The sequence below is a fragment of the Melozone crissalis genome, unplaced genomic scaffold, assembly GCF_028551555.1.
Source record: "Melozone crissalis strain CALT ecotype California unplaced genomic scaffold, PUWL_Pcris_2 ptg000033l_1, whole genome shotgun sequence".
In the NCBI taxonomy this organism is placed as follows: domain Eukaryota; kingdom Metazoa; phylum Chordata; class Aves; order Passeriformes; family Passerellidae; genus Melozone; species Melozone crissalis.
In genome coordinates, this window is record NW_026535811.1 from 8,556,574 (window position 1) to 8,679,785 (window position 123,212).

The following is a 123,212-nucleotide window of genomic DNA, read 5'->3' on the forward strand; positions in this document are numbered from 1 at the left end:
ACTGGCTGGGAAGGAAGCAACAGAGAACAATGAAACCCCAAAGGCGCCTCTGGAAAGCTGCTATCCCCATTCCATAGCCAAAGGTGAGGAGGCAGGAGCTGCCAGGACCTTTGTTTTGAGAGAGAAGACTCAGAGGGCCAGTCTGTGAAGGCACTGAGCACCCTCATTCTGTGGATGTGATGTCAGAAGAAGGTGCAAATGCACAATGCCATCTAAGACCAGGTATACTGTGTGCTCTGCTGCAACAAAACAAATTCAAAGCACTGCACTGGAGTCCAAGAGGAGTTAACAATATCCTAGGCTGCCCCTTAAACCACACAAATAATGTTTTCACTTGATTAATAATCTCCCTGTCAAAACCACCATGGTGAGGCTGATGGGAGAAGGGGCTAAATATGACAATATACAAAAATAGAGATGTGAATATAAAATGGTTTGGTTAAGAATATCTTAAAATTTGACATTCACAGCGGTTAATACTTAAGTATTAAACTCACACCACGCAAAAGAGGAGGTATGTCAAAATCATACTGAGAAAAACTGGCTTTACCTAACACAAAGAAAACATGAGCAGTTAATACAGCAGGGGAACCCCCTCCAATGATCAAAACATCTATTTTTCTTATGGACAGTTGTTCCACTGAAAGTTAAATGCTTCCTTACTAGGAAAAAATAATATATATATATTTATATATATGATTTGTATACTGTGATATCAATATACACTGAAAGTACTGCAAGGATATATTATTCATTTACAGTAAAACTAACAATCCATGGTTAAATTTATAGATTATAAATATGCTGTCTATATTATATGTGGTATAAAAATATTTGACATTTTGTGGGCACTAGGTCAAAATAAGATTTTCTTTTTTAAGGGACTAAAAATCATTCAGGTATATGCATATTACCCTTGTCAATGATGTGAGAATTGTACTGACCTGGTACAAAACAGAGTCCTACCATGCTGGCAAAATGAGGAGGGTAATGTATAGCATGATTAGCGTGATAATCACTGCATGACAAGGCTAATTAGGAGAAAACCCGGCATTTACAGCAGCCCAGTTCTAGCAGTACTTTAAATAGAAATATCATGAATTTAAGTGACACGGGCAGGAAGAAAGGATGAAGAAAAGACAAGGAAACCTAACTGGGATTAAAAACCAAATTTTAAGATACAGCCAACAAAAATAACTGAAATTCCAGAAGAGGGGAGAAAGCTTTAAACGCTCTCATTTGTTAAACGCATTAAGGAAAAACAGAGGTGCATTGATTTAAAAAAGTGTGCAATTGATTTTCTGGATTCACTGCTACGACTGCTGTATTCCTGTAGAAAACAAAGCCCTTTGTGTAAGGTTAATATCTGTCCTGACTGCATTTTCAAGTTTAACTTTAGTTGCTGGCCCTCTGCAGTTAACATAGAGGTTATTTGGCTACTTCCAAGTATCTATGGTATGCTGCTCTGAGACGGACTTCTTTATTATTAATTACTTTAAACATTTTTGGTATTGACAAAACCCACGTATCACCTCACCGGACAAGAAACACATCCCAGTCCTTCCATTTCCTTATGTGCTCAGTCACTTCACTGGATTAAGGCATGATTTTGTGTTCCATTTGCAAAAATAAAAACTTTTTGTACAAACGTCTGGGTTCTTTTTATACAAAAATTTCATTTCTTCTTATGGCACAAGCAGCAGCTGCTGTTTAAGAAAATATATAAATATCCTTTTTTTTTTCTTTTTTGTTTGTTTTTTTTTTTTTTTTTAAATTCTTCTGTACAAATATCTTCAGTGCTCCTCCTCCTCCCCGCATTACCTGTACACGCTCGGCTCCCTCCCCCCGTCCCCGGCGGAACCTTTCGTATTTACAGCGCGGCGGGCTCGGGGCGGGGGGGCCGCGCCTCAGGACGAGTCGGTGCACGGCGACGGCGGCGGCGGGTACAGGTGGTGCGAGTAGCTGCGCTCCGTGTACGGCGACGGCGGGCAGCTCTCGCAGTTCTCCTCGGCGGACAGGTACTGGCTGCGGGGCGTGGGCGGCGGCGGCACCGGCTCCGAGTCGTAGTTGAGGTCGCTGGTGTAGCCCTTGGCGGCGGCTGAGGCGGCGCCGGGCGGGCGGCGGCTCGGGCCGTAGTCGCTGTCGCACACGTCCGTGCTGCAGGGCGTGGTGGGCGGCGCGAAGTGCCGGTAGCTGTAGGGCCGGTAGCTGTGAGGGGACACGGAGCGGGGGAAAAAGGTCAATGTCGCTTTCTCAAGGTGGAAACAAAGTGATAAATACAGGGTGACCTCTGCAGTAATGCACGGCATCTCTGTCTAAACTTCCCTGTGTGAAAAATGCATGTATTTTATGATTGGCTTTTCACAAATATTAAAATGAATGTTATATGTGTTGTGTTAGTGTGGAGAGCCATGAAGGTATACAGCTGAGGGAAAAGTAAAAAAGGTAGTTGTAAAGCAATTCCCAGGCTTGATTCTATAAACAATTAGGCTCTCTCAAGCACCACTTTATAAACAATAAGATTCTCGGACAGTCTTCCCATAGCAGGCAAAACACTCTGTCCTTGGGCTCTTTGGGAAAAGATAGCTACTCTGGGAGCAGATGGAGGTTTTGGGAACTTTTCATATCACAGTGAGAACGCTGTCCTGTTTTCAATAAAAAAATCATAGGTATTGTAAAACAAAGGGAGGGGTTAGAGTTTTCTCTGTTAACCTATCGTGAGCTTGGATTTTGCAATATGCATGAAGTTAATTAACACTGTTATATAAAGTGGCTGATTGATCAATAAATCAGAGTTTGATGCATCACCAGGATGGTCGTCTCCCCTTCACTTCAATATGTTAGAAAGTAATGCTGTATTAATTCCCTGAAGTAGTGTGTAAAATCTAATTTTAGGTTAAAAAATGTTAAAATAAAAACTATGTTATGTAGGATATTTTTTATAAAGTAAGGACTCGCAGTGAGATAGCAGCCACAGGACACCTAAATCTTTCAGAGAAAAAGAATTTATTGCTCGATTATCAGAAGAAACGAACTTCTTCCCGCCTCGAAGGCGCTGTTAGGATTCAGAGGAAGAAATTGACGATGACCAGACAGAATCCTGTGTTTGAATGGAATTTATGCATCATGTATGAGGTGTATGAATATGCAACAGGCTATTGTTTTTAAGGGTTAATCCTTTGTTACCGTGTGTCCTTTTTCGGGCTCATGCTGCCCAGAAAAAGGTACCTGGGTGTCCATAACTCTTTGTCTCTATTGTCTCATATTGTCCTAATTCAATTTGTCCAAATTATTATTACTCTAGTTGTATTACTATTTTTATAACCATTTTATTACTATTAAACTTTTAAAATTTTAAAAACAAGTGACTGGTGTTTTTCACACCTGCAGAAGTGCTACAGTGTTGGGCTTTACTGGTAGAAAATGAATTTTGTGCTCCAGACTGCTGGGATTGGACAGTGGGTGTAAGTATTCTGTTATCATGTTTGGGTTCATTTAATCCATAATGCTGTGGGCTTCTCATCCCTGGAGGTGTGCCAGGCCAGCCTGGACAGGACATGGAGTAACCTGGTCTAGTGGAGTAACCCTGTCTAGTGGAAGATGTCCCTGCTCATAGCAGAGGGTGGAACTGGATGGGCTGGTCATTCCCTCCCAGCCACAGCATTCTGTGATGCCAAGATCACTGCAGAGCCCAGGTTTGCTAAGTGCTTCCCAGTCTCCAGCTGTTCCCAGTGACCCTGGCACTGCTCAGAGATGCAAGGAGCAGCACCTGTGAGAGCTTGTGCCTGGGAACAGTCTCTCACACAGCAGGCTCCCTAAGGACTCAGGTAGAAAAATATAATAGCTGTGTTGCAATTATGGAGATAATTCTGTTTCCATTACACAGTTTCTGGATACTAACTTCCAAAGCCAGACAGAAGGACTGAAAATTACCTGGCACATTCATAGCACTCAGGAGAAGCATTCCTTAGAGAAAGAAGTAACTGGGATGAAATTCTCAAAGGCTGCTACCACAAAACATCTTTTAAAATGAGCCCAAGACAGTTTCAAGGAAACAAATTAGAAGGGGAAATGTATGGTAACTACAACTCCCAGCATCACAGTCAGGGGATGCAGCTCCTCTATAGTCAAGTCAGAAAATTAGGAAAGAAGATCAGAAGCAGCAAGAGCAGTGTTTATTTTTGGGTGAGGGAGCATTTGGAAAATATCAAATTCTCTGCTACATCCCTAATATAATTTATAATACTGAAAGTCACATCAGCTAACCAGCAGATGACCCATGCTGGTGCCTGAATTTGGTTTCTTTCATTAGAAAATTACTTGTAATTTTGAAAGATTTTTCATATGGCTGCGAGGGATCATTATAAACATCTGGTCTGACCTTCTGCACAACAGAGGCCACATTTTCTGCTAATGGAGAAGAGATGTCTGCTCAGCCCCAGAGACCTCATTACCCAGAGCCCCCAAAGGCTCTGTGTTAGGGAGGCACATCTTTCAGACAAACACAGCACACTCTTCACACTGACCACATCCACTGATGATTTGGGAGGGAAACCTTTACACCCTTGGGTAGCAGTGGTCTGTTGCTCTATTTTTGGTAACTTGTTATAAAATCATAACTAACTCCAGCATTCTCACAGGGAAAGTAAGAAAAATACATTCAAACAGAGATAAAATGCGTGCTCATAAATAATAGTCAAGAGAAAATAAAGCAAAAGGTCAGCAATCTTTTCCAGATATTAACCCTTCATGTGTCAAACTAGAAATTCTATGCTTTATCTAGACAACAACATTAATGTTACTTATAACTTATTAGCCTTTATATTGCCAACTTTTTCTCAACAGAGTATTTGCTTATAATTTCTGATAATTACATAACAAATTATTTATAGCAGAAGCCTAAAAAAGGCAGAGTTCACTGCAGGGTAAGTTTTTTTGGCTCAAAATACTCATGGCACTGCATTTCTTTTGGCATGTAGCTAGTTTTGTGATGAGGAATTTACCCCAGGGATGTATTACTACCCCCTTAGTGTATGATTTACCTCAAACAGTGCTGCACTTCCACACAGGCAGCAGTGCCATAGTACAATTTAAGCACCAGTTTAGTGCTTGCAGAATTAGGGCCTTTGATTGCAATTCTTACAGAGCAGAGGCTGCCTTTATTCTGCATTTTCTACACTAACTGCTTTGATCCTGACAGAAGCTATTGTAGTAGTAATTACCTGTAGGATCTATGAGTGGATGGGCTGTTTGAAGAATAACCAAATTCCATGGTGTAGTGTGAACGTTCAGTGGCTGGTGATGGTGGTGGGTTCAAAATCTAAGGAGTAAGAAAGGAAAAAAGGCACTTTAAAAAAAGAAAGATACAAAGGGAACTCGAGAAAACACCAGTTTATAGCTTTTAGTACAGTCTAATAGGAACCTTAAGTAAAGAACTGCATATCTAGCACTCCCAGCAAAGAGGATTTTTTCCTGTTTATTCCCCAGCTCTTAAGCAGACCCTGGAAATGCCATTTGTTGCCTTTCCTGTTAGTTACTACTAAGCTCTTCTCAAAAATATTGACTCCTTTGGCCATTTTGACACAGCCAGTGCTGAGAAGTAAAGCTGCAGCAGGCTGTTCATTCTGGATTGTCACTAGGGCCACCACTGCCCCAGGCAGACTGGCAGATCTCTGCCCCTGCCAGCTGCAGTCCCCAAGTATTGCTCTGCTTACAACACTTGCAGAGTGCTGGCCAAGGCAAGCATTCCTCCCCTATGCAGGCATGTTCTTACTCCATGTGTCTGGATTAATTTAAAGCTGATTTAAAGCCTGATCAGTTGATTCTCAGAACTGAAAACCAACAATTGGAGATTCCAGCCTTCACTGACCAAGCATGGGACTCTTTAACACTCAACAGAAGCTTGGTGAGCTCCATAAAAATTCCCAAACCAAGCACCAGAGATGCTAGAAGTGAAGAGACAGGGAGCCCTCTAGGGCTGGCACCAACTGTTATGTGATGGAGGGATGTTACAGAGCTGCAAAACACTTCTTTACTTATTTACCTGTCGCTTGTGAGACACATGACACAAAGCTTCATTTTAATTCCTTGAAAGGTCTATACAGAATCAACCTTAATTTTACCTTCAGAGGAACATGGCAGAGCATAATGAAAGGAGATCTCTCTGCCAGAGCTGCTCAACATCTACAGGGATTTTTTCATCTCTCCTGACATTCAATCTAATATATTTCTTCCTGGCACTGAGCTCTCTCACAATTTTTTTTAATTAAGTGAAAATTTCTAGACCATTTTGGAAAAAAGACAATCCTCTTCCCTTTCAAAGTCACTTACTCCATATCCAAACAAGTTTATTAGACTAGAATTCTAAATCAAAACATGAATCTGTCAATTGATTAACCTTTAGAAAGACAGTGTCACTTCCCTGAAAGTTGTTAAAGGTTTATGAACAACAGAATGACTTACTGGAGGAAAGTAAGTGCCTTTGGTACTTGAGGAACTGCTGGAGGAGGCTCCTGTAACATGGGCCCTGTCATAGGGTGGGCCACTGCTCCCTCCCATGATGCTGAGGGAGCTGATGACAGATTTACCTCGAGACATACCTGAGGAACAGAGATGTATGTCAGTATTCAATTCTCCTCAACTCACAGACAAAAGGAAGCTTAAAAAATAATCTGGAGGACAACAGCAGTATGTTGTCCTTGCAAGCCCAGAATTAATTATCTTGGTATTAAAACCAAGTTATGCTCTGAGAGCAGCCTGCTGGATCTCAAAGCCATAAGTTACAGGACATATTTCATCAATATATGCAGAAGCAATGCATGTAGATGAAGTGAAATGTTGTGGTTAAGTTTTACTTTTTAAACAGCAGTAGCATCATGTGTTTGGACTGGTATTGGAAAATTCATCGTTAAATGAAATAAGCTGAGACCAAAGTTATGGCTGATCATTACAGACTTGGCAAGAAGTCTCACCAGCATACAAACCTAGACTGCAGACCTACCAAGAATGATTACATAATGTTTAAATCCCATGAATATAACTCTGTGTAACTTTACCCTGTACTGTTGTGAATCTTTGCTGGTGCTACAATAGGCCAAAAAGGGCTATTTAGTACAAAAGAAGAAAATGCACAGTGTGTGCATTTATTTAAGCATAGGTTCTGCAAACTACCTAAATGCTTGGGTAAAATAGCAGTTCATTATTGTGAAGAAGGATGGCAACAAGCCTTGGCAGTCCTGGCTTCCCACAGCTTCCAAGAACTGCATCTGGAGCAGACATTTCCTGCACAGAGCATCCTCAAGTACAGCTGTGGGGTGCCAGGGACAAGGATCACCCCTTTACTCACCAGGCAGAGAGCCTGACAGGGAGCTTGGGTGAGGCACGTAGCCCAGAGGCACCGAGGGTGGCCCCTGCACCACGTAGTCGTTGGTCATGGTTTCCCCATCGCCCTTCATGCGTGGGCACAGCACCCTCTGGCAGATGAAGTACATTGCTCCCACCACAAACACTGTAAGGATCACACCAATGATGGAGCCTATGGTGTTGTTGGGCTGTGGGGCAGGTTCCTCCGTTGTGTCTGAAAGGGAAAAGGAAAATCAGACCGTGGTAGTTTAGACCAACATTAGTTTTTCTTGCATCTTTCCACTTTCCTCTTCTGTAGGTAGACAAAAACTTTCAAATTAATATATGGGAGGAACAAACAGGCCCTAGGACAGGTCTGTTCTGAGTGTCTATAAGGGCTACCTGCAGCCTCCAAGATGACCTCCAAACATGCCATGAGGTTTTTTGGATCACAAATGACAGGAAATGAGCAGTAAGCACATGCATGTGCAGGGGGAGTGATGGGTGTACTCTTGCTTCAGGCTGACAGAGCTTTCCTTTGAACTTGATGAACAAGACCTGCAGCCATGTCTCCAGATGACACTGTGCAGGGGACTGCTCTCGTGCTTTTCTTGTCACTGAAGATGGCAACAACTGCTTTTCACGTCACCCTCGGCTATCACAGTAACAGACTGGCACTCCCTTTTCTCAGCAGTGTAACAATCACTCATGGTGCACCACCTTCACTGTTCAGCAGTGATGAATTTGGGCACTGCTGCTGGTTATTAAGCTATCTAAAGTATTCCACATCTCACCCACCCTTCTGGTTACAGATACAGCTGAGCATCAGCCTGAGAAGTGCCACCTTATGAGGAATCTGCACCCAAAACAATTATTCAACAGTCAAAATGAGTGGCTTTCCCTACAAGACCAGTTCTAAGCAATGACAATTCTGGGAGTAACTGACAACCCCCTGCCTGTGCTCATGAATTTGTCAAGAAAGGCAGACTTTAAAGTATTTTCTGTTCTAGTCAGTGTTTTACATCTTAAGCATTACTGAAAGTTTTTTTCTCTACACATTTTCTTCTCCCTGAACACCAAACCCACACTTGAACCAGCTTGTCACAGTCTACAGAGATAAGTAAACAGACTTCTGATCATAGTGAAAGAGGGATGGTGACAACTGCCATCTTATTCTGGGTGGGCCAATTTTCCATCCTCTGTTAAAAAGCTGGAGAACATACAAACTCTAATAAAGGGAAGTAGACAAGCCTGTGATAATGTCACTAGTGACTTGGTAGCATGACAGAACATCTCTTAATACTCCTTCTTAAGATCAAGGGTACAACTCTGGCTTTGCATTTTCAAATTATCTGTGTGCCAGCTGTGATACATGGATCTCTAAAACAAGACAAGATGTCCCTATTTACAATTTCTTTAAAAGCACCAACAGTGAAAGTGAACTTTCGAGTTGGAATTTTAAAGACAGTGGCTTTCTTGTAGAGCCCTGGAGATTTCCAGGTAGGGATATCACATGTTACAAATCAGAAATCAAGCTCAGAATTACATCCTTTCAAGATAAAAAAAAAGAAATTTTAGAAGATTTACTCTATAAACAGAGTGCTCCTCTGATTCTAAAAGCACCTGCTATTAATTCTCAGGATGAGAAAACCATGAAGCAGAGAAGTTATAGATGAATGCCTCATGCCAATAGATATTTTTTAACATTGCATCAACTCAGCATATAAATATTATAGTAAAACAAACCTTTGATTTCTTTTAAAATTTAAAAAATAAGAAGAAAAACGGCAGGCATTCTCTGCCTCAGAAACTACTTGTTCAGAATACTAATTATTTTTGTTATTCCTATTCCACCACATTGTGCATTAATTGCATGACAGCAGTTATGAAGCATTAATTCTGGGAACCACTAATTCAGTCTGCTTGGCAGAATAAAATCAAACTCATAGGAAAGGTGAGAAGCAAATTTTGCATGCTGCAAGCAAGTCTCCAGTCTGAGGCAGTACACTTACAGCATCCTTGCTCATCAGAGCTGTCACTGCAGTCCAGGTTGTGGTCACACTTCTTGCTTTTCCCGATGCACTGCCCACTGGCACAGCGGAACTGATCCGTTAAACACAGCACTGCAAAGAGCCCCACACCAACAGTCAGCACCAGAAACTGCTCTTGAAAATCATTAAGAAATAAAGACACCAAAGCATACAATCAGGAGTATCTTGGGAGAGCTTGGAGTGCTGCAAGCTTCATTTCTGGAAGTGGCCAGTGGCACACAAATCCCTCATGTGAGCCATGCAGAGCAAGTGACTCAGTGTTCTGTTGAGGATGGTGCACACTGGTACCTGGGCTTTACTGCCTGCCCACAGTAAGAGCACTACAAGATAAAGTGACCTCCATCTAAAATCCCTCAGAGGCCATTGAGAAGACAGGCACTTATCTCAGGACATGGTTATTGCAATATTACTATAAGGATCTCCAAATTCAAGCATTTACTGTAATATAAGAGAGAAGAATTAAGTTATGAAAAATAAATCTGCCAAACCATGATAATAAAATTGTTTAAGAAAGATAAATGTCCTTCTTAATGTCCTTGTGCTCTTCCTGTAAACCAGAGAAATCCTCAATCATGAGACAATATATTGACTTGATATTATGTTTTTAAACTGAAATGAAGGTCAAAAAATAAAACCGAAGCTTTGCCAGTACACTGAAAAAATAAAAGGTGCTGCAGGCAAGATGTTGGCTGCTGCTGTTTCCACATATTCCTGCCTCCTGTTTCTCATAAATCCAGAAATCCTTTTTTGTCTTCAGCTGAATTAAGAAGTTAAAGTAAAGGCTTTTCTGATTTGTAATGAACTTGAATACTCTCAGCAAAAGGACCCCTTTGAAGGTGATAAACAGCCCCTAGTCTGCCATCTCCAGTTGCTGAATGACAACTGGAAGTTAACTTGCACAACAGATTTTCAGATGTCAGCATCTCAGCTGGCTAATAATCACCTTTCAGCACACAGGAATTTCAGCTCTATGGTTTTGTTTGAGTTGTAGCACATCTTTTGGAAAGAAATTTAGCCTTGATTTAAAGTCATTTCAACAGTCTCCCCAAAGAAGGAAAATGCACTGAAAGGATATAAAGAAGAAGCATCCTTTCAAGCTTACAAGCTGTCCCTACAACTCTTCACTACATTTGCAATAGGGAAAGGATCAGTTTGCTCAGATTTCATGTTCTGTAGTGGTGGGGCAGTTCAGATTCTCCAGCAAAACCTGTCCTTTCCAAAATGAACTTAATTCTCATTGTGCTGGCAACAGCACTTCCCTCTGTAAAGACAGCTTAAATACTCTCTTTTGCTGTGCTCTACAGGAAGAAGAGGTCTCCAGAAATCTCCTCTGTCTCTCACTCCTGCTTGCTCAGAAAAGCTCATTTTGTTCAGGTATTGTAAAATAAACAACCCCAAAACCTTTACTCGGTACGAGGCACACAAAAAGCTGTGACAAGGATTTACTCCACTTTGTATTTCACTCCCAGATACTAGGTTTTTAGAGCTTGAAATCGTGCCATTTTTGATAGGACTTTTCACAAACAGCATTTAAGCCACTCTGCTGGAGATCACTCTTAATTTCCACTTCACAGGTAGAGAAACAAAAGTATGGAGTTATGAAATAACTTCTATTTAACAGACCAGTTTAAAAACTAGCAGAACTTTGGATCTTTTCAAATCCTACTCAGCAGTAACACTGCTACTCATCCCTGTCCCTGTGACAGGCACATTCCCATCCCACTTGGCAGCACCCCCCGTACCTTCGCAGTTCTTCTCATCTGAGTTGTCCTGGCAATTGGCTTCCCCATTGCAGCGCAGGGCACTGTCTATGCACTGCCCACTCTCACACTGGAACTGGCTCTCAGAGCACACTGGGCAGTTCTTCTCGTCACTGTGGTCCTCACACTCGGTGAAGCCATCGCAGCGCCAGGCCACCGGGATGCAGTCAATCTCACCTGTGAAACAGGTGAACTGCTGAGGGGAGCATGTTGGTGGTTCTTGGGAAATCAAGCAAACAAACAGAAGTTAAGAATCCAGGTGAACAAAGAGAAGGACAGGTAAGGACGAGAGCTCAGCTGCTTTCCTATATCAAAGTCAAGGTCACTTCCACAGCCACTGTGTTCACAGCCACTTTTGCAGACCTCGAGGCCAGTGTGACTGATGCAGGCTCACAGCAGCAGAGGCTTGACAGACGAAGAACAAGAGGAACAGAGAAACATGCACACTCAAAACACAATTCTTCCCTTCCCATTTCAGACTCTCACACCTTTCTCATTGGAAGATTTCATGTCAAAGTCATTGCACTCTTCAACTCCCCCTTTGCTGCAGCACCACTGTGTACACAGCCAATGGCTTACCCTCTTTTTCATGCTTGACAGTCATTGTATAGAAGATGTTAAAAGGATGTAATTTGCTGCAGATGGATGCACTGTGTGACTCAGTGTCTAGTTATGTGCCCTTCACAGCTCTATTCAGTCAAAATTATTTTAAAACAAAAAACTGCTCCATCTAGTCAAGTTCCACTACCTCAACACATCTGTTAGCTGTTATTTAACATTTACTACATTAACTGTTAATCTCAGGCAGTAAGGAAGTGTGGATCTTTTCCCTTTTTTTAATCTCCCTTTCCTCCCACGGCTTTTTGGCCTGGTATTAAACTTGCTCTGAGAAAATATCTGGATTATGTTAGCTCTTGTTCCATTGTGAGACCACACGTCGCCTCGATGGCGAGATGATTGCACAATAACCCCATTCAGCCCAGTGGCACCAAAGTGCCCGTCCTGGCCCCCATTCCAGCCCCACCCCAGAGACACCAGGGCGTGGGCTACAGTGGCCATGGCAGGAGGCAACTCGCCCTTCTGGGGCTGCAGTTCAGAAAGACACGCACAGGGTGAGCTTGGGGAGGACAACAGAGAAGATCAGAACAGCACAGACTGTGCAGTGTGCCAGAATGTGAGAATCCACCACTGCCTGAAAAGGCAGAACATGGGGAGTGACAGCAAAAAGTAATGAAAATCATACAATTAAAGAATCAAGTTGAAATAATTCAACTTAAGTTGAGTCTTAAGTAGAAAGAGTGAACAGAAATCCTTATTCAGCAGTTAGGGATTTTTTCCCTCTTCCTTTGCTTCTTCTCAATACTTGCAAATTTAGCTGGAGGGTGGAGGGAAAGAGGTGAGTCTGTACAGGTGTGTAACAGCACCTGGTGCACTGGAGGGAAAGAGGTGAGTCTGTACAGGTGTGTAACAGCACCTGGTGCACTGTCACATTCCTTGGCTCAGAAGCCATCCCTGAAGATGGAGACACTCCCCAAGGCTGAAGCCAAGAGCTCAGGGACACAGAAGTGGGGAAGGACTCACCTCCACAGGACAGCTCATCCTGCAGCAGCACCAGGTGCACGGGGCAAGAGCAGCGCGTGGAGCCGTCCCCCTTCACAATGCAAATGTGGGAGCAGCCACCATTGTCCTGAGAGCACGGATGCTGTCCTAGGATTTTAAAAATGAGACAGGGACTGATAAGAAATCCCCAACTATTTTATGACCTTTCAGTCATTTCTTCATTACCCGCTACCCCCTGGGGAGAGGATTAATGAAAAAATCTCTGGTAATGTTGTATTTTGTTGTGTGTATTTCTTTATACACATCTAAAATCATACATGACTAACTCTCCATGATCTGAAACTACTCTAAGAATTTATACTAAAACAGTACTCAAAGCATTTTACTTCTTGTGTGAGGTAGCAGTAGTTCTCTGCAGCAAATGGCACCATTAATAACACAAAAAGATATCTTGGATTCCCTACTTCATTTTCTCTACCAAAGACCATTAAAAAAATAAACTTTTCTAATTTACGAATTCTGAAGCTTCCACACAATCTCTGAAACTCAAATTAACATGCTCTAGATAAATATGTCTCTTCATTTTAATGTTTAATAAGGACAACATACTTCTCTTGGAACTCCTGACAGATTTACTGAGATTAATAGCACACAAAACTAGTAGTAGTCTGCACTGATGTTTTAATTAAACATCCCCAGACATTTTTCTACATATTTCTCCAAGGCATGCACCAGAGCCTACTAACCAGGCCTATTTCCTCCAGGATGACAGCAACTCCACTGCTTTAACCATTCATCTCCCACCACTTCAAGCATGTGTGTGTGGAAAGGTAAGCAGAAACTTTTTATAAGTGCAGCCATGACCAACACAAATTGCTATTTAATACACACTTCCTTTGTGCAATTGCTCCTCTGTCAATTCACTTTCAGTATGAAACACCACCACCAGAAGTTGTTCACTTTGCCTTCAAGGCAGGCAATCCACTGAAACACTGACAGCTGGTGACAGGCCCTGAGAGCTGTGCTTGCCTAAACAGTGAACACCCCATAGCAATGCACTAGCACGATCCAGAGAGCCCTCTGTTAGGGATAACAGGATGTTTCCACTGTGTCTAGAGACACTCAAATGCCAGGTGCCTGCCTGGGACTACCAATCAAGTTGTCATCAGCAACAAAACACGATGTTGGCGTTGTGATAGATCTCCAGTCCGTTGCCAAGTGCCTGAAGGAAACAACCTAACAGCACCGATACCAGCTCCTCACCCCCTCCATCTGCACTGATGTGGATCAGCAACAAGGCACAACAGGCTCGTGTCTCTTGGCTCCAGTCTCACAGGCCCTGCTTGCACCTGCAGGCAGGGATTGCACTCACTGTATTCCTGCAGGTTGAGCTCCTTCACAGCATGGATGTCACTGAGTTGCGCAATGCGAGCCTGGACCTTTGTGCGTCCTTCTCGACCGGTCATATCAATCTTCTCAATCATCTGCTGCTGCCTGTCAATCCAGTAGAGCCAGTTCTCAAAGACAGTCAGGCCCACAGGCTGCAGGATATTGGAGTCTTCCAACACGATCCGGTTAGCACCTGAGAAGGGAGACAGGGCTTGGTTCAGGTAGGCAGAACTATCAGAAACATCTCCTACACCACTCACACCATTATTTTTTCACTACTTTTATGCTACTGGGTAAGCCTACTACAAAACCCCAGGCAGTTCTGGGTCCTCTGATGCAAGACCGATGCATTTTGCAGACAGATGATCAAATATTTTTTTTTCTGCTTTCACCAAGAAGACAGTTTTTGTGCTCAAAAAATATCTAATGTATTTAAGAAGCACCTGGAGTGGAGGGGCTCATCTCTCATGAGCCTTTCCAGTCTCTTATCAATATGATGGAAATCAGGAGCCCTTTTCATTATTCTTCTTTCCCTTTTTGAGAGATTAATTGCTTTGTCTTGCCATACAACAGGGAATAAGAAGATGGATTATTGGCTTCAGCTAACCCATACAAGATAAATTCCAAATGAAAGCAGGGTAATTAGGACTTCTCACATGAATGATGAGATTAACACTTCTGACTTCCTCATGTTCTTTCCTTTCAGCTACATTACCTTCACTGAGCTATTAGTGCTAAATGGGGAATGCTCCTTTCTTTCTAGCAAAGACTTTCCTGAGTTCCTTTAGCAGTCACCAGGAGCAGACAAGAGGCCTTACACCCCTGAAGAGTGGTTGTCGATTTCTGCGCCAGGTTTTCTGGCATTAAATACAGCCAAGAGCAACTGTCACATTTCATGGTTAACTCTCCACATGAATAGAACACAGCCAACAGTTGTTTTAAAGGTATCACTAAAGTCTGTCTGAAGACAGTGAAGACTTTGTAACTCACACAGAAGAAAAATGTTAGTTAAAACCTGAGGGCTCAGGAGGGAGGCTTAATCCATGCTTTCTTTATTTAACAGGATGACGTGGTCATTAACAGTCAAATATTCAGTGAGTTGATCAGATTCGGAGCACAAATTACTTGCAAAGCACATGGAATCTGCTTCAGTTTTGAGAAGCTGAAACAGAATCACACAAGTCAAGCTAAAGCTTGAAAATTTACCTCTAAATCCTGGTATTTCTGATATGTGAGCTCACTGCTGTGCTTTTTTTTCACTTCTACTACAGCAAACAACATCTTTACCTTGTTCATCCATAGAATGATTTACCATAAGTTTTAATATTTTTGTTCTGTACAACTATACTGGAGTAACTGAATACCAGGGGAAGAAAATCTGTATTAGCCACACAATATAACCTTACAGGACAGAAGACAGATGCACTTCATGATTTTATACTTCAAATAAATTCTACCTATCCTTTGTTTAGTAGCACAAAGGGGTTTTTTGCTTGTTGAGAATTTAATCAACATTATGTCAGTGATGATGACTTATAAACAAATTCAGCTCTGAAAAATGTATTTATCACCTTTTCACTAAATGCACAGAGAGCTCAGAAGTTAAGCAATTTTCCAAACATTTACCAAGCATTAAAACCTGAAGGAAAATATGGGAATTCAAATCAGCTAGGCTGAGCTCTCACCACCACTTTGGAGCAACACCAGCAATGATCTGATTAAGAAAAGATGTTGATGAATTCTGAAGGAGGTTATACCCAGACTGATGTAGAAATTAACAGACTGAGTGATGTAAGTCAACCTAAATAACTGCAACCATCTATTATAAACTCCAATAACATGACTAATTCTGTCAGGAAAAGGTAAGAAACAGAAACCTCCATCTTGAGAAATGAAGTTAAGCTGAGAATAGGGCAAAATGCAAGGAAGACAGGAAGGAATACAAAAGGTAAAACCTTGACCTATCCAAATGGAGTCTGTACATGCCCTGCTCTGCCATGCCCACATCAATCAGCATGGCATTTTGCAGTATGTTCCTAAAGCTCTGAAGCTTAATATTTTCATTCCCTTAATGTCTTAATCTTTCTTTTTAATATTTGTGACCAAGTGTAACTGAATATTTCTGACTAAACTGAGACATTAAATCCCTTCTTCCATAAACCAACAATGAAACCCGAAACTGACTCATCAGGGTGCAAGTCTCCTTTATTGGGAATGTCAGATGAAAGGGAGACATGATTAAGAGGAGCTTTGTCTCCTGGCATCACCATCCCCTTTCCAGCAATACCATTTACAAAAAGACTTAAAACCAACCAAATAAATACAGAAAATCAGGACACACCCATAGCTCATTCTGTTTCCAAATAAAAATTACTTAATTCCAGAATCATTAGACATTTCCAAATCACACTAATTATTCTGGAATAGAAGAACTAATTTCCAAATAGTTTCCATGGTAGGGAGCTAATTCCAGTCATCTTTTCATAAACAACCCCTTAATCATGTGAAGAATCTGGTTAACTTCAATAGGATCTCCCATTTGGGCAGAATAACCAAGTCCTAACTGCATGCCTGAAGGACAGGGAGGAAAAGAAGGACTACATCACATAAAAGGCATCCTAGCTGTCCTTGTCTTTATGGGCACTGGAATCTACAGAACTGACAGAGCAAGAGACTGAATGTTTTTAAGAAGTTAACATGCAGAAAAATTACTCTGCTGGTCAAAAGAGCTTATTAATCAGCATTCCTAAGCACAGGAATGCATCTCAGCAGTCAGCAATTTATCCTGGTGATTATAGCAATCTATCTGTGGTGCAAATGCCAAAAAGCAAGGGAGGTTTTGGAATGGTTTTTTCTTCGAAATATGGTTTGTAAAGTAAATCTTTTACTACATAACATTGGTGATCCAACAGCCACATCTTTAAGGAAAAAAAAAAGCAGAATCATTAAACCTAGACTGAATTAGAATTTAGACCCATCTCCTTGTCTGGTGTCCCAATTTCAGGCAGAGAACAGACAAAGACAGAAATAAAGCACATGCAATATTCTCCTGCCTGTTACTCTACTCATGCAAACCCTGGATCTGGGACAGCTTGGAATGTACCAAGCAACACCACAGCACGTTTTTTTTTTTTTTGTTCTTTAATAATTCACTAACTCAGATTGTGTCTTGCATTTTAAAACAGTAAACAATCATGATATCACAGTTCAGTAGTGACCTTGAATCTTCCAGTGACACACCACAGAAAAAAATTACTGTCTTTCTGAGCTTTAATTCCAACCATCTAGGAAAAACAAAATGTTTTCCAAACCAAAAGCTTATTCCAGGAACTTAACAAAAGGCTGAAAATCCAAGTGGTGTCAACAGGGTTACATGCTGCTACTTTGAATGAAGGTACCATGTCATAAGTGGAAGACATTACCACAAACATTATTGCAAGCTGTCATAACTCCTTTTATGTTTTCAACTCTCACTTCCAGCAACAACATCCAGCCCAATCTGTATCACAAATTGGTACTGATGTTACATGAGGCAGCTGAGCTGATCCAGCACTTTGCTGGATTAGGCTGGTAAATGAAAGACATTTGTCTTTCTTACCCAATCTGGACTGTATAATTTTCCCTTCTTCTCTTGCTCCACTTCTGGTTGCTTGCTGGACTCTTTCCTGAACCAATGCAGCTTTCCAAGCCAACAGAACACCATTCTCTGTTTGCCTTTTTCTGTATAATGTTGTTAGGATATTGTTGAATGGGCTGAATGAACTCAACTCATAGAGGAGGTCAGACAAGCAGCATAACCAATCTTGGGGAGCAAGCAAAGAGAATTCCACAGCTGGAAGAGGGAGGTTTTTGTCTTTTGAGGACAGAGAAATGTTACATCTTCTCTATCCTTCTCACATCTTTTCACCCCATATGACAGGTACAAAAGTAACCTGGACACCTGCTGCTTCAACTCTGCAGGACATATTTTTCCACTAACAGGGAACTTTCCTCTGATTGACAGATTATTGCACCAAAAGCAATGCCTTTAAAAACAACTCTTTTTCTTCCCTTTCCAAAACTGCTGCTATTTATTTGTCAGCTGACTTTGGGAAACTACACAAAGGCTTTGCAGTGAGAAACCAAAGTCAATAGCATGTGTAGCAATTAATAATGCAAATCACAGAGTCATGAAACTGTAAAGACACGCTGCATGAATCATGCCCATTCCCTGGCTGGGAATTCAGGGAGCGATTAGAATCATAGTACAGACTGTTTATAGTAGGAAGGAAAAGATGACACCTTTCTCTACATTCCCCCACACCCACACCACACACATGAGTCACTGAATTAAGGTGCTACTCTACCTGAAAGGTCACTGCTTTCAATCCTGCGCAGATCTGAGTCAGCCCAGAACAACTTGCCCAGCTGGCTGTCAACAGCTAAGGCGATGGGCTTGCTCAAACCACTGAAGAAAAGGACTTCTCGCTCAGTTCCATCCAGTGCTGCTCTCTCAATTTTAGGAGATCTCTCCTGGAGGTTGGTGAAATACATGTATCTGGAACAGGAATGATTAGAGGAACAAAAAAGTTAAAAAGTTCATTTGATCTTTCCACATTTTTTTGCTATAAATCCAAGACATCTTAACAAATGTCAAAGTTGTTTTTCATTCTGCCAAACAGAAAGCAAGCTGCAGCAAGAAAACAACTCGATTCTCAAAACCCTGGGCCTGAGTTTTCCTACATACCCTTTCTCTGGATTCACCACAATGGCTCTGGGCCTGTCCTGATCCCCCTTGAGCACCACTCCCATGGGTCTCCCATCCAGGCGAGTGACGTTGATGACGTTGGTGGCCTCGCAGGTCCAGTAGATGTAGCGGCTGTAGATGTCAATGCTCAGGTCATAGGGCTGCATATCCAGGTTCTGATTGGGAACTGGACTTGTCACAACAGTGAGGCTCTGCAAAGGGAAGAGAATCAACACACATCTTAATCTAATATGAATAACTTTATTTGCTATGGATGCACCATTTCTACTGCTCAGAAAAAGGAGTGAGCCAAAATATTAGCATAAAGTAAGGAGAGACCCCGGTTCTGCAAAGTCTTCCAGCTTGTAAGACTTTGCAAGTTTGACCAGTAAGTCCAAATTCAGCTGCTGTATTTCCTCTACTTTTTTGACAACTCAGGAGTTCAGTTTGGATCGACCCAATCCCAGCACATTTAACACTCTACAATAGAAATGTAGCACCACTAATTCACAAAGCTCTATTTGAGCAGAGAAAAACAAAGGCAAAGTGAGGCCAGATAGCACTTGAATGCTGGCCTCATTCTTCTCCACTATTGCTGCCATCTCAGTTGGAGGACATGAGGGTGGTTAATAAATGGAAGGCAGCTCTGCCAAAGATGGAAAGGACATCAGCTAATGTACCCTGACTTCAGAGCATTTCCAGCTAACACCTTACTAGTTCAAGGTCTTGCCTTCTACTGGTCTAGACTTCTGGAGCATGCCTTTTTCTTCTTTTTTAATTATTATACTTTTAGAAAGAACCTCATCGACATATTTCATGGACATTTCTAAAATTCTGAAAAGGATTAATAAATCAGTAAACATGGCCTACATAAACATTTTGGAAGCCATGATTATGAAGCGAGCAGCCTCTACCCTCTCATCCCCAAATTAAACTTCACCAGAAAATTTGCCTAACTTTATTTGGCTTGTCACCTCTATGAAATGGTGTGCCTGCAAGTCTTCATTTGTTTATTCTGCTGAAGCTGGCAAAAACATGGTGGCTTTGACTAGTTTTGGGTATTATTTAGATATTCCAAAATTAAAAGCATTGCTAAATTAAGAGTCAAGGCTGAAGGGCATACAGCAGGATCCCACTACTACCACACCCACCACCAGAAACCACACTCTTAAAATTCAACTGAATGTGGCACCTCGCTTTGTTGTGTTGCTCATCTTAGTCTCTCACTTGCCCCACATTCAAAAAGTCAGGAAGAAAAGATCTATTTTAAAATGCAAAATTGAATAAGCAGTCACTGGTCACAGTTAACCTCACTAAACTTTACCATTCTACCTTTGGTAGCTATATACCTTCCTTTCTCTTCCTCTCTCTTTTTCCCCAATTCCTCCCCAACGCATTTTGCTGTGGTCATTCAGTAAAGGTACATCGGGTCTTGATTAATACTGCGCAAACCACTAGGGTGTTTTTTTGCACTCTGAGATCAATCCATGAAACCCATTGGTAAGGCTGGCTTGTGACAGCAGCCCTGAGGATACCTGGCTGCCATCCTCCTGTGCCTTGCGGATGATGTTCTGCCGCGAGTCGATCCAGTAGAGCTGCTTGTCCAGGGGGTCGTAGTCGATGGCGCGCACGTTGCGCAGGCTGTGGATGGGCAGGATGATGTCCGGGCTCTGCTGCTCGTCTATCACCATGCGGTTGATGGCGTTCTTCTGGCTGAACAACAGGAACGTGGTAGGAGCTGCATGGGTTAAAAAAGAAAAGGGGTTGAAAGGGTTACACGTGGCAATAACACTGGGCAATGACATTTTTATGTCTAAGAATGATAACTACAATCCATAACTAGACATTTATTTCATTCCCCTTTTCCCTCTTCCTTTGCCAAAACCAAACAAAAAAATCAAACATAACAATCCCAATCTCTGATGAGTATGAAAAGCCTTTCAAATTAACTCTTTTTACTGTAAATGTCTGTATGTGAATTTGATAGGCAAAGATCAGATTTTTTAAGCGGAAGGACTAGTGAATGTGAAGACTTCTGTCAAAAGCAGTAACACTGGGCATTTTTATGTTTAAGAATGACAACTACAATCCATAACTAGACATTTTTTCATTCCCCTTTTCCCTCTTCCTTTGCCAAAACCAAACAAAAAAATCAAACATAACAATCCCAATCTCTGATGAGTATGAAAAGCCTTTCAGATTAACTCTTTTTACTGTAAATGTCTGTATGTGAATTTGATAGGCAAAGATCAGATTTTTTAAGTGGAAGGACTAGTGAATGCAAAGATTTCTGTCAAAAGCATCTCAAATAAGAATGGTCAAATATGCCTCTCAAAGAACTGTGCATTTTCTTTCTAAAGGGGTCTCAGGTCAATGCAGCTCCACTATATTGAACTCTTTATTAGGTGCACTCATACTTGCAGAGGAAGGTAAGAAAAATCCAGCACTCATTCCTTATTTAGATGTTTCAGGGGAAAGAGATTGACAGTGGTTCAGTCCTGTCCCTACAAATCCTTTTTCTGCCTGTACTGGAATGAAACAACTAATTCACAGGAAAATTTCTGAACTGTGTGTGAGGCTGTGCTTTTAGAGAAAAATGCATTTGCTCTTCTCAAAGCTATGCATATTTACTATTTCTAGGTGGTTATCTGGGAATGACAGCCTGCAGTGAGAAAAAGAAATCTCATATTCTGCCCTGCAAAAATTTCCTGGACAAATGTTTGTTCTTTGTAATTAGAAATACCATCAAAGAGCAGAAGGTAAGATTTCAACACCCCATACAGCTGTAAATACTTACAGTAAATACACAAAACATTTAATACATCACATCACTGAGAAAAATTATCTGTGTATTACATAGCTGGGTCAGAAATCAGAGAAGGTAGTGAAAGCATTTTCCTTTTTCAGAGGTTTCTTTTCAATAATGCTCTACCTGAAGCCACTGCTGTGCAAGATGGTACAAGAGCAAATTGCCAGAAATGCAGCTTGAAGCCTCCCTGAAGTTTGTACAATCAATTCTCTACAGCCCAAGCCTGTAGAGAGATTAGCAGTGGGACACTGCATTCATTTACCAGCCTGTAAAACAGGTAATGCAGCACCTGGGAAAGGGGAGGAAGCCAAAGTCTCCTAGAGAACATCATCACCTTGCTTTGTTATTTTAGCACAGCTTTGAACAGCTATTCTGACTGCTGGGGAAAAAAAAAAAGCAGGGAGGAGTTTCCTTGGAAACCAACACTCTCTCCTAACATCCTATAACAATCAGGCCTAATTGCAAGGTATTTTTGCTTTCTGGAAAATCTCTATTTTCCCTCCAAACACTTCTCCAATAATTTCAGCTGCCTTCTACTTAACTCTAAACCGTGTAAGAAAGCACAAAAAGAAATAAAGTGAAGATAAGTTTATATGAATGAGTACAGCAGAATAATGGATTCAGAAACATCAGAATTCTTACCAAGAAATTATGATAGAAATGGAAAGGGAAAAAACTTAAGGTAAAACAATGCAGGTAAACATGTAAGCACCTAAAATTATTTCTACTCTTCCCCAAAGATACCCTCTCACTTTCTAAGACTGCCTGGCTTACAACTTTGAATTGATGGCTCATTATAAAAAGCAACAGCAGAATTTCTCCCCTTGAGACTCCACATCTCTGAAACAGTACCAATTTCAGAAATCCCTTTCCAGTTTTCCTCATTCTCCCTCTCAACAGTCACATATTTTAACTGTATTTTTGGCAGCAGGCAAATGGAGTGCATTGAGTATGTCTCCTGTGTAACCCTGCCTTCCAACTTCATGACACGTGGTAGGTCTGAAGAGATCTCACCAGAGTATAATTAAAAGAACTATGCATGCATGAGCAGGGGGTTCTGGAAGGGAGGACCTCCAGACAGGGCCTGGACTAATAATGTTCAGGAGGTACATAAGCAAGTAATACAGGCAAAAGAAAGTTAAAACAATTCATGCTCCAATTACAATGTCCAAAAAAACGAATTAAATTATACACAGAGAGGCACCTAAATCTCCAATTAGCTACAAATGAGAAGCTGGAAATTTCCCAGGTTTGAATATAGCAGAGGAAAACTCCTAATACCACACAAAGAGCCCTGAACTGTACCCTGGGGAAATGGTTCTATTTGCTTACAATGTATTTCCTGTATTTTGCTCCTTGCTCTTTTTTTCAGGAGCATTTTCACAAGAAAAACATGACCTTTGATTATTCTGCTACTTTTTCTCCACTGCAAGTCAAATTCCTCCACCTAGAAGATCACAGTCCCTATCAGAGAGGTGCCTCTAACTTGCACAAACATGTGAAAGTATCAGGGTGCAAGAATCCAGCTGTCATGCAGGGGCCATTGTAATTAAAAAACAAGAGAAGTCCAGAACATATAGGGAGTAGAAAAGCACAGTTTTTGGAAAAGCATGGTTTTCAAAAAATGCCATGAGGTGGCATTTGTGCAACAATCTGCCCAGCTTTTGGCTTTAAGACAACAGTTGGATGTCTCTACTCATGCATAATGTGGATGAGATACAATCTGTCTCTCTGTACTAGGAATCTCTTCACCCACTGACTAATGTGAATGACACCAGTGGAAATCAGCCATCCAGAGTTGTTGCCAAAATTATGAGAGCTTTACTGCAGCCAGTTATTGAGAGATGGATAAATTATTTGGTTAGAAACTAATTACACACAGCCTGAGGGGCCTTGTGGTTTGTATTCTGCACAACAATAAAGAAAAATGGGGCTTGGCTGCACTGAGATCAGGAACCAGACTGCTGGGGATGCCATGGAGCCCAACCCATCCTCACTGAGGAAAAACACTTGTAGAGGTCTGAGAGTGGCCCACCTCAGCATCTCATCAGCCAGCAAACACAGCTACTGCAGAATGAAATCCTGACCTCATAAAAGCTGCACAAAGTCTGGAATCCAGACTAAAGTATCACATATCCTTTATGCCAGGCAAGACTAGTAAGATATAAGTAGATAAATAAACAAGTAAGTAAGCACTTGAAGAGGGTCTGACAGAGACACAGAACCAAAACATTTTTAGCTTTTGTGTTTACACAGATGTGGCCAAGCCACTGGAAAAGTTCACTAACAGCCATTCTTCTTATTTAATTAAGATATTGGTATGTTGCAAGTTTATTTTCTTGGGGTTTTTTTGCTTTCAACATCCTATGTTGTCTTAAAACTCAGTAAGATATTACTAGTGGAAAACTGTAAAACTCTTCTTTCCTCCCAGTACAATGCTGGCATGGGTCACTAAACACATGTGCTCCTGCACTTCCTGTTCATTCCCTATGGCTTTCTGTCAGAACCCAGGAAATTCCTCTGGCTGCCCTGGAGGACTCGAGCCCCTGCCCAGGGGGCTCAGAGACCTTGGCACAGAGCCCAAGACCCCTGTGCCTGTGATTTAGCCCTTGGATAAAACAATTACCAACCTCATGTGAAGAATTACAAGCCATGAAAGTTTAAGTAGAATGACAGTGAGTTTATCATGGGGTGAAAAATAGATTTTTGGGGTTTTTAGAATGGGGGTTCAGGGGGCAGGCAGAGTGCCTCTTGCTGAGCAGAGTTCGGCAGGACAGGAGAAAGAATTTTATAGATAAGATACAATAAACAACCTTGAGAATGAGAAATGAAGAGTTCTGATTGCTTCTTTGACTGCAGGGCTGGGAAAAGAGACTTTCTAACCTGTGACAGTGTTCACAGGGGTTTTCAGATTGGGGAAGAGATGAGGATCTGACTCTGTTTCAGAAGGCTTGATTTATTATTTTATGATATATATTACCTTAAAACTATACTAAAAGAATAGAAGAATAGGTCCTCATCAGAAGGCCAGCTAAGAATAGAATAGAAAAGAATGATAACAAAAACTTCTGTCTCGGACAGAGAGTCCAAGCTAGCTGACTGTGATTGGCCATTAATTAGAAACAACCACATGAGACCAATCACAGATGCACCTGTTGCATTCCACAGCAGCAGATAACCATTGTTTACATTTTGTTCCTCAGGCCTCTCAGCTTCTCAGGAGGAAAAATCCTAAGGAAAGGATTTTCCATAAAAGATGTCTGCGACACTAGCCTATCTCAAGGTCACTGTGAGCAGCCAGAGACCCCTATGGCTTACCACTGCAGGTCCTGTTGTCAGAGTTCAAGGAATAGTGAGCTGGGCAGCCACAGACAAAGCCTCCCACGGGGACAGCCAGGCACAGGTGGGAGCAGTGCCCGTTGCTGGAGGCACACTCGTTCCAGCCCGCCTGCCGGGAGGAGTGGAACACCAGGATGTCCATCACGTAATCCAGGTGGCCCTGGATGATGGTTCGGTTCTGCCCGCTGGTCTTGTTGGCGCGCTCGATGCTGCGGCGGCTCCAGTCTGTCCAGTAAATGTAATCCTGGTACTGGGTCAGGCCAAAGGGGTGAGGCAGATCATCAGCTATGATCTCACGGTCCAGGCCTGTGTAAAAAACAAGGGACAGAAAATGGGGTTACGTGGGCACAAGCAGTGCACTGCTGAACGTGTCCCTGCCCAGAAAGGTTAGCACGCAATTACTTTAAAGAGTAAATGACAAAGTAGTGGACAGCAGTCAAAAGGAATCTCAGCCTATCACAGAAATGTGCTAATCCTGCTTGCCATTCACAGAAAAATGTGCTTTACTGAAGAAAAAATGTCAATGCTGAAAGGTATCAGGGGTCTCAGAAAGATTCTGTCCGTCATGTCATGTCATATGTCATGACGTGATAAACAATCTCCAACCACATTCCAAAGCAGCAAAACACATGAGAAGCAAATGAGATAGTATTGTTTTCTTTTTCTCTAAGGCTTCTCAGCTTCCCAGGAGAAGAATCCTGGGCAAGGGGATTTTTCAAAAAATATAATGGTAACACCCTCCTTCCCAAACTGACAGGATGCCTCTCAATCTAATGCAGGATGCTGACACTGTATTTCCAGTTGAGCATCTCTTGCACCACACTTTCCCCACTGCTTATAAAAAGAAAATTGATATGAACTTAATGAAATACTCCATTGCATTATGAGAAAAATTAAATGTACAAGGCTAAAATAACTTGTCTGTGGAATGTCACAACATTCCAGAGCAGCCAGAAAGTCAGGACAGGGAACAGCTAATTGTGTATACCATGGAAATGTTAAGAGATCTTAAGGAGCAAGAAATGGCAAGGGGAAATTATTTCAACTCTGTTTTATTAGCTACTTCATTACCATAGTACCTCCTGCTGTGTGCTTACACAAAATGAACAGGCGATTATGAAGCACAAAGTCATTCCCTCTTTGCACACAGAAGTCAAGGATGCACAGCCCCACACTCTGCTGTCACCAGCCACAGGCACAGGGAAAAAGAGGCTCTAATACTGTTTCCAATCCCACATTTCAGAGGGAAACATGCAGCAGGCCTCCACAGCACACCAAAATATATGAGAAGCTAAAGAAAAGCTTTTCTATCACACATAATTCCCATATTGCATTTTCCTGTTTTGATCTTTTTCTAGCTTTGTTCCACTACTGCAAGTATACTGTTTAAAGTAGACTAACTCCTTTAGCATTAAATACTGGCTAATTAATAATGCTTAAATATTGGCTATTGTTAATGCTAATCTGAATAATTTAGTATACAACAAGGCAGTTCAGTCCTGTGGGTGCTGAGAAGTTAAAACAAGGTACTGTGCAAATCTGAGAGGGCCTAGGTCCTCCACACAGTACTTTTGAACAGTGAAAGAACAAAATATTCCACCTCCATTTAGCTGCAAAATCATCACAGACTCCAGCACAAGAGAACTCTCCTGCTGATAAGCACTAGCCAGGAAAAGGTCCTCAACATGCAGGATACAGGGGGAGAAAATGCCTGAGGATACTAACAAAGATATAAAACCAAATTGTATTAAATTTCATGTTGAATAAGATGTTGTTGTCCTCTTGTTGTTTCTTTTTACCTTTGTTAAGTATTTTCTAGTGCTCTTGAGAGTAGCAAAACAAGAACCTCCAAAACACTGCAAGATGACATCTTTGTCCTACATATAACTGGAAATACGTACACCTTGTGTAATTTTAACTTTCTGAGCAACCCAATCACAAGAAAATCGAGGCCTTGCTAACCACAGTGTCACATGAACGTGAATTACAGAAGCAAACATTAAAGGCGTGCGAGGTCGGGAAATTTTATTTCTGTCTGATGATGTGTATCTTTGCATTATTTAAGCCACAATTTGCCATGAGGGATCTGCAAAAAGCAGCATGGCCCTGAGGATGCTGCCCATGGCTCTGGGGCTCACCTAACATGTTGGAGGACTCTATGAGGTTGGTGTCCAGGTCGGTCCAGTAGAGGCGCCTCTTGGCGTAGTCGATGGTCAGGCCGTTGGCGCGCCCCACGTTTGGGACCAGCGTGGTTCTCTCACTGCCATCCATGGCAGCCCTGTCAATCTTGGGCTTGCCACCCCACTCAGTCCAGTACATGAACCTGGTGAGGACAAAAGAAAGAAAAGTAATTGCATTCAATCCAAGAGAACTCAAGAGGAAAACCAAAACAAAAATCCTTAGAAAGCATAAGAGAAAAAGAAGAGCTGTAAATTCAAGCATTGTGCTAAATTAGGTTGTTTTTTTTTTTCCAAAGTGTAGTCAAGTTTCCTCAAAATGCTTCTAAGATTATTTTTTCCCACTTGGATCTGGATTTTCACCAGCAAGTTCTGTGTGACAACACTTTGCTAGTAACTAATCTGTGTATGTCATTTAAGAGGCAGAGGCTGGCAGTCAGGCACCTTCATTATACCCGGTTATTTAGCAGGTGTTTTTGCAGAGCACTTATCTTCTGTTTCTAGTCAGTTGTCTCTCAAATGAAGGAACACAAAAAGGTAGATCTGCAGGGTACTTTTGTTAAAAGGTGCCACCACTCATGTCCACACAACTAAGTCATCACATGTACACAAGTGACTTACATCTCAGCCAAGACACACAAATCTGTGTGCAATTTCCACTAGAGCAAAAATACAATTATTACATACTCACATACCAGCTTATGCCTCATCTGGAAGAAGGACAGACTTGCACATGTCTACATTTTCTTTAGGCAATGCACAGTAGAGTAGGATGTATATTTGTGTATTATATACTTGATGGCTAGTTAGTCACTTCTTCCAAAATATGAGGCTGATACCATTCCAAAACAAAAGTGAGAAGCAGCTATCCAATACTTATACCTTTGAGTTTTAATAACTCTAATAACAATGCCCTGTGAAGCCTTTTAGTTCCAACCAACTGCACAATAGGAAAGGTTGCCTCAGACACTGATGATCAATGGGGAGAAGTTCACTGGACACCAGGAATACATGCAAACTTTTCTTAAAATTTTTGCAAGTACTTTGGCTATAAATTTTGCAAGTTGGACACAGCACGAAGCCAAGTTTAGAATTGCCCCCATGGCAGCAATGTCTTGGAAAACTTCCATTTAAAGTACAACTATACTGTATATTTATATAAGTATACATAATATATAAGTATAGATAATCTATAAGTATACAGCTATACTATTGCTGTAAGGAAAAAGGGGCATTTTGACCCAAGTAATTTTTTTTCTAATCTGTGGTGTAGAGACAAAGCATTGAATGATGATAATCCTTGGGAAAAACCTACTTCCAGTATAAAACCAGAATCATCCAGAGCAGCCTTTTGTTACAAATGAGTAACTGGATCTAAGAATCTGATGTGGAATTCTCATCCAGGCAACCCCTGGCACATCAGAGCTGAATCCAATCTAGAATCCCACTGGAGGTGACCATTGTCACCACCTTGTTGAAATAAAGGAGAAAGAATGTGTTTCAAGTTCTCTGTGTTGCTGTAGCTCTCACAGTGTGACTGGGAACTGTGATAATGTCATAACCCTTGTAAATGAAGTTCCTTAATTTGAAAAATAATGCAATATTGGTATAACCTCAAAAAAATTTTGCACTAATTAGTTATTGTCGAGTGAGGATTTCAGGGTAGAAGAACTATTTCAGAAGCTGAACAGTTAGCTTGACTTGCCCCATTCCTTCCTCCCTCTCCCTGTTTATTGCCCTACTTTTGCTATCACACTTCAATCCAACTGAGAAGTTTCTTCTCAGAAAATCTTTCATTTGGAGCATAGGTGAATACAACTGCTTCCATTCCTTCTCTGTCCTTCTTCCTTTGTCTGTACAAACGAAAAGGTTTCCTTATCTGAAGAAATAAATCCCTTCCTTATGCTCAGACTATAAACTTTGCTCTCCCACCCTCAAATTAAATCATTTAATGCCTTCATTGGACCCTAACTTGTGATAAAAAGAATCCTAATTTCTAAAATGATAAATATATTCCTTTCAATGCTATAGTCCTTTTCTGATTAATGAATTCCATAAACCTACAACTACTTTGATTCTGTGGTTAATTAAAAAACTAAATATAAATCCCTTTCTAATGAGCTGCTCTGAATTTTATTTTTATTTTTTTTAGTATTTTTAATGATTATTCAGGACGTTAAGAGTGTATTTCTCTAAATTACCAGGTTGTATTCCCCAGCTCAGTTCTCTCAGGGTTTACAGGCAGCGCTTCACTACCATGCCCTAGAGGAAGCATGGCAATGTTGTTTTTCTCTGTTCACAAACACAGAATTAAACCAGCGAGTTACCCCTCAGCAGGGTCGAGCGCCAGCGCCCGGGGGCTGTCGAGATCCTTCCAGACGAGCACCTGGCGGTGCTGCCCGTCCAGCTTGGACACCTCGATCCTGTTGGTGCCAGTGTCAGCCCAGTACAAGTTCTTCCCCAGCCAGTCCACGGCCATGCCCTCGGGGTAATCCAGGCCAAACTCCACCACGTGCTCCAGCGCGCTGCCATTCATGAACGCTCTGCTGATGGTCTGCGGGGATGCAAAGATACACAGGCAAATCAGAGAACTTACCAGTCTGTCACTGGGCTGCTCGTTTTCTTTGTTGGATTTTAAACACCTTCAGATTTTAGGCATCTCATAGGAAAGAGGATCTTACAATCTGCTACTTATTTGCAAAGCAAACAACGCTGCTATTCAGAAGTAATGATTTACTGCGCTCTGTGAATGTATTCTGTGTCAATTACAATAGCATTTCACTGGGGAAATAAATGGGATAACTAGTCTGCTTGAATTAAGCATCTACATGACAAAGTGACCTTAATAACTCAGTGCCAACTTCGAGGGGGAAATATTTTGGCTCTCCCAGGACTATACAAAAGCATCAATGCTATAGCACGGAACACTATTTAAAGCAGCCTAATGAAACAAAAGTGCAGGACAGAACAGCAAATGGAAGAAAACAACCAAATGACTGATGAGCTCAGTAGCTTCAGTACTGATGGCTAAATTTAATTTCACTAAACACAATCTCTTCCTGGACTTTTATTCAAAAGACTTGTTTAAACTCTGCCATCAGGATCAGCCTGTGATAGCAGATACAGCCAGAATTCCATTTTAATAATATATTAGAGTTTAGGCTATTAGAGTTTAGGCATTCCCTGATAAGCCTGAAAATGTTAGAATAGTACAGAATTCTTTTGGCAAACATGGGTTACCTTTCCCCATACCTTTCAATATTTCTATCTGCACACACTCCTCATACTCACAACCAATCAGAAGTTAACAAATCCCTGATTTTGGTTTATTTCCTAGTTTGAACACAACCTGCTAATTATGCCAGTTTGTGACAGCACTATAAACATAAACAGCATCTATAAACAGAAGGGCAGTTTAGAGATCAGTCTTCACGTGTATCACTTATGCAGCTCAAAAGAATATCATGCTTAGGGAGTTCAGCCAAGTCACCTCTGGCAGACTCATTTAAACTCTGTGTTTTTAACTACTATGATTCTCCAATTGCAAAAGTCCATAAGTTATTGTTGGCACATGTCTCAAGTCAGTTGCAGAAAATGTAATTAAAAACGAAACTCTTTTACATATCCCTTGAATTTTGTAAACCCCATTAATCAACCTACTCTTAAAGACCTCAAGGAGTATAACAGCCAACATGGGCTGAATCTCTACCTTCAGTGAAATGTCTGTCCAGTAAATACGATTGTCTGTCACATCAAAATCCAGAGCAGAAGCCTCCTTGACTCCGGTGAGCGGGATAGCCACGTTGTTATTGTTGGTTTCGAGGGAGATGCGCCTGATGTCTGCCCTCCTGGAGAAGAGCAGGAAAGCTTCTGGCACGATGCAGGTCCTCATGTCACTGATGAGCTCCAGGCCGATGGGGCAGGCGCAGCGGAGCCCTTGGGGTCGGTACAGGCACAGGTGGCTGCAGCCCCCGTTGTCCTCTGCACAGGGGTTGGTACCTAAGCAGGCAGAGAGGAAAAGCAACCATTGCAAACTGCCTGCAGTGAAAGGTGAGCTAGTCCTCACAGGCATCAGCCACACTATGAGTCCTCCAAGCAAACATGCAGTTTTTCTCCTTGTATTCTCTGATCAAATTATTTTTCATTCATTTCCTGTAATTTTTTAGACAGACCTTACTCTCCTTTCCTCACGCCAAGAAGCAAACCCAGCACTAGGGAAAGGGAAAGGGATCTGGGCTTCAGCAGCTACCGATGATCCCAATTCACAGCACAAGCACTGCATGCATGGTAGCTGTATGTTCTGCTGCCTTTTACAGTACACTGGTCCAGCCACATACCCCCTTGCATTCCTGCAGGTAAAAAACTTGCAGAGCTATTTTCACATCCATTCAACAGTCTCTCCAGGATGCAAGTGAAGCAGTTCTTTGCAGTACTCACTTATGTACATGCTGGAAATTGAACTGAGAGAGGCTTGGCACTAAGCAGTTCAATTGGCCAAAGTTGCAAAGAGGGCTGCATTCAAAACAGGGTACCTTGGGGCATCAGTCACACAAAGATACATAGCAACTACATTTTACTCCTTTCCTGCAGTACAATCCAGACACAACAGCAAGAAGCTGCAAGCCTTATCCATATAGCAGGATACTCAGGTACTCTGATGAGTTCTGTGATGCTACAATTATACTGCTACCAGTGCTTGGATAGCCTAGGATAGGCAATTTAAAGCTAGATGCTACTTTTTTACAGCACAAATGCTACAGGACAGGAAGTATTTCTAAATATTTTTAAAGAGAATTTTCTAATATTAACGTAGAAACTATCGAATGGACTAAAACTGACTCATTCGTAGCTTTTGCATACTGGGAGCACATGTTCAGCTTGATATTCTTCCAAGCTACAGAACTGAAGCTCCTCACAGAAGACCCAACCTATTGTATTTGCTGGGAAATGTCCCAACAAAGGCAGGAATGGTGGATCTGACTCCAGGTTCTCAGAAGGCTAATTTATTATTTTATGATACTATATTATATTAAAGAATACTATACTATACTAAAGAATGCAGATACTTATTAAATGCTAAAAAGTTAATAATGAAAACTCCTGACTCTTTCCAGAGTCCTGACACAGCTTGGCCCTGATTGGCCAATGAGTCAAGCAACTCACACCAGAAACCAATGAAACAATCACCTATGTTTTGTGAAACAAACATATTCTAGATGAGCAAAACACAGGAGAAGCAAATGAGATAAAAATTGTTTTCTTTTCCTCTAAGGCTTCTCAGCTGGGCGAAGGGATTTTTTCAGAGAATGTCAATGCTACACTAACCCACCCACCCTATCAAGCTGCAGCCTGCATTGCCACGGGACTGAATTCTGCCCATTTCTAAAACTGCAGTACAGCAGTGCTGACATTTTCCATCCCACTGTCCCTTGGGGGATTAGCAGCCCACTCACCGATGACCTGATGGACGTTGGTGGCTTTCAGGCCCATCAGGTCAGGCAGCTGATCGATGATGATCTCCCTCTCTGCCGTGCACTTGTGCACGCGCTCAATGCTGCGCCTCTGCCAGTCTGTCCAGTAAATGTAGTCTCCCAACAGAGTGAATCCAAAGATATGAGGCAGCTTGTCCTCCACCAGGACTCTCCTGCCAGTTCCATCAGCATTCATGACCTAGGAATATAGACAAACTTTTTAGATATATAGAATAAACCTGCCACTATTTGGAAGATGAACAAACTAGCTGCTTCATGCTCAGACTTCAAATTAAAAAATAATCTCCTATGCATTATAATGTCATCAATGTTACACAGCATCCTAATAAAAAAGAAGAGACTCTTTATTAACAGGTACTTACTCTAAAAGTCTTATTTAGAAGGTTAGTCTTGTAACCAGATCTTAATGTGGAATTATGACACAACACTTGTTACCTTTGCTTTAGGAACTATTATTATGTAATAATAGTTACTCCTGTTATGACTCTCTCATTTCTGACATGAGTTTTGGTTCAGTTTTAAAGAGGAGTCACTGTGTTTTACACAAATGAAGACAAATTTATGGCCAAGGAGTTCTGGCTCAGCACCTTCTAGTCCACAGTCCCTCCCAAGTGAGCTTTGCCCATATTACAGAGAGCATTGAGAGGAGGCCCCACACAATTACTGGGAGGCAGACACTGAAGAAGATCCACAGAGTATATTTATATTCCCCAGTATATTTCTATTCCCCAGTCTGAATAAGGAACCAGTTTTACATTCTTCAAAATTAAGTACAGTAATTTTTTTTTTACTACAAGGAACAGCTGTGGTCTGTAAATAATTGCATGCCTTTGATTGAGACACTTGAATTTACTGTGTCATTTTTCTCTACAGCTAAAAAGGAGTAATACCTAACTTCCTCAGTGAGGCACTGAAACGATTAATTAAACATATGTATGCATGTTCAAGTGATGGAGTGCCTTATGAATGCCAGGTATTATTATAAAATGTACCATACTGACAGGGGCAAAGAGTCCCATGTTTTAAGACAAGCTTAAAAATGGTTCAGTGCTGCAATTTTTCAAAAAAAATCCTTCTGAAATATTTCTACTTGTTTCAAGGCCATAGCTTAAGTTTACAGTATGTATACCACTCTTCCAAAACCAGGAAAAAACCTCCAACCAACCTTACTATAAAAACTTTCAGAAACAATGTGATTTATAAAATCCAAGGTAGCATACTAATCTCTGAAACGTTAAAGCATCCTTCCCACCACCCCAAGCATGTTCTAAGTGAATGACTGGAAAAGGGGTGGTTTATTAAACCAAATCTCTCTCACTTATAACCACATCCAAATCTCTATGGCTTCCCATCCTTCCCATGGCTCAAACCCAAAGATTTATGCAATGACAACCTTCAGGATCAACTGGTTTAGTACCTCAGACTAGACTGATGATAGCTGGTGGCCAGAATATCTTCCCAGATCACAAGAAATGTAAAGGCTAGTTTGGAGCAACTCCTACCCAGACACATATGAGAAGAAAGGAATAGAGCAATGGAACTGAAATACACACCTTTCCAGGACACAGTATAATAAAATATTTATAAATTCTCTTTAAAAAGTGGAAGAAATGCTATAATCTTCACAATAATTCAATTTCTCCTCAAAACTATACCTTGTCAAACTTCCCAACATTTTGGCACTTACTCTCAGTATATTAGAATAGGAACTTAATCTTTATGTGCACATTTCCCTAAAGGAACACTGCATATTTGCTGGATTGTAGGAATAAGCTCCATATTTACTTTTGAAGAAAGGTCATAATTTCTTGAGGGAATTAGCTTACCAAAACCCTTCAGTCCAGCAGAATATACAGCATGCTCCTACAAATGCACTAATATCTCAAAAATAGATTACTTGTCTGTGGTGACTTGTTCCCCCTCCCCCTTAAACTACAGAGATAAGCCATTTGTTTGCAACTAATTAATACATGGCAATTAGCGCTTGCTGAGCAGACCAAGAAGATCCACAGAATGGAAGGATGTTGAAAAGTGAACCAACCAAAACCACACAGTAATAAGCAATAAAACATCACCATCACAAAGTAGCATTTTTTAAAATTACATTTTTTTGCCTTGTATTTATAAAAGAAAGAAAATTCCTTATTTAAGGGAGTGCTTAACTACTGACAAAGAAAATTAAGTTGGAAAGTGTGGGGTGTGAGATGAACTTTCTTTGGCAAACTTGAAGAGTTGTTCAAATAAGCTTCCCCTATACTGAAATGAGTCAGGAAAAGAGAAGGTACTTAAGGATTAAATATCTGCTTTTAATTAATTTTTGGTTTGACACATAAAGGCTATTTTGAAAGACAGCTTTACATCTCCTAGACAAAACAAGCACCTTTCTGTAAAAGTATTTACATATATCTGCCACTCTGCTCCTGCTGCAATTTTACCTGATATACACATATACACACACACACACACACATTTATGGTAGCAGCCATATATATGTGTGTGTATATATATATATAGATATATTAGATATATTTCAAACATATATATATATAATTTTTTTTTCCATGGCACCATGTTGTCTGCACTGACTTTGGCTGCCTGTTAGGTGATTTCAATAGAATTACATCCATTGGCTACAGAATCAAAGAGTCTGGTGTAAGGCAGAAGGGAAGTGGCAAGGGATGTAGGGGTGATATGTACAAGAAGAATAAAGCAAAATGGAACAATCACCTAACAACCAGTTTCAAGAGATTGCAGCATCACCTTTTCACATACTCACACTCAGGCAACAACCAAGTGCCAGGCTATAATCTCTGCTGGATTCTTCCCCCTTCCCCAGCTCCACATGGATGAGGCTCCTCACAGTGAAGCTCCACAGAATGCCCCACACTATAAATCCACCTTCAGCTGCTATGAGGCAGTGTCTCCAGAGGTTTATGCTGCTTTTAACCACAATGTGGTGTGAGTTTCACATTCTGAGGCCATTCTGAATACTGCAAATCACACTGAGAATATAGGCTACAACAGGAAACAGATGTGCTGTAACCACAAACACCACCTTTACTGAAAGAGCGAGTAGTTCCATGAAAAAAAACCCTAAAAGTGCAAAAATTAACTGGCCTCAGACAAAATACCAGATATCCTGCTTGAAGAATAAGGGCTTTGTTTATCCTACAACAATAATGAATGCAAACCTATAGCCTCATGAACACACAGCTTATTCAAAGTAAGTGAATTACTGCTGAGAATGTAGTCACATTTTAAAATGCTGTACTTAGTGATCGGGAGGAACAATAAAATAACAACTTTGAAGCACTACTTCTAATTTAAAGTTACAGTCTGGAATGCACAGTGACATATTCTAAGGGTCTTTCTTGTTAGAAAGATACCTTGCATTCAATTCACTTCTCAGTAGCAGTAATCACTGGGATAAATAGGTTAATGCAGTGAATTTACCTTTCTGATAATCTGGGATTTGAATTTATGGCAGTTTAAACTTGTCACTTGACTGCTTTAGGTCTAGAGTTTCATCATGAAATCTATCTCATTTATGAAAACCGTGTTCAGCTCTGTGTGGAGCTTGTGCTGGGGCCCTGGCAGCACTGCAGACTAGCAGTCCCCTCAGGGGCAGCGCACCAAGGGCAGGAGACACTGAGCAGATGTGACAGGTTTATGTGCACTGCGCTGAGGAGATGCCCACCACAGAAAGGGTCTGTCCCTACCAGGGATGCCGAGCTCAATTCCAAACTAAGAGCTCAGTCCTACAAGGTGTCAAGACTGAGATGAAGGTGACAGAGTGCAGAGTGCATTATCTTTCATCTTAACTCATAAACACAGCTCAACATTCAGCACAGAACTACAGAATCATAGACCAGCCCAGGTTGGAAGAACCCCTGAAAGATCATCGGGTCCATTTTTTTGTGGGAAAGAAGCCTAGATAAGATTATCCAGCATCCTGTCCAGTTACATCTTGAAAACTTCTAGTAAGGGGAGGGACTCCACTACATGCCTCAGTAAAGTATTTCTTTCTTATATTAAAATGACACTACATGCCTCAGTAAAGTATTTCTTTCTTATATTAAAATGAAACCTCCCTCAAGGCACCTTGTACCAGTTGTCCCTGTCCTCTCCAATGTGGCACCATCCATGTACCAGGAGAGCCTCCCTCCTCCTCCCTGAGCACTGGATAAATGTGAGCCTTCTCTTCCCCATGGAGAAAAGACCAAACCTCTTCTGTCTTTCCTCACAGGGTGGGATCTCATCATTCCTCTAGGTGCTCTCCACTCTCCCTGCAGCTCCTCTAATTTCAGATACTTGAACCTAAGCCCTGATTTTTAAAATAATTTTTTTTAATTTGTTTTTGAACAAATGACAGATACCTTAGCCATTATTGATTCCTGAACCTCAGCATCTTTACCAGCACCACCTTACTCATCATCAGAGAGGCCAGAAGACCTCAGTTAATATGCAGGACCTCAATTGCTCTGCTCAAGTATTACTGCCATCACTGCCCCAGCTCTACAACATTTTTATCAAGCATCACAGCTGAAAAGGATCTTCCCCCACTGAGTCACAGGAAGGATGCAATTGTAGCATTCACTTTTCTTCTGGAAAGAAAAGGAATTAGAAAGATTTCTGACCCCATGGCATAACAAACACTACATAAATAAGATTTATTTGGTTAAAGAAATTTGAGCAGCATCTCTCTTAAAAATAACTCTAAAAGATAGCTGGAATGCCTTATAATCATTATATTTGCATTTTTTGGACTGGGTTTAAGAACAATGTATTTTCAACTTCTCTAAGACAGACTGGAATAATTTCACTGTTATGACTGCAGCAATATCATATAATTAACACATTTATTTACTGCAAAACAGCTGCTCTAAGAGAGAAACAAAGAGATATCTTGTCTAAATTTCCAATTTTATTAGTAAAAAAAGTCTTGATCAACTATACTCTCTTTAAGCGAACAACTGAAGCTTTCAACTCAGTTTGAAGAAATCATTCTGTCATTGTCATTTATTTACTATTAACAGTATTTCTCCTCAATTCTAAAACATTAAGGAATGAAATGGGAAGTCCTCTCTTCATTGTGGTGAAATGCTGAGGAATCAGCAGAAGGGATCCCTGGAACCCTTTGGATTTGCTTCAGAAACCAAATGCCTCCAGCCAAGTCCATGATTTCTTACTGTTAATTATTTTATAATAGCCGTTAACAATTCCTAATTTAACAGTTCCTCAGCACCCTCAGTTTCCTTTAGAGCTCCAACAATTTTTCCAAAGAATTCAAAATATATTTTTTCTGACCATGGATAATATCCTAATAGGACTGCCATGAAGATAAATATGTACAAACAGTCCAGAGATAACTTCATAAATACCCTTTCTATCAGGCTACACACACACTGTTAACTTCTTTCACAATAGGACAAATTCCTTAGCACACTGACCAATGCCAACAGCAGAAATATTTTCTCTGTGATGGAATTTAATTTTAGAAACAAGTGGTTCAGTTTTTAATGAAATGGTTAAAGTCAGGTAAAGTTACAAGTAGGCAAGGAAAAGATTTTAGAACCATTGTGACAATCACAGGTGACATCTCCTAGGCAATCACATGCAACACAAAAGAACTCCTGCATTTGTAAAGAACAGGCCAACACAAAAACATGAGCCAAAATGACAAATAAGATGAGAAGAGAGAAGGAGCTCCTCTGAAAAGATTCAGTGGTAAAACAGGTGACTAAAACCACTTTACTACAGATATTAATTTTGGTATGTAATCCATATAGGGTGGAGAGGCAGCAGTCAGGGAGTGTTCTGTTACCTGGCCATAGGCTGTGGGGGCAACAAAGAAAATTAATGACTGCATTTTGCAACTTACTATTTAGCAACTAAGACCTGTGGGCAGCTGCACAAAACACTCTGGAGAATGTAAACCAGACCAGCCAAGCCCAACCTGAAACCTCACAGTGGGTTTGGGGGAACAGTTTTACAATTTCAGCACAGCAACTCCTGATGCTCTTGCATGAGGGCAAAAGCCTCTGTGCTCTTCTTTCCCAAGGTTCTTTCTTTCAATGCCTTGCCCCAGAAACTTATTTTTCATTTGTTCTCTATCTAACCTGATGTTTTCCAGACTCTTTAATAAGTGACTATAATTGTTTTTTCATAGAGGGGAAAAAATGTTGGAAGTTTTCTACTGTTTTACCAAGTCCAAGTTGCTCCGGCAATAGTGCAGTGAGAGACTCAGCCAGTTATGGGACAGTTTTCACCTTTGGTGGCAGTAAACTTTCAAGCTGATTCAGTTGCTCCTATTCCCTAAATCACTTTGATTCCAAGGGTCTTGCATGTCCAAGAGCTTGGTTTTCCACCTTTTTCCACAGGCCCTTTGCCACACTACAAGATGATGCATGGTACCAGAAAAGATGTTCAGGTTAAGACTACAAAATCTCCCAGCAAAGTAAGAAGTCTATGTGAAGAAAGCTAAATCATTATTGAGAATGATTGGAGGTGAATACTTTCAAAGAAGCCCAGGTCCAAGATCAGTACATGGTTTTGTACACAAATGTAACTCAGCTTGTGAAAAGGGGAAAAAAGCAAAGCCAGAATTTCGGAGACTAAGGGATGATAGTGGACAGACAAACAGAACTCAGCTGAATCAGAAACACAGACAATAGCTCAGTATCTCTTCACATTGCTCCCCAGCTTGCCATGAAATATTTGATGTCAGACTCAGCTGAGCTGATGACTCTGGCTGGGTTGGCTTGAGGCATTTCAGTGTTTTGCCTTAGGTAACTGATACTGGCTGCTAGCAGAGGCTTGTTGCTTTCTAGCTGAGACAGCTGGGTAAACCAAAATACAATTTCCTAACTCCAATGTGAAAAATCTGGGAAGCACCCATGACATATGAATGTAGATCCAGCAGTTATACTCCAATCAGCTGCATGCTGGGCCATGGGGACCATGAGGGTTTCAGAGCTATCAGCAGCAAACCAGCACTGCTCATCTTTTAGCAAAGGTTGTGAGAAATGTCTCTCAATTCCCAGTGTGAGCCAGTCAGCACAACTTTCTGCTCAAATGTGTCTCAAGCATGGGTACTTGCCTCTGACATGGTGATTCCAGGCTCTCCTTAGAGGTAACAGGAAAAAACTCAGTGTTTTTAGAGTAGGACTCATCTAATCTATTCTAAACATTTTCAGTGTGGAAGTGCTGATTTCCAACATTTTTATAAAGGCAACACAAGGGAACTTAAATGAGCTGAATGTATCTACATCTCATGAGCTGAAATTACAGATTTCAGGATGAACTACAGATCTGTGACAGAAGAACTATTTGAAAACTGAATGCCAAAATCTTTTCCACATAATTTTTAGGGCAGTAATTTCACTTAGAAAAATACCATGTTTGGTACTCAGATCAGAGGGTCAAGTTACTCTTGGGCAGGAGTTCTGGCTCCATCTCCCCAAAAGCTTCCCTCAGAAGCCCCTTTGGTAGGAACTTCTCCCTGTCCCACAAAGCATGACAGCCTGTGAATAGCAGATTCCCTCAGGACTTCTTGCAGAACTCCTCAGCACAAGTGGCTTGCAATGTAAGGTCTCAATCATCATACTTTCCATATCTAAATTTTGTTCAGGTAATCTCAATTTATCAAAAGTAATAAAAAGTTAATTTTTAATGTTCCAAATTTGAAACTAACGTGGATGTTTTAAATGTTTCTTCTTTTTTTTATTTTTGCATTAGAACACCTGGGGTTGACTAGATCATGTCTAGAGGTCCCTTCCAACCCTCACAACTCTATGATTCTGTGAAAAGGTACATCTCTAAGTGATAATTCTGTAGCCCCATATTCAAAAGTCAAAGCAAAAAAAAAGGATTTTTTAAAAAAATAAATAGTAACAGGCTTACAATGCCAGGAGGTCCTAACTCAGCACTGGAGTCCATGGCAGGGACCATTCAAATCCCTGTATCCAGCTCTGCAACAGCCAGGAGACCTTACTAATATGTTGTCTGTGGCTGTCATTTGTTTGCTTTTTAATTAAGTTTTGTTATCTTGGTCAGCATCACAAAACTTCATTCAGAAGTTCAAAAGAAAACTCTCAAATGAAAATTACACAAAGTATAAACTAATACTGGTTTGGTTGGTTTTTTTTTTTTAATAAATCCTTACTGTACTACTAATTTCAAAAATCTTATTTTTCTTAATACAGGCTTAGCAGGTATTAAGAAATAACTGGAAATATCCCCAAAAAGTAAGCATAAAGTTTCTGAAACTGGGATGGAGTACAGGCATCTGTCCCTACCCTCTACAGTACATACTTGGTTTTTGTTGAATGAAATTCCCAAGTGCCATCACTATCCAAAGCAAAAGTAAACAACAAAGCAACTTCACGTATTTGTTTCAACTACCTTACTTCTCATACCTGCAAAAGTTTAATGCAAGTACACAAAGGCAGCTGTGTTCAAGGGCTAGGAATAGAATGGATTTTGCTTCTCAATTTTCAAACCTGTGCTTCAAGTAGGCTGGATGGGGTAGGATCAGTAACCAGGCTTGCAAGTCATCAGCATTTCACAGCACAAAGACTAATGGTATGAGACAAAAAATTCCCAGTCAGAAAATAATTGGTGTATACTTAGAAAACAAAATTTCCTTATTAGGGTGGCAGTAAAATTGAGGGAGTTGTCATCGGAGGAAAATATAGCCCTGCAATTTCAGGATTAAAATATGAATTGGAGCATTCTCTAGATGCCAGCTCCTAGGTCAAAGACAAAAATGTCCTCTCTGTTCAAGATTTCTGTGCTCTATAAAGTCTTAGCAGCATCTGCTTTTCTGTTGTCCAGCAAGGCTGAGTTCTGAACACTGGTGTGTACTTAGGCTGAAAAACAGCAGGATGTAATACTTTCCACATTAATCATGAGGATTACAGACAGTGATGCCAGGCACAGCTAATAGATCTGGGAATGCACAAACACTCCAAGTTGGAGCTGCACTCAAAAATCATCAGATAAAGGCTGGATCTGAGCAGGAGGGACATCCTTTCTCTACACTCACCACTAGTAGGTGTTAGTGGGTGCCATCTCCGGCTCTGAGAATGGAGAACAGGAGAGGATGAATAAAGAAAAACGAAGCAGAGATTGAAAAACTATGAGAAATCAGCCATATCATCATGACTTCCCCTTAACACACACAGCCACACATGCATGCAGCCATTTCTAATTGCTTTATCAATACCAGCTTTGCTGACCATTTAAAAATCCAACCTATGCCTTAAAACAGGTAGCGTACGTGCCAGGAACACAAATATTCACCAGAGCAGCAAAACACAAGACCAATTCAACAGAGCAGATCATACATTTTTAACCTCATAGCACGGCAGGAAAATGCTTTAAACCTGTAGCAAGTCAATGAGAAATCTTCCCCACTGGTAAGCACAATAGCAGCCATCCATTTCAATAGAAGTTTATCAGCAGTGAAACCTGACCGAGATAAATGACGAAGCTGTTGAGCCACAGCCTGCTTCTGCCTGCTGCAGGCTGCCAGATAAAATGGGAACAAAAGCTCCCTGCTGTACCCCCTACCAGTCTCCATTAACCCCTGCTGATGCTTTATTATCGTCTGGGGGCTCCAGAACAGCATAGCATGAATCAGTGGGTAAAAAATAAATAATAAAAGCTCCTATGTAGCACAAACAAACCAGAAATGTGGCTTGTAAGAACGGTATTCGGTTTGGTACCCCTGCAATTAAATAAGGGTTCTGAGGAATCCCACATGCAAAGGCGAGAAAAATGAGGAAAGCACAAAGTATGTAAAATCATGTATGAAAAAGGCAATAAAGGCAAGTACACAAATGCATTTCTCCTGCTTTTACCCCCCTTTTCAACTATACACAAACACATGAAGCAAAGCAGGGACCGGGGATTTTATTCTGATGCCTTCATGTACAATTTCAAGTTTCATCTTTGGAAACTGTCACAAACACCTTTGTTTGCTGCACCTATGCCAGTGTCCTTTCTTCTAATGTAAGTTTAAAACATTTACTGAAGGCCAAAGCATCTTCTATTACACAGATATTAAAAAATGGATGGTGAGGGCATGGAAAGTGCAGCAAATCTCCTCAAGACTCCTGGTTTCCATTGGAGAGTAGGCAGTGTGAGCAAACTTGAAATGTTAGAATGTTAGTAGTATTTTAGCTATCACAGATTAAGATAGCAATGCACATTTAGCAAAGGCCACCTGGTTAGTTAACACCAGAGGCTCTACCAGTCCAGCTGGCCCTGCCCAATCAAAATCTCCACTGTAGAAGGGGAAAAAGTCCTTGTGGTGCCTATGAGGAATGTGTTAGGGAAGAAAGTTTGGATCAGCTCTGCTTCAAGCAAAGGCAAACCCATCTGTGGGGTTGTTTTTGTTCAAGACTGGGGTGCACTTGGTGAGTGATGGGCACCTCAGGGGGATTTATTTTTTGGGTGAGAACTGTGTGTGATGTTGAGCTGTATAATATTGGTTGCTGAATGACACTGCCACTGCATGCCATAACTCCATGGACAGTGAGGGTGGACTGCTCCAGACACACCAGTCACGAGCTCCTGATGTAATTTGCAACCAGCCAACATCACAGGAGTCCTCTTGTCCTGGAAGACACTTGGGACAGATAGAACCCACAGCCATGGACTTAATTAACTCAACAGACATCTTGGGGGGATGGCCATTGACTACAGAAATGAGAGCTGTACTTTGTGTGTGTATATATACATGTATACATGATGTACATGGTATAAAATAAGGGGTAGGACATGTCCTGCTTCTGGCCAGGACAGGATTAATTTTTGCAGTAGTCAGGAGAGGGCATGGCCAGGACCTGGAGGTTATTCTGTACCCCCTCAACTCATGCTGGGAATGGGGAAAAGGGACTCTCTTTCAGGGAGAAGGGGTTCCTGGAACCAACCTGGAAGAGGAAGCCATCCAGTTTTTTCTATTGTCAGGGATAGTCTGAATGAATCATTTCTTTCTGTCATTACTATTGTGCTGTTACTGTCAGTTGTCTTATCTCCTCGCTGTTTTCAGTAAATTATTCTTATCTCAACCAGTGATCTTTGCTTTTTGTGCCTCCAATTCTCCTCTCCATCCTGTTGGGGGAAGTGAGAGGTGTGTGGTTTGGAGAGTCTCGATGGGAGCACTAAACTGGGGAGCCCCATTCCTTAATCATGACAGGTGTGGATAAAAATAAAATCCTATTTAGACTGTACCATTCTATTGGATGGACACCCCCACTTCATCCTACAGAGCCCTTCCATGCTTTACTCACTGCAGAAGCCACACTGAACATGTGTGCTGATCACCACCAGGGTCACTGATTTTCAGCCCTTTCTGCCCCTCTGAAGGGCAGTTAGCAAGCAGCAACATTGCATCTAAGGAAGAACATGACAGAAGGGCCTCAGCACAGGAGAAGAGAGACTGTATGAGTTCTATCCAAAGGTCCACCCATCCCAGTAGCCTTTCTCAGAGAATAATCAACACTTACAGAACTGCATAACAAAGGAAATGCATACAGAAATTTTTCAAGAAGATTCCTTCCTTCTACAGCAATTTACAGTTCAGTAATTTGTAGTTCAGAGGAAATTTTATTTGCCACTAAATTGCAGTGGAATTCCTTTCCACAAACCTACCCAGTCTTCCTAGTAATGTGTAAGCTTTTAACATCTACAACCATTTCCACAAGTTACAACATCAGCTTTTGTTTGTTCTGCACCCACCACCTAAAATTAGTTACAAGGACCAACATCTTCTGTCAAAAAAAGTGTCTGTGTGGGAAGTGTTGGCCACCTTACGCAAAATTTTATATATCTGTGTCACATATGCCTAAATGAACACCTTCAGGAATCAAAAAATACAAACCCACAACCTCAAACAAAACCAAAATCCAAAAGCACCGAAGAAAAACTGTGGGAGAACTTTTTCTCTGTTGTTTTAAAAGTTTTAGCCCAACTGTTTCAAGATTTACTGCAAGTTGATAAGAGTTAACTTTTTATAAAAAGCAGCAGCAGTAATATAACTAACACTTGGAGACTCATAGGAAAAAAATAACCAGTAATTCTGAAATCTTAGAGTGATAAATCTTTTCTGGTACCCTGCAGAGATGGTACATGACAACCTGGAACAAACTCATTTTGCTGGCTTACACTGATTTAAGAACAATGAAATGGAAATTGTCCCAAAAAACCTTTGTGCCAAATCAGATATCTTCTGTCCTGCCACAGACACTGTAATGTTGATATAAACATTCTATGATGTGTTCTAGCCAGTTTGACAGAATTGCAGCAGTGAGCTCATTCCTGATCTAGATGAAAATTTCTGCCACAAACTGATCCAGCACTGAATAGAATCATTATTAATGAACAAGAAATCTCAGTGTTCTGGCAAACATGAGGGTGAAGAATGCCTAACTTTCCTTTTGCAAAACACAATCAAGGCTGAGACAGTATCAGGGCTGAAGTGCTCAATAAATAAATCTCTACACACCCCTCAGACTATTTTCTCCTCTTTTCTCAGAGCTGGTGTAATATTGGGTGAATTACAGACTATAAATCTTGTTTTCAGGACAAAGAAAACTCTGCTCCCTGAGGCTCTCTCAGGGAGTGCTTCAAAGCAACTCACCTTGCAGGACTGGAGTTACTTTGGCTCTAAAGGAGAACTAACAGTTGTGTGACCTTCCAGCACATGACTGTGACTTCACCTTGACTTATGTGTAGTTATAAATGAGTAAAAACAACTTTGTACGTCTAGAAAAATATATGATTGTGCCAAATATCATAAGTGTTAAAAGTTATTTGCAACAGTTAAGAATCAACAAGGAAAGCCCTAATTCCTCAAAGGAAGGCAAATCTACCAGGATATAGCACAGGCAGACCTGAGCACCAGGTAACAGTCAGGTCTTCCACTTCCAACAAAAGCTTTTGACAGCAAACTGATCAAATACTAAACAATACCATTTTCTCAAAGACTCACAGATAATAAATGCCAAATTTGTTTCATAACTGTTACAAAACAAAAATAAATGCAAGACTTTCAATGTGGGAGAGAAGCAAAAGTGTCCTTTTTTTTAAATTAAAAGTTTCAATTGGACATGTAAGAAAAAAAGGAAACTCTATGCTCTTGCTAAAACTCTAATTAAACAAGGGAGATGTAAAGTATAAAGGATTTCTGGAAGTATAAATAAGTGCATGTGAAAAAAGATTTATCTCTTTAAAATATATTTTACTAGGCTCTAAATTGAGCAGTGCAAAGACTGAAAGATGATTTTTTTAAAACTACATACATTAATCCCAGTAAAAAGCTTTTTCCCCTAATGACCTAAGAATTTACTTATTTAGCAAGTCCTTATCACACATTCTTACAAAGACAGCTCTACTACAGGGATATAATTTCTATTTTACACACAAAAAAAATGAGGGAAGAATAGCAAGTAACTTGCCCAAAGGCTGAGAAGAACAGAGTTGTTTCTAAAAGCACAACTCAACCACCATCCCATCACCCTTTTCAGCTGTATCAGAATATGAACACCTAGAAAAGCAAAACTACATTCTATAACTTCATGGAATAAATAATGCAGGTACAGTTACAAACCTCTATTTTGTCTGTTTTGGCATCTCCCCAGTATATTTTGCTTTCTGCATAATCCAGTGCCAACCCATTTGGCCAGCCAAGCGAGGTGTTCACCAGCACAATTCTGTCTGAGCCATCCAATGCTGCCCTCTCAATCTTTGGGATTTCTCCCCAGTCAGTCCAGTACATGTACCTGCAAAGGAAACAAACCTTATTAATCCAAACCTCCAATATTCTTATAGCATCTTCTGGACTACTCTTCCCCAAAACCACATAGCATGCAAAAAGCTACATCCCTAAATTAAAAGTATTTCCTTACCTAGGTAAGAATGCCCAAACCATTCAGAAAGAATTGGCATGCAAACATACAAAATTCCTGTATCAGTCTGCCCAGCAAGACAATATAACCAGTGCTATTAGCTAGAATAAACAAGCTGATTCACGCAGTCCACAAAAAAATTTTTAAAAATCATAAAATATAGACACATAAGGTGACTACCCAGGTGGTCAAAACAGAGCAGCAGTGCTTGTGCCTCAGAGCCTTAACTTTCAGAGATTCCCAGTATTTTCATTTGGAAAGCTCAGAAGTTTATCACTACATAGATAGAGAAACTATGTAGATAGTTTACCACTATCTAGATAGAAGCAGACAGAGGTATCTTCTTTGCATGACAAATATGTTAAAAAACGCTCCCAAACAGCTCCTCACCCAACCATGGGATCCAGCACAATGGCTCTGGGCTCTTCCAGGTCCTCTGATATCAAGATTTTCCTCATGGTGCCGTTGAGCCTGGTGACCTCGATGCGGTCCGTGCCGGTGTCCGTCCAGTAGAGGTTGCGCGCCACCCAGTCCACGGCGATGCCGTCGGGGTGTGCGATCTGCGCCGTCACCACGAACTGGCTGCCCGAGCCATCCAGGAAGGAGCGGCGGATGGCCCTCACTTCGTCGTCTGTCCAGTAGATGTACCCTTCCAGAGGGTCGAAGTCGATGGCGATGGCGTGGCGGATGTCCTCCAGCGGCAGCACGATGTCCGTGAAATCCGGCGTGTCCAAGGAAATGCGCCTCAGGTCCGTCCGGCGGGCCAGGAGCAGCAGCGCGGTGGCACCTGCAGGAACAGGACAAACACCTTGGAAACACTCCTGGAAATAGAGACCTGAGTCTGTTCTTTCCCAACAACATGCTCTAGCTACCTTGATTTCGCAGTGTTAAAAATCTTGGGTTTCTGCGGTTGATATGACCCCCAAGGTATTAGAAAGGTTTTTTTCCCAGCTCCATTACCACTGAAGAAGTTGAGATTTGTTGATTCTGTTTTTCAAGGTTGTTTATTTTTTCTTATCTGTTACATTCCTTCTCTGACCTGCTGAGATCTGTCTGGCAGGTTGGGTTGTGGCACAGTGACTGCCCTTAGGGTGGTGATAACTTTTTATACTACAAACTACGAGTACTTTATTTACAATAATTTCCCAATACCTATCACCTATGTTAGACAATCTGTCTCTACCCTAAACCAATTAGTGTCACCATCCCAGCAGAAGATGGAGGACAAGAAGAAGGGGAAGGACAGAACATGCCCAGATTCCTCCATCTTGCCTCTTGAATCCCCATAATTCTACTTTTCTACCCTGTGACAAATTAACTACCATTCTACTCAAACTCCTGTGGCTTGTAAATCTTCACACAAAGTTGTTAATTGTTTCCATGGGCTAAAATCGAAGGCACAGGCGTTTTTGACTCCGTGCCAGGGTCTCGAATCACCCAGCGCAGCCAGAGGAATGTCCTGGGTCCCGACAGATACAAACTGTTGTAAAATAGTTGATAGATCCTGAAGCATGTACTGTTAGTTTGGTTGTTATATTGTAAAAGGGGTTAAAAGAGTAATACACCTCAGTAGAGTGCACCATCCCCCAGGCGAAAGGAGCCAGCCTGGAGAGAACTGTAATGGGCCAATCAAGGCCTTAAACCTTCATGCAAATGAAGGATCCAAAAAGAAATCAATCCAAAGGGACAAAAACCAGGATAAAAATGGGTTCTGACCACTGAATCTGTGCTGCTCTATGCTCCATCTGGGACTGCTCTGCCCGCGGGCGCCCTTGCTTAGGCCTTTCTTTTTTTTTTATAATAAAAGCTGAAATCACTTTTGTGCCAGGAGCCTGCTCCCGTTTTTATCACCAGGACCTAACCAAACTGCTGGGTATCAGCAGAGAATTCCACTCCAAATGTGAAGCTGCTCACAATGTATCTGGTTATTCTTCAGAACAAGTCAGATGTGTTTACAGAGAAAATTCAGTGGTCCTTTCCTTTCCCAGAATGTATCACGTTGCACTTATTCTCCATCCATATAATTCCCTCCAAATTACTGAAATAGATATGCAGCAACTATGCTGCTATTTTATGCAAATCAACAGATGGCCTGCAACCTCTTAGATGAGAAATTAATTATTTACTGACTGTTTGCTGCTATTGGTGAGAGGACAACCATGACAAACAAGCTCTGTGTTTCAACAACGCCCGATAAATGGAAAAATTGTAACACAGAAAACCATGAGTAAATCTCTTTTGAGAAACTCTTACTGGAGAAGTCAGAGTTGGGAACAGACCACTGTGCAATGACCATGCAGAGCAGGAGGGCTGTCACCTTCTCCCACATTGGCTAAGAACAAGCTTATTGAAGACATAAAGATAGATAACAGTGTCTTATAAAATCATTTTGAGCCAAAGCACACAAAAGCCGTGCTGGCTTTTGGGTCAAAAGTCAGAATAACAATAAATAACTAAGATCAGCTTGCACTGCAGAAGATGTTTTCACATAGGCAACTCAGCATGTTTAATGGTATTATCAATGACAGTTGCCCTCATTGTCTAATCTAGTTCATTTTCATTTAATTTTCTATTCCATGTCCCCAGTTTTCAAGGTAATGAAGGATAAACAAGCACCACACCCCATTCCAATTAAACTGGCTTATCAGTTTGGAGTCTTAGGGAGATAAGAGCAGCTCAGGCCCGAGGGAAGCCTGAGCTAAGGTGAAAAATGCATGTATAATTGCAGGGAAAGTGTGGTGCAATGGCTCTCCTCAGAGTGAGAGGACAGGCTTTGGCAGGGACTGATGGAGGATGAGGGGGAGGGCGGAGAAGGCTTAGGAAAACAACTGCATGAACATGCAGTGAAAATGAGCAATTGCCAAGCCACACTGTGTCCATGTCTTGATTTTGGTGTGTAAGAGGTATAAATAAGAGCTAGAAGACTGAAAGAGCTAAAACTGAAGGAAGCTAGTGATGAAAGAAGAATTTTGGTGCCTTATGCCAATTTTTTTTTTTTTAAAAAGACAGCAATTGATGTCTGTGCTAGCTGAAACCTCACTGCATGCTAAACCTTGGAAAGATGCCAAAGCAGCCACTGCTTCATTTACAGCAAGTTTTAGGTGTTAAAAACCTCTAAGACACTTCCACAGTGCTGCGGGAAACAGAACCTTTCAACAACTGAAGTTGAGGATATTATTACAAGTGTTTCTGATTGGTAGTCCAGAATGGACTAAGATCAGCTTTGGGATCCTCTGCCCTAAAACACCTTGTGTTCAGAAATACATGCACACAGTGCTAAACTGTTCTTCTAGTGAGTAAATCCTATGCATTAATTAATCAGGAGGGGAGAAACCTGCAATTACATGCCTATGTATCCTTCAGAATACTGTAAAGCATGAGACACAGCCAATGGGAAAAGGGCCTGTTAGAGAGGTTTGTGGTTTTTTTTTTTTTTTTTATAATTACAGAAGCAATTAATCTTGACACAGCAGTCTCTATGTATATCTGTATTTGCTGCTACTATGTATAACAAAAAATTCAGCACTTAGATTCAAGCAGACAGGTGCATTATGTTATAGAAAGTCTTAGTACATCACTAATCCCTACAATTTGAGTTCAAGGAAGAAAGAAACCCCTACTACACTTTCTTAGCAACTTCACAGTAATTTATCCAAACTGATTTTTAAATATAATAATGATAAACTTATTAAAAACTTCAAACAATATATTTTTTTGTATTATCAAGTAAACCTAAGGTTGAGCAAATGCCTTAACCTCAGAGTTCAAAATGCATATATATTGTCTACCATATACAGAAATAGTGTAAGGCATAATTTAAAAATAATTTGTGTGTTCTGGCTGAAGTTGAGTCATTTCAAGGAACCAATGCCAGGTTTCCAGAAAGATTCAGTTTAGTATAACCATCCCCTAGCTCAAACTTACCCATAAAATTGACCAATTGACCTTCCCATTCTTCCCAAAGACAACACATTTCAACAGCTTGAGTATCCTGTTTTCAGCCTGCAACCCTGTTGTTTAGTCAAACAACCCATGCGTTTAACTTTAATTCAGCACTGGGAAATGAGTGGCTTTCAGCTACCCCGCGCTGGACTCTGGAACCCCGAGCTAAGAATTTCATGCTCCTTATCTGGCGGCTTTACCAGCATTCCAATCCCTCCATCAAACACCAGCCCTGAGCCCTCCAACCAGGCAATAAAAAGTTGAAAGCTTGCTTCAGAGCTATTACCCAAACATTTGCAAACCAACACCTCGGCTGCTTAGTTAGATCAGCAGCCATTCAGCTCAGGAAAAAGAAACCAGCAGCAGAGAAGCATCACACCTTCAGGCAGGCTGAGGGAAAGATGGCTCTGAATAGCTCCAGGCTTGTCCTGACAATAGCAAGGGCTGGGAGTATTTATGGACTGATCCCATTACCGCCTTGAGAACAGGCAGGGAACAGAACCCCAGGTGGTCTCAGAAGTGTGGTCAACCCCAGCTGTGCAAAGTTTACCTGCCTGGGCACTGATCACCACTCAGAAGATGCTCGAGGTACTCAGGGGTATCAGGACATGACAAAACTAATCAATTTTGTTCACTTCTACTCCAAAGATCAGTTATGAAGCAGAAACTAAGATAACAGCAGGATCTCCAGACCTCTTGCCTTGCCTAAGAAAAATCAAGCCTCTAATGATGAGCATGAGGGAGAGAATATCACGAGTACAGAATCGTATTTCAAAAAAAGACAATACAGGTTGCATGCAAGCATAACTTTATTTTTGGCTTTAAAAAAAATATCAGCACTTATTAGGGGAACTGGAACAAGTCACAAATATATAAAACTCCTCAAACCTCAGCTGGCTCGGATGCTTTCATAGGGCAGATGGAGGCTGCAGCCAGAACTCTGATCTCACACACATATGCAGACCTGAGGCAGTTTTCCCTCTGTTTCTAAACCATTCAACTTGTGGACTAAGCTCAAGATTCTTTTCAGCAGTGCCTCAAGTCACAGGATATTCAAGAGAGTTAACAATTTTTTGAAAGTCAAGTCCCTTACTTGTCTAAATATGGACATATAAGCCTTACTACTCCAGACTCTTAGTTTTGAGAGCTTTAGCCTACTTTTATTAAGCACTTTGAAAGCTGGGATTACAAGCTCACGGACGGTGCATTACATTAGTACTGGAACTAATGCTTGCCTCAAAAATTCACTATTAAAATTCTAAATAATTTAAATCTGTGTGCTAGCTGAAGTCAAGAGAAGGGGGAGAAAGGGGAATCAGAGCAAGCACGAAGATACATGCAATGGCACAGCTTTAAGTCCAATGCCCTTCTAACCTTTATAATTAATTACATCTTCTCAGTGATATACAGGCCTCAGTCATTTGTAAGTTATTGAACTTTAAAACCATCAGTGGTTGCTGAGCTACACAGACACATGCTCAGGAATGCATACAAAAGAAATGCTAGACCTAAGACATGTATAATACATTCCCTGTATCTGAGAAATCACGATTTTTAATACATCCCAAATAAAATTGCTTCACATTTGACCAAAACATTTAATTCCTAGATTTCTCCCCTAGTTTCACAATAGTGACTAGTTTTGAATTCACTATTGTGAAAGAGTCCCTGATACAACAATACAAACTAGAGTCTTTCATGTAAGCTCAATCTTAAAACTACAAAGGCAACAGAACATGCATCTGCAATTAATTATATATTTCTTCTTTCCTCTAAAAGAAATTAAAGAATGAAGGTGTGAAACTAACATCTTGATCTGTGCTGACAAATTGGGATCCTGGCTATTCCTGACAAAGCAAATTAGGCAGTGGACTGTCCTAGACTGCAGAAGGAAGTGCAAAATTCTGCTTCCTGCCTCCAGGCCTGCCAGGAAAATAGAACGTGAGTATCTATGGGGAAAAATAAAGATTCTTTCCCTGGAAGAGATCAGAATGGCCAAAGCAAGGCTGAAACTGAAGTGTGCAGCATTGCTTTTTCTTTGTGAGGCAACTCACACCTCCTTGCTCAGCTGAAGTCACCACTGGTTTTCTCAGTTTAAACCACATTTCACTGTTGGCAGAAGCAACTGCAGGACACAAATCAAACTCATTACGGGCAAAGACAGAAGCTGAGCACATGGACAGAGAGATCTTCAAGCACTAGTAAGAATCTAACTCCAATGACAAACTCATTTATATAGGAAAATTCAGGTTTGTCTTACAACTATCAAAAGATCATTTGAATGTAGCACTGCCAAACTCAGAACAGCAGAACACACAATACTGAAAAAGAAACTGCAGTATGTTGTGCAGAAGAACAATACATTACCAAGAATATGACACAAGGTGGTAAAAGCTCTCTGGCAGAAGCCCCAAGTCCTGTCTGGGTGCTCAGAAAGGACTCTTTGCTTCACATGTTACTGAGAGAGGACTATCTGGCCATGAAATAACTTACTTGGCTCTCTTTTGTTTGAGGGACAGGGATTTACAAACTTTCACCTAGGGAATGGGGGAGCTAAAACCTCACTAGAAGCCCACATCTCAGTATCCTTCACTGTTTTGATTTGTGTTATCAGGTATTAGAAAAATAGTTAGTTTTATTCTAAGGTATCACCCCCCTTCCTGAAACACTGTGGAGAAATCTTGCAAAATTGGAATGCGTGTGTGTTATTGTATTCACAGATCTTACCAGAAATAGTAAAACTCTTCGAAGGTATGATTAAAAAACCCCTATAAAAATAGAGAAACTAGCAGTGGGAGAAAGGCAAGGGAGGAAAAGATTTCCTATAAACCAAGATTATTCAAAAACGCTAGGTTGTCATGGAAACTGCTCAGGGAGGGTCAGCCAGCCTCACCTTTGGCTGCCAGCATCATCTGTCAATGCCAAAGCACTGCAAACACCACAAACACACACTCAAAATTCACCCATCAGAATCTCTCCAGCACAGCCCAGTATTTTCCACAGCACAGCATGAAATAAAGCTCTCTCCTCAGAGAGGCTCATTTCACCATGAAACAATTTGGTTTAGGAACCAGGTTGATTTTTGTCTACTCCTAGAAGACAAAACCATCTTAAAGAAGAGAAACTCAGCCTAATTTTTCACCTTTCTTCACTTCTCAGTCACCAGTCACACCCATGGTCATGTACACATTCTAATTGCAAATGGGGATTTAATCAGCACTGCAGCATTACAGATGTGCACTGAAACTATCTGAAACAAAAATATTCAGTTCTCAGGGTTCTACTCTAATTTCACAGCAGATATAGAGAACAGGCAAGTACAAGGGGAAAAAACCAGCCCAAGAAATTAGAAACAATCCCCCACCACTGCACACCTGAAAATGAGAAAACAAATTTACGTCCCAGGGGTCCGGAGGAGCCTAAGAGAGGAAATCCCCACAGAGACAAGTCCAGATTTACATCCTGAACTCTGATCTATGGCTACTCTGGCTCTGTTCAAGTGCCATGCTCTCCTCCCTCCCCCAAATCAATAACTGCAGCCTTTGCACCTACAGGAAGGAGTTCCAGGGGATCTGTGCCTGGAAAAGCTCTGGAAAGTTGTAGGTCACTCACAAAAGCCCTAAGTGTGCTTAGGGATCTGCACTTCCCTTCAGGGAGAGAGGAGTGAAAAAAAAAAATCACTGTTTGGGGCATGCTCAGCTCTAAATGCTGAACTTCTTGCATGAGTATGTCAGAAATTAGCCCTGCACAGGATCAAAGCTGCACAAAACCAGTGGACCTGATGAATAATTTGAGTGGGTTGTTTCATCTGGGTTATGTGCTGTCTCCTTTCTAAGACCAAGTTAAATAAACAGTCTCAATTTTCTCCTCTCTTCCCACTCCTTTTTTTTTCCTGAAAAGGCAGAGGCAGAATGTGCCCAAAAGATAAAGCAGCAGAATGGTTTAAAATGCAACATGATATTGACAAGCAGAAGAGAAATGTTCCTGAATAAAGTTTTTTGCATACAACTGGACAAAATACTGTAGCAACTTGGTGATCAATATTTCTAATACAGTGGGGGCTTATAGTCTGTAAATTAAATACATGTAATGGCTGACTGGAAACAGAAAATTTGGCTTCTCAGGTTCAGGGAGTGGGAGAAAAGAGCAACAGTTATAAATTTTGAGACATAAGAAATGGCTAAAAAAGGGAAATGATGATTCTGAATATATCTGCATGAAAAATCCTTTTAATAAGGTTCTGGGGTGGATTTTTAATACCATTCTTCTACTTACCCTTGGTAATTTACTTTGATACACTGCAATTTATCTGTGCATATCAAGTATTTTTGAAAAAGCACATGGATTTGTGTCACATTCTGACTGCATACAACCGACCCAGAGCAGTATTATTAAAGCTTCTCTTTACACCAAGGGAAATGGAAGAAAAACATCTTGTTTGTGTATTGGGAAATTCTTATAAACAATCCTGCCAGGCTAAATTGGGAGCTGCTTTTCACATAAAAGCAGCAATTTATTTTAACAAGGTTCACAGAGACACTCAAAAATAATCAGCAGAGAGCATGAAATAGCATGAAATTAAAGAAAACTCTGAACATAGCTGACAAACCTGAAATAATTTTTGAAATATAAAACTCCAATTAAAAAAATATTTCTGTATCCATTTCATTTGGCTTATTTACACTAAGCTCTGCTGTATCATTTCTTCTTCTATTTACTTCTGTCCTAGGGAGATGATCTGCATGAAAGATGGTTATTTATGATCCAGCTAATTATCTCCCAGTGTTAATTTTGAGCCTGTTAGTGTACTATAGCAACCACAACACAACATCACAAGATCTACACTTACAAATATAACAATTTAAAATCATGTACATTAGCCCACAATGAGAAACTAAAAGCAGTGTTTGGTCAGAGCTTGCAGCTCTAAATCTTGATCATGTCTTGAGTTTTAGGGCTTTTGGCATCTCTAAAAACATGTCATTATTTTCAGAGAGAGATGTCAGGTATGTGTATAATAAATGGAAACCAGACTTAAAAAAAAAAAATTTAAAAGGAGCTGTTGTACAATCTAATTAGCCAAATACTTCAGGATCTATACCAGAAATATTTAAGAGACAACAGACGATGTAGGTATCTTTTTCTCTAAGAAAAAGCAACAACAGAGCCCCCCCAAAACTTGCAGGGAGTTAGTGACAGAGATAGAACTGCAACTTAAATTTGGTAACTGGAGGTAACCTGCCCTTCAATCACGAGAATTCTTCCTTTTTGCAATGTAAAAGGCATTTTCCAATCCCTTTTATCTGTACTGCAAAAGCACACAGTTTCAGAATTTGCCACCCCTAACAGGCATCATTCATAGAGTGCAGCTGGAAGAACCCCTTCCCTCCAAAAGCTACTTTGTGCTTAATCTAAAGGATTTTTTAAAAACAAAGCCTACCATCTTTGCAGGTCTTTCCATTCTCAAGAAGTTTCACACCAGTGGGACATGCACACTGATAAGAGGGCTTGGTAGGAGACATCAAACACAAGTGGGAGCAGCCACCATTATTAGTTCCACATGGGTTCGTAGCTGTTAAACATAAATCACACAGATTAATGCTTCTGATAATGAATGACCTCATATCATGTGTTAAGACACAAACTGCATTTGAGTGGTAGAATCAGTGGCAGCAACACAGATTAAAGGAGGAAATGATAAACACAGAACAAGTAAAAATTACTTCCAAGTGTTGAGTAGTGGGGTACTTATGGTACCAAAATGCACTGATGTTGAATGTTTCCCTACTTGGGAAAGCAGCACTTGGCTCTAAACAAGAACTTTGTTTCAGCTCTTCTCTTATCATTTTTACAAACTCTTCAGCATAATGGTGCTGAATGTGTATATATATATATATATTTAAAAAAGCAAATACAGTAAATTAACACAATGGTTAAGACAGTGGTTACTACACTACTACACTAATATAGATACTTTATATATACTATATATATTTATATATACTATACTAAGGCAGTGGTTACTACACTACTACACTAGTCCTGCTTAATATCATCTGCCAAATTAACACTACTTTCCACTCAGGAACTACCTCTTAGAAAAATAAAAATATTGCATTGCCTGAAGTTATGGTACAGGAAACAGAAAAATATGACAAGAGCATAAATGTGTTGGGCAGAAAAAAAAAAAAAAAGAAATGAGGGGGTTTTCTTGCACTTAAAAATCCCTGCAAAAATGCAGAGAATATCTGGTTTCCTTTTGGATCTTTTACTATTCTCTACACTGGAAAAATTGCATCATGACGTGGTTGAAGCCACCCAGCACCATCCAGAAAGACTAATTAAAGATTTTCGCAAATCAGTTCCAGATTGCAATTAAAAAAAGGACAGCAAGACAGCTTACCATTTGGCTGCCTCTTCTGGCTGAAGGCATGGATATCCATGGGGGAGAAGATGTTGGAGTGGATCTCACGCAGGTCCTCCCCGGAGTACTTGCTGCAGGCCAGGATGGAATGTGTGTTCCAGTCCGTCCAGTACAACGTGTCCCCAAACAGTGTCAGAGCAAAGGGATGTGGAAGGGAGCCTTTAACCACTGCTTGCCTAATAGAGCACAGGAGAAAATGAATGTTCAAACACAATTCATGAGACAGTTTTGTCCGAACACAGCTTCTGTGAAAAGAAGTTTGGGTATTGTTGATCAGACCTTTGTGTTTGTTTATTTCTGGGAAACAAATATACTGCCCCTGCTTTGGGGAATGATAGGAAGGAACAGCACAGGAATAGTATTTTCAGGCTGCCTACTGGTGCTGAGAAGCCCAAGAGATGCTACCTGAAATCCTTACTGAGCTTACTGAGATCTGTTGGTCCTTTTTATCCCTTGAACAGCCCATGCCTGAAGGGCTCTCTGCCACCACATGAACCCCAGCTGATTTGATGCAAGTCTGACTGCTACCTGCTGATACACCACGTCCACCAATTCCAGCCTCAGCAGATTTCACACTGAGACAAAATGGTCAATTAGCCATCCATCCATCTCTTCCAGCTCCTCTTTTCAACCATCAAAAAAATACTGTAAAGTCGTTTTTCACTCTAAAGAAATCCTTAAAGTTACTTCCATTATTATGAAAATTATTAAGCTATTGTTTTCACTATAAGCAGTGCCATTCAACAGAGTTCTAGTGATTTTATGCCATGGTAATGATATAATTTCTAGCAAACTGGGTCACTGCCTCTCTCCAGGTTCACAAACAAAATTAAAGCATATACTCATATATTTTATGTATATATACAAAGACATGCTCATTAGCCATCACAAAAATGCAGCACAAACATTACTGAAGACAGTTTTTCCAGGTTCTTGTGATGCAGAAACTAATTATCTGTACCTAAGATCCTCAGAACTGGAATTAAGTAGCTCAAGTCTTATTTTTATTTTATTCAGAATCACAGAAAAGTTTAAGATGGAGAGGACTCCAGAGGTCATCTGGACCAACACAAAGCATGGTCACCACACAAGTACCACTTACAGGAGTGCTTCTTCCCTCCTCCTTTCTTCTGAACTGCCTAAGTGGAAGTGTGTTCCCACCTAGGCAAGGTCCTTCTGAACAGTGGGGATCACCATCCCTTTCCTGGAATGTATGTATAATCATCCATGCATTTACTGAGAAAATGGCATGACTTCTGGAAATAAGTCTAACTGAAGTGGTTTAACAGATGACAAAAATCTCTTATTTTCCAAATATTTGCTGTTAAAAGGTAACAGAAGAGTATATTAAAGCAAGAAGATTGAAGGTGTCCTCTGAATACAAAGAAACTATAGTCATTACTGTCCTTTCACCTTAGCTTCTGGAAAAAGATGCATTATCTTTAAAGCTTTTATTTTTTTCCTATAGATTCCCTTGCTTATCACTCTAGTGTTCCAATTCTACATGAAATTAAATCTTCTATTTCTTGGTATTTTGCACTCAAAAGTAGGACATAGTATCTTTTCTTTCTTATCTCTGTCTGAAGTCAGGTATATATTTGCTTCTAATTAAATGCACCAACTAAGCATCTTACAAAAGACCATTGTAACATAATTTAAAGCTGAAACCTGCCAGCCAAACAGTGAAGCCAGAATGACATAACACATTCTGGTACCATACACAAGTATAAAGGCATTCTAAATCTGCAAACAGTTTAGCCAACCCTACCCCCAAACCCTGAATATCTTCAGATTTGAATTTTAGAGTTTAGATTTGAATTTTGAAGTTTAGAGCAGGCTAGAGACTGTGTCTTTATGTATGACATACTGTAGGACATTTGACAAATGACACCTACAACATTTTGTCATATGAAACAGAAGCAATCAAAGACCAAAATTCTCACTATAACCAAACCTGCAACAAAGACAGCATTCCCATAATAAGAGAAGCCATATTTTTATGAAGCATTCTGACTAGCTAACTTTAAAACAAAACTGATCAACCAAAACAAAAAAAAAAAAAAAAACAAAACACCAAAAAACACAACAAACCCCCCCAAAAAACCACGAAAACAGACACACACAAAAAAAACCAAAACACCACAGAGAGGAATTTTACATGTGATTTGTACCCACCAGTAGTGGGAATAAATCTTTGAGTACAATAGCTGCTGTTAGACATACCTAACTTTCAGACAACCCTCTATTCATATGACAATGCATCAGGTGAACTGTGACCCTTATTCAAACCAGCCCTTATCTGGAGAGATTCAGAATCCTTTCATTTGACTGTGCTGTCAGTCACAGCCTTGAAGCAATTACTGCTCAACTTGTATTATTTTTCTCAGCAGATATAAGGTTGCAATGCAGGAAGATGGCTTTGGGTCCAAACACAAGCGTGTATTTCTTGCATCTCATTAAGATCAGTATTTACCAGTAAGATGTACTCTGTAATCTTTGTTTCCAGCAAGCCAGTACAAGGTGATAGCTCACTTCCAACCAGCAAAACCAGCAGGGCTTTTTCCCAGGGTTTGAGTTGAGCTCAATGAGTGTCCACCCCCTAATGAGGAGTGGGAAGAAGGGACTGGAGAGCCCAGCTATTAGAAAACAGGAAAAGGAAGAAGAGAGGGAGCAAGAAATGACCTTCTGATGGCTGCTGTGAGCAGCTGTGCTTTAGCACAACCTGCACTAGGAACTGCAGCGCTCTCTCTGCTTTTGGTGAGCAAGATGAGGGGTTCTAACTTCTGCCTAAACCAATTATTTATTAAACACATCCAAGTGGATGAAGGTGGCCAGTGTCACCTGTAGCACTCAGCTGCTGCACAGCGCTGATGGGAGCTTGTAAGAGCTGAAATGAGGGATGCAGGACTCCAGGAAGCTCTGCAAAAAGCAGTTTATTGTATCCAAGAGGTTACAGCAGTCAAGGGTCATGGGTGACAGAGCTGTGCCCACAGCTGTCAGCTCCAGCTGCAGGCAGGCCTGGAGACCCTTTGGTTTAGGTTACATTGCATTCTATACTTTTCTTTGCTGAGCATCCTAATACAGTAGAACCAATCTATACATTAACTTTTATCTATAGCCTATCATAACTGCTATAGTTACCATATTCACATTACTGTTCTCCAATCACTAAAACTCAGTACATTACAGTTTAAGCTAGAAGTTGTTATTCAGTTTTCTTGCAGTGGAAAATTCTGAGACTTTTTTCCTACTTGCAACATCTGCTAGGTATTGTTCACCTGTGCTATCTTTCTGCTTGGTAAAAACATCTTGTTTGGGGTGGATTTATCCTTTGCTCTAAGCCATAAAAACCCCTTCTAACTAACACACCCTTTGCCTCCTTGGTTATCCAGTAAGACTGGCTCAGCAATTCTTTTCTTCTATATCAAAACTTGCTTCCATCTCTATTCCTTCTTCAGATTCTACATTCAAAAATCTTTCTGCTAAGCACACATATCTGTGAGACTTTCTTGTCAAATTTTCATCCTTCCCAACAGGAGAAGGTGCCTCCCACCTCCAGGGTGGTTCACAAGCACCCACACAGGGTTGGGGAGCAGAGAGGTCTCCCCATTCCTGGCCCTGATGGGTTCCAGGTACAGCTCTGCAGGGGCAGTTGGGCTGGCTTCACTGCAACAAGTGACAGCAAAAGGCTCTCCACCTATTATCCTTCATCAAGCTCCTTGGATCCCTCAGACTGCTGCACTTGTATCATTAGTCTCGTTTAAAAGAGACACCAGAGACAATGGGAAAGTGGGAGCTGGGGGTAAGGAGTAATGGCATTCATTCAGGAGACATCTCCAGGGCCTCAGCAAGATGCAAATTGGATCTAAATTAGATGGAACCAAGCACACACATACTTTAATAATCTCTGCACCAGGCATATAATCACATAAATTTGCTTTAAAAATCTGTATGGTGATTGACATTTAAAAGGCCAACATCTCTGTTGAGTTGGCTGGGAAGGAAATGTCTAGAGGGACAGCAGAGAAGGAAGGTGAGGAGAGAGAGAGAGAGAAAAGAAGCACTTTCCACATAAATTAAATTCACTGTGTTGAATATCATGATTTCCCAAATACAACTATTTATCATCACAGTAATCAGAGATGCCATTACAATAAATATTTGCTATGGTAGAGTTTTCTACTGTCTGGAGAAAATATAGATTTGATTTAAATATATTCACCTTTGTTCTATTTTTATTCTGTAAGGAGTCCTGTGAAACACTTGGAGAAGATAAAGGAAACAAACAATAAACAAGTTAAAGTGGGAATTACAAAAGGAGCTCGGAAAGTGACAAGTGGAAATCTTAGCAAGTGGCCAAAGCACTCAGAGCATGAATTAGATGAAGCAGGATGAAAGATGAAGATGCACCCATAAAATATCACACCAGGGATGCCACAGAGAGGGCAGGGAGCTCTGGTTCCCTCAGCTCCCAGAATCTCCTCTCCTGCCAACCTGACAAAAACATTTGCAACACAAACTCAGAAAAGTAATGCATTTTTATGTATTTTTATCGTGGATGCTTGTCCAAATATTCCTATCAGAAGACAAGCATACTTTTAATTAAAAAGTAAGCAAGAAACATGATTTGTGGGATATAATGCTCTCCTTTCAGACTGAAGTGTTTTTGCCTTTTGCCACTTCTTTAAACCACAATTGCCATGTGTTTCCAGAAAGAATATATAACAGAAAGATTATTTCAAGTATGACATTTCAAATCCCATCTGCAATGAAAGTCTGAAAAAGTCAATCAGAAATCAAATTATAGTTGACAAATGAGGTGATTCTGTGGGTCATTTTTCAGGCAAACAGAGGTTTTGACGCTCCAATTTTCAGCATTTTTGTTTCCAGAAGTACCTTGGGGAAGAACCAAGAAATTCAACCTAGCTTTATGTCCAAATAATCTAATTAATTCTGTTTACGCAGGATTCTTTAGCAGTTTTAATTAGGGTATTATTTGGCTTCTGCACTGGTCTGTGTTGGTGAGGTATTGAAAGAGGCTTCTCACCACTGACTGGTTCTTCATTGCTTGAAGGTGTTAAGCAATTTCATCACCCAGAAATACACAGAAAGATATAAACAGAACATGAGATTTTATACCTTGTACATAATGTCATGTACTGTTCGTGTTATAGGCAAATAAGGAAAAAATCCTCTTCTAAATGCAGGGATACAACATTTTCAGTGTTTCAACACATCTGCAACTAACTAATCATCTGGCAGACAGACACGAGCTGATGCTTGAAAAGAGGAACTAGAAAAAAAAAATCAATGCTCAAGTGCAAACTTAAGACATTCACCTCTTGCAAGAGCTTCCCAGCTTTCTGACAGTTGCTGAAAGTATGTTTTCTTACAGTGGCCTCAAAAACCATCTCATTAGCACAAACACTTCCTGGGGGACCTTGTAAGTGCATTTCCCTTCAGCCACTAACGTGTTAACTTATTAATTAGAAGTGCTGCTGCAGGGTAAAGGAAGGGGAAATTAATTCAAGAACTGCTTTAGCAGGCTAACCTATCTTGGGGACTCTACTCACAGGAGAGCTGTCTGCATTTCAGTTTTGTTTAATTAGTCCCACAAAAAGCAACTGCTCCTTCTGATAAGAGCAGGGCAAGAGCTGCAAAAAAAACCAAAACCACCTCTTCTATGCATCAATTTAGTTCTGTAATTATTGCATTCTGACATGAAAAACTGTTCATTCTTTCTCTCACTGGCAAATCAAGGGCATTAGTCATCAAGTTCTTTGCTCTTCGTCTTTATTCTAATGAGCCCAACACTGGAGCAGCTAGGGCTAGTAAATCCCAGGGCTAGCAGGTAATGAACCATAATCATCCCTGTAAAATTTGCTAGAGAGGTTTTCTCACGAATTTATGACTCTACCACATATTTAACTGAGTACTACTGCCAGAGCTGTCACGCACACTGCTTTAGTGGCTCACTCTGACTCCAGTCTTACTGGAAGATGTGACAAAAGCTCCACCAAACCCCAATAATCAAGGCTTATAATTTGTTTCTCTCTCTACAGAATCCTCCCACCAGCCTATTGTACTCTTTCACTTTCCAGATCCCTGCAAACAACAAGTAAAGGATTCATGTCCATCATGAACCTGGGATGGGGCAGCCCTGGACACACTGGAGTGAGGTTGGAAAGCAGTGCCAGAGAAAGGGACCTGGAGGGGTTCCTGGTCAATGGCCAGGTGAACATGAGGCTGCAGTGTCCTGGAGCCAGGAGGGACATCCCTGTCCTGGGGACATCAGGCACAGCTGGGCCACAGAGGGATTGTCCCACTCTGCTCTGCTCTGGGGCAGCCTCAGCTCGAATATTGTGTGAAGTTTTGGGTGCCACAATATCAGAGAGACATTAAACTATTAGAGAGTGTCCAAAGGAGAGTGTGAGGATGGTGAAGGGCCTTGAGGGGAAGCCATGTGAGGAGCAGCTGAGGGCACTTGGCCTGTTCAGCTGGAGGAGGCTGAGGGCAGCCATGGCAGCCACAGCTTGTGCTGAGGGGAACAGGAGGGGCAGGCCCTGAGCTCGGCTCTCTGGGACCAGGGACAGGAGCCAGGGAACGGCTGGAGCTGGGTCAGGGCAGGGTCAGACTGGAGATCAGGGAAAGGTTCTTCCCCCAGAGGGTGTCGGGCACTGCCCAGGCTCCCCAGGGAATGGTCACGGCCCCAAGGCTGCCAGAGCTGCGGGAGCGTTTGGACACCGCTCTCAGGGATGCACAGGGGGGATTGTTGGGGTGTCTGTGCAGGGATTGTTGGGGTGTCTGTGCAGGGATTGTGGGGGTGTCTGGGCAGGGATTGTGGGGGTGTCTGGGCAGGGCCAGGGGTTGGACTCTATGATCCTTGTGGTTCCCTCCCAACTCCATATAATATTCCATAATTCAGATCAAAGTACTTCTTGGAGATATAAACCTTAAAAGTTTTAATTCTTGTGTAGTGTCAGGTGTAGAGAGCTAATGTTCAGAATATAAGAATAAAAGAACAAAAAAGTTTCAGATTTCTTACAGATTTAGAAATACATCATGAATTTCTAGAGAGAACTCCTTCCAAATTTTAGATCTCTGAGGTCTGAGCTTCAATACTTTAATACTGTCAGTGACATCAATTAAAATATTTTCCTATTTACACTGCATTTTTTCATTTTCCAAACCACAGTCAGTTTTCTCTAAACTGTTTGAATTTTTTTAATACAAGGATGTTACTTGCTACCAAATTTTTCTCCCGAAGCAATTAAAACTTATGCCATCCTACTTTACATGAAGGTTTTACAATTGCTTACCTGCTACAGACTCTTTCCCACCTCCTGTCATGCAACAGTAAAAAACTTGACAGATCATCTCTTTACACATCTGCTTCCTTTTCTAAGTTACCAAAACTATCCAGATCTAGAAGACCCAATTTTTATGAAGATATGTCTTTCAATAACCCATTTGCCTTTTTCATTTCAATAGGGCCAACTTCCAGAAGCATCTATTTTCCCAGACATGACATTAGATAAGGCATCAGAAAAATTAGTAACACTTTACAAGGATAAAAGAATCTGTTCTGATCAAGAGAAATTTAGAAACAAAAAACCTCAAACCAACTAAGTATAAATATAAAGCAGCAGTTTAGAAAAATGGTCTAAATATCAAGATAAAAAAAAAATCACCAGAACTGGCAGTTTCTAAATAAACCAGAGTCTGGTTTAAGTTAGATTAGGCACTTGATAATGATCTTGCTCTCCTCCATACTTAAATCTTAAGGAAAAACCCCTAACTGATAGCCCTCTTAAGAGGTGGTGGTGGATAACTGTAGGTGGGGTTATTTGCTGGTTGCTTTTTTTTTTTTTTTTTTGAGGTGTTGGAGATGGCTAGGAAAAAAGACTAAAGGCTTTGTGGATTTTGATTGATTCTGTGGGGTGATTTTTTCCACAGAAAAGTAAAATCTAAAAGGCTTTTGCTTTGGCTGCAGAATTAGAAACTGTGTTTTCTTTCCTAGTATTGGTGAATCAGTCAGTGAAAAAGATGAACAGAATAATTAAGAGATAAAATATGAATTACAGCTGTAAAATATCTCATTGAAAAAGCCAAATTTGTTGGATCGCCAAAAGACAATATCTACACAAAAAAACCCCCCAACACTTTGGACAGAAGATCTTTTTTCTTAATACAGGCAGAGGCTAAGAGGTCACAGCAGAAAAAAACCAAAACATAAAATCCCACTGTAGAACAGCCTAACTTCTGCAGTTCTTTCCCCCCCCCCCCTTATGATGTAACTGCAAAGAATAAAAAATGAAACCAAAATGCCTAGATACAGATGTTGACTGATTTTTAATCTTCAGAACTTTCTCACATGCCTAGGGAAAAACAGGTGCTGTTAGTATTGGTTTGTGCCTCTGAGTGCTTAAGGGAAGTCAAATGTGCTTTCCTTTCTAGGAATGACTTCCCTTTCTGCCCCTCAAATAGTAATATATTAGCATACTGCCACGACATATTCCTGGTACTGAAATGTATGAATTTGTATGAAAAAGAAACTTAACCTAAAGCATTAGACTGCTTTGGGTTTTATGGCTGTGTAAGAAAGAATGAATAGATCTAAAAATCTGAATTACTTGTCTATACAGGTCTTATTAGAGGCTTAAGTAATTCCAGAGAATTTAGTGTGGAATGAGGTAACTGCTGGGACTCAGGTGATTTCAATTCTGTGCCATGAGGCAGCTGTTGGACACAGCTGTGTATGCACAGACAAGGCTGGTCAGCCCCTTGCACCGAGAAAATTCAGCACCTCCTCAGCCTCATTCCCCAGGTTAACCCAGGGCAGACCAGGGAATAAATAGCATGAAAATAAAAACAGAATACCAAACCAAATATATTTATACCACTGTGCAACAGAATACCAGCAAGAGAGAAACTGCAAAGAAGTCAGTAGCAAAACAAGATTGAAAAAGCAGAACTGCCAGCAGGAAACACTGAAGTAGCTCTGGAACAAGAAAGGCTGGAGACACCAGATAAAATTAAAAATACTCAAATTTCTACCATATATGATAATTTCTATCCTTTGCTCTCAATCACTCGAGAACTTATGTGACAGTCATCTTTTTTGAAAGAATCTCTAGGAAATAGTCTGTCTTTTTGGTACTGAGTTTTTTTCTTGTGAAAGAAACAGCAAATGAAGGACTACTTCAAATTAGATATCCACAATCCATGTTTTTTATTAACCAAGCTAGTCATAACACATATCCAAAGACACAAATTTAAAACTGCATCCAACTCCAGGTACTTTCCATGAACCATACTGCATGAACTTGTGATCACTTAAAAGGCAGAATTTAGGAGAAAAGTGATGTAACTTCAAACCTTTCAAACCAGCATTACAAAGGCATTGTGGAGTTCAAAATAAATATCACAAGAAGACAGTGGGCATGTTTCATACATGTTGCCTGTGGTCCTACTTGTCAGTCCACACAACAGAATGATCTTATCAATAGAATTAATTTCTTTATGTCAAATTAACATTTGTGGTGAAAGGTGGGCAAGTCCCTAGGAGGCCAGAACAGAGAACATAAGAAAGGATACTTCATGCCCATCTAAACTAGCTGAAACAACACAAAAATTTGCAAAGAATAATCCCACAAAAATCATCTCTCCATATGACACCTTGGGCACAAGCTGTGATTTGTGTGTGCAGGCAGTAATCATCAAATCTATCTAATGAAGAGAGTCATTGCCCAAATTAGAGATGAACACATATCCATAAAGTACCAGTTATACCCTAATTAAGAAGTAGCCATGATTGGATCAAAAAGAATCACTTGATTGCTATAAATCTGTTCAAGAAAAAGTCATTTTAGCACAGCTCTCCTTTAAGGACTGTTTTCCACTAATTTCCCAGCACCTAGGATTAATGAAACTGAAATATTAATAGATGATGATCCATTTTCTCATATTATCTTCTGCATTTCTGAATACCACAGCAACCTTGCACAGAACACCTACTGAAAATAGACAATTCTGCTATATAGTCTTACACTATTAAGAGCAGGATTTGAGGATTTTTAAATGGAACCGGTTCTGAGAAAAATCTTTGGGAGAGTTACAGGATACCCTGAAGAGAAGGACACATTCCACTTCTCAGTGCTGGAAAGGTGAGGATTGTGAAGGATAAAAGTTTCTGACAGCACTGGTTTGCTTGTGAGTGCTAACGTGACAATTCGCTGCAACAGAGATTACAATATTGCTTAGGCAGCATCTTCTAAAAAAATCCCCACACTACACCCATAAACCAAAAACTTCTTACCTATGACTTCCATCTAGATTTGATTTGTGGATGAAATTCAGTTTAGCATCTGCCCAGTAGAGTTTCTGTTCCTCATAATCCAGAGTCAGTCCGTTTGGCCAATAGATGTCCGTGTTAACGATGATGGAGCGGCTCGAACCATCCATCCCCGCTCGTTCTATCTTTGGTGCTTCTCCCCAGTCTGTCCAGTACATGAACCTGCAGTTATTTGGAAAAAGACAAAAAAAGAAAGCAATCATGTATAAATCTACACTTTCAGTAAAGGCACACTGTTCTGCAGAGACAATGCCTGTAGAGCTCTGCTCTGCTTGGTAAAGGGCACATACCCTGGGAAACAAAGCAAAGTTACTTTACAAAAAGCTGAAGAAAAACAATTTAAGACAAACCCACAGTACTATATCAGGTTATATTTCCATGTTTCCTTCTTTGCTTGGGTCAACTGAGAAAGTTGGAGATATCCAACAGATCTTGACAACCATCTCAAAATTCATCATAAACAGCAAAGGCAGATATTACAAATTGTCATAAAAGTACAAAAGCTCCTCTAATAAGTGTCAGAATTTAGGGGGGGCACAGAAGAAGGTGTGCAGACTTAGAGCAGACATAGCTGCATGTGATGCAGTAAAGTGGTTTTGATGGAAGATCAATTCATGTCCTTTTATTTCCCAACAAATTCCAAGACAAGCAGCTACGTCAACATGTTTAGAAGAACAGCTTGCATCCAGTAACTGAGAAAAACACTCTGTAAAATCTTTTAAGACTGGACAAGCACGTTTTAAAACATCTAACATGCATCAATTTCTAAACATTATTTAACAAGTAGTGGGGAGAGGGAAGTTACTCAGTTGCATTTAAGATAGAGGCAAAGCAAGGGAAATCACTTTGTTTTGGCTGGAGACTAGCAGGGGGTAAGAATATTTGCCCTTTTTCTGCAGGTGGTAGAAAATGGATTTACTTTTGTGGGTTGTTGACAGAATGCATAAGTAAACTGAAGTAACACAGAATACAAACAGATCAGCCAAAGTGTGTCCATGGTGCTTGCTCTGTTTTGTTGTTGCAGCTGGAACAGACTACTGTCCTAAATTGCTTCTCATAACCTCATGACATCTGCCAGCATTACCTGCTCCTATCTGTGCTCCAAAGCCTGGCTCAGTCAGAACAATCCAGATTAGGAAAGACCTGAAGCCTTTAATCAAACTCAGATCATCACACAACCACAACAGGTCAGTGTATGGTAGCCACATGTGAGGAGGCCTAGCCACCCATCCTCTGAAGAAAAACAAATGTGCAACACATTTAAGAAACACTTGCAGATGAAGTTATTCTTGGCAAAGATTTATTCTTATTCTTCTTATTTTAAAAAGTCAGGAAATTCCATGTTATATCTTCCCTCTTAATTCATGTCTACAGCATGCTTGTTTTAATATGCAGCAAAATCTGTGGACTATAGAAATGCAGCTGATTAACACAAATATTGTCCTATTTGATCCCAAGTGAGTCATTCTTCATGGAGCAACACGCTTATCTTAACACAGAGCACAAAAATATCTGAAGAGAATGTGTGAGATTTCTGTAGGTATAAACAAGTGCCTCAGATAAATTGGGTTTTCATCAGGAAGAAGGACAAACACCAAATATTTTTCAGATGGGTAGCACAGTAGCAAGGCATCTGGTCAAGCTATGCAATAAGAAATCACACTTGAAAGAAGAAATGTTCCAAAAAGTCAGGCAGCATTTCACCAGTGAGCATGTGAGAAAGCAAAGAGAAAAACACAGCTTTACTGTTAACTTCTTTAAGACAGCCCTGCTTTGCTCCAGCTGTCAAGTCTTAGACTTCCAAATCAAGGTTAATAGGTTCCAAGGCTCTGACCAGCCTGCTGGACTGATTTTTTGGGGCTGAAACAGCTCATTAATTGCTGTACAGCCTCATATTCTTCCCTGTCTCGCTCTCACCTCTCATGCACACTGCAATTACTGAAGCAAAACCAGGTAAAGGTAGTTTGGTAAGAAACTAAAGGCTTCCCAGACATCACAAAAGCAGCCCTATTGCATTTGTCAAGAGGAAGACACACACACAGAACTGACTTTAAGATTCAGTAATATTTCCAATCAGCTCCAGTGACCTCTGTGCACTTTCTAACAATAGTTTGGGTTTTTTCACTGTCATGTTTATTTTCCTCCACCTTCCTTGAAAGCCTGTGGGTTTTAATGTCTCCATTAAAAATCTCAGCAACCAGCCATGCTCCAGCTGATAAGAGCCATGCAGACAAGGTGAGGGCCATTCTCCCTCTTCCCCTTCCTCTTCAAACACATTTTGTTATTTCAATTTTAAAAAAATTTAAAAGTCACCACCCAAGCCCATGGGAGAGAGGAAAGTATTAAGAGAAAAGTAATGTCTTGTGCTAAATCATCTAATTATACCTTGCAATGCAATTAAAATCCAGGAATCTAGATTTTAATTTTACCAGCAGAGTCTGGAAATGGTTGTGCATTCTTATAAAATCTAAAAGCAGAAGAAAAACAACAACAAAGTGTATTGCTTTTTATATGTGCTTGTAACTTTCAGTATTATAGAGTTATGCTGCCCTCCAAAAAGTTAAGGAACATCAAGAACTTGATATATACTTATAGAAGAGAGGAAGGTTCTTAGACTTAAATAAAAAATATTAGTTGGTGTTTTGTTTGACTGTGGTTGAAAATGTTGGTTTATATTAAAGTTTATCCCATCACTAAAAATTATGAACAAATAGAGTTTTGACAGTTTTTCCCTACAAACTATTTTCTATGCCTCTTTAAATCTAGGAATTTTTGGGTTTTGCATTCTGCTGCATAAGGTGAATCCATGCAATAAAATTTCCTTCTAAAAGGCCCCTTTGCACTGTCTAGTTGTAACTTCACAGTTTTGATTTGCCTCAAATAGAAGGTTTTGCCATAGGAAAACAAAAACCCAACCTAACAAAAGGACGAAACAGCATGTCACAGTTCATTCTGCTTGATGAACAAATCTAATAAGTAACAGAGATTTTTTCCAAAAAGCTCATAAAGTCTAGGCACTCTGATGGCAGAATATCCCCCATCCAGAGAAGGAAGCTCACAGACTACCAATGCCAAGATTAGATGCTGTAATTCAGCAGTGATTTCCAACAGTAAGCAGAGAAGGAGACAAATTTATTGCCAGCACCCATCAGCTTTACAACTTTCTGATCCACAAACACTCACTTTCCTGAGTGTTCCTCAGCTGCTTAATTAGGGCAGCTAATTATTTGGTGAGGTCCTTCACAGTGAAGGCCCCAACTCTGCAATTATGCTTGGTTCAGGGCCCTAAGAACTTGTGAGCTCTACAGGGAGCTGCCAAACTTCAGAGCTTGCAGCAGCCCCTGTGGAGCTCATCAGCTCTGCAGTGGACCCTGTGAAACACAGCCTGCTCCAGCTCTAACAGGACTGGCACTCCTGTAACCAATAAATACATAGTTACACACAGTTCAGGAAAACTATGCAGAATAAGTATGTTTGGTTATTAAAATAGCTCTTGACTTGAGCAGAAACGTTCAGGAGTTTACAAAAAGACAATTGAATCAAGTGACCCTCCAGGTAGCTGAACTGAGACTCTTTCTGAGGCAAGTTCACAAAGGGGTGAAAACTGCAATCCAGAAGCACACAGCAGCAATGAACAACACAGAAAATGGATTTTCAAATAAGTATGACAGAAAGGTTTTAATAACAAGTTTCTCAACCGACTGCAAAAGTCAGAAAATATTTTCGGTCCTCCAGGAAAAGCAAAAAATGTACATATAAATTAAATATGGAAATAATTCTTCATAAAAGAGAGGAAGAAATATCCTTTGGGGATACAATCAAGATAAACATGAGAGAAAATATGTTTTTAGCTAGCTGAGAACTGTGCTCTTTTACAATAGCTTGTCTCTCTAAATAAGTATATTAGTTGATTGACTAGATTAGTTGAATGTAATTTTCAGAGCTGCTTTACAATAATATCTTATGTTAATATTCAGTGCAGTCAACATAATTTTCTGTGCAAATTACCCTATCTGCAGCCTTTTGGTTGCCTCTACACCACTCTTGCACATACTAAGAGCAGCTATGTGAGGAATAGATGTGAATTAAGCAGCGAACTGTTAATACCCTAACACACTGAATCTTTTACTTTTTATCCTTGTTTTGGGTTCAGAAGCCAAAGGGTTTCCAACAGTTTCCTATTTCAGGCAGGCATGGCTGGCTCTGAACCACCTGCCTTGAGCATTGCTATGTCCACTGGACAAAATCAAATCAAGATTTCTTAAACTGAAACCCAAGGCTTTTTTATCTCACTCTTCGGCAAGGCATCAGTGTGTCTAGTAAATGACTAAACAACCCAGATGTGCTGAAAATGTTTGATGAGCAAGCACCAGTGGGCCCAGCTGTGCCTCTGCCACTGTCCCCACCCTGACCCTCCATCCCCATCCCTTGCACCTCAGGGAGGGTGGAGGATGAGCACAACCCCACAGGTGCTTGGATCTCAGCTACTGAATTCCACAGCCCAGACCATCAAACCTGCACAGGGTCTCTGTGCAGTGCCTGGAACACAGTGACCTGTGACAGGGACACCTCAATATGGCATCACTGCTCACACAGCAGGAACCTGTGCAGGAACAGGGATCATTGAGGATAAATTATTGCAGCCTCTGCAGTTCACTTGTCAGGGATGCTAAAAGACTTGACTGACAAGTGGGAGAAACCCATGTGTAAAATTCCATATGTAAGTCTACTATACACACCAGGAAAAGCTCTACTGGGATTTATATTTTGTAAGGTATACAGATATTTTGCCCAGTATACTCTATACTGGTTCCCTCAAGATGAAGGTGCTGTTCTGGTGATAGCACTTTAATGCAAATGTCTGCATTTATCCCAGGACATCAGGCAAAAACCATCTGTAACCAGAATGGCAATGTGAGGATTTCCACTTTGGAGCTGATTTTACTCCCCTACTCAGACATTATCTAGCAGGAGAAATAAAGTCATCACCAGACCTTCCCTTTCCTTGGAATCCATTTCTAAAATAAGGGATAAATGCAAACATTCCACTTTTGGAATGAAGAAAAGCTGTGATGAAGAGATCAAAAGGTGATGCTTTGTCTCTAGCTCAGTATCAGGAATGAAGTATAAAACTAGAATGAGATTTTGTAGATGGCATTCATAAACCCTGAAAATAATGCTCTAGAAAAGTCTTATGAAAGACTGAAAGTCTTTCATAAGAAGTCAACGTAGAAGAATAAACCTACATGATACTCTCATTTCATAACCAACAAGAAAAAACTCAGTGTTCAAGCTAGTTACCATGGCCTCTATTTTCAGGTATTTCAATTTAAAGAAAATGTTGGGCAATGTAACAAAACAGAGGAGAGATTGTTTTTCATTTTCACCCAGTCATTTCTGATGCTCTGTAGGAAGTAAGGTTTGACTTAGCTGTCAGACCAAACACACACTGATGCACTGTAGAGTCTCATGCATATGGTTGTCCTTTTGGCCACAGATCCCCAGGAAAAAGAGAAAGATATTCATTAAGAAACAAGAAGCAGCTATTTTTTTGCTAAATGCTCACAAAGGCAGAATTTTAATTGTTTGAGCAAGTGGAAAGGTCTCCTGCTCCTTGAACTTGTAAATTAACCTTTGCTATCTCCTGACACAAAAGGTCTAATGACATGCCTTCCACAGTTAGGAAACAAAAGCCATTTCTAGGTTTCTCCTAGAGCAAGCAGGAAAGAAAGCTTGTCAAAACTAAGCAGCATTTGAAAAACAGTATTTGAAACAACAATTTTCCCAGTTTATGCCAAAAAAATAGAGAGGGATACAATTTCCTCTCTCTGCTACCAATTAACACCATCACTAGACTCTTGCTGACCTCAAGACAGAAGCAAGATCCAAATGTGCTTTGGAAGGCTCCAGCCAGCCCCTTGCACAGGAGCCTCTCCAGATATTACACACCAGACCCTGCCAGCTTCACACAGCAGGTAAGCCAACAGAAAAACAAAACATAATTAATGTAAGAGGAGATGGACAAAATAAGAGAAGAAAATTCCTTGCCTTCCAACCTACCTTGGTTCTTCAAATATGACAGGAAAATAGAGGGAAGAAAACCAGCTGGCAAACTTTCAAAAAAAACAAGCACACAAACAAAAATACCACAAAGCAACAACTGTGACAGAGTCTCAAGAGGCCAGGAGAGAAGCTGAGCCAGGAACATGTGCTGGGTAACTCTGCAGGGCTGAGGAGTCTCACGGAGACTTCAGCATTGCCCAGGAGGAGCCCACATACACAAAACACCTTCCAAATAGTTCTTTAAGAGCCTACCAAAATGTGCAGATCTCTATGCACCTGTGAACTGAACTAAATTGTAAAAGCTAGGACAAAAGAATATTTAGCTACATTAAAACTACAAGTGGGAGAAAGCAGTGAAAAAATGGTGAGATCACAGCTCTTCATATTTCTAAGATAAAATTTACCTTCTTCATACAATGAAAAAAATCTATTTCTTTACAGGAACTTACACTAAAAATATAAACATTTGCATTTCACATATTTAGTTGGTAAATGAGGATTTAGAATTCTGTAATTTCAAAGAGCTTCAGGTTGAAACTAGGAAAGTCAGCTGCTACAATAATTTTTCACTTCTTGCTTTTTCAGCTCAGTCAAAACCAAACTTGTTTCTTATTCTTCAATAAAAAATCTGGGAGTATTGTTCCCCATATCTCCCTATACATCCTGGATGCAGGAAGGGCAGAAAGATTTTTCCCTATACTTATATCTTAAACTGAAGCCCTAGAACTTCTAGAATTGAAGCCCCTGAACTTCTCCATGGCAAGACAGCACAGTCATTTATGCCAGTTGTGTTGCTCAATGAATGAGGGCAAGAGATAAAAATCTGCCATTTGGCATTCTGGGCTGTTTCTCAGAAACACCAATCTAGGCATATCCCACTGCTGTGCAGGGCTTGGAGTGATGAAATGCTCCATTCCAGCTACTCCACAGACACATCCCCTACACCCAGCCAACAGAATATAGTGTTATAACCATCCCAGCAATCCTCAATGCAGAGTCATCTTACAATGAGAACAGTTTTTAACCATGACCACTCACTCAACTTTACGCACTGATTTAATGGATATTTACTCTAAGTTGAGTCCCATCAATCCAGCTGCAGATCACCTCAACATCAGAGGGTACCAGTGCTAAAACATGGATGGGCAGGATGGCACAGCCAGAAACAAGAGAAAATTAGGTCAAAAAAATTATCAGAGATATGACCTGTCTACCATCAACTGAAATTGGGGAACAACATGTTCAGTATCATGAGATCTTTCTGCAAATTTTCCTCTGTGAGATTTCTTTTTTATCATTCCAAGACTTTTATCAGTAAAATATCAACCAGTCCCTCAATCAGTACACAGCTACCAACTGGATGATTTTTATGTTCTTGGTTCCTGACTCCTCCAAGAAGCCCTACAGAACTTGAATGTTCTGCCAAGCCATGCTGAATCCTACCCTCCATATCACATTTCAGCACCCTGCTAATTCTTTTTTCATAGTTTTCATCCTATTGTCTGCTATGTAAATCAGGCTTACTTACACTTACATCATTCCTTAGGCTTTTTTTAAAATTCAATTAACTCACGTCATCTAGGGGTTCTGTACATTTTCAGTGCAGCTCCTGTCCTTGTGATTTATCAGTTTGTTGATATGGAAACCAACCTGATGCCACTTTGATCTTCCACCAGAATCACTAAATCACTTATTCTCTTGTAAGAAAGTGGCACACACCAATTAATCTTTTCACACCAGAAAATTACATGAAATATGGCCTTGTTTTAAACCAAAAGCTACATGATATTCATTACAAAACAAACCACCAAAAAAGGGGTTGGGAAGAAGAGGAGAGATTTCTCTATAACAGGTAAGAAAAATAGAAATAAAGGGATGCATTGTAATTAATGCATAATGAGACAGGTTACATTACACAAGATTTGGTTAGAGACCTAATTCTGGAGATACAAATCTAGGTAAACTTGGCTTAATTGAGAAGAAACTATGTTTGTCCAGAGCATTTAGAAAGGTCCACAAAATGTGGTCTGAATACTGGCCAAAGGCTTCACACACAGATGGAACAAACACCACTTTATTTCTATACTGAAAACATTATTATAAAATAACCTTATTATAAAAATAATAATAATAAAATAACATTATTATAAAATAACTGAGATGTCTGAGACTTCACTCAAGCTTTTTCTAGGTTAGATTTTGCTATAAAGGAAGTAAGAATGCTTCTAGTTTTCCATTCCTACTGCAAACAGCTAAATATTAAGTACTTGGATTCAATTTTTATGGAAAAAGTGGCTATGCATTCTACAACAACTATTACACAACTGAAATTCTCAAGTTACAAATCAATTAACACAGCTTTAAATCCAGGTCATTAGCTTTTTCTCCCTACAGGTTTCTTTTGCAGGTCACTCACAGCTCTTCAAGTAAGAGCCACTTGCATACAAATTGCTTCCAGCACAGAGATACATCAAAAGTGGGAAAAAATGCCAAATCCTTGCCCTAGCACAAGCCTCATTCACAAGGCACACAAAAAATGCCCACCAAATATTACACTAAGGGAAAAACCCCAAGTATGTTTCCAGTCATGGATGACGGGTCACAGGGTCTCTCACTTTGATAAGTTCTGGTCCATTAACATATTGGAGTTAATTGTCCAATTATAGCTTTAGGTTATGAAGTCCCATCCTTCTTGGTTTTGCCTCTTCATTCTGCCACTGTTTATGCTCTTGGGCCCAACATTTGGATTGGTTGTCCTTGGTCCCCAGCTAGAGAAGGAATTGTTTTGTCTCCCTACTCTGTGAAGAGAGTTACTATCCCTTAATATGAAGCTCAGAACTACACAGTAAAGCAGTCCAGAATCTGAAAAATATAAAAGCTAAAACCTGAGGCATCACTACTGATGATCTTGTGTTAAAAAGACCTTGATACAACCCCCAGAACAACTGCACTTCAACAGCAAGTGAGGGCCAAGCAGAAGAAATGCCAACTTAATGATTAGTAATTTAATTCAGAGAAATTGCATTTCCCAATATGTAAACTTGTGCCACATTCTGCCCTGTAATCTTGATGCTAGGCAAGATCTAAGTTCTCTAAAGCACAACTGCAAGAGGAATGCAAGAGGAGAGGTGCTGGTGTCAGCAGCCACAGAACTCCTTCCTGACCACTCACACACAAAGGTGGGGTGCAGTCCTTTTTGCACTGCAGAATTGCATTAGTGGGGTGACTGGAAGGATGCAAATTGTCAAATTTCTCATCCCTCAAACCACACTTTATTTATTATTGCTCTCCCACTATATCCCTGTTACGCCCAAAAGCAGATGTTTTAGCACTTGGTGTAACACTGGTCCTCTCCACTATAAATTAGTTGTTTCTCAAGCTGACTGAACACAGCATCTATTTGCCATCAGTGCAAGGGACCATGATTCACTCTCTTGGAATCAGGACAGCATCAGGGCTGTTTTATTGAGGAGGACAAAGCTCTTGTATTCCAAAACTCTTACAGTCACAGCCTTCAGATTTGCAACCAAGCTGTAACTTACTGTATAACTTACAGGTTTTGCTGTATATGTCTGAAAGCAAAGTATGGTAAATATATCTCTGTTCTGGGTTTTCCTTTAAGCTTACATCTTTCATGTAACATGCTCAGCCAGTGCTTGTAGAAAAACACAAACAAAATACCCCATGATGTGTGGCTGTGTATGGATGTTCTTCTCAGGAGCTGAGTTCATGTCCACCAGTGATCAAATCAAATCCCAAGTGCAACAATTTCTGACAACTGACTGCATACACTTCCAAAAAAAATGTCTTTTGCTCTACATTTAATTTACTCCTTTCATAACAGGTCCCCTTTTAGTCTGTCCATTCCATGGTCTGCTTCACATAATACTTTCCTTTGTTATAAGTCATGAACAGTAATCCCTTCACGGTTGTTATCCAATTTTACCAAAGGCTTTAATCTGCTTTATTGACAATAACTCTTTAACTACTCTACTCTGAACTGAATTGTAGTAAAATGGATCTCCAGTTCTGCAACTGAACAAAAAACCCCAAAAACCCAAACAAATCAACAAACAACCCAGAGTTTAGAATCACCACTGAGGATAAAAATATGTTTAGAAAATTAATTATACAAAGCAATTCAAACAGAGTATTTCTAATAATATACACAAGTGGTAGCAACAGTAAAAAATTTCCCAAGTGTGTAAGAAATATAGATGGTTAATTGATTCCAAAGAGACTTAACTCTTTATAACCTTGCTCTTCTTCTGTTCCATGGACTGCTGTGAGCAGATTTTGCAGGATTAGCAGTGAGGAAACAGAGGACCAACCCTTTAGATAACAAATGGCACAGGGATGTGTGACACAAGGAGGTGACCAGACACTCAGAGACAGCAGTGACAGCCCCCAGACTTTCCTGCTTAGACTGAGAGCATATAAAAGGCCAGGGTTTCCTTTGTTCAGGGCCTCAGAGGCACTCAGCTCCAGCTGTTATTTAGCTATTGCACCAAGACAAAATTATTTTAAGGATTGATGTATGTGGCACTGTGCTATGGGAAACCTGGTCTGCCTGAGTCAGTGTGGGGCTGCAGCTGGAAGGAGATTTGCTCCCAGCTCAGGTGGTGCCAGAGTGGTCCTGGATGGTCCAGCAGGGAACTTCCCTCAGCACCAGCCACTAAGAGCTTGATAGAATCACATCAATTGTATAAAAGGGATGGCTAGACCACAAAGAAACTCTGTTAATTGGTAGGGGAATCAAATTAATATTTAGCTTAACATTACAAATTAAAAATGCAAGAAAACAGGCACTGCAGCTTTGTCACAACACGAGGAAAGAAAATTGACTTACTGACAGCAGTAGATATCTCCTAAAATCTTCTAATCAACTCCCTTGCCCACCAGTAACAATGCCAGTCTCTAAGTCACAACTCAGAAATTTGAAGAAAGGGGTAGGGGTATCAAGGTACTTTTTCCACCTCAAGTCTAATTGACTCATTTCTACAGCATCAGCTGAGTGAACTGTCATACTTGCTTGAGAAAAGGCTTTTCCAGTGCAGCAGGAATTAATTCTGTAAACAAGCCCTTTTCTAGGATAGTATTCAATTCCGTGCTCTGTACTCAGGGAAGCTAAGAAGCTGAAATTCCAAGTAATACATAAAATTACAGGGTTGTACATACTGATGACTTTATTATCCCCTTAAGATTTTCAGCATAAAAATCTTCTCAGAGCTCTTCAATGCTCCTCTACACTGGGCTGCAATGCTTGAAAGAAGATTTTCCAAAGCAAATTCAGACATCAGTGCATAACAACCATGAGGACTCCTATTAAAAAGGGGATGAGGAGACTCCACACCCTCTCTGGACAATCTGTTCAGTACTCAGGCACTGCCCAGGACAGAAGTTCTGCCTCATGTCCAGGTGGAACCTCTGGGGCTCAATTCCTGCCCGTGGCTCTGGTGCCATTGCTGGGCCCCAGAGCAGAGTAGGGGTTTTTTTCAACAAAACCCAAGCAAACTTTTCCTAGATCACTTAGATAAAGTTCACACAAAGAGACTTACAAGAAAACATAGTAGCAGAGATCTATGTGTTGCTTTTTCTGTTGTGCATCCCCTGCAATGAACTGGATGTTGACTCATTGACTAATGTGCAAAACCTCTGAAAATAACGAGAAAATGCCCATAGGAACTTGATCTGTGAACAATGGAATGAAGAAAATTTGATCATCTAGAAAGAGGCACATCAAGCTAGATCCCCTGGAGTTTAATGAAAACAAAGGCACTAAATGAAGCACGTCCAGCAGGTGCAGCACTTGGAGGCCACTTCATCTCCCAGTGGCCTCCCCTGTCACAAACATGCAGCTGGGGCCCAGCTTGACCAAAATTGAGCAACAAATTGCAAAGGTCAAATTGGGAGTGACACAGATACCTGCAGTATTCACACATGCATCATACATTAGCTACTAATGGTGCTTTTATCCCTGTTTTTAGGCTACTGTCAGCTCCTAGATCCATCACATTTTTGTATGCATGTGCTCAGTGTTAGTTTAACACAACCCAATCTCAGCCACTCAATGTGAAAAGCTGTGAATAGAATACTGCTTTTCTCAGCTGCATAAATCTGTAACCTCAGAGGAGCTGATGAAGAATACCACAAACCTTTTCCTTTGCACTCTTCCATGTGACCCAAGGTCAGGAGTGAAAATTGCCATCTATCACCAACTACAACTTTTGGCTTTTAATCACACTGGCAGAGGTAGCAGGAGGCTCTAGATATCCAGGCATGAAATATGTGGAAAGCTAGACAGGCAGCAGAGTTCTTGATGAAACTTCTTGGACAGAGCCACATTAGCTCTTGCGGTACTCTCATGGGAATGGCTTGCTGCTCTTTGTTCAGCCCTCCATGGGAAGCACTAACCTGTGCCCAGATTGTTTTTGAGCTGTGCATATTTAAGACAAAATCATCAGAGAAAAGAGGTATTAGTTTGCAGAATAGCCTGTCACTAACTCTGCCACTCCACCACAGCAGAATCCAATCCCCACAGCACTAAGCAGCTCAAACACTCAGTTAACAGCTGTTCTGACAAGAGTGGAGCAGTACATGAGGCCCATGAGCTATTTATTTTGGCGGTAAAGAGATGCTACTTCTTTTCCGTTCTCCCCATCCCACCTGTAGAAGCAAGAATGCATCCTGTGTTAGAAGCTGATAGAGCAAGAACATCCACCAAATGATAAAAAGGGTCTGTTAATAACTGTGTATTTCCTCTTTTGCATCTGCTCCTGTATTTAAAGACAATACAACTTTCACAAAGCTGCTTAGTGCTGAGACAAAAGATGAACAAACCACAAAGTGAATTAGAAGGGTGCTGTAGCAATTTAATGACATTGCTTTTGACAAGTAACAAAGGTAGATGTTTCTGCATTTCATAGTGTGGACTTAGATAAGTCAGCTAGAAAATCAGACCTTTAAATAGGGATATCATGTAACTAAAGCGTCTTCAAGTCTGTAATAACCTTAGAGAAAAACCACCAGTGAGCAAAAATTAGAAAACTGATATGACAGCTTACTACCTATTAAAAGAAAGACTGCCTATGAGAACAGCAAACAGATAAATATCATTCCTGTATGTCAACCACATTATACAAGGGAAGTACCCAGGTCAACAAGCACAGGAAGGTAAAACTTCTGCCAAGGGGAAGAGGCTCCATCTCTCTTCAGCTGCTCTATCTCATGAAAAAAGACTTCAAACCTATATTTTTATCACTCTCTTGCCTTCTGGGGTCTACAAGACCCTAGGTATAAAAATTCTGGTGAGCCTGCCAAGCCCTGATCCTATCTTCCATCCAGGCAACATGCAGTGTAGGACAAACCACAGAGCCAGAATGAGGAAGAGCTGACAAAGGAATGAGGACTGGGGACGTGGAAAGGGCAGTGTGTTTTTTTAGAAGTAGGAATTTCACTGTCATCTAAGCATTGCTTAGTTGTCACTGCAGTGGAGCAGCATGTGACAATAGCATTTAAAACTGAAATATCAGTGTGGATAGAAACACCTAAGAAGAGTAAGATCACAATGCTGCCACACCTGAAAATTCTCATCCACTTTATCAGCTACCCATGTGGAATGACTGGAAGAGTACAGGGAACTCAAGGCTCCCTCCATGTGACCCAGGATGCCACCCTTATGGAAAGCTGTCAAAAACAAATGTTCCACCAAAAAGGTCAATTTTGATGAATCAGCATTCCAACTAAAATGAATGGCCAGGTAATTCCACACCAACTTCAACTAACTGAAAATCCTTTAATGAAAGCTTTAGCTCTTACTTCACCATTGAATGCAGTTTATATGATTTATCTCTTCATTAAGAAAAGATAAATCATATAAAATTAGGACAGGTCAGCACCTCTGTTTCTTTATAGACAGTTCAGCAGCACATTAGCACCATGCTTTTTGCAGTCATAAGAATGCAGCAATGGCAAAGAATGCTTTTATCACAAACATTCCTAGAGTTCATCTGAGAATCTCCCAAAGCATTCCCAAAAGTGTTTACATTAATTCTAGGTTTTGAAACACGTTTTTAGTTTTGCCTTTCTAATTCATCTAAACTGTTTGACAAGCAGTGCTGTTAGAATGGGTATATAACAGCCCAGCTGCTGCTCCACACATTTTAAAACAATCAGAAAAGGCTGGCACAGCTTTGGCCCAGGTCTATCCCATTCAGGCAGAGAGAATCTCAGCAGCTCTTCCTGCAGAAATCCGCAGGAGTGGAAGATGGGAAAAAGAAAAACAGAGAACCACGTTGTGCTCACAAACCAGCTAAATAACATTAAATGTTTTGAAAAAGAAAGTTAAGTCAGAAGTAGTGGTTTGCTCAGGATTTGTCATCAAAAAACCACCAAAACCACAACAAGCCACACAAAGAAGAATCAGAAACAAAATTCTCAGTTATCCACCCCTTGAAAAATGTCGTAGTATACAGAGAATCTGTTCTGTGATACAAAAATCACTCACTCAGCTATAGTGATAGGGCAGACTGCACCACTACTAAAACTCTTGTCTTTTAATATTACACCACTAAATATGTGATGCTTTTGTAAAGTTACATGCTTGTAACTATTGCCATTTCAGGGCATATAGTCTTCAACTTAATCAGTACCTAAACATTCCTTACCTAAAGAAGTTCTGAAGCTCAAGTGATGCAATGCTACCATAAACAGTTATTATTTTCTACACACTGACTTCCTTGTGTAAACCAGCTGTTGGCATTTTCAGAATTATTTCAGATTATGCTGTCTGGATACCTGATACTTTATATCATGGCTCACTCTGCTGCAAATCACAGGAGCTAAGCATTCATTATAGCAAGAGTTACACACAGAAACCTTCCTTTGAGACATCATCTATTTATCTATGCAAGTGGTTTGACAGCTTTTAACTTAAATTAAATAGAATCTCACCCTCTACTAAAATATTCAGTTGCTAGATTTCCTGACTTCATTTCCCAGGTTACATTTAGACCTTTACAAAACCAAAACCTCACAGCTGTGCCCTTTTGGGTGACAAACCATCAATTAAATGCTCCCTTAAGAAATTGTCTATTTAAGGCTTTGTGCTGTGTTGTGATTTTTAAGCTGCCATTGATATAAAATATTAATATAAAATATAAAACCACTACCCACCAACTCAGAAGCAAGTGCAGGTGACAACAGATGCCTCCAAGTGGAGCACCAATGGTTCCAGGCCATTTCCATGTGCTGGTGTAACATTACTCACACAAACATTCCACAAATCACACAGCTAAGTGTTTCTATGGAAAAAAGAACCTACACATAAAAAAGTGCCTAAATCTCTGTGAACAGCACTCCTAGTAGAGTTTACATTTACCTCACTCACAGTCACCTTGGCAATGGCCACAGATTTTATTACTGAAAATACACATAAAAATTCGATCAAATGGTACTTTTCTCTGGCAGCAACAAAAATTTGTCTGTGGGATCATTCAGCTTAATTTTGCTGCCACGTTTTGCCCATTCTTGTGCTTCCAAAGAGATAAATAAAATAACTTCTTCTCTAAACAAATTCATCCAATGCACTCTGGAACACATCAAGAGTGACACAGACAAAACACTACAATGCAGACTAAAAGCCTGAAAGAGCAGAGGGAACTCTTAAAAAGTGAAAAAAAAGAGGTTTGCTTCCTCTTATGATATGTGAAAGCAACCCTACTTCTCACTAGAGGAATAGTAGTAAAACACTTGTGTTGAAAAGAAGTGGTAGAAAGGAGGAAAAACAGAGCTTGGGGTTCACATGTGTTTGTGAAAAACACCTTTATCAGGTCACACTGTCTTCACTACTAGTTGTTTTTATTTAATGTAAAACCTCCTATCTTCCCACTCCACTTTCATATCTTTCCACTTCTTACCATGGTGATAGACACAAACTTAAATTCAGTGAAACTTGTGAAAAATAGACCAGGACTAAAATAAAACTGAATTCTGAAAGAACCAATTCAACTCCTCCACTACTAAACTGCCCTCACTGAAAGGCAGCCCTGCCCCAAACCAGAGCCCTGTCCATGCCACTACTGTCTCCAAAATCACCAGCTGACTACAGAGAATTTCAGTATTTGAAAACAACTTAAACCACTTTGAATCCTACAGAGGGTAACAAATCTATCCACAAAAAAAGTCAAGGAAAAATAAGACACTCTGAAATAAAACTGGGCATGGCCATTCCTGTCAAACAGTTCCTACTGCTGAAACACTGAACGAGGTGTTGTAATCAAATTAACTATATAACAGGGCATGTGAATTGCATAACCCAGTCTACAAATGCCTAGGTGGAGACTACACCAGGCCCTAAATTACCACTTTCTTAACTTACATGATTTCTCATCAGCCATGGAAACAGAACTACATTAAAATGGTGCTGTCTTCAGTTATGCAAGACAGGGTAGTTCTGGGTGAAATAAAACTATTTAAAGTCAAAAGCTTTATGTACACATTTGCCTAGGAATTTTTGTTGACTTTCTAGATATATATTAATCAATAAATCATATCAATCATATCCCATTATGATTTTGGAGCATTAAACCGTTTCATTTTTTTACATCCTTAAAACTTCACAGTTAGTGAACACAAAGAAAACACCAAACTATCTCTGTGAAGATTAGTACACAGCTCTCAACAGCATTGAGAAAATAGATGCCAGTGCCTTTGTAATTCCAGAGGGACAGGCTGAAATGAAGAAATAAGTCATGTAATATCTTCAAAGTCAGACATAAAAAGGCTAATTGTTCCCATAGATTTTTCTTATTGTTTCATTAAAAAAGACCCAGAACTTTTCCATCATAAGAACATTAGTCAAGCATTCACTCAATATATGTTTGACAAGCTTTGTCTTACACTCATGTGAACTTCTTGACCATGCTCTCACCAAAGGAAACCCACCTAGAAGCACCAGAGCATCATGAAAATGGCAAGTTTCATGGTTCACAAAAACCATACATTTGCCACAAAGATATATGTGCAAAAGAAGAAAGTAGCCATTCCTTTTGTTGAAATGAATTTTTAAAAACTTCAAGCATAAAATTAATTACATAGTTGTTTCTCATTATGTAGCTTGGGCATTTTTCAAATTCCCAGCTTAACTCTACTTCATTAACCAATTTTGGCACACACATAGGGGAGAGCAGTCATCACACTGTTTTAAATGTGATTTTGGTCAGAAAAAATACATAGATTAAGCTTAATTATATCCTTTACCATCTGAAGGGGGAAACCCTTGAAGTTCATATTCAGCAGTTCCTGAAAAGGAGTTTTATATGGTATCTAGGGTCCTGCACTACAAAAACAATCATTCAAGTCTGGACACTGGAATGCCACAAACTTTTTGTACAAAACCAGAGCTCTCTATCTAAACAGCATGGTCAACACTGCCATGGCAAAATAAGGATTAATATTGTGATTTTATCTGTCCAAGCTGCATGGTCTAGCACAACAAGCCAGCCTGAAAAACCAGACAGGTCACAGGACAGATTCTAAGAAGCATCTGAAAGATAGTTGGGAAAGTAGAACTTGAGAAAGAAAAGCACTTAAAAAGCCACAAGCCCAAAGGATATCCCTAATGCTTACATTACACACATTCCCCCAAAAAGCTGATGGCAAAGCACACTTTGAAAGTCAGAAAAGTGGATGATGTACATGCTGGAGGCAAATGGAGGGGTGAGAATGAAAGAAGAATGGCACAATTACATGATCTTGATAAATATGTAATCTAAAAAAGTCTCATCTTCTTCCACCTCAAAACCCACGTATTTGCTTCTACTACGTTTTTTAATGCAGAAACTTCATGAGTAACCCTATTTTCAAAATACTGCATGCTTTTCCATTAGCAGAATTTTTTCTTTTCGTATGTTTACTCCATAAATTTAGTTTATAGATAACTGGCTCTGCACATTCTTTCACTGCTACAAAACATTTTCTTTTCCCTAGTTAAGCAGGTAGTTGTAAATTTGGGAACAACAATTCCCAATCAAATTTAGTCCTGAAAATCAGCAATAGAAGAATGATGCCAAGTAATTAATGAATTTAAGATTAGACAGGCAGTACTCAAAGCAAGGTTTAAGCATCAAGTAATTCCCATAGATGACTTTTCACCTGATTTTAGGAGTGTCTTCATCAAGCCTGTTTAATTATTTAGTGTCACTTTATTTGTTTTGTCTTTTCTTACCTTAAATATAGGACTTCTGCTAGTCTATACAGCATTTTCCAATATGACAAATTTTACTTCTCATCTTCATGAACTGACTTTTAGAGTACCTTAAGGAGTTTCTCTCTCCTTCATCTTCTCCAAACATCCTGATAGCTGTTCCAATCCCTCAGCTCCAGGACCACAAAGTGTGAGGTGAAACAAGCAGCAAGGAAGGATGCTTGTGAAGGCTTCCAGATAAAAGTCCAAAGGTTTTGTGGACTCAAATACCTACACCCAAACCAAGCTGTTCTGCAACTACATTCTGTTTTTAATGGGTTGGCTTCTGTAACACATTTCAGGCACTTCTTACTCATAGATCATTTGGTGTATGTACTGCTAACATTATACTGGTGAACTTTACAGATAAAATATCCAGCAGTTGTTTGCAGAGGTCACTCTTTGCAAGCAAAAGAGTAACAAAAAACTTTAACAGGAGCCAGAGCTCAAAAATCTAAAACCTCTCACCCTGTTGCACAGGTGGCCCCTTGGCATCTGGAATCCTGTTCATACTGGAGAAAGCATCAAGATTATCTCTTTATGGATGACCATAAAGCCTCAAAACACAAAAATTACCGAGCCTTTCTTCCAGACACTGCTTGGCTCTATTTCAGGTGTGTCCTGCTGGACATTTAAAATTGCTGATGCATAGAAATCCTCCATATTCTGGATTCTCCTTTTGTAATTTTCATAAGCTAATTACCTGTGTGTGACAGCAGCCATTCTAAAGAGGGATACACAGAAGACAGGACTTGCAACAGTAGGGCCACAGTTTAATGAGAATTTGCCCCAGACAGGGAAACTTGTGACTGCAAGCAAGGAGAACCTGTTTACATTTCATGGCTATCAATAAGGCTGCCCTTTGTCTACTTAAACAGTGGGCAAAATGCTCTGGTTATGCAAGCTGATGAAAGATTACCATTTTTAATTACATTAAAACAAATACATTTATATTAAGGACTCAGTTTTCCAAGTCTCATTTCTTTAAATAGAAGAACATTCTTTTATGCAAGGAGACAATTCTTCTCAAGTTAAGTAACACATTTCTGTCAAACCTCAAGAACACATTGTACTTTCATGCTTTCATAGTATCCATCATTTAAATCCAAATTTGGTTTGTAGTTATAAAATGTTGATTAGGACTATATAATTTATTTAATGCTAAAGCTTTTAGTGGTTATGAGCAGCAATCAGAGCTTTACTAAAACAAATCTCTGGTTACAGGGCTGACTGGTTGGCCAAGCCATGCTACAGCTGCCAGCTCAGCACTGAGGGCTGGCTTGGACACCACATCCAGCAATGCTCCTGCTCAGCCAAGAAATTGCCTTTACACGTGTGGAGAGACAGGGCAGCAGAAATGCTCACCAGAACCTCCAGCTACCACTGCTGGCCACAGTAAGCACATTATAAAATACTGATTAAAGCAGCATGCCACCCTATTGCAATGAAACAACAAATTGTTCAATCAGGAAGGCACAGTAAAGTTACAGCACAACCTGGACTTTTTATACAGCTCATAGAGTGTTTGTGCGACATCTCATGATCAGGTGAAGCACCAGTTCAGCAACACAAGCAGGGACAATTAAACCAGACTGCTCTGGACTGTTAACAACTGCTCGAGCTCCATCACATTTCAAGTGTTTACAGTAAAACAGGCAGGTTTTGGTTTATGTATCTGAAAGTTCTTCCAGGATGGACTTACAGTTCCTCTACTTTATAAACCATATATCCTCTGGAGTAATTTCCTTCCCCTGCTTAGTTTTTACACCAGGCTTATACCCAGATCTAAACATGTACTTCACAGAAACAATTTTTTTTTTACCATACACAAGAAAAATGCATGCTAAAAAATCATAGAAATATCAAAATAGTATCTTTTAGTACAAGAGTAAGTTTGTCAGAATTTAACCTGGAGGTTAGATCATTATATAAGGCACAGTTTGATTCTATGACAAACATCTTGTTTATAGTAAAAGAATCTGCTTCTGCTCAGAATTAAAGACATTTATCTGCTTTGCTACAATACACAGCAAAAGAATCACACAGGCTTACACAATCACACAAGCAAGACCATTTTCTTGAATTTTAAGGGAATTTTCAAACAATGGGCTAGAGCAGAGATCTTACTTATCCTTTGAATAAGAAAAGCAAGTTTCACACTTAACACAGATTTATTTAGAAAAAAAGCTCTTGGACTTAACAGTGCTCTTAGCTGCATAATTTCCTATCTTTACTACTTCTTGCTCGAAGTGACAGAGAAAACTTAATACAACTAATACTTTATGCTGAAACATGAAATTAAGATGTAAAAGTGAGAAACTACACGGTTCCCATGAGAAATGAAAATGAGAAATGAAAATGTAAAGTATGTGTTAAACAACCCTGGGGAAAGAAAGGAGGCGGGGGAGGAGGGTGGAAGAGAGAGGCCCAGAGTGCTGACTTCTTTTTTTTTTGGTTTTTTTTTTTTTTTTTTAGGAGAGTGGTATTAGAAGGATTCTAATTAAACCATTAAGGTCCACAAAATGTGTTACTATTCTTAATGTTTCTACTCATCAGTTCAAGGGGGGAAAAAAAGGTTCCATATTTATGGACACTTATGGTTTGTTGTTTGTGTTTGGTTTTTTGGTTGGGGTTTTTTTTGGGGGGTGGGAAGGAGATGTTCTGTCAGTTTGTTTGGATTTTAGGTTTTAAGGTACAAACCAATTAGACTGTTTCAAGTATGAGATACAATTAACTAGACACAGACACCACAAACACATATTACATATACATTCTCACCCACACATATGCATTTAAAGTACACAGTCTAAAATCTAGAGCAATACCATGGAACAGTATCACTGGCTGATCTGAAGTGACTCTGCCCCCACTGACAAGGCTCAGGTTTTTTCTATTCCTTTCCCTCCTGACAGAACACCCACACTGGGTCAAAATGCTTTAAAAACAACCTAGAAGGGGGAATCCACTACCAAACAAACAGACTAACCAGAAACTCACAACTTAGGCTATAGCTGTGCATCAAAAAGGAGTTAAAAGGAGTAATTTCTTTCTCCGAGTGTCAAGCAGAAATCCAAAGCAGTAACTTTTGTTTTGCTCAAGTTGATTTTCAGGCCATATATACACAGTTCCTAAAATGGTAAAATAGTAAAATGGCTCAGATATAGGCTCAACTAACAGCCCTGACATCCTGTAATGTGAACCAGCTCTAATCTGCTCCTGTCCCAGGGTCACTGCACAAGTTCTCAAAATGCTTATTTAGGGATTTTATTAGGCCACCTCAGCATTTGTCCCTGCTATGCCCTCCTTTCTCACTGGCTGCACTGGAAAAGCTGCATTTGCTAAACGTCCTCCATACAATGTATTATCCTGTAACATTTTATCTGACCACTTTACAGAGATGTCAGAACTGGAATACATTCATTCTCCACAGGGACAGTCTTATTTTTTTCCAGGAATGCAGCCAAATAAAGATGGTTTTTCTCGTGACTATTTTCTTTGTTAATAATGCCAATATTTCATACAGCTGAGTGCTCTGATTTTCATTTTTAAAAAAAATATAATCCATTACTTAAAGAATATTATCAGTCTGTTTCAAATCATGCTAGCAAAAGAATTTATCAGCTTTCTTCAAGAAATGAACCAAAAATCAATTTTTTTTTTTGTCAAAAACAAATCCAGTTATCAATGTCCTCCAGAGGAACAAAGGCAACTTTCTGCTCCACTTTCTACAACAGAGACCAAAACCTTTGTCCTAAAGTTTGGAGCAAACTTTACACTCTAAAATGAACACATTTCAGTAACTCCCCAAAACACGGATGGAGGGCACACCCAATCCACAACCAACCAGCCCCACTTTGATTTTAAATGAAGGAAATTAAGATTTCTTCCATCTGTGCACCCCATGAAAAGGCCAGACACCACCACGCTGCTGTGCTCTGTCTCAGGCTGGCTCTGCACAGTTACAAATGCCCCTGGTCAGCTGTACAGGTGTACTGGCTGACACAGCACAGCAAGAACTGGGAGTATCATTTCATCTTATGGCAGAAAATGTGTTTGTGGTGCTGCAGCTCACCAAGAAAGGCATGAAGATGATTGCAGGATGCAGAAAAATAAGTTTAAACCTCACTGCAATGAGCTGTAATCACTAAAGGCTAATTTTGTCTTGTGGTGCAGATATGCCTTAAGACACACTGTGTGCAAGGCTCATCATAATTTCTGAAAAAATCCCCTCTGTAATATCCTGCTTTGAGATAGTAAAGAGATTACAAACAAAACCTTTTCCCAAGATGAATTATAAAAGTAATTCCTTGTGATGATTAAGCTCAGTCAGCTGCAGTGGTTGCAGTGAGCAATCACAAGCTCCTGGCTATGAGTCTTAACAGCTGCCATGGATTCTGAAGTTATGATTTCCTGACAAACACTGCCAACTTAGATAAGTTACATTTGGGGGAGGGAAGGATTATTTGTAGAGTTTTTTTGTTTGTTTGGGGGTTTTTGACTATTTTTTTTCACTCTGGCCCCTTCTCAGAAACTGCAGGGACTTTCCTTTAAAGCCTCTCCACTTCCTTCACAAGCATTGCTACTTTGGAATTCTCAAGCAAGAACATAGAATGAGCAATTTACCAGATTATAACTCTCTGCTGTAAATTAATATGGTCCCTTTGAGTTCCTGTTAAGTGATTAAAAGTTATCTTCATATTTTCATTTTTAGAAGTGTGCGAAAAAATATTTTTAATTAACATAATGCATAACAGAAGCTTAAAATCATGATTTTTCTTTTTTTAAATGCAACAGGTCTTCATAGTCTAGACTTGGATGCTAAATTATAATTGCAGGGACTGAAAATGCAGATACAGAAGCCTGCCCAAAGACTCATCACCAGATGTTATTCATGCAGAGCAGAAATTACTATCTCACTTTAAATACTTCATTCTAACTTATTAAATAAACACTGCATGCAAATCTGAAGTATACTTTGATACATGAATACTTTATAGCAAGATGCATGAAGTTGACTAATTCCTGTCAGCCTTATCACTACAGCACTGACCTGTTAAAGGACAGGACAACTCATACTCTTGAAAGTTACCTTAAATTGCCAATAGAACATCATTTTATACATGTCTTACCCAAACAAGTCTGAAGCTGAAGATAAAGTGAAAAAAAAAAAGCCAAAGAACTGTTCTGACAAACTCTACAGTGCTGCAAGATGCTCCTGACATTCACAGGAAGGTTTGCAGGAGCTGGAAAACACAGCTCCCAGCTGATCCCCTGCACAGCCTTGTTTTCTAGCCCAAGAACTGAATGAAGGAGGTAGGGATGTAAAACTATTTTCAAACTTGCCTACAGATAAAAGCATTTACAACTTTGTTATACAAGTCTATAAGAAAAATGTTTGTCCTGCACTGATCAATTCTATGCACTCTGGTTTGATTTTTAGCTAGCCAAATCTCTCCAATCTCCTCTCACAAAGAAAAAAACAGGTAAAACAACTGCAAAATAAAGAAAATATATTAGCAAGCATGTTCCTCTGAGTTCTTGGCAACCTCTGGCAGTAGGGTGAGGACAGGCAGACAGTGGCAGTAACATCTAAAACCAGCACAGCAAGATTTACAAGAGAGGTCACCTCTCCAAGTCCTCACTGGTTTAAGTATGTGGGTTTCTGGTTACCTTCCTTCACCTCCTCCTTCACATGAGGAGAGAAAAGATGATGAGGAAGAAACTAACTTTTGAGCTGTGCAATAAAATAACACCTTTACAATTTCTGCATCAATCGTAGCATAGAACCAGAAACTATCATGGACCATAAAGGACCAATCTCAAACAGTCTTTGCAAAGTTTTGCCTGTCAATGAGATTAAAACTAAGCAAAAAAACCCCCTAAATAATAACAAACAACCCCCTAGAGTTAAAATTCAAGGCTATTACAGTAAATGAATAATGTCTGCTCCTGTTCCCAGTAGTCACAAAGACCTTCATAGGACCAGGAGCCAAACTGCAAACAGCAGTACCTGAGAAGCAAAGGGAGCTACAGCAGTTCTGGGGCAGGAGATGCCAAGAACATTCCAGATGCTGTGCCAGGCTCCTGGCAGTATAATCCTGGCCTGGGCAACCTTCCCTGCTTTGAAAGGCCATGCCTGGAGATGAAGGTCAACCAGCAGTGCAAGGATCACTCACCTATGAGTGACAGCAGAGCTGCATTTTAGATCTTCCCAGAGCCACATGCAGCCCCTTCAGCTGCCATAAAAAGTGTTGTAGCTCTTTGTACTCTAATCCCATTCATTAACCAAGGTAGGCCACTCCTGGTGCAGCTTCATCAGGACAACCTCTTCAATACTGTTGCAATCTTGAAGTAATGAAAAAGTACCTTGTGGTTTGTTTAATATCCTAGCTATTACCCGAATTTAGTGATGTATTTGCAATCATCAACATCAGCTGATCAACAGAGTCTCCTTAGGTGAAGAAAGATGAAATATACCTTATAAATCTCTGTGCCATCAGAGGAGTCTGCAGATTTCATATCACCTGCCTACATGTCACCTGTAAAACCTCAAAATTACCTCCTTGCTGCACAGGCCAGGCTATACAGCAAACAATCAGCTGAGTGCACTGATCTGTCACCTGTGAAACTTCACTGTCAGCACAGGAGCAGCAGAAAGATTCCCAGTCAGAAATCATCTGCTCAAGGGAGAGGTGGCATCAAGCAAGAGAAGGTATGAAGCAAAGCCTTCAGTTATTTCCATTATTTTGAGAATTTACAATCCAAAGTGCCATTTTATGTAATGTTAACTTGCCTGAAAGCAAAAATATACTGTACAGTGAATTTACTGAGAAATTCTGGGGTTTTTTTTATTTTTAAAAAATTTTTCCCCAAATCAAAAATACTGTAATTGTTAATAGAATTGTCCATTTTCTTTTTCTTATTCTGTTGTATAACATCTACCACTCAGCAAGAGTACCACCACTTCCCACAAATCTTTTGTTGCAATGCTAAGATGTAAGCCCTGTACTACAGTTCCTTTTGTGCTTGACATGCTCAGACACCAGTTTTCAACTTTCAGAAAACCAAAAGAAGTAGGTCTATAAAAAAAGTATGCATTCTCTACAAAATTTTGCATGAAAAAAATGCAAGTCTGCTGGGGGAAGGGTACCAATTAAACCTGAAGATCTTCCCCAGCATTCAAAGCACTTCATCCAGAAATCAACTTCAGCTGCCATAAAAAGTGCTGTAGCTCTTTGTACTCTAATTCCATTCATTAACCAAAACCCTTTACAACCCAAAAGTTTTACAAGACCTTAACAATTAAGGTAACTCTATATAGTCACTTGATTTAAAACATGTACTGAAAAGCAAGCAATTAGTCACCACTTCTAGGAGACACTTAAAATTCCCTTTGTGGTGAACAATGCACACATAAAAGTGAGAAAAGCCAGCTCATTCTGATAGTGCTCCTCATGAAGAAAGTTGATTGTCTACAGGGTAATTTTTGGGGAATTGAAACTATGATAATGAAATCTTTACCATAATGACAAAAGGGCTGCTCAAATTAAAAAGCAAAAATAACCAAACATACCAACCCCCCAACAACAAAAAAACCCAAGACAAGAAGAAAACAGCAGAACAAATATACAATACTGCACTTGAAAGCTGTACTTGCTCAAGAATCTGGATATGCCTTTTTTTTTTTCATCTTGAGTGCTGAAGCAGAAAAATCTCTTTACTACTTGCTCAACTTTCATGTGATCTGCTCTTAAATGCAGTGCTCTCCTGCACTTGGTGATCTAACTCCAGGTCTTCTCCTGGAAAAAGTCACCAGTAAAGTGTCAGTGTTATCCCCACCTGCAGATTTTTATTAATTATTATAAAGGGTCTTGTGCTTAACACCAGTCAGGAAAACAGTTCCAGAAAGGATGGACAGGACCAAGGAGCCTTCCTGGAACATGGCAGCTCACTTCAAAAGAAGGCTAAACCAACACCCCATTCCCCTCACCTTTATCTTGGACCCTTCTCTCTCCTGCTACACACAGAGTATTTTATTGAGTATCAAGACAAGTAAAACAAGGAAGTTGTAGTGTATGAACATAAGGAATAAGAAGCCCTAACCTCAGAGTATATATAGTAGATAGCCAGTGAGAAGAATATAGATTTTTCATTTTTTTAATGCCTTCCTACAGAAAGTAAAAAAAAACAACCCAGACTTGGCTGTTGTGCCTCAGTTACCAAATAAGAAATATTTTCCATTAGTAAATCCACTGCATTTCTTATTACTGATATTAGACATGGGAACCAAGCCCAACTTGTACTCCAGCATCTCAGTTCCACACAGAACCTCACACACAATCACCTGATGGTTTTGGCAGTGAAGTAAAGGCTGCCAAATCATTTATTCTTTAATGCCTCAGCTGTTTCTGTAATCTGCTCTGAAAAAGCCCAGTGACATTCCTCCAAAGCATCACAGCACCAAGCAGTGACCTCCACAACCCAGGAGTGTCCTACAGCAGCAGCTGTGAGAAAGACCAGAGCACGGGTGAAACATTGAAATTTCACTATATTTCACTATGTGGGGCACTTCCAAGAAAATGCATTATTCATCACTGTGTATCTCTGCCAGCTTATACTGTTAACATTTCATTTCCAAGCAGGCATTCTCATGTTTTCAGCAAGACAGATACATTTAATAAATATACATCCAACCTCAGAAAAGACTAATAATTTGGGACTTATATCAGCTTTCAGCTTTTTCATGAAACACTTGGTGCATGCTATGTTAGATAAACTATTTTTCACAATTTAACTTTAATAAAAAACTGAACCAATTGGTAAAGATGACCTTAGTGTAAGTTTTGCTGCTAAATTATTTCTTTTCATGAATTGCAAGTTTAGAAAATTGTATCTGAAACAAACATCATCTGAGTATAATAGGAGGTGGATTAGACTGCGGGAAAATGTGAGGGTGTTTGCTTTCCCAGGTTTCATATTTTATTAAGTGCTCTTAGAATTTTTTATGGCTTACCCCTACCACTATCTGCCAGGCAGCATCTTGAAACCAAAAGACAATTACAGGACTAAAAAAAATATGCAAATACAAGTGAAAGAAGCATCCATACACAAACAATTTGGGGAATTATTTTTCTTTTCAAATTTACATCTCTGTGCTCATGTCACCCTTCCACCTATATTTCAAGCTTTGGAGGGTGTTCTGAAATGTAACCAAATTTATTAAAAGCTGAAAGGTTTTCTGCTTTAAAACAGCATGTGAGAACTGCAGTTTTTGAACTCGCAAAATGGTAAACCAGAAAGTGGATTTACTGCTGCATTACCTTCTTAAAACGTACTCTTCACAAAACTTAGAAAGTGACCTTCAAAAATTTGGAAGAAAAACTATTTTGTCCTTAAATTACAGTTGTTGGAGGGATTTTTTTGTTTTGGTCAGAGGGATTTTGTTTGAGTTGGGGAAGGGGGTTTGGTGTTTGCTTTTTTTTGCTTGTTTTGGTTTAAATTTCAGCATATTTTTAGGAGTGTTTACTCTTACTGCTTTAACAGATCATCAGTTTGGAGAAAGTTCCAGGTTTGCTTTACTTCTGACCTATTTCATTTTTCTTCTTTTATTTTCCTCTTGGTGTAAAGTATTAAAAAAGAGTAAGGAGTATGCGAACATCAAGTTGGGATTGCGGAGCACACTACTCTGCACATTCAGAAAATACAAACACTGTTCTAAAAAAGACCAACTGGCTCCACAACAGAGCTTTACTCCTAACCAACCAGAATCTCATTCTCTCTGGTTACAAGCCAAATCAAAGCCACTTTCAATGCGTGCTTCCTTCCTTTATCTCTCACTTTCAGGATGGTGGGTAGAAAAGACATGAACATTACACTTTCCTTACACTCTTAAAGGGTTTCAGAGTCTAGTAAAATACATCTAACACTATCACTGCCTCCAATTTACAAGTTGGGAACACATGGAAAAAGCATACATCCATACTTTTGTTATTTCCAAAGTTTGTAATATAGGTACCAGAAAATAAACACATCTTCTGTTTATAAATTGTCAAATAACTATTGGAGCTGTAGAAGAAAATACTCAAGATACAGTGTTTCTATGAATTTCAGGAAAGAAGCTGTGTTTTGCAGAGATTTTCTTCTTTTGGACATAAAAAGCCAAACAAAAATTATAATGCAAAGAAATGGCAAGCAGTGAAACACAACCTTCATCTTTCCAAAGAAACAATTTGTCACCCCCAAAGAAGAGTTGGCTGAAAAACATATGTAAAATGGCAGTACAACAGATTAACTTGCTGGTTCAAGGAAAAAAAAAATAGTAAAAACATGTTCTATACTAGAGATATAAAATATTTCCAGAAGGTTACACAGCATCAAGGATATTCCATTAGTATTTCCCTTTGGCTCTCCCAAGCACCTTGCCACAGATGACTGCCTTTGGGGTAACCTCAAGCCAGCCACTCATGTAACATCACCAAAACTCCACTGAATTTTCCACTGTTGGCAAACTCTGCTGTGTCCCAAGAACAGAGCAAAAAGAGCCACATCCAGGGCTCAAATGGGAGCTGAGACTATAACATCAGTTCTAGGAGGAGCTGAGACAAAACCACAGGATTTTTAAAACAGGAGTTCCCCCAATGGTGGGGGAAGGAGCCTCTCTTGTAAATTTTCTGATTAAGCTTCAAAACACATCTCAAGTTGTTATTAATACAGTATGTTGACTTCTCCCATTTCTTCAGATGCTTCAATAAAGCATGAATATCAACAATGAGTAAAGCTCCAAAAAATTTCATTTCCTGACACTTGAGAGAGGCACAGTCTGTCTGTTCACAGGCAGCTGACACAGCTTTTTAAGGAAAGCAGATTTTATTAAATTTTAACCTAAAACTTCTCCATTTCTGCTAATCTTCTGCACTACAGCCAAACTAAGTTTCTTGTGCTGTTTTCTAAAGTCTGATGATTCCTGATTGCTCACAAACCAATATGAATGGAACTTCACAAGACTGCAAATCACACCAACAGAAAGAGAAACAAATGATGAAAAATGGCTTAGGATAACTTTGACAACAGCATTTGAAATCATTCAACAAACAAGTGTTACAGTAGCCTCTTCGAGCCAGGTCTCATAAGCTCTCAGAGGTCTATAACATACCTCAGCTACCCTTGGAGGCATAAAAATCAGCAGGATGGCTTCTGTTGCAGTGTTGAAAACAAAAAGGTTTAATAAAAAGGTAATATAATAAACAGAGAAAACCCAAGCCAGGTGCCAGAGGTTCTTGCTCCTGGTAAAACACCTTACAAAAGCGATTAGTTTCTTTGTTCACTTCTTTTTTTAATAAATTGCCCCAAGTGGGACTTTTTGGCCTCTGTCCAATTAACTATCTTTAAGTCTGAGGTGAAGTCCCCTAGTGTAGCCGTGATATTTTCTGAAAAAATCCTTTCCTTAGGATTTTTCCTCCTGAGAAGCGGAGAGACCTCAGGAACAAAATGTAAACATTGATTATCTGCTGCTGTGGAATGCAACAGGTGGATCTGTTATTGGTCTCATGTGGTTGTTTCTAATTAATGGCAAATCACAGTCCAGCTGTCCAGACTGTCCCAGTCAGTCACAAACCTTTGTTATCATTCCTTTTCTATTCTTAGCTAGCCTTCTGATGAATCCTTTCCTCTATTCTTTTAGTATAGTTTTAATTTAATATATATCATAAAATAATAAATCAAGCCTTTTGAAACATGGAGTCAACATTCTCATGTCTTCCCTCATCCTGGGACCCCTGTGAACACCATCACACCCTAGGCCTATGAGGTGGCTTTTTCACCTAATCAATGAGAGAAACTTCTGGGCTTCTTTCCTTTTTGAGGAGACAAGGGATAGTTCTGTCACTCTGCCAACAAAAGGCACACTCCTATAAACAAGAAATAGTACGAATTTTGGTATTTGTAAGTATTTTAAAAAAGACTTACCCTCTTGCAGGATCTAAGGCAATCGCTCTGGGTTGATCCAATTCTTGCCAAAACAAAACTTTCCTCAGCGATCCATCTAAGTTAGAAACCTCGATGCGATTTGTTTCCGAATCTGTCCAGTAGAGCTTCTCCCCCAGCCAGTCACAGGCCAGCCCGTCGGGCGACAGCAGCCCAGAAACCACCACGTTCTGCACGCTCCCCGACCTGTTGAACTCTGTCCTTTTGATGGCCTCCTCGCTGACATCACTCCAGTAAATCAAGCCCTTGAGGAACACGAAGTCCACGGCGGCCGCGTCCTCCAGGCCGCCCACGATCACCGTGGCGTTCTCCTTGCCGTGGGCGGCGTCCACCAGCCGCAGGTCCCGGCGGTTCGCGTACAGCAGCAGCGGGGCGGCTGCGCACGGGACAGAAACGGGGACACACACACAGACAGGTGTTAGCATCGCTCTTATCCATCACAGCTCACACTGTCAGGTCATCAGGAGCTACAGATTTAAGAGATCTTCACAAAATTAAGAAATACCGGAGAGCCGTTTTGAAGTTTGACTAAAAAGCACCGGCTGGAACCTTTTCAACTTGGTTACGAGTCTTGGTAATGGGCAGCTCGCTATTCTGGGTTGTGCATTATTAAAATAACATTAAAGAAGAAGGGAGAGAACAAAGAAAATGGAAGTTTGAAGTGTCCAAATGACACTGCTCTGTAGAGAAGGATCAGAAAGACAAGAGCAAAGCAGTTTTCTAAGCACTCACTACTGGCTCACCTGAGCAAGGATTACTTTTCTTGATAGAATTTAGTAATATACACCCCACCTCTACAGAAACATAATTCATGTCAAGCTATCAGAGCCACCTGCATGTCAATATTCCCTGAAATTATGTATCTCAGACATTTTACATATAGTACATAAAAATCCAAAATTCATTGCACAGCACGAGGCAAAAGTTGGTTTAGAGTGTTGGAGGTAGGGAGAAAAATAATTCTACAGGAATGGACAACACAGCTCTTTTAAACTCAACTCAACCATTTCTGCTTACTTCTCTTACACAAAGCCTTCATTTTATTTGCTTACCCTGTCTGTATATTTTTCATAACACCTAAGATGACTAATGTAAAGCAGTAACCATGAAAAAAGACAGCTTCTTAAATGTAATATGCCTGCTTAATTGTGCTTAACCACAAGCTATATATAGCATTATGAAAATTCCAGCCTCATTCCTACTTCAACAAAAGGTTCAGAAAAACACTACATTTGTGTAAGCCAGACAATGACACCCTTTAAAACTCACTACCAGAAAACATTTCTGCCTTTCACTGCATTTATTCAGAAACTGTAGCACCAGAGTTCTACAGAGGCATTTAGATCTATAAGTGCTCCTCTACCTGTCACCACACAAATTTCACAGGGATCCTGCAGATTTATTCTTCAGCATAAGTTATTCTTCAAATCTGCAGCAGGATGGTTATCCTAAGCAAAAGGTCAAAATTTACAGAGCCAAGGACATGCATGGCTCAGGAATGTCAAGGGCCACACTACCAGAATAGGAACAGTTCCCTGTAAGCCAAACTCACACTGAAACTGGAAATACTCAAAGACTTCAGTAAATTCAAAAGTTGCTTTCCAAGATCAGACTACTCCCCTCATTATCTTATCACAAAATTTCTCAAAGACCCTGTCACATGTAAATTGGGAGAAGCTGAAAGAACTAACATTTACCTTCAATTAAATGAGTTATTTAAGTGTTTTGGGGTGGGAGTTTTGTTGGTTTTTAAGAAAACTGAATTGCTTAGACTGTCATCCTAAATTTAGAAACACTGGATATAATTTGATTTATGCTGAACTTTAGCTAGAACAAGGGAGGGATGAAACTTTGTTGGTTTTAATAATACCAAATTTGTATTTGTGTTCCCTTCTCCAGAAAGCAATTTTTTATTGGGGGGAAAAAACCATGCAAGTTTAGAAATTATCTTCCCATGGAGAAAGGGTAGACTTTTTAAAAATTAGATGAAGAATCTTTATAGTAAAGTAAGTTAATAACAACTTCTTAATATCTCCTTCCCTTCCTTGCATAATTTCCTACCCCCTAAGATTTAAAATTAATTACAGTACATTTTCTTGAAGGGCAGATTGCTTATGAAGACCACATGTTCCAGAAAAAATGTATTCAGTAAACTGCAAGGTGTAAAAAATTGTAATACCATAAACTACAAGGTGTAAAAATTTGTAATACAATAAAAACCTTTACTCTTTAAAGGCTGCCTTCAACTGTAACCTGAAAAATCTAGTTAACAGCCAGCTCAGTGTCATCCAGTGCACAGAGGGGTGTGCAGCCAGCTGGCACAGCTTTCTCTGGTAAGACAGCGTGCCCAGCATTTGGAGAAAAGTAAATCCACACAGCAGTGAGCACAAACTTCATGCCTATGTGCACCATGGAGCAGCTATGCACACAGCACGCCCTGAACTGAACACCAGGTAAGCAGCCAGGCCTGGAGGCACTGCTGAGCCTCCCAGAGCCATTGCACAGGTTACTCACTCCCTGCTGGGGCTCAGACTGGCTGAGCAGGGACCGCAGACAAACACCTCTGCCTCAGTCAGACAGCTGAGCTGAATGACAACTCAGGAGAAACACAAACACCTCTGCCCCAACCAGACAGCTGAGCTGAATGACAACTCAGGAGAAGCACCGCCACACTTAGGATGTGCAGCTTCATGCACATTGATACAAAGCCTCAACTTGTAACACATTCCAAAGGGCTGGCAGATGAGCACGTTCAGCTTTCCAATTTGTTGCGACATTCAGGAATGAAGCCTGCATCACCAAAATAATAAAAACCAGGTTTGTTCCCCACTGCCTGCAGCCCTTCCCAGAACACACTAAGGCTGCAATGGGCTATAAAACCCAGTTACTGAAGTTGGCAGCATCAGGACTGAGTACATCTCTGCAAAATTGTGCCAGAAGATCCCACCCTGTCCCAGCTCCAAAAGCACAGGACACTGAAGAGATGGAGAGATGGCTTTCTTGAATAATGAAGTTATGACCTGTGCTAATAACCTGGGAAGAAGTCCAGGAGCATCTCCTGTCAAAGCTGGGCAACTATTTGGCAGTTAAGTTATAATGGGGCAAAAAGATACAATTTGGTTTTTATTTTAAGATGCTGAACTCTTTACATGTTTTTATTTTTCTTTCTATAGACATAATAACAAAATATAGTATAACTACAACAAACTACAATACATTGAAGAGAAGCACATATTCTTGAAAGATAGAAACACGTATCCTGGAAACCAAGAACAGAAATACTAATGAATATCACTGTGTCCTCTGTGACCTGAGAGGTCTAAATGCAGCTAATTCTTCTAATTAAAGTACCCAATACTTTGGGTACTTTTACTTACAAGAGTAAGAGTTATGTCTAGTGATAAACTAAGGGATTTTTTTTTTTGTATCCACCAGCAAGAAAAAATGTTTCTTTAACACAAAAATTACAAAAGTTCAAGTTCAACACATTTCAACCGCAACAAAAATAAATTTCATGGTAAGAAACTTCTGCCAGTAGTGGTCACTGAGCCTGTAAATGTTTCTTAACTCCAATGTTCAGGTAAGACCTTTCCTAAGTTTACCATAAGCAGTATTAAAGTCCAGACATTATCTTTTTTGCCTTCCTTTTACAACTAGAATTCTACCAGCATCCTTCTTCCCACCGCCAAACTCCAGTTCTTACACCATGTATTTCTCTTGGCTGCAGCTCCTGCCTCTCTTATTGAAAGTTCCTAATCCCCAGGACACTCAAGTCTTGTTTTATGGGCATCTTGCTTTATCTGATTTATAGGCATCTATTACAGGCATAAAAATGCTGCTGCCCACAGGATGCAAAGTGACAAACCAAGATAAAATTAGCACTTTACCGGCTAAAAAGGATTTTTAATCTTTTTGGTGTTTCAGTGGGCAATTTTAAGCTATCAGAATTTGTCATGCTTTTCTTTAACTAGTCCAGTGGCCTTTTCCACAAATTCCCACTTTCTCCTTTCTACCTTCAGCGATCCAGGACAGCTCTGGGTGCCATGAGGTGAGAGCAGTGCTACCTTCAACATGCTCATTTGTCACAGATGTGTTTTATGAAAAATCCTTTCCTTTGGATTTTTTCTCCTGAGAAGCTGAGAGACCTCAGGAACAAAATGTAAACAATTATTATCTGCTGCTGTGGAATGCAACAGGTAAATCTTTGATTGGTCCATGTTGGTTGTTTCTAATTAATGGCCAATCAAAGTTCAGCTGTCCAGACTGTCTCAGTCAGTCACAAACCTTTGTTATCATTCTTTTTCTAGCCTTCTGATGAAATCCTTTCTTCTATTCTCTTAGTATAGTTTTACTATAATATATAACATAAAATAATAAATCAAGCCTTCTGAAACATGGAGTCAACATTCTTATCTCGTCCCTCATCCTGGGACCCCTGTGAACATCACCACACTCATTCTCTTTCACTGACATGGAGTTTAGCCTGGCTAAAATAATTAGCAGACACTCATTTCCCCCAAATCCTCTTTTCTCAGTCCCAAACCCCAGCAATACTGTTCTACCCCCTCCCTCAGTTAAGGGCCCCCTCCCAAGCTGATCCAAATCCCTACGTCAGCGAAAGGTCTGACTGGGTTAGCAAGTTGATTCAACTCGAGAAGTGCTTCAGCCAACTCCAAAGCTGACATAAGGCGAGCAGCAGGGAGCTGGCAGGGGGAGCAGCTCTCCCCCCTCCACTGGCAGCCTGCTCTATCTGCTCAAGATGTGGCTGCAGCCATCTCCTTTCTCCCCAGCTCCACTTCCAGCTGTTGGTTCCTGACCCTCTTTTGCACTGGCTCAAGAACTTGTCCTGTGCCACAATGCTGGAGGGACAATGCAGGGAGCTGAACCAGCAGAAGGATACTGAGCTCTCCCCACCACCTGCCAAAAAGCAATTTTTAGCCAGCCATCATCAAGAACCAGTTCAGACCAAAAATCAAATCAATATAAGCAGTAGCACAGCAGGGAAAGGAAGGACTGCATCAGCTTTGACTAATTAGCTGAACCAGTTCCTCACGAACCTCCAGTTAAGGAACCCGACTCAGAGCAGAGGTGGCCACTGATAAGTTGTGGCAACCTGCCACAGAGCCACAGTGTGGATACCACTGAGCAGCTGCTGACATTGTGGAAAGGAATAACCATGTTGAACTCACAGGAAGAAACCCCTGGGATTGTCACACTGAAAGATGATGTTGTTGAGTTGGGAAGGGAATACTCCCCATCTTTTAAAAGTCTTGCTGAAGATCTCTGAGTGTCTAAAGTGAATTGGCACTGCCAAGCACACTGCTATGAGGAGTGGAGAGAAGAGGAGACAGTGATGAGATGTACCAAACAAATACAATGCTGACCTGGATGAGGCACAGTAAGCAAGGACTCCAAATGTCTCGCCAGAATGACAATGCACTCACATTCAGCTCACAAGAGAAGGAAAAATAGAGAAATGGACAAAGATAAGCAGCAAAGAACCTCCCTAACACCATTCAATACACAAAACTCCTTGTATGCAATACAATCATCATCCCCAAGATGTCCCACAGAGAACCAACACAAGAATGTAAGGAAAAGTTTCTGGACTGGCATAAGGACTCTGGAGCACTCCATTGTGAGGACTGTCCCTTCACTCCCTGGGTTTCAAATTTCTTCATTGCTGCTCATGCTTCCATAAAATTCTCTATATTTATTTTCTGCAAATATATGAGTTTTGCTGCTCACTTTGGAGAAGCAAGAATTAAAAGATTGAGGTGGCATTGGGAATAAAGCCTGGGAGACTTGTATCAAATAAGAAGAGAGACAATTAGAAAATTAACATAAATTTTTCCAAATAGCAGCGAATCAGCCTCAAAAAACTTATACAGAGATGATTTATATTTTCAAGCAAACAATAAAATCACCAGGAAATACAGAAGAGTTTTAAAGCACAGCAAGCAACGGGCCAGGATTTTGTACCCATGTTCTCCATCACAGCAATTTCCCAGTCTTTTCCACACAAGACACAATTCCATACATTTTTAAAAATAATAATTAACTGTCTTACTAGTGCCCACAATTCCACTTTCACCATGAACAGAGAGCACTCTTCTCTGTGAAACTCCTTACTCTCACAAATAAACTTGCAGGACACAGCAGGCAACCAGGAATTTAGGAAACAAGCACGAGGCAGCCCAAACTTGGCAGAAAGGAATTTTTCTCCTCTTTTCAGCTAGCCTAAATATATTCCTCAGGTTAAATCCATGCAAGGGCTGTTCAGATGGTAACTCAAAAGGTCACAAGAGCAGCAGGCCAGTGAAGGAGATGAGCAGCTACATCAGTGCAACAGCAAAGACACCAAGCTAGGCAACAACAGCATTTGGATTCTGCAGTAAAGTTTACTTTTTTCAGGCCTTTGGCCAGATACCAGCCTTATAGACCAAAACATCCTGCAGGACTAGCTGGTACAGAAGCAGTAAGTCATCCTTTAGCCTGCTATATGCAAGGGGAGAATTACCTTACTGAAGATAGAAGGATGGAGACATGAGAATGTGAGAGGGAAAAAAAAACAACAACAGACAAGAAAAGGACTTCAGGAAAGCAAAGAAATACCAGGTCCAGGCATAAAAAGCCAGTAGATGTGCCAGATTATAGCAAAAGCACTCATGACTGAAATACACCACGAAGTCCCAGCCTATGACAGGCAAAAAAACCCATCTGAATAGCAGGAATCACCTGCCAAATCATCCCACTGGCAACAGAGCCACACAGCAGGATTACCAGAGCTTGGCTCTTCTCAGTGCTAGGTAGCACATTCACACAGGTCTTTTGTCCACCTTTCTGTAACATGGGCTCCCCTGTCCTGAAGTTGTTTTGATTGCACTCTCATGGGGGTGCAACACAGCACTTTAGCTCCGACATTTTTCTAACTTTATATTCTGAATCTACCTAGCTGACAACAGGATGAGCAGAGAGCTGATGCATCATCTCACAGTTGCACTGCCATGAAACACTACCATCTTCTTCCATGACCCTTCTGGTTACAGAGCAGCAGCAAAATAAAGGTGACCTGGCACTTTCCAGGGCAAACTGCAGGCTATGGAAAGCAGGAAGGGATGTTCAATCAAGTACTTCCGTGATCCACATTAATGTCTGCAGAACTTCAACATTATACAGCTCATTTTCTCAGGTGTCCTCATAATTTTCCTCCAACACTCTCCCAGCCTCTCAAACAGTTGTCAGAATAACACACAGGGCTGCAGATGAAGTCATTCCAGTTCCACACACATTGGCAATAGTTCCCCAGTTCTACGGGCAACACCCATGTTTAAATCGACACGATCTGTTTAATGAAAATGTGAGTTAAAGGCACCTCTGCTCCTGCAGAAAGGCCTTGTTGGGCTCCACCAAGGAGAGTCCCACATCTCAGCAGGGATGGCATTCTGCTGTCTAAACTAAGGCAGGAGAACTGGATCACACTGAAACAAAACACTGCCCTTCACTCCTTCTGGCACCACCTTTTCCTACAGTGCTCCTTTTCCTAACAGTGAGAAACAAGCCAAAAGCCTTGACCATATTCCTCAGGAAGCTCTTGAAGCTGAGTCACTCCACTGAAGGACAGCACTGAGACAGCACTGTGCTGCTGGGACAGCTGGAGCCCATTTCCCAAATTCTAGGAAGGCTAAAGGCCACAAGACACAGGTGGGAACGCCCCAAGATTTGTTGCTATTCTGGAGCAATTGCAGCTCATGATGTGCTCCAGCCTAAACAGCTCACATTTGAGGGTGCAATCCAGTCAGCAATGGCCTGGAAGTGTCACTCTCTGTCACTCACCTCCTTTGCTGGAGTGTCACCCAAGCACATGGGAACAGCCCAAGCCATGGGGTCTTACCCTAATTGCTCTTAGTTTCACATGGATTAAAGAACTCACACCCTCAGCAGCAGCACCCTTCCAACAAACAAGGCTTTTCTCCACACTGACAAGAAGCTCACAGGCAGTGAACTACTCTCAGATGACTTTTCCAACAATTTATCCAAGGTTGCACAGCAGTCTAAAAGATACTCAAAAAATATTTCCTGAAGTGTGTCAGTTTGTCTCACCAGGTAAAAACCAAATCAAACAAAACAGCTAATTTATTCTGTTTTGCTGGGTTTTGGTTTTTTTTTTTTTTGTTAGTTTAGATTTTTTAAGCACTATCAGGAAGTTGCTGTAAAGCAGGAACACAGAATTTAGCACAAAAGACCCCATTTAGAATGAATAGTTCTGGACTGGTTTTAATGGGTAAGGAAAGATGTGCACATACTTCGGTAATTTTGAGAATTATTGCACATTTAATTTTTATTTTGTGAAATAACTATTGTAGCATACTTGTAACTCTCATACTTTTAATATCCCAGCACTACTAAAGTCAAATGTTCAACAGGCTTACATTAGATGTAACGACACATAGGAAAAAAAACAAACAAACCACCCCATGAAACAAAACACACACACGCATGCAGGATCCCTTGGAAAAGGTGAATGACCTTGTCTTTTTCAAATTGAATGGGACTCATTCTGGAAATTCAAAAGAAAAACAAACAAACCCATATATACAAACCCGCCCAACTTGGAATTACATTACTCCTTTTACCATTACCTACAGGGTAAAAGGGTAACTGCTGAGATTCAGTTAAGTTTTTGAGTTATAAGAACATCATTGCATTTTCTAAATGGACATAGTAAGACTCAAGGTCTTATAATTTGTAGACCTTGTATCTTATTAGGTCTACAAAGACCTTATAAGATACAAGGTCTACAAATTCCTACTCCTCTATTATTCTTAATATTCTTTCTCTATTAATCTGTGCGTGGACAAGAGGATTCTTGGATTTCCAAAGTGTTAATATTTTAATTAACACTGTAATTCATTTAATATTAACTAATACTATGAGTATAAGTAGGAGTTTTATTCCCTGCTTTGATAGAACAACTAAGGGAATAAAGTTTAAAGTTCTATAATACCTTAAACTTCTGTTACTTTCCACATATCCTTAACTTCCAGAATTCCAGCAAACATATCAGCTACTTTCTATAAGCCTGAACTGACAATGGACAGAAGAGAATCTTTGTTATTAAGGAATTCTAGAGGGTCTAGATGGGTTAAAAACCTCAGCACACTGCACACAAACTGTATTTTTCCTCTGGGAAGTAACTGGGCAGAGAGGGGAGGAATAACAGGAAAAATATAAAGGTATCATAGAGAAGAAAACAAACCATTTTTGATTATGCAAAATTATAGAGCTAGCTGATTAAAATTTTCTGTCTCAAATATGATTACTTTTCAAATTGGACATCAAGAACTCACACATGGCCCTCATAAACAGAATTAACACTATAATCCCATTATTGCTGCATTGATTATATCACAAGGGAGTAATTCTATTTAGGTAATGTGATCCTGTAACAAGATACTAAAAAAATCTGTATGAATGTTGCCATTTTCCATGTCTGTTTATACTAAAAACATTTCCTTATTGTTCTCTCCTTATAAATACTGAAGCTCAAAAAGCATTCCAGCTTTTAAACTAACATGCTTCTATCTCTAAGTAGTTTATAACATTTTGCAAAGGAAGCAAAGTTTTACTAACTGAACCATTGCCTCTTTTAACTTAGACTTTGGTTAGTTTCTTAAAAGTCTATTAAGAATAAGGTATTACAGACAAAGGTATTAACAGTATTCCCATTCTATTCATACACTGGTATGTTTGACTTCATTTCAAATTTGGTGGGGAACTGCTCCAACTACATGGAAATCAAAAGGTCTCTAGCAAGATAATAATGAGACAAAAACCCCACCCTATTTCCATAACCATTTCACCAGAGAATATATCCAAAAGCAGAAATGACAAGATCATTTCTACTTGCAAATGCAAGCACTGTGTTCTGAGCAAGTTTGTCCATGTGGAGCAAACAGCAAGCCTTTCACATTGTGAATGTCCTGACATAAATATTTATAAACTACAAGGATATCTAGAGAGTTTAATGAAGGCTCTCTATGTCAGCTTGCCTGGTAAATATATATATTGGAAATGATTAATATTTAGGATGTCAATACCCAGCATTTATGAATAATCTGTTAAAGATCCAAAGCTCTCCCCTTTCAAGCCTTGGACAATTACCACAAAAGAATGACACAGCCTCTTTGTTTGGAGCACTGTGCATTCTGTAGCTCTGCAAGTCGTACATACTCTGAAGCCACACCTGATGTGTGAGCTGAAAAACTAAAGGTTATTTAGGAGAGCACTTCGTTCACTGAACAGCAATTACACTTTGGAAGAGTCATCACTACAAAGTGCTTGGCACACAAGAAGTGGAATCACTGCTGGCTCACCCCAAACCTCATGTGCACACACCAACAGTCACCCTGGCTGAGCCACAGCCTTTAAAACTCCAGGGCTCAGTTTTAAGTGGGGAGCACCACCTGTGAACAGGAACAGACCGTGCCTGAAGCCTGCAGGGCTGCTGCATCCCCTCCACACCTTTCTAAGCAACTTACACCTCTGACTGGTACAAGTCCACCTGAGGGAAATTCCTTATCAACCTAAATTCTGCCCAAAGCTCTCAGGTGAGGGGGTTGAAGCATGAAGGCTCCCCAGCAGGAGAACTGGAGAGGAGATGAGCAGGCTCCCAGACCCAGCAGAGCCACCAGCTCAGCCAGAAGCAGGAGCGTGCAACAAAGCTTCAGCTCCAACTGCACTTCTGGCACCACAAACAGTAACATGGACCCCTCCCTACAGTACAAGTAGCTTTGGAAGATTGAACCAGCAAAGCAGCCCAAGTATTTAAGATTTCTTAGGAAATTCATGAGGTTAAAATATGTTGGGGACAAAGAATATAGTATTTAAGTCTGCAAACTTGCTGCCAGAGGAGATAAATGGTGACAAATCAGAAACTGAGACCATTTTCTCCCTGTTTTCCTGCCCTAGCCCACTCCCTCAGAGGGAAGAAAAAATATCTTCACTTCACTTCAAAAATAGTTGGTTTAAACTAAAAAGTAAGTCCCGTATTACATGCACTGCAGCAGATATTTTTGAAGCTGGCATTTTTGAAATGTGACATCATCTTAAAGGTGAATTACAAATGTCCAGAGGAATCAGATTTCTCCAGCTCCCAAAGACAGAGCTTGAAAGGTTCCTATATGCTCAATCCTTAAAAACAAAATAAAACAAAACCCTTCTACATATTCTATCACTTATAGCCAAATTCCTTACTTAAAACTCTGGGAATGCAGATTGAAGCAACACTCCAGGGAAAAAGGAAACATGAATACAGTTCATGCCACTCTAACCAGTATTGCTGTGAAACAAAAACAAAGCTTTCCACATGAATACCTTCACATAACTCATGCTGAAGGATACAAGAAGTCCTTTACCTGCATAAACCCTGACCAGACCTTCCCTGTACCTTCAGAACTTCCCTATACCTTGTCAAAAATGCTACAGTACCTTACCTCCAAGACAGTAAAAACTGCTATCAAACTTTTTAAGTCCTAATTTTTCAGTTTTAAATAAAAGCTAAAGCAATCTGATGATAACTAAACTGTATCACAGAGATGCAATTGAAAGAACTGTAAAATTAATAGTGGATTTTGGAACACCTTAGATCACACTAATTTTAGACTATTCTATGAAAAGATGAAAGAGGAAAATGGCAGACAAGGGTACACTGATTTCTGAGGAATCATACAATGAAGAAACATGACTAGAAAATGGTTGATTCAAGCCTGGAAGCAGAAATAGACCATGATTATTAAAAAAAATATTTGCAAGTCTTACTGCCATAGTATTGTACAGTCTGTAGGTGAAGAGACCCTTCCCCTGAATGCAAAAACACAGCTCCACCTGGAAATGCCACACCTGGTCTCCAACCTGAGTACTTCAGGAATAAAAACCTATTCTGTATCCCCTTCTCTGACTTCTGGTAGAAAAATATCTGCACACAACACCAAAGTTTAGCAAAGTTTTGAACACACCACCAACTTAGCAAAGTTTTGAACATTAAACTCTTCTAAACAATATGCAAATAGATCTATCTTAAAAAAAAAAAACACAAAAAAGCAAGGATCTGCTTATGAAAATAGAAACAATGGATTAATAGATTAAAACAGTAACAATATTACAACAATTATGGATTCAAACAAACTCTCTTCTGAACTCTAGGAAAGCATAGTTTGAAAATACCCATTACCAAAAAAGACATTTTCATTTCTTCACTATCTGACCCTAAACACAGAGGCCTGCAACATTCAGTAAGTTCTTACAAATATCTTCTGTATGATTTCTATTCAAGCAAGAGCTTTAGGCACTGCCTGCATGATCAGGGTTTAAAGCCAAAACAAAGCAGCACTTGCATGCTGACTGGAGAGCTATTTCAGGAAGAAAGCAAGCCATGAACACTGTGGAGGAAGAACTCTATTTATCACTTTTTAAAAAGTTGAAACCTCAGTTGCACAGTTATCTGTAGTGCCCTGACAGATATGGTGACATTGCTTTTGCCTCTCTGCAGCTGTCAGTTATCTAACAATTCTCTCTCATTGGTTTCAGAGCTGTCCTGAAGAACACCTCAAAGTGCCATGGAGCAGCTCTGACTCCACTCCTCTGGAATACTTAAGGGAGTGGCTTCACTGTTGGTCAGGGGTGGAAGCCCAATCTCCCAAATCAAACCATGGGCCAAGAGGAGAGAAGAGACCAGGAACATCTTTCTTCTAGCAGCTAGAACATTAAAAAAAAACCCCAAGCCCAAACCACAGAACCTCCACAGCATGCTGTCCTAATGGCAACCTCCTGTCCCAGAAATTCAAACAACATCAGTAGGATCTGGTTTATTGCAGTCCTTGGATGATTTTTGAGACAGGTGCCTTGCCCTGTGCATCAATTTTTACCCAGTACCAGCTCCAAACTTCCTCAAGTCCTAATGCATTTCCAGGTACTGATTTTTTTCCTTTCCAGACTGGTAAGCAAGTCTAGCACAGTTTCTTCAGAGTAATGGTTCAGTTGTCACAAACCTCTGTCCATTTGCCTTTTCTATGAGAATGGAGGCTGGCTCTGGAAAAGAGAGGATGCTGCAACCCACAAACTCACACCACTGCATTTGCTGGGTTTCTGTCTCCAGCACTGTCAGCTTGGCATCCTCTACAGCACTGAATTCACAAGCTAAACAGTGAACTTCCTAACTCCAGCTCTACTTTCATGTATGAGCTTATTCATACTCATGCTGGCACTGCCTCTGCCTCATTAAGGAACTGCTGACACCTCTCCTGAACTCCACACATCTTACTCCAACCTACTCCACTTGCACAGATGCTGTTTATTGGGGAGGACGTGTGCATTAAAATTTGATTTTTGTTTCTTCACGGTTCAGCTGTTCCTGCTGTTTATCTCTATCTAAAGTAACAATTAGCCAGTAGGAAAATTACTGTCGTGTCACAAACAGAGGATCACAACTTCAGGTAGGCAATCAATCAGCAGGGCACCACGAACACAGAAGAAACAGAAATGCTGCTGGGATACAAATGTCCTTGGAAATAGACAGAGGTGAGAGATGAGAAAAGGAATGACAGCCATATGATTTACAGACTTAACGCTTCTTCAAAGTGTCCCATTAAGCATGAAATATACAAAAATTTACAAAAGCACATGCCACTATTTTGAGGTTAATTTCAGAAGTTACTGTAACAATATTCTGTGACATTACAAACAACAGCTATTTCTGTGCTGTCATTTGAATTAGACTGAACATCAAATTAAAGCCAAATACATGGTATATTAAGCATGGGTTATGATTGTTACTTATTAAAATAAATTAATCAGGAAACAGTTTCTCCCTATACTGGAGAGCCAACTTAACTTTTAAAATTTGGGGTTTAACAGCCACAATGTAAGTATGAGAAGTTACACATGCCATTTAAATAAGTATATTTGTATCTCTGCAAACAGGATACAATATGGCAAACAGATGCACAGGGTAAAAAAAAAAAGGCTATGGATGAGATGAAAATCTTTGTTTTCCAGATTACTGAGCAACTGGAGGCAGAACACTTACTTCAACCTACACCACCGCTAGAGTAACTTTCATCAAAACACTCTAATGGGGAGGAACTCTCTAAACCAAAATGTGGTTGATTAACTGTTAGCAGTTAATCTCTTGCCCATCTAGTATAAAAAAGTCAAAATCAAGTAAACAGAAACATCATGTATGCAAGCACCACAGATGATTTCTTCCCAGAAAGACTGAACAGAGATAACAGTTACTGTAGTTAGGTCTACAGCATCTAAATATATATATAAATAAATAAAAATCCTGTTTTCTTTCAGAATGTGTCCCGTAAGATAAGAAATTTTGTTGGAGCAAAATTCTCGGCTACTCTAAGTAACATCCCCTCGTAAGGCACTCGACTGCTCCTTTAAAGCTGCGTGAACATCCGTGGTGAAACACAAACTTCTCCCAAGTCCCAGCGCAGCGCCAGCCGAGCTCAGAGCCGAGCCTTCCCTGCTGCCCAGGCTGCGGGGCGAGGGTCGGAGCTCCAGCAGCGGCTCCCGGGCATTCCCCGCTCCGCAGCCGAGCCCGCGGGGGCACCGCGCTCCCCGCACGACGGAACGGCGGGGGCTGAGCGGGGCCAGCCGGGCCACGGGCACAGCGGGACCAGCCCGGCACCGGCGGGGCCGAGCTCTGCCCAGAGCCGCCGGTGCCCACGGACCGCCGGGCTTGCAGGGAGACACGGCGGGAGCGTGCGAGAGTTTAGGGGGATCCTTAAAAAAATAAAAGAAGGGAAAAGAAAAGAAAAAGGGAAAACTTGAAAACAACAATGGGGCGGCTCGGAACGCGGCCGGTGGCCGCTGGCAGGGCGGGCTGCTCCCGGCGCGGCTCGGGAAGTTGCTCGGGAGCCGCCGGGGAGGCGGCGGCGGTCGGGAGCGAGGGAGGGAGCGCTGCCCCCGCGCCGGGCCCCGCGCCCCGCCGGCAGCCAGGCCGCGCCGCTCCCCTCCCGCACGCCCAAACATGGCCCCTCGCCACCAACCCGGCAACTTTCCCCCTGCCCCTCCCGCCGCCGCCCGCCCCGCTCACCTCGCATCAGGGAACAAAAACTGCAGGCGAGTAGGCTGCGCAGGACGGCCCCCATCTTCCCTCCCTCCTCGCTCTCACCGGCGGGGAGGCGGTGGCGGGGAGCAGCACCTCCGCTGCCAGTTCATGCTTCCAGGCGGGCGGGGGAGGCGGCGGGGAAGGGGAGGGCGGGAGGCGGGGAAGGGCGGCCGCGGAGATCGCCCCTCGCCGGTCCCTAGCAGGCCACCGGCCCCGGCGTGCCGCCGCGGGAGCGGGCGCTGCCTTCCATGCCGGCTGCTGCTGCCGCCGCCTCACCGCGACCGCCGCGCTTCTTCCCCCATCCACCCCTCCGCCTCCGCCGGTCGCGCACAGGCGCAGGGATACAGTTCTCCTCCTCCTTCTCCTCCTCCTCTTCCTCCTCCTCCTCCTCCCGCGCCGTGCCCGGCCGGCTCCCGGCGCAGCGCCCGCCCCCCGGCACCGCTCCCGTCGGGGAGGGCGGGAGCGGAGGGGCGGGGGCGCGCAGCTCCGCTCTCCCGGGCGGGATCGCGCACACCCCCGGCAGCTCCGCAGCCGGCAGAACCCCGGCGGGGAGCGCGGCCCGGGGGGCTTCCCCAAGGGAGGGAGGTGAGCGTGGTCACAGCACCCCCCGAGCGCAGGGACGGGGCGAGCTGGGGGGCAGCCGCATTCCAGCGGGACTACTTTGCCTCCCCTCGCCCCCTCCGCCGCCTGCGATGCGTTCAGCCCTGGCCCGGGAGGACGGGACTACTTTCTGCCACAGAGCTGCGGCGGCGTCCGACTGGCAGCACAAAGGCTTCGATCCCGATCCCAATCCCGATCCCCATCCCCATCCCGGGACGGGCCGTAATCCCGGAGCATCGCCCGGGGGGCGGCAGGCAGGCAGAATGAAGTTACGGTCCGTCCCCGCGGTGTGCGGGCTGAAAAGCGATAAATCCCGGCCTTTCCCCGAGCACAGGGAGCAGGCGTTCCTTATCAGCAGGAATTGCCGCCCGGAATGATGCGTGATTTATTTCCCAGCGATTTTGGGGTGCCCTGCGTTATCGTCCCCCTTGCTGAACTAAATGTGGTGGGCTGGGTTTGGGCTGCTGGAGCGTTACCAATAATATGAGTTTAAACGTAGTCTTTTCCCCCTCTTGCATAGTTCAGATTTTGTAATACACCCCCAATTGAAAAAAAAAAAAACAAAAAAAACTTCCCTCCTTACCTTCTTTGTTTGTTCCTAATAAACAATGTAAAATGCAACTTTCTTGCATTTCCTCTAGATGAGAAAATCTTCGTGATTTCAAGGTTTTCATTCAGTCTAGACGTCTACATCACATTCTCCCTCACAGAATGTGACAGCTGGTGAGTAGAATAATGATATGGAGCAGAACAACTTAGAGCAACATTTGAGGCACTTCCATTCCAAAATCAGTATAATTTTCAGGATTATTAGAAACTCACAGAAACATTCAACTTTTACCTTCTTATGTGTTCAACATATATTTTCATAGATTTTCTCGTTATTACAGTAGGAGATAACATCTGGGCCAGATTAAAGGCCTGGGCATTGTAGGCTGACTCTGAAGGTCTCCTGGTGTCATGTGATATTATCAGACTCTCAGCTTTTACTGGGGAAAAATTTTTAAAATAGAAGAAAACAGAAGGATTCTTTAAAATGAAGTGTATTCCCAGCCTTCAATGTTGCAAAAAACCCCAATTTTTTGAAAATGTAAACAATTCAGCTCAACAGCAATATCTGCCTGAGGCCAGGTCTACATTACAAAATTTGTCCTTGACTGTCTGCTGGGTGAAATAGCCCCCTCTGTTACTGTGCTGTCAGCTGGGAGAATTAGCAAACTCGAGCAAGATCCACGTGGATAATGGATGGGAAGACTTGCCATACGAAAAAGTACCCTGGAGAAGAGAGAACCTGTGTCCCATCATTGTTTGTCACCTCTAGATTTTGCAGGAACAGGCAAAAGAAGCACACTTTTATATTTATTTTCACAGTTTAAAAGGAAAATGAAGTTGTTGTTGATTTGGGGCTTGGGTTCTTTTTCCCCTCACGGCGTTTCCTTATACTTTTTCCATACTCACAGTGTTGCACAATCTGTCATTAACCTCTTGAGAAGTATGGCAGATCTGTAATGAATTCTTTGTATCTTAATCATACAGTGCACAGCTGGGGAAAACCTCAAGCCTGCACCCCTGCATCACAAACCCACATTTCTCCACATGCCATTCCCTCTCACATCTTATCTGTTTCTGCTGGAAGCACTCTGGTGCCTTGACTATCTCCCTTGGGAGCCTGATCCCCTGCCTGGTTGCTCTGACTCTTCAAGGCATCTTCCCTGCTGCCCAAGCTGACTGGTTTTATTTTTAGCTTTTGAACATTTATATGCTATCACTGGTGCATTTTGCCATTTTTCTATAATTCAAACACTTTCCTACTTGGATTTCCTCTAAGCCAGTTAATGATTATTGGCTTCACCTCCCTCAGCCTAGCCCCTTTCCCCACAGCCTAGAATCCTCCTCTGTCTCTTCCAGCCCAACTATCATAAAATCATAGAATCACAGAATGGTTTGGATTGGAAGGGACCTTTAAGAACATCTAGTTCCAGCCCCCTGCCATGGGCAGGAATACCTTTACTGTCCCAGGTTGCTCCCAAGTCTAAGTCCAACCTGGCCTTGGGCACTTCCAGGGATGGGGCAGCCACAGCTTCTCTGGGCAGCCTGTGCCAGGGCCTCACCATCCTCACAGAGGAGATTTTCCTGATGTTTGGCCTAGATCTGCCCTGTTTCAGTTTGAAGCCACTTGCCCTTGTCCTATCACAGTGTGTTCTTGTAAATAGTCCCTCTTCATCTTTCTTATAGGCTCCCTGCAGGTACTGGAAGGTGCCATTTGTGTCACTGTCATGGTTTAGGAATGGTGCTCCCACCAAGACTTTCCAACCCATGCACTGTCACTCACTCCCCCAAATCCTTTCTCCCCTCTGCAGCAGGATGGAGAGGAGAATTTGAGGCACAAAAAGCAAAGATCATGGGTTGGGATAAGAGCAATTCACTGGAAAGAATGATGAGATAAGGAAATGAACAGTAACAGCACTCTAGTAATGACAGAGAGTACAAAGAAGAAACATTCTTGCTCACTGCAGCAGCCCCAACAACAGACAATAAATTTTCCCCTCTGGTTCAGAACCTGGGCCTCCCCACTTCTCTATTCAACTTAGTTACTCCACCAAGTAGGAGTTACTCCACTAAGTAGGAAGGAGCCCCTTCTCCTCAGAAGAGTTCCCTTCCCCTCACCCCCAGCACTGACAGAAGGTGTTAGGATAACTTCCATGTCCCTGCCATGTCCTCTCCTGGCTACTACAAAAATGAACCCTCTTGGGTGGGAGCAGGACAGTCACCCTGAAGCCTTCTCTTTTCCAGGATGAACATTCCCAGTTCTCCCAGCCTTTCCTCACAGCAGAGCTGCTCCATCCCTTTATTCATCTTGGACTCATTCCAACAGGCTGATGTCTTTCCTGTGCTGGGACTCCACTTCCCATGGGCCACTTCTGGGGCTCATCCAGGTCCCTCTGGACTGGCCTGTCCTTCAGGTGTGTCCCTGCACCCTCAGCTTGGTGACATCTGCAAACCTGCTCAGAGTGCACTCAATCCCTACATCTGTTATTAATGAAGATATTTGAAGAACTCTGGTCCAATGGGGACTCCTGAGGGACACCACTTGTCACTGAGGTACATCAGGACTCTGAGCCATTGATCACTAGCCCTGCAAAAATGGCCTTTTTTGAACCCTTTTCCCCATCAGTGCTTAGGGTTCAAGACCAAATCTATCTCCTAAATGTTTGTCAGCTTTACTTCTAATTCATCCATAAACTTTATAGCAGAGGCTTTTACAAAGTAAAATAGGAAGCAAGATTACCACTCACAAAAAAGCCTCTAACCTCACCAATCTCTGAGGTGATTATATTCCTTTATTTAAGCTTAAAGTCAAAGTAACTGAAGAGGAAATGTCTCTTATTTTAGTAAGAAGCTCCCCTTGTTGGTTGCAGTTATTTTCATTCACCTTGGAAAGAGAAACCTTAGTTTGCTGGCTCAAATCCAGCTGAGGCTGAGAAATCTGGACAGCTCTTACCTATGAACTTGGATGGTGGCTCGATGACACAAGAGTTTTCATGGGATTATTTTTAAACTTGGGCAAGTTCCCTGGTTTAGTTGGTGGCCCAGCTTCACGAGGAGTTGTGTCAGCTCCCAGGACAGCAAGGGACAGCAGCCAGAGCTCATGAAACCAGAAGGGACTGCCAAAGTCCCTCTGCTTTTGAGCTGTGCCCTGAGTTTGAGTGGAGTCAGTGGGATCTTCTGTAGAACCAGAACCAAAGTCCCTAATGAGCAAAAGCTGTTAGAAGAAGATGGATGCTCAGCAATTGAATTTGTAGCTGCCCACATCACAGAAGCCACTATCATAATTAGCTTTCTCACAGAATGTTTCCACAAGAATTAATGGGCATAGCGTGCTGAAATGCTGCTCCCTCTGAAGGCAATGGTGAAGTTCTCACTGATTTCAAAAGGGCCAGGGTTTCATAACTCATGAAACTCATGCTCAAGCCCTCATGCCCACAGCAGGAAAGTCTGCAGCACAGGAGCTGGGGAAATGGGATGTAATGTTGCTATCCAATGATGCCTCTTAAAGCATTTCACAGAATAAAATAGGACACCTTGAATTGTGACATCATCGTCATCATCTTGCCACATTGCTTAGGTCATACAATTTGTAAAGAAAAATGTTTAATCCAAGTTTTCCTCAAAACAAAGTTAGTTGTAATAAATGTGATAGAAATGTTTATCCTATTCCAAAAGTGCAATGGGTTCACCATGGCGTTCCTTCTTCAGGATCAGATCATAGAATAATAAAGAATTTCTTCCTTGCAGTTGGAAGCCATTCTCCCTTGTCCTACCACTAATGCCCTAGTAAAAAGCCCCTCTCCATCTGTAAGCCCCCTTCAAGCTCTAGAAGGCTTGAAGCCTCCTCTTCTCCAGGCTGAACAACCTCAGCTCTCTCATTTATGGCTCCAGCCCCGAGCTCGTCCTTGTGCCTCCCCTCTGGATCCAGCAGGTCCACATCCCTCCTATGTGGGGAGCCCAGAGCAGGATGCAGGACTCCAGGCGGGGTTTCATAAGAGCAAAATCACCTCCCTCGGTGATGTTTTCCCTCTTGAAGTTCAACCACAAGCATTGATACTTTTCCCCTCACTTTTCCTCCCGTGCCATAAGAACTGCACCTTTTTAGCAGGGTATAGGTGCCTTACAAGCAGATTTCCTTGCACAGAGAGTAATCTCTCTAGTCCAGCAATTTTCTCCAAGCATCAAACCTGACTTGTTTTTGCCATTACTATCACCACAACCAAATCATGGCAAAAATTAGCACTTTCACTAATTCTGGGGCAATTTTCCCATCAAATCCCCTTTTTTTATCACACATGGAGTTGCATTTTCTCCTTGCATTTCAGTACTACTTTATTATTCCCTCAGCTCTCCCCTCCCTCTCCCCCCATTCTTTCTTTCCCATCTTCTCTACCAGAAGAAGTTGCCTGGTGCCCAGGATGAGAACTGCATTTCTTTGTGGCTAAAAAAAAAATCCTTGCAACAAAAACTTCACAGAGGAGAAGGTGCTTGAGTTCACCAGCTCATACAGGCAAGCTAGTTCAACAGAAATCCAGCAATATCCCCACAGGGAAATATGAAATAAGACGACCTGGAAGGCTTGGGCATTTTCTTTGTGACTTTGGAGGAGTGTTTGGACTCCTGCTGATGGAACATTCAAGGTCAGGCTGTCTACCTAGCATCTCTTTTCTCCTCTCCCATCTCCCAGGGAGTTGAAAATAGCACTGCCTGAGGATACCCTTCTTCAGCAGTCTTGTTTTTTAGTGTGAACCATGCAGGATTCTGATTTTAATTTGGCACTGCCCACCACCAGACCACAGGGCAAGTCCAGGACTTTCCTTAGGAATATTTAGCTGTGGCTACATTTCAAAGCCATATTACAAAAATGTCATTTGAGAAAGTTACTGTTCTAAAATTTGTAAAGTGCTTTAATGCTGTGTTGATACAGCAAAAACATCCTTTTAAAAGAGCTCACATTTCAGGCTGACAGACACCAAAACACTATTTTGTTTTAGCTTGCTCAGCTTTTCAAAACCAGTCAGCATCTGGGCTTTATTAACCATAACGTGCGTGCCTTTTGAGCAACAACAATTTAAGAATATTTCCTTTTCAACCCCCTTTCAAACCCCTTCAGCATTTTGCAATATGCATAATATTTAAGAATTCTGCTTTGCACTGCAGCCTTTGAAGTTTAAAAATTAGTTACTGGTAAAGCCTTGTACATTTTCTTACACTCATTTTAGTCACAGGGATTAGTGACTAGAATTTATGCCTATGGTCAGGAAAGGTAAGTCACTGTGTCACAATAATTAGCAATCTTTCCTACAACAGTTTTCAATCTTTATGTATGTCTTATGGTGTGCAGAGAAGAGCTCATTTGCCACCTGCAGTTGCCACTTTTGGGCTGAAGTACTCTACCACAGAGTGCAGTGTATGGCAAGGAAAAAAACCATTCCTCTTCACTCAGACTTTGTGAGGAAGAGTCATATTCATATTTCCTATTTGTATTTCATATTTATGGCCATGTTCATGTTATATTTGTTGATATTATTATCTTAATTTTTATGTTCATACATCAATTAGTCTGCAGTTCAGCAAAGACACTAAGCACCTCAAGAATGTGGATGCGGAGCATCAACCCTGGTATCTCTTCAGGGGTGTTGTTTTTATGAGCTGTCAGTCAAGCTCTCAAAGTAGGCTAGAAAACCATGCTGAGTTCCTCAGAGCAGGAAAGATTGCCCTCTAATGGTTAATCTCTAGGTTTTTTAATGTCTGCAATGTTTTATGGAGTGCTCCTCTTCTACGTGATTTGTAAGGTAAGGCCTCACAAATGCAAGATGTTGGAACAATTTATTACTTCAAGGAAAACCCAAATCTTTCTTATACTCTTAATTGATGAATAAATTAATTATTAAAAACAAAGATGAAGGCATATTCTTGGAAACATTTTCATTAAACTACCATTAGCCAGGGTCTGTCAGAGGAAGAGGGATGCCTCTGACAATTCAGAGCTATTACTCACACTGGATTTGACAAATTCTATATTTCACTGTGGAAAATGTTTCAAGGTCTGAAAAAACAGCATGAAATATATCCAGTCTATTTCAGTATCATAAAAGTTAGTGTGAATGCCCTAGAGATTGATCTCACTCTTGCAGGAGTAAAATTTAAGGAATAAAATTCTTAAAGTCTTTAAATCAACTAATCACAAGGCACTGCCTGTTACAGCAGGGATGCATGTGGGTCCTTAAGCTTGCACTGGCTGCATCTATAAAGGTTTCTGTGGTTTATGGCCTGTAACTCATCCTTCATGTGATGAGGGGATAGAAGAGGCAATTATACAGGGCTGAAGTGTCATTCACTGCCTTTTCATTTTCATCAGTTCTTTGAATAATTTCCTGGCAGTGTAGATTTCAATAAATGCTCTTCCAATATAGCTGGCAACTAAATGTAGATAAATGACAAAGGAACACTCAGAGAAAGTGAGTCAGTCCCCAAATATATTTATTAAAAAAGTAGTGGCTGCTATGAAGACATTATTGAAAGATAATATATTTTGGAATAATTAGATTATATTTTCTCCTTTTAAGAAGAAACAGTGATTAGAGTGAGGTTACCCAATCCATTCCTCATCCTTCCTTTTTCTACCCTCTCCCCAGTCAAAACCACAAAGACAGTATTTGGTCACATGGATCTTTGCATAAAAGACAGGGAATTGTGTCTGAATAGCCCTGGCTAATAAAGCTCCTTCCAATGCCTTTTTCAGTGTCAGAGCTTTGCAGTTAATGCAACTTCTACTATTTTTTTCCTTATTGCAATTGTGAAAAATCTAATACCTTTACAACCATTTGAAAAGGGCTTACACAGAGCAAAATCCCCATTTAATCTCAGCATATTAAGAAATCTTTATTTTTAACAATACATTTAAAGTGCTATTTTCCCAAAACACTTTTTTTTTTTTCCAAGATAACCAAAGCTCTAAGTGTTGAAAGGAACTTTGATTTAGAGTCCTATCTTCACTTGTGGTTTAAGAATCCTGCCACTTCAACAGGAAGAAACAGCTAGTGTATGTGTGGCCTAAGGTACACTGTAGCAGTAAATAATTCAGTTTAGCAAAAGGTGTTCCAGTCACCACAGTCAAAAGCCCAAAACAATGGGAACCACAGACCAAAACCACTTAAAGGCAGGAGACAAAAATGTTTGCAGACACTTGGCCTTGTTGAATTTCTGCCTCTGACATTTCTGGTTTAGGCACCCATTGCTTTCACCGTGTGCACCCCAGACACTACAGCAGACTCCTTGCCATTACATGGGAGAGCTAAAAAGCCTTTCCAAGAAAAGAGAGTAAAATGAGTCAGCTTTGGCTAAACCAAGAGCTGATTCCAACTGATGATGGTTTTAGCTGTACAAGCCCATTTTTGGGTGGAAAGGTTTGCAGGCTTCTGCAGCATGCACAAATTATCTGATTACTAATCCTGGATATTACTGGTATGACAGAATTTTCAATTTTCTTCATCAATTTTCTATTAAAACAAAGTGAACCAAAAAGAAAAAGGATCAGAACAGCTTGAATATGGCATATCTAAACTCTTGCCTCTTATGAAAATGACATTTTATAGGCTGGAAGGAGAGGAGTAAGAGAAAAAGAGAAAAGAAGTAATGCATGACCCTCACACCTTTTTTTTTAATTAAATGAGCCAATATACAGGAAACAGTGATACAGCATAGTTGTACTGAAGGTTAAAAATACGTTTATGCATTGTTTATAATACCACACAGGTGACAAGGAGCAGCAGTTTTATGCTTTGTGCTTTGACATCCTCAAGAAGTGTAGAGACCTAAAGGAAAAAAAAAGCAAATTTAGACTGTGAGATTGAGTGCAGGCTTTCTGAAGAGGAAGGAAAATGTTCAATATATCCATGTTCAATATATCTTAGCCCTTCAGGGGACATACCTATCAAGACATTGGGAAAGCATCTGGACTTCAAGGATGAGGGGATGCAGCCAATACCAGTGAACAGGAATTCACTGAGAATTAATGTAGAGAAGTGCATTACCTGTGTGAGAGGATAAGTAATGCAGAGGCAGAGCACAGCTGTCCAGGCCCATTTCAGGAGGGTGACAGAAAGAAGTCCACAGGAGTAGAGCTCTCTGTGTGATGGACACTGCCTGGGAACTGCTGACTGCAACACTGGCACTTTAAACTCCACGTTTTTATCAGCATGGAGTGTGGGATGCTGGCATCAAAGCATGTCATCAGATTCAAATCCACTAAGATGGCTTTGCAGGAGGCAGGAAAACAAGATCCAGTTTTGAAACTGCCTTCTCACGTAATTCTCTTTCTTTTTGGTGGTTTTATTTCCTCCTTGCTTGTTGGGTTTTGTTAGTTGGTTAGTAACTTGAAATAATCCTGAGTGTAAGCCTTTCCTGCTCCTACAGGAGTTAAAATGAACTGAAGCACTATTTGCAGAGAACACACCATGCTGTTTGCTGCCCTTTGAGGGAGGGACTTTGCACCCTTCTCATCCATCTCAAATAGAGCTACAATTTATTTCTTTACAATTGTTTGCAGTGGTTACAAAATTCGGGCTATTTGCTTTACTGTACAATACCACAAGACAGTTTTGTTCATGGCAGTCTATATTTACACACCTTGTGTTTGCTCAGCACTGTAAAGCAACAAGAAAACAAGCAGCTGCAGGATTTATGACACTCTCCAGGTGACAAAAGTCAATCAGCTCTTGGCCTGCTGCCATAACAGAACTGGTTATGGCCAGAAAGAGCCACCCCAATGTGAGACTTGTCATCACAGTATGCTGATTAATGATCCTCTTCCATGTGTGGTGCACAGTGAAGACCACAGGAGATGTCAGTGGAAAAATAGAAGAGTGCACAGAAGTTTTAAGGCTGGAAAGCATAACAAACTGGGTGGACTTTTTAGTTACTTTGTCTCGCTCCTTTTTGATTCAAAATACAAGTGCATTGTCCAGGGAAATAAATAGGCTCCAAAAATGCATTTAATAAATCATCATAGTCAAAAGAATGATGATGGGAAATCTCTTTCTCTGTTAACTGGAAATGCCAATACAAGACTAATAATGCAACCTGATTCAATGTTATTAAAATAGAGAATATGCTTAGTTTTGTTGTCTTCTACATTATATGATGTAGTAAAAAGTTTTCCAAATGTGCATATATAATCCTCCACCCAAACCCTTTCAATAAACAAAAACCTTTCCTATAAAACCTTTCTGCAATGAAATAGCCATAGTTTGGGAAGTTAAAAAAAACAACAATCTCACTAAAACTTTTTAAAATCATCAAAAATCTTCATAACTTGTCAATTCTATTTAATAACCTGTTGTTGCCCTCTAGTGTTCAAACACAGTTTGTAAAG

The 123,212-nt window shown here is 40.7% G+C and overlaps 1 protein-coding gene across 3 annotated transcripts; it reads right to left on the reverse strand.

Annotated features, from left to right (window-relative positions):
- Positions 1-1,790: 1,790 nt before the first annotated feature.
- LRP6 (LDL receptor related protein 6) lies at positions 1,791-112,779 on the reverse strand. Of its 3 annotated transcripts, none has more exons than XM_054282102.1 (23): positions 112,673-112,779; positions 97,549-97,942; positions 67,242-67,439; positions 56,903-57,099; positions 55,940-56,071; positions 46,948-47,344; positions 46,260-46,431; positions 32,606-32,822; positions 30,862-31,151; positions 29,480-29,706; positions 27,114-27,298; positions 24,955-25,281; positions 20,363-20,565; positions 18,828-19,039; positions 18,448-18,638; positions 14,085-14,294; positions 12,734-12,859; positions 11,135-11,329; positions 9,354-9,464; positions 7,346-7,576; positions 6,463-6,599; positions 5,223-5,320; positions 1,791-2,208 (listed from the first exon to the last, which is right to left on the reverse strand). In XM_054282102.1, exons 1-23 carry the CDS (start codon positions 112,725-112,727, stop codon positions 1,908-1,910), a joined length of 4,806 nt encoding a protein of 1,601 aa, XP_054138077.1. In that variant the 5' UTR covers positions 112,728-112,779; the 3' UTR covers positions 1,791-1,907. The 3 variants fall into 3 exon arrangements, with proteins under 3 accessions (XP_054138077.1, XP_054138076.1, XP_054138078.1); XM_054282101.1 differs by having other exon boundaries at positions 11,135-11,371; XM_054282103.1 differs by lacking the exon at positions 55,940-56,071 and having other exon boundaries at positions 11,135-11,371.
- Between the last annotated feature and the right edge of the window lie 10,433 nt (positions 112,780-123,212).

Bases quoted from the DNA above. Each gene is read 5' to 3' on its own strand.
- LRP6 (XM_054282101.1), bottom strand. From the start codon at position 112,727: ATGGGGGCCGTCCTGCGCAGCCTACTCGCCTGCAGTTTTTGTTCCCTG. The intron at 20,566-24,954 runs GTAAGCCATAGG...TAACCCATGCAG, and splicing joins TGACAACAGGACCTGCAGTG to CTCCTACCACGTTCCTGTTG. The intron at 7,577-9,353 runs GTAAGTGTACTG...TTTCCCTTTCAG, and splicing joins CTCTGATGAGCAAGGATGCT to ACACAACGGAGGAACCTGCC.